General features: G+C 44.9%; 4 protein-coding genes across 5 annotated transcripts in view; 3 read left to right on the top strand and 1 right to left on the bottom strand.

The window, feature by feature from the left end:
* The first annotated feature begins 13,451 nt into the window (after nt 1–13,451).
* On the top strand, nt 13,452–41,339 carry LMAN1 (lectin, mannose binding 1). 2 transcript variants are annotated; one of them, XM_048503734.1, is made up of 13 exons: nt 13,452–13,687; nt 19,151–19,305; nt 19,390–19,497; nt 21,565–21,626; nt 22,970–23,069; nt 24,271–24,394; nt 25,405–25,463; nt 27,180–27,312; nt 27,912–28,102; nt 28,218–28,288; nt 34,868–35,021; nt 36,622–36,743; nt 38,676–41,339. In XM_048503734.1, the coding sequence occupies exons 1-13, from the start codon at nt 13,486–13,488 to the stop codon at nt 38,710–38,712; spliced, it is 1,518 nt and encodes a 505-aa protein (XP_048359691.1). In that variant the 5' UTR covers nt 13,452–13,485; the 3' UTR covers nt 38,713–41,339. The 2 variants fall into 2 exon arrangements, with proteins under 2 accessions (XP_048359691.1, XP_048359690.1); XM_048503733.1 differs by having other exon boundaries at nt 27,909–28,102.
* Nucleotides 41,340–52,053: 10,714 nt separating this feature from the next.
* Nucleotides 52,054–81,492, top strand: CPLX4 (complexin 4). Its single transcript, XM_048504479.1, has 3 exons — nt 52,054–52,636; nt 64,008–64,095; nt 80,180–81,492. Exons 1-3 carry the CDS (start codon nt 52,470–52,472, stop codon nt 80,405–80,407), a joined length of 483 nt encoding a protein of 160 aa, XP_048360436.1. The 5' UTR covers nt 52,054–52,469; the 3' UTR covers nt 80,408–81,492.
* A 15,367-nt stretch (nt 81,493–96,859) lies between these two features.
* RAX (retina and anterior neural fold homeobox) lies at nt 96,860–113,761 on the top strand. The gene is made up of 3 exons (XM_048504755.1): nt 96,860–97,588; nt 102,140–102,381; nt 112,810–113,761. Exons 1-3 carry the CDS (start codon nt 97,294–97,296, stop codon nt 113,263–113,265), a joined length of 993 nt encoding a protein of 330 aa, XP_048360712.1. The 5' UTR covers nt 96,860–97,293; the 3' UTR covers nt 113,266–113,761.
* Nucleotides 113,762–134,496: 20,735 nt separating this feature from the next.
* Nucleotides 134,497–134,752, bottom strand: part of LOC125436724 (gastrin releasing peptide) — an 18,449-nt gene continuing 18,193 nt past the window's right edge. The window contains exon 3 of the mRNA XM_048503964.1: nt 134,497–134,752. This exon is cut by the window's right edge and continues 186 nt beyond it. The gene's annotated coding sequence lies outside the window, so the exon portion shown is untranslated.

The following is a 134,752-nucleotide window of genomic DNA, read 5'->3' as shown; positions in this document are numbered from 1 at the left end:
AAACGACGACGACGACGACAATAATAATAATAATAATAATAATAATAATAATAATAATAATAATAATAATAATAATACGAGCACAAGCCAGAGAAGACCACAGAAAATGAAGAAGCAAAAATACTCTGGGACTTTAGAATACAAACAGACAGACACCTGGCACACAACACCCCAGACATAACAGTGATAGAGAAAAAACATGTTTGGATCATAGATGTTGCTGTGCCAGTTGACAGCAGGGTAGAGGACAAAGAGCTGGAAAAGATCACAAAATACAAGGACCTACAAATTGAAGTTGAACGATTGTGGCAGAAAAGAACAACAGTAATCCCACTAGTAGTCGGTGCTCTAGGAGGAATCCCAAGAAATCTTGAAAAACATCTGGAAAGCCTAAACTTGGACAGAACATCAGTCCATATGCTGCAGAAAGCAGCACTTCTAGGAACTGCACACATTCTACGCAAATACCTCTAATATCCTAGGACTGGGAAGGACTCGATATTCAGAGATGAATTCCAGACACTTGTGCTGTGTTGTTATGTGTATAATAATAATAATAATATAAGCTTCACGGCCTTGTGCTGCAATTCTCTGCAACTTGTATTCTCGATTCATCGAAGATTACCTCCCCCCCCCCAGATAAAAAAAGCTCAGAGAAATGATCTAATAATCAAGTGAGGGAGAATGGAGAGTGAGCTCAGAAAATGGTGCTGAAGGCAGGATGTTTGGAGATGGCAGAGAGGCACGGAAAACATCTTAAAGAAATCACACAGCAAGCGAAGCCATTTTGAAAAGATTTCAGCCTAAAGAATTGTTTTTAAAGGGGATTCAGTGAAAACATTTTGAGGCTGAAAATAAAATGTTTGGGGAACCTAAAGGAGGTAAAAACAATGGGGAACTCCATGGAGGACATGTTTTATTTCCTGCCTCTAGTGCTTTTTTAAAAAATATTTTTATTCCCCAAATAAAAAAAAATTAAAAAAGATTTTTGTTGAAACAATCTAAATTCAATTTTCATTGAAATCATCTAAATTGGATGAAATTATGGGAAAAGGAAATAAGAAACTAATTAGCAAAATCTATCAGCAGATTTTGAATTATGATACAGAGGAGGAATTAATTAAAAAAATGTTGGATTGGTCTAAAAATATAGGGAGAAATATTAAAAAGTAAATTTCCCATTTCTCATCAAATTCATGTTTTGCCCATCTGTTTACAAGATTGGTTATTTAATTCAGCCATAATAGCATATTCTCTGATCCTATCTCTAGTTCTTGAATTAGGTTGTTCACAGGAGCGAGTGCTTAACAGAACTGTGTGAACCAAAAGATGTCCTGAAAGAATCACCAGCGGCATACAAGTTGTTCCCCCACGCAGTCCAATTACAAGCAATTAATTGGAGGCCTGATCGCCAGAATTCTGTCTCTTTTTAAGTGTTTGGTAACATAATTAAATTACAGCCTCATCTGAATTACACTGCCTGTCTTCCCCTTCACTGGAATTTAATTGAATGTTTTCCAAAAGATACCCCTCCTTCATTTTGTGTTCATGAATGTTTCGGAATTGATTGAGGGCTCTGCTTTCCAATTTGGTAACGCTGATGAGGGTGAATATGAAACTCTGTCTGTGACAAACCAGACTGCAAGAGCATTTTGGCATTTGTACTCCCAGTGATGAAGAGTGCTTTGCGATGTAATCAGCCTCACACTTTTGCCAGGTGTGCTTGTGTGGGGAGGGGGTTGGGGCGAGGGGGTCATTAATGCTTCCTCCCCTCCACGTGTATAATTGAAAGTAACTTGCTCTAGTCCTCAGGGCCAAAATGGAGCAGGTCCATGAACTTTTTGATTTTTCCCCTTAAATATTAGCTATGGGGAGGGTCAAATCAGGATCGGGGCCATGTTACTGAAGGAAAGAGTGTGACTCTTTCATCCCGCACCATTTACTGGATACAAATACTCCTCCCCCCCCCCCACACACACACACCTTGAAGCTACACTTTGCCCCATGAGGGAAAACATACAAGTAACATATAGGTGCTATATCATACTGACTCTCTGTGCAGAGATTTGTTTTGAACTCAGGCCTCAGAAAGGACCAAATCCATTGAGCACCAGGTATCATTCACGGAAAGGCAAAGATGTATATGCCTGCATTTTTCGAATCTCTCCATCCTGCCATGAAAGCTTGTCGGATGACCTTAAATCGGTCATACTGTCAACCTAACCGACCTTACAGGATTATTACAAGGATAAAATGGAGGAGGACAACGTAAGCTGCTTTGGTGCCTCACTGGAGAAAAGAGCAGGGTATAAATGAAGTAAATTTAGGGATCTCTTCTACATCTATTGATAAAGTGGCTGTCCCACTGAGGCAACAAAGCAGACAAGCCTCCCTGCAGACAAGCTATGTGCACACAAAAGTTCTCTCTTGTTACAGCCAACTTACAGCAACCAGTAGGGTTTTCCAGGCAAGAGACATAGAAAGATGGTTTGTCATTGCCTGTATAGCAACTCTGGTATTCCTTAGTGGTTTCCTATGCAAGTATTAGCTGGGACTGACCCTGCTTAGCTTCTGAGATTTGATGAGACCAGGTTAGCCTGGCCCATTCAGGTCTGGGCGCAGATAGGCCTTTCTATATGCTTGGAAAATGTTCCAAGTATGTGGAAAAACTTTGTAAATTTGCCAAAAGAAACCCCTCAACCACTTTGACGGGGGCTGACTATGCTCCAAGAGGCACAGAACGCTGAGAACAGATGAGAATAAGTTAAAGTGGAAAAAAGGAGAAACGGGAAATCAGCCTGATAAAGCCCCTGAAAGAATCTTCCAAGAAAAAATGTAAAATTGGGGTGGGGGGTGTGTGTGTGTGTGTGTGTGTGTGTGTGTGTGTGTGATCAAACCCAGATCTCCAGCTTAGAATCCACTGCTCTTGACCACTGCGCCACGCTGACTCTCATTTAGAAATGGTACAGTAGAGGAAAGATTCTGTCTCACTATTCTACTACCTTGTTTCCCCGAATATAAGACATCCCCGGAAAATAAGACGTAGTAGAGGCTTTGCTGAAGTGCGAAATATAAGGCATCCCCCAAAAGTAAGACGTAGCAAAGTTTTTGTTTGGAAGCATGCCTGACGAACAGAATACAGAAATATAAGACATCCCCTGAAAATAAGACATAGCACATCTTTAGGAGCAAAAATTAATATAAGACACTGTCTTATATTCGGGGAAACACGGTAGTTGCATGAAGATTATTCTAAAACTGACTGCAAAAACCCACCATTGCCCTGATGTGTGCTGCTGCTTTACTGTACCCTTCATCCAAAGAACTAGTCTTCGGACCAAAATCTCCCACAGGATTAAGAAATCAGAACGCAACGGCTGGCGCAGACATGCTCTCTCCCCACCGCATCAAGGCTGTAGTAAAATCCAGGAATGACGAAGGAAGGGAGTTGCGTTCCAAAATATGAGCCTTTCCCAACGTCACTGTTTACAGTTTCCCTTGACCTAGCTCAGCACATCTTTCCCCTTTGGACTGCGACTATTTATTCGTCAGGCAGCGTTTCTTTTCTGTGGCAACCGGCTTTGTGCGCTTTTGTTTCCCATGATGCAAGCATTCAATGGCAGCGCGATTGTTATTTCAATTTCCATGCCTCTAACATGTTCTGTAGCCAGTCGCCATTCCCAGTTCATTAACTGACTGACCTCAGCATTAACACCCCCCTCTGCCGGGGTTGCCATGGAAACAAAGCTTCCTGTGCGTAATCCAAGATTATCTAGCTCTTTATCCTACATGTGACCCTTAATTACTTGCTAAATTAGAATGGTTTTCTAAAAATCACAAGAGGAGGTTAATATGTTCTTCCAGAGCTGGTCAAGCTGAGATGACACTTAATTCACTGAGAATTCAAAATACATGATCCCTGAAGGCGTCTCTTTCAGAGCGGGTCTGAACTTCCCCGATGAGAGGCCAGACCCTGTGAGAATGCACCTGTCAATCAACTGTTCCTCGGCCCACTTCTCCAGCCCTGACTTAATCTGTCCTGAACAAATTAACTAAGTAAATATTGGGTAAATTAATTATGACACTGGATCCATTGTCCATTTGTCTTCTGCAATTAATGTTGTAACCCAAATCAAGCAATTGGCTCTCGTATGGATAAAAAAAAAAAAAAAATCCCACGCCACGTTCTACCAAAGAACAACAAATGGAAAGTAAGGGTAGGGGAAATCCTGAAAAAAATGGAGAATGTAATGGAAAATTATATATTTGTCTGTTGGGAAAAATCCTTTCTTAATATCTTTTTCAGGATATCACATAAAGAATATGATGTTGAGTTTGCCCAGAATTCTTCTCCAACTGTCTAATGAAACCAAGTTTAGGATCTCAGGTACAGAGAAAACAAATAACCCCCAGTTTGTTAAGACAGCTTCAATTTATTTATTTATTTATTTCCCATCCTATCCCCGCAGGGCTCAGGGCGGGTCACAAGGTCAATAACAAATCATTAAAAACATTTAAAATAAAAGCGTACAAAAATTAAAACAGTGCTACAACAGAGGTGGGATCCAGCAGGTTCTCACAGGTTCCTGAGAGTAGGTTACTAATTATTTGTGTGTGCCGAGAGGGGGTTACTAAATGGTGATTTTGCCACGTGATTTTTGCCTTAGTTACGCCCCTCCTCTCAGCAGTAGCACGCAGAACTTGAAGCAGTCTAGCAGGAGGTGCACCGGCGTGCGTGGCAGCCTGCGCCTGCGTTCATTCGTTTCCCGCCCAAGGGCCGGCGCAGCGGCTGCGTCCTTGCCACAGCCCCACCCAGGAATGCCCTACCCCCAGAATGCCCTGGCCACGCCCCCATCGTGCCCCGCCCAGCCCCATTGGCGCTACGCCACAGTTTGAATCCCACCACCATGGGAACCTGTTACTAAAATTTTTGGATCCCACCCCTGCAGTTGTATGATGTTAAATTGTTAAAAAGAGATGGGATATCACAATCCATTGGAGTTCAATCTGTTTATTTATTTGTTCACTTCCTTTATACTCTGACTCTCTTCCCAGTGGGGACCCAAACTGGGCCATGTCACTTGCCTCACCTCACCTCCATTTTATCCTCACAATCCTATGAGGTGTGTTAGGTTAAGATGACAGAAAGTGACTGGCCCAAGGTCACCCAGCAAGTTTTCATGACAAGGTGGAGGGATTCGAATTTGGGTCTCCCAGACTCTTCTCCAACACACTAGCTATTACACAATGATGGCTTAACCCAAGAATTCTTGAACGGTAGCTTCAATGAGTCAAGATGGGAGGGATAGGGTTGCCAAACTCCAAGCAAGCAATCATTTGCACACAATAAGGCCAGCAATCATAGACTAGATAATTTATACCAAGTCTACAATATATATGTATAACTTTAGGAGCAGCAGTGGCGTAGGAGGTTAAGAGCTCATGTATCTAATCTGGAGGAACCGGGTTTGATTCCCAGCTCTGCCGCTTGAGCTGCGGAGGCTTATCTGGGGAATTATCTGTGCACTCCCACACACGCCAGCTGGGTGACCTTGGGCTAGTCACAGCTTCTCGGAGCTCTCTCAGCCCCACCTACCTCACAGGGTGTTTGTTGTGAGGGGGGAAGGGCAAGGAGATTGTAAGCCCCTTTGAGTCTCCTGCAGGGGAGAAAGGGGGGATATAAATCCAAACTCCTCTTCTTCTTCTTTAGTTGCTCACTCCCTTTCAATTGTATATACTATGGAACCTCCTGGTGGTGACTGGAGATCTCCTGGCAACAGAGATCAGTCTGCCTGAGGAAAATGGCTGCTATGGCATTATACCTGAATGAAGTCCACCCCTCCCTACCCCCCCCCCTTCCTCAGCCTCCACCCTAAAAACTGTGAGTATTTTTCAATCCAGAGCTGGCAACCTAGGGAGACAATAAGGCCCCTTCCGCACATGCAGAATAATGCATTTTCAATTCGTTTTCACAATTGTTTGCAAGTGGATTTTGCTATTCCGCACAGTAAAACCCAGCTGCAAAGTGCGTTGGAAGTGGATTGAAAGTACATTATTCTGCTTGTGCAGAAGGGGTCTAGGTAAGCCAACACATAAGTCAGATTCACGTCCCTCGCAAACAAATTCTGACTGGTTTTAGTGTTTGAATGGAGCCTGCGGCTGCATGCAGATCTCACGCTAAGTTGCCATGAAATTCCAATAATTGCATAAGAGGCCGGGCTTGTTTGTCATACCTGTGGTCTCTTTTCATCCCTCCTTTCCTCAGGGAGAGGGCAGAAATAAACTCTAATTGATCATGATGTCTTCGGGTTGCCAACTCCAGGTTCAGAAATACCTACAGATTTGAGGGGGACCTTGAGACAATGGGATTAGGGAGGGGAGGTGCCTTGGTAGGATATGATGTCATGCAGTCGACCTTCCAAAGCAGCCATTTTCTCCAGGAGAAGTTGAACAAATGCTTTCGATCAATCAATAAGGAATTCACGTAGTCTGAAGATCAGTTCTAATTCCACAAGATCTCCACATTCCACCTGCAGGTTGGCAACTCTATGATGCCTCCAGGAAAGTACTAGAGTGAATGGGAGTTATTTTGCCCTCATCATCACCAAGGTGGGATGCTGAACGAGGGTTGAATCCCAGTTTAGAACCTTTGGTTTGTGGGAGGCAATCAGTCTCCAGTTTGCCCAACCATTTGTATTCAGATGTCGGGGCGACTAGAGATTGTTTTCATTTCATGCTATGCATGAGAAAAGAAAAGAGAACGTGCGGGCAAATGATTTGGGGCCTATTGCAAAAAGTGGAATTGCAGTAAAACTGAACTGTTGGCCACTCTTTTTGTCCTGACTTGCAATGCAAAATACACCCGTTTTTCACCATGTGCTGAGAGAGAACTCTGGCCAGAAGTTATTTTAGCTGCGGGTTTGCGTTTGTCCCTCTTGCCTTCTATGTAGATGCTATACCAGTTCCTTCCTTCCTTTCTTCCAAAACATGCTAGCAGTTCCATCTCACTACCTCTAGGAGCCCTTCTTTTCCCTCAAACACATTTTCTCAATACTGAAAAAAGTTCTTTTCTTCAGTCGGGCAAATCTGCATTGACAAATTCCATTTCATGGTCACATCCCTAATTATTACATCAGGAGCTTTCCAAGTCTGTATAATCCATATTTTTAATGCTAACATTTTTTTTCATTTTACTTTTTAACCAGTTATCAAATCAGTCTCAAATTGTGAGCAGATGACAATCCTTGGCTCATTCTGCACATGCAAAATAATGCACTTTCAAACTGCTTTCAGTGCTCTTTGAAGCTGTGCGGAATAGCAAAATTCACTTGCAAACAGTTGTGAAAGTGGTTTGAAAACACATTATTTTGCGTGTGCAGAAGGGGCCCTACGCACTCCAATCGAAGTATGACTCCGATCCATTGTAATCCCATCCCTCCGGCAGTTGTTAAATATTATGGTTGGACCGCTATTAGGTGCTCTTATCCACAAAGTAAACTGGCTAATTACACAATTAAATGTTGAAGACTGCCTGCTTTTAATGGGGAGAGTTAATTTGCCTTTGAATTTTGAAGAGCCTATAAGTGAGTTAACAGCAGAAGTGACGGTATTTCCAACCAATAAAGTAGAGTTACCAACAACTTTTGAAAGAACAGAGATTCCAATCCATGAACAGCTGCAAAACAGCCAGAATCAACAGAAAGCAAAAGATGAACTGTACTTTTTTTTGGGGGGGGAGGGGGGGTATTCTTAAGGTCAAATTTTTAACTGTATACATTTTTGGAGGGCTTGTGTATTTGCTTTTGGGGGGCTTGGGAAGGCTTTTGTGTGTGAGAGACGGGTTTTTTTTTGTCCTGGCTGTGTGCTTGCCTCAGGCTTCTCAGAGGTGGGGATCAAGGGAGCAGCAGTGGCGTAGGAGGTTAAGAGCAGGTGCACTCTGATCTGGAGGAACCGGGTTTGATTCCCAGCTCTGCTGCCTGAGCTGTGGAGGCTTATCTGGGGAATTCAGATTAGCCTGTACACTCCCGCACACGCCAGCCGGGTGACCTTGGGCTAGTCACAGCTTTTCGGAGCTCTCTCAGCCCCACCTACCTCACAGGTTGTTTGTTGTGAGGGGGGAAGGGCAAGGCGATTGTAAGCCCCTTTGAGTCTCCCATAGGAGAGAAAGGGGGGATATAAATCCAAACTCCTCCTCCTCCTCCTCCTCCTCCTCTTCTTCTTCTGGTGAGTCACTCCTCTATTTAACTGCCGTTCAGCTGTCTTCAGCACTCTCATTGAGGTAGTTTTTGTATGTTTGTTAGTAAGCAGCTTGGGGGAGAGAATAGAAGGTGTGTTAGAGTCTGGACATGGAGTTGAGGCTCCAGACACTAAGTCTCATTCTCTGGAGTTCAGTGGACAAGTCCTTGGTTAAATAGGCAAGATTTTTTGAAGGAAACACTATTGAAGACTACTAAATAAGGAAAGTCCAAATCAAGTTTGAAATACCTCCTTCTGTACACTGTCTTGTTGGGGGGGAAAGGAAGAAGGGGACTCTCAGGAAATATTGCAGTAAAAGAGAGGAGGCTTCCAAGTGTGAGGGAGATGCATTTAAGGGCTAGTCTTGGACCTATCAAAAAAGATTTGCAGGACACCAGGCACGCTCAGATCTGCTCACTGCTGCCACTCAAAAACAACAGCGAATCAGAACGTGGGACACCGGGCATGCTCAGATCTGTCCTATGCTTATGTAGAACAAAATGGAGTATTACCTCCCGGTCCTGCCTTAGCTCCTGGGAAGAAGTAGGGAGCCATGTGGAGGAAGAAACCAGGATAAAATAGCCCCGGTATATACAATCCCAGTTCTATCCCGGTGTAATTGTGCCACGCGGAACTGGCCAAAATGAACTTCAACAGAGATATATATAATATAGTCCACTTAGATAGAAAAAATGAATGCACAGATATAGCATATTGACAAGCTGGAACGGGTCCAGAGGAGGGCAACCAAAATGGTAAAAGGTCTGGAATCCATGCCCTATGGGGAAAGACTTAGGGAGCTGGATATGTTCAGTTTGGCAAAGAGAAGGTTAAGGGGTGACATGATAGCCATGTTTAAATATTTGAAGGGATATCATGTTGAAGAGGGAGCAAGCTTGTTTTCTGCTGCTCCAGAGACTAGGCCAAAGAGTAATGGGTTCAAGGTGCAGGAAAAGAGATTCAATCTAAACATTAGGAGCAATAAACATCTTCCTTTCCAACTAAATCCAAGGAGCAGAATAAACTGAAATACAAATGTTTTTGCCTAACAAAGCGGAGATGGCAAACCTCTTAGAGAAGACTATTCCATAATAGTGGTGCTGTGACTGAAAAAGGCCCTGCCCAAGCGACCACCATAACTGTTCAGCTAGTGGGGGCACCCAGAGAAAGGCCTGTGGTGAATATCTTGGGGGATGAATCAGGCAGTTTTGGAAAACAGACATGGGGCAACCCAAAGGAATATGCTCCACAGGCACAGCAATAATGAGCAAAGACACAGTACATTGAGAATTTTAATGACCACCACACAATAGTTTCTTTAGGAATTTTAATGGCTGTCACCAGATTGGCAGGAAAGAGATCACTGTGGCGTAGACACCTTGTGAGGTAGATGGGGCTGAGAGAGTTCTGAGCAGCAGCAGTGGCGTAGTGGCTAAGAGCAGTGGCTAAGAGCAGGTGCACTCTGATCTGGAGGAACTGGGTTTGATTTCCAACTCTGCTGCTTGAGTTGTGGAGGCTTATCTGGGGAATTCAGATTAGCCCGTACACTCCCACACACGCCAGCTGGGTGACCTTGGGCTAGTCACAGCTTTTCGGAGCTCTCTCAGCCCCACCTACCTCACAGGGTGTTTGTTGTGAGGGGGGAAGGGCAAGGAGATTGTAAGCCCCTTTGAGTCTCCTGCAGGAGAGAAAGGGGGGATATAAATCCAAACTCTTCTTCTTCCTCCTCTTCCTCTTCTTCTTTTTCTTCACTGTTGTTCCTTGGGAACTGCAGTTCAGGATCACTTAAGTCAAGTGTCATCATCTTCAACCAAAGGTTCATCTTAAGAACATAAGAACGTAAGAACAAGCCAGCTGGATCAGACCAGAGTCCATCTAGTCCAGCTCTCTGCTACTCGCAGTGGCCCACCAGGTGCCTTTGAGAGCTCACATGCAGGATGTGAAAGCAATGGCCTTCTGCTGCTGCTGCTGCTCCCGAGCACCTGGTCTGCTAAGGCATTTGCAATCTCAGATGAAAGAGTTGGTAGCCATAAATCGACTTCTCCTCCATAAATCTGTCCAAGCCCCTTTTAAAGCTATCCAGGTTAGTGGCCCTCACCACCTCCTGTGGCAGCATATTCCAAACACCAATCACACGTTGCGTGAAGAAGTGTTTCCTTTTATTTCTTTTATCTTCATTTTGCTTCACCCTCTCTGGTTCCAATGTTTGCAAAGGCTGTTTCTACATTTCCTTGAGAATCATACAGGACAAACAAGCGGTGTTTTATAAACACCAAGACACTGTAGGAGACTGTTGTCCTCAAGCTTGTTGAATTACGTTTCTGGGTCTTCTTTTTTGTCGTCTGACAGAAGGCAACTCTTGATTAAAACCAGTGCAATCAGGATTAAACAACTCCTGAAAGAAAGTCTGGGATTTATTTGCTAGAATCTGAGCCAGCAGTTAGTTGACCTTCAGGTCTGGAATAGGGAGCTTTTGTTACTTGGGATAGTTCCCATTTTTAGACATGATCTAAATTTCACATCAGGTAATGAAAGTAAGAGAGCACCACAGCTGAGTTTCTGGCACAAATACTGGAAGGCTTGACATGCTTACAGTTATTTGCTTCCAGACCCAAAGATTTCTGTGTACAGATGGTAACCAGGGTTGATCAATTTTTTCTTGAATTATTACAAAGGAAAATGTTTGAGCCCACCCAGCCCCAAATAAAGCTTGATCTAGACACACAGCTAAAAGAAGTGGGAAGGAAGGAAGAAGAAGAGTTTGGATTTATACCCCGCTTTTTCTCAACCACAAGGAATCTTAAGGGGCTTACAAACTCCTTTCCCTTCCTCTCCCCACAACAGACACCTTGTGAGGTAGATGGGGCTGAGTGTTCTGAATGAACTGTGACCAGCTTAAGGTCACTCAGCAGATCTCATGTGGAAGAATGAGGAAACAAATCCAATGCACCAAATAAGAGTCCATCACTTATGTGGGGGAGTGGGGAACAGAGGCACAGCTTGAAAGAAGCAGGGGGGGGCACGACGCACCGATGCGCACCCTTGTGGGGCTGTGGCGGGGGTATGGCGGGGTCGTTCTGGGGCGGGGGTGGAGGAAGCACTGGTGCACCGGGCACTTTTCCCCTTTGCTACCCCTCTGGTGGGGAATCAAACCTGGTTCTTCAGATTAGAGTCCACCACTCTCAACCACTACACTACGCTGACAAAGTCCTGAGATGATTGGATAGACTGCATCACTTTAGACTCTAAGTAGGGATCACATTTCCAAATGCAATTTTCATTTTCAAGCATTGTAATTTTTAACAACATAAACATCTGAGGGTTGAAAATTAATATACTATGGAGAAAGGCTCAGCCTGCACTCTTCAGTGCTAGCATATGGAGACCAGGCCCAAGGGTACAAACCCTGTGCCATGCCCAGTGACCATAGGCTCAATTGAAGAACTCAAGATTAGCACATGATATTCTTCACTGAAGTACTATAGCAGGATAGTGGCAACTAAGAATCCATAGACAGATCTGAAAATACATGGCAATGTGGTCATTGATATACCCACAGGAGCCCCTCTTCCTCCCAAGCCAGGTGGAACTGGTTTAAGCAGTATAGCATGGTTGGTTGTTTACATAACGGCAAAGCCGAGTTCCCAGGGCAGAAGCAATATTATCTCTAAGCTCAGCGACTAGACTGCAGGCATTGTCCTCCCCAACAGGCCCAGGAACAAATAGAGGAGGGTTTAGCATGCCAAAAAGCAGACAGACTCAGACACACACACACACACACACTTCCATCCTCCCAGCAGGAGCAACAAATAGAGCAACAGCTAGAGGATGACGTAGGCAGCAACATGGCAGGATCGTCAGGGGCATGACACCCTGGGTCAAATGCAGCTATGCTCAAATACCCCAATCAGATGGATGCAAGAGAAATCCTGTTCCATCTGGTTCAGCATCCATCCACAGGATGGCCATCCTGGAGGACAAATCAACAGGGAACAGCATCCAGAGAAGAGGGGATAGTAAATCTTTCCCCAGTAGATATTGGCTATGGCAAGCTGCTATGAGCTCTAGGAAAAAGAAAGACACTTGCACTGTACTTGTTGCTTTCCCCTTCCTGGATTAATAACAGACCAAGGATGGGGAGGGGAGAGATTTTTTGCTTGGAAACAAAGCCCACGAAACTCCGGACTGGACTGTATTTCTGTGAGTCAAGTTGGGCAAGAGTGTCAAACAGGAGAAACTATCTCTATTTTACACTCTACACGCAGAGAGACACAAAGCATTGACACAGCCTTGTGGAAGTGAAGACTCATCCCCACCTATAAAGATCATCAGATAATTAGAGATAATAAGGGTTAAATCCGTAAGAAGAAAATGTTGAACTCAGATTTTTAGATTTCATTTAGATTTGAAACCTTAACTGGAATTCAAGGTGTTGCAAGACTGGACAATATTTATTTGTATTTATTTTGTTAAAATGTTATTAAATTTATGCCCCACCAAACATGAAAACCTTAACTGGACTTTAAGATGTTGTAAGATTGAACAGTATTTTTATTTCGTTAAATATTATTAAATCTATTATATTCTGCCCATCCCCAACCTAAGTCAGGCTCAGATATCAGCCAGCTTCACATATTATAAAAATTGCAAATCTGAATCTTAATTTTTTGTGGAATAAAGTAAGTACTTAAAAAAAAAACTATTATTACACTGGCAAATTGGCCAGTGATTACTAAATCAGATTCTGGGGCTAAATTGATTAAGCAGATAATCAAATATTGTGTTTTTAAGGGATTTTAATGTTTATATCTTTTATTTTACTGTGCACTGTTTGTTTATTGTACACTGTCCAGAGCCCTTCGGGGGTTGGGCAGTCTATAAAATGTAATACATAAATAAATATTATGACTACCCAAGGCTAAGCCACTAAGCGTTGAAATTATGGCTCCACCACCACTCCTCACCCCTACCATCAAAAGCGCTCCACAAATGTGAAGTAAACGACGTGACAACTGTCGGCCGCTTTTAAAGGCGCGGAGCAGCTGTGGGCGGGGCCTATCCCGTCCGTACTTCCCCATACAACATACTTTTTTAATCGCTGAACTGACGGGGTCGGGAACAAGTGGGCCACGCCCCCTCTCACAAGCCGCCACGCTCTTCGCCCTTTGCCCGGCCCCGCCCTTCCCTTCCTCTCGGCCAATCAGGGAGCGCCCTGTTGGCTGAGCCGGTTTGCATGCAGCAGAGTCCAAGATGGCGGCGGTCTCGGTGCTGAAGGGAAGCCTGTGGGTGCTTTTCTGCCTAGGCGGTCGCTTGCTTCACGCCACAGACGCCACCGGCCAAGCGGAAAAAGGGCCTCCCGCGCCTCACCGGCGGTTCGAGTATAAATACAGTTTCAAGGGGCCACATTTGGTGCAGGCAGACGGGTCGGTGCCTTTTTGGGTGCACACGGGCAGTAAGTACCAATAGGCAGAGCAGGGTGGAGAGGGAGCTGCGGGGGGTTGACTGGCTTGGAAAAGATGGAGGTCTGCGGCAGAGTGCATTACGCTGTGACGAGGCTACCTGCGAGCATGTGCAGAGTGCAACGCCTTTGCTATCGAGGCACTACTACGCTAAAGGGACTGAGCTTTGCAGGTGCGATGAGTGCTTGCAAAGGAGGCAGGACAGCGTGACAGAAGGAGGGTTTTGAGGAGTGGAGAAGCAAGAATATCTGACACATGACCAATTTCCTGAACTTTTCTAATAAGAGGCTGTTCTGAAAGGCCCCCATCAGGCAGGCAGATGTCCACGTAAATCTCTCCCCCACCCCCCTCCCCCCTGTACTTTGCCATTTGTGCCTCTAGGCTGCTGCTGGGTTAACGTGATAGAAATCTGAAGTCAGCTGTTCTGTGGAAGAGGGTTGGTGGCCATTCACATAAATGAACTGGGTTGGGGCATAGCCTCATGGGCAGAGACTCCTTCGTGTTGTCCCCTGGTGTGTGGGATGGTGACACAGAGCATGGAGCCCTGTCATCCAGACTGTTGCAACCCAGCTAATCACTTGGTAGTTCTGCCTTTGCATTGTTGGGGAAATGCCCTTATGAATAGAAGACCCTTTTGCCATTACTGTTTTCTGCTGCTGTCATTTTATACAGCGACGCCATTGCTTGACGTGTTCTATCCGAGTGGTTCAGCAGCTGCAAGGAGGAGTTTGAGAATAGCAGAATAATTTCAGAAATTGTTGAGTGTGCTCCAACAACCCCTTTTTCCTCAAAGAGATAGTACTTTAAAAGTCCTGTCACTTATTCATGGGGGAGCACATTTTACTTATCTGATCTTCAATTATACTGGAACATAACATAACTAGAACATAACATCCTCACTCATAGATTTAGGTAGCCTTTCTAAGTTTTGATGTACCTCAAGAGTGCAAAAATTTTATGTATACATTTTCAGTTCAACAGACCGCAGTAAGTCCATTATCTTGTTTGCATTTTGATGTTTATTAACACAAAACAAAGCACAGGTAACAATGTAACTGAACTAATAAAGCTATAAGGCTTTCTGTAGGAGTAGTTAGGCAGGATATGTATCCCCTCTAATGATTAGCTTAAACAGTGCATATATTTCCACAGTCCTATAGATCTTAAACACTAAGACTTTGTTTATGTTTATGTTGCCTGCTGATAGAGAGCTGTTTGTTGCTGTTCAGCAGTATTGTCTTGCTTTCCCAAGTAGGGGATTATTGTGCTGTTGCATTCATTACCAAAAAGTAAAACACACCATATGCTGCAAAGGTATCCCAATAACAGGTTCAAATGCCTTCTGACAAGCAAGCTGCTCTCCCTTGTTCTTGTTTGTTCAGGAACACCCTTTCACCACCATTCTCTGTAAACCATTCTGTCATACACATGGCAAGATATCTAAAGTCTCCTGGATTTTCTCACCACTTTTCGCTGATTATTTATGGCCACTGAGGATTTTAATGTGTGTGGGTCGTAGTGACCACGGTAAAAAAGGATCGTTGTAGTTCCATATCGACTGGCATAGAATGCAGTGGTAGTTTGCTGTCATAAGTCACAAGACAAGTGTTGGGCTGAGAAATTTCTGTAATAGAGATTTTATAACGCTCCTTTTTTAATAGATAATGTATCTTGTGGTTAAAGGACAGGTTTAGGAGTTGCATACAGCTGTGTTAACTTGAAGGTCTACGAGGAAAGACTTAGGGTGCTGGGGATATTTAGTTTGGTGAAGAGAACATTAAGAAGTGACAAGATCGCCATGTTTAGATATTTGAAGGGATGTCATGTTGCTGAGGGTCCTCCAGAGACTAGGACCAAGAATAATGGGTTCAAGATGAAGGAAAAGAGATTCCACCTAAACTTTAGGAAAAACTTCCTGACAGTAAGGGCTGTTCGACAGTTCTATGCACTACCTCGGAATGTGGTGGAGTCTTCTCCTTTGGAGGTTTTTAAAGAGAGGCCACCTGTCGGGAGTTCTTTGATTGTGTGTTCCTGCATTGCAGGGGGTTGGACTTGATGGCCCTTGGGGTCTCTGTCAACTCTATGATTCTATGAAGCCTAAAGTACAGCTTGAATGTACAGATATATTTTCTTCAGCATAGTACGTTACGCTTACTCTGGACTAAACTTTTCTGGGCCATTTAAGGTCTTCAATGTTATGGAACAGCTTGCATTCTTAGTCAGTTGACACTGTTGGAAGTGTAGTGGATTACCATCTTTATGATGATGTGTCAATACTCATGTAAATGAGAGGCTGGCTTAAAATGCTTTCCATCTAGCCTGGCAACACCCTCCACAAACTTGCTAGCTAGTCTCACTTCATTTTGGTTCTAAAGGTATCCTGCTGCTGTAGAGTCTGATTTTTTTAAGGTGTCCAAACAGCTGTTTGCAACTTTTATAGTGCTGTGCTAACTGTTCTGTCATTGATTCAACCTGTGTTTGAATCATGAAGCAAGTAATTTCTAATATTAATTTCTAATATTAAGGACTAGGCAGAAACTCAGCAGGTTGAAAACCAGTCTGGGGGAAATAGTAGGAAAAAATAGAAACAACAGAAATGTGCAGTTTTTAAAAGAAGAAACGTAGTGCTTCAATGAGTACCGACGTCTTAGTATAAAAGTGTATCACCAATTACTAGTGGAAAACATAATGAGGCTTTATAGTAAAAGAGAGTTACTGGTACTTAATGTGAACATTTATTGTAGTGAAAGAGCATGGTGTCCATGCAGTGACTTAGATTTGGCTGCATGACTGTTATGCTGTTTACCACGTAAAGGTTTTTTTTAGTATCTGCTGCTGCCAGTAATGACCTAGTTCAGAAAGTGCACATTCTCCTTTACTACAGGGGCATCTGGCATGCTTGATTTTGCTTGCATTAGATATGGGGTAGGTCCGTGTAATTGGAATAATCCCAAACTCATGGATGTGTCCTCTGGGTACAAAGAGTCATAAGACATGAAAGGGCGGTTCTATACATTCTTCCTTAAAGACAATAAGCCCTTTGGGAGGGTGCTGGACTATGATGTGCCAGTGTGGTGCAGTGATTAAGAGTGTCGGACTGGGATATGGGAGACCCACATTCAGATCCCCACTCAAGTTCACTGAGTGGCTTTGGGTCAGTCACATTCTCTCAACCAAGCTGAGTTGTTGTGAGGGTAAAATGGAGGAAAGGAGAATGATATAGGCCAGTGATTGCGAACCTTTTTGAGACCAAGTGCCCAAACTGAACCCAAAACCCACTTATTTATCGCAAAGTGCCAACATGGCAATTTAACCTGAATACTGAGGTTTTAGTATAGAAAAACCGGTTGGCTCCGAGGCGTGTGTTACTCTGGAGTAAGCTTGGTGGTAGTTGGTGGCTTTGCTTTGAAGCAACCATGCAATGCTTCGAACGGGTGAATCACAACCCTAGGAGGGTTTACTCAGAAGCAAGCCCCACTGCCAGCAACTGAGCTTACTCCCAGGTAAAGGATCACACTTTCGTTCTTCCCATGAAAAATCAATAGGGTTTAACAGCACTTAACAGGGTTATCTACACTGCTTCCCCAAAACTAGGTATTAGGTTTAATGCTAATAATCTCACTGAAATAATTACACTATTATCACCTGACGAACTCTGTGCACGCGTGCCCACAGAGAGGGCTCTGAGTGCCACCTCTGGCACCTGTGCCATAGGTTCGCCACCACTGATATTAAATTTAATTGGGCTTAATTCAGCCCTTAAACAAGCTCAAAAAAGCCATGCTCACTTTTTATCCCTCGGGTTTGTATTGAAATGACTGTATCCTCTAATTATTGCTATCACAAACCCTAATCTTAAGCTCTTGACAAAAGTGCTGTGGTATGTAAATAGAGGTAACTTTATATGTCATCGCCACAACAAAAAGTTAATCTCTAACCCTAAAGCTAACTTCCCCCAGTTTCTCATTATTTCATGAAACTTCTAAAAGTTCCACTTAATTGGAGCCAGCATAGAAAGCAACTGGTTAAAAAGTTCATTAAATGGAGTGGGGCAAACATTTGAAGAAGCATGACATGAACTTCATGTATGTGCATTTTTAGTCATGCAACCAGTTTTTTATGTGAAATGATAAGTAAGTTTTGTACTTCTGCTGAGGATCACAAAGAGTGGCTACATTGCTGAAAATAGAAGAAGAAGAGTTTGGATTTATATCCCACCTTTCTCTCCTGCCAGGAGACTCAAGGTGGCTTATGAACTCCTTTCCCTTCCTCTCTTCACAACAGTCACCTTGTGAGGTAGGTGGGCTGAGAGAGTTCCGAAGGACTGTGACTATCCCATGGTCACCCAGCAGGAACGTAGGAATGCAGAAACGCATCTGGTTCACCAGATAAGCCTCCGCCACTCAGGTGGAGGAGTGGGGACTCAAACCCAGTTCTCCATATTAGAATTAGAATATCTGACTGCTCGGCACCTGGACTTGGTGAAACCTGACTTAATTTGATGTTATAACAAAGACAGAGAAAATTATGAGAATGTAAGCAATCCTTTAAAAAAAACAAGGTAGAACTCCATCTTGTTTCTTTTTGCTTAATGCGTCAGATGGTGGCTGTCTATGGTTTGTAGCCAGAGTTAGTCCTATCAGTGGAATGATATGTTTCTGCTGCCTTTCTGCTGCCATAATATGGGTTTTATTCATTGTCACTTTTTAAAAGTGTGCCTTGGTATGCCTAATGAGCTCCAGATCAAATGTTAAAGCTGGAAATGTACCCTGTGTGCATGTAAGAAAGAATGCAATGCGCAGAAAAAGTATTGCCACGAGTCTCTTCAGAATCCTCCCATCCCTGAAATTTGTAACAGACGTGTCCGTAAAAATAGCAACCGTTGTTTAGAGAAGACGTAAACCTATACAATTATCTTTCTTTCCAAACATTTCTGCGAATGTCACCGCTTATTGTATTCAGCACTGCAAATGGGAGATCTGTGCCTTCCATACTGACAGTTTGTGGGGGGAATATCTAATTATGGTTGTGTCTCCTAGGTCTGACACTATTCTCTCCTGGAGATCTCATCAAGCAAACCATTGCAGGCTGCTGTAGTTTAAAGTGACAAATAGGGTAATGTCTTTGAAAGGGTGATGATAAATTCTCTCTACCCTGCTCCCATGCTTCGATACTATCTTTATCCCCCACTGCCGATCTATCAAATTTTGCCTGCTTCATTCTGCTTAGGTACTCACCGAGCGATCATTATCGCTCAACCTAGCCACCTGAACTCACATTCAGTCCACCACTCCATTCTTCTTAGAGTAAGAACAGGATTGAAAATGTAGAAAGCTGTTCCAAACGTTTTGGAAGGCTCGGTTCATCAAGTGCAGAGATGGCTGCGTCTGCAGCATGCGTGATTCCTAGGGAAATCATAACTTTTAAAATAATCAGTTGCCAATGTTCCTTTTCAGACGCTATACCCAGTGCAGATCAAATAAGGATAACTCCGTCGTTAAAGAGCCAAAAGGGATCGGTATGGACCAAAAGCAAATCTGTATTTGAATACTGGGAAATCGAGGTGACCTTCCGAGTGACAGGCCGGGGACGAATAGGAGCTGACGGACTGGTGCGTTGAGCTGTTACCTTTGCAAATCAGTCTGTTGTATGAAACTGAGTTCCTTAAATCTGGAATTTGAATCTTTCTGTACAGGCAGTCTGGTTTACAGAAGGGCAAGGTTTAGAGGGTCCTGTTTTTGGAGCGGCTGATAACTGGAACGGTATTGGCATCTTCTTTGACTCCTTTGACAATGATGCAAAGGTGAGTGGGAAGCCTTGTAGGGTGGTTCATACCAGCCAAAATATTTTTAATATCAATTATTATTTGTAAAATCGTACAATACTACCAAGAAGGTGAGCTAGCTACCCTATTGAAAGAAAAAGCTTGAATGCATAGTTGTCAACCTAATTCCCCCATAACTTCTCCATATCCCATACAGTGACATTTAGAATAGAAAGGTCAGAAAAGAAAGAGAAACTGAATGGCTCCCGACTTGCCTTCACTTTATACATAGTATTCTTAAAAACGAATCATGTCTATTCTTATACCAGCTCTTTTTATTTTTTCTTCTTTTTAAAACTAATCACACCATACATTTTCCATCGCCACTTATCTATTCAAATCTATACGCAAACCAATTCTTTATACCAGACAAAATGTTAGGAAGCGTGAACTGCTTTGTTTTGTCAAAGTTCTTATGAAGTGAGCATCTGATACGGGCACAGAAGATTAAATAAGCCTGTTTTACAGCTAGTTCCTGTGCATGTTTTCTCAGAAGGTTTAAAGGTTTTTGGCGGCATTCCTATGTAAATGTGTTTAATTGAATTTACTGATATGTAGATTGCACACTGATCTTAATTCAAGTGAATGTAGAAATAGGCTATCATGTTACCTTAGTATGTGAGTCACCATAGCTCAGTGGTAGAACATCTACTTGGCATGAGAAGGTGCCCAGGCCCTCAGTATCTCCTGTTAAAAGCATCAGGTGACAGGTGATGTGAATGACCTCTGCCCGAGACATTGAAGAGCAAGTGCCAGTCTGAGTTGACAATGCTGATTTTGATGGACCAGTAGTCTGGTTCAGGATAAGGCATCTTCATGTGCACTTGCAGCTAGGAACAGCTAGGAGCCAACTTGGTGTAGTGGTTAAGAGCAGGTGGATTCTAATCTGGAGAACTGGGTTTGATTCCCCACTCCTCCACCTCTGTGGCTGAGGCTTATCTGGTGAACCAGGTGTTTTTCCGCACTCCTACCCTGGGCGTGTAAGAAAGGACCACGAGAGCCGAGCACGACGCAACCATTCCTGCCCTCCCGCTCGTTATCTACCTAAGTTAACAAAGACTGGAGCAAAGTGGTTGGTTCAGATGGGAGGAGGCAGTCCTTAAAGCATGTCGGCCCCAGGCTGGCTGCACAAAAAATTAAGGGTCAGTACCAGCACCTTGAAATGAGTGCCCAAATGTTGACCCTTTAAAATCAATGTTTGTTTGTTTTAAAACCTCAGGAAGGACCGAAATATGTGGCCCTCTGCTTTCACAACACAAACTTATGAAAGCTGAGGCTCTTTAGCTTTGAAGAGAAACCAGTGGGCTGGTAGAAGCTGGCTATACAACCTGTGCTCAGGGACCCTCTTGATAGCATTACTGCCAGCAAGTGTGCCACAAAAGCACAAAACGGTTTTGCAAAAATTCCTTCCCTCTCTTCCACCCCACCCCCCTCCCCGGGAATCTGGTTTATAGATAGTGGTGTTGACTAAGTATTTGGCTTTCGTTTCTCTAGCTGTGTTTAAGCCCTTTAGTTTGTTCATGTCGTATTTTTGAACAATGCCTTCCATTGTAATCTGCTTACTGGCTAAGAATGAACCACTAAATGTGTCCGCTCGGTGCTGTGTATTATCTAATAAGTCATGGAAAGGTTGCATTAAATATTTTTGAGTTATTGAATTATGATTGCTGAAGAACTTCAGATCTCTACTTTAAAAAAAATAGTTTCTAATGCAGTTGGATTGGTGATATCATTTTGATAGGCATAGGAACAATAACTTGCATGTGAAACCTACCATATACTATTTATATATCAGACATAATATCTACTCATACTGGCAACAACTCGGCAGGATTTTAGACAGAGGTCTTCCACATAGCCTACTGTTCGGAGGATTTTAACTGAAGATGTCGGGAATTGAACCCGTGACCTACTTCATGCAAAACAGGTGCTGAACCACTGAGTCACAACCACAACTTATCTCAACTGCTCAGTCTTGTATGATTCTATGTTAACATTATCATTGAATCTGAGTTTGTTCTTGCTTGTATTTGCATTTTCCTGCAGAAAAACAATCCGGCAATAGTTATTGTTGGCAACAACGGCAAGCTGCATTATGACCATCAGAAGTAAGTCATGTATCGGTTGGATCTCTGTTGATTGTGGAAACTAGTTAGAAGAATTTGTTTGCTAGGAGGAAATAGTTTTAAGAATGATTCCTTTAGATAATTTTTCAAAACCTACCCAATCCCAGAGCCTTCCATTAATAAAGTAAGAGAGCCTTCAGTTAATAAAATAAGAGGATAAAGTAAGAGAGCAGAGAGTGGGAATGTTCAAAGAGATGTACTTGGGTCATCGGTGGTACTGGTTACAGAGCCGGCATGGTGTAGTGGTTAAAAGCAGCTGACTCTAATTTAGAGAACTGGGTTTGATTCCCCACTCCTCCATATGAGTGGCAGACTGTAATCTAGTGAGCCCGGGTTTGTTTGCCTGCTCCTCCCCATGCAGCCTGCTGGGTGACCTTGTGCTAGTCACAGTTCTCTCACAACTCCGTCAGCCCCTCCTACCTCACAAAGTGTTTGTTGTAGGGAAGGTGATTATAAGCTGCTTTGAGACTCCTTAAAAGGGAGAGAAAAGCAGCATATTAAAAAATCCAGCTCTTCTTCTCCTTTTGGGCCTTGCTGTTGTCTTGTATGCACCCCAGATCGTAAATCTAGCAGTGACACACTGGAATGTCAGGGTGTTGATATCAGATGAGGGCTGAGGTAATCTGTGCTGGTATTTGGAGGGGAGACCACCAAGCAAGTCCCGGACCACAATTCAGAGGCAGTGAGTGTCAAACTACCTCTGAAGATCTCTTGCCTTGAAAAACCGATGGGGTTGCCATAAGTTGGCTGCAGCATCACCAATCCGGGCTCAGGTCGCCACTTGGTCACGAAACTCACTGGGTGACCTCGGGCTGGCTGTTTGCTCTGGCTGGTTGCAAAGATAAAAATTAGTGGGGGAGAACAAAATGGTGGTGGACAGATGCCAAGGCAAGATTGGTGATTACAGATGAGCCATCTTTTGAGGAAAGTTTGTGCACCATCATTCTAGCTGCTGTCTTCCCACAGAAGAACCGCTGATAATGTTTGCAAGGTTTTGCTGAGCACACTTTTAAAACTGCTGGTTTGAGGTGGCACATGCACTGGTTCTCCCGTAGGCGGAGTTTGAAAAGCCGCTATGAGTCCTGGTCTAGAGGGTTTTTCCTGTAGTGTATTTCTGTCTTTTTAAAATACTATTTTATTGTTGATGAAATTTAGTTAAGTTTTCTCTAAAAATTTCAGTCTTAGAATAAATTGCCCTTTTTTTGTTTATGTGTTTGTTTAAAATCTGTTCAGCTGTTTTTTCCTGCTACGTTTTTAAAATTCTAAGCTAAACAACTTTTCCATTCTGGACTCTTCAAGCTGGTGTTTGTTCTGTCTCCTTCCAGCGATGGCTCCACACAAGCACTGGCATCGTGTCAGAGGGACTTTCGTAACAAGCCGTACCCTGTCCGAGCAAAGATCGTTTACTACCAAAAGACCTTGCATGTAAGCTCTCTGAATTCTCTGCCATTTCTGCTTGTGTGTATTTAACGTTAGAGTCTCTCTAACCATACAGGCTTTCTGATTACTTCCATTTTGACCATTGTGAAAGGAGTGATAAGGCTGAGTGAGATAAGACTTGTGCACATACCAAGCTGGGCTGGTCACTTTTGCCTATTTATGCCTTCAATTTGTGCATTCATTGGGGTGGTCTGTTAACATAGCATGTCCCACTCACATAAACAAGCACATACTTGGACCTCGACTGAAAGGACCAAGGGGTGTGTGATCGTGCGACACAGAAAGACTTCACAAAGCAGCATTAGGTTGGGTGAGTAGAAGAAGAAGAAGAGTTTGGATTTATACCCCACCTTTCTCTCCTGTAAGGGGACTCAAGGTGGCTTACAAGCTCCTTTCCCTTCCTCTCTCCACAACAGATGCCTTTTGAGGTAGATGGGGCTGAGAGAGTTCCAAAGAACTGTGACTAGCCCAAGATCACCCAGCAGGAGGAATGTAGGCGTGTGGAAACACACACCTGGTTCACCAGATAAGCCTCTGCCACTCAGGTGGAGGAGTGGGGACTCAAACCCGGTTCTCCAGATTAGAATCCACCTGCTCTTAACCACTGCCCCACGCTGGCTTCAGGTGCATTCCATTCCTTCAGTCAGTATGCGCAAATCACTGATTGTTTAGTGTTAAGATGGATACTTGGAACCTGTGGTGCAGCTGGCCCATGAGAAGTAACCCACTTAAATGTTGCCTCTGTTGTGTGTTAAATGACAACTTTATCACAATTTTCTAAATGTGCTTGACCTACCAGTTCCATGGGATTTTAATACGTGGCATTTCTTGAGGTTGGGAGTGGAGGGAGGTGTGGTCTAGCATCTCTGTTTCGAGGAGGCCAGGAAAGCGGAGATAGGAGATGCACTTCACTGGAAACCTTGGATGGCACCTCCCATTAGGGTAGACAAGCTAGGGCAGGGGTCTGCAACCTGTGGCTCTCCAGATGTTCATGGACTACAAATCCTATCAGCCCCTGCCAGAATGGCCAATTTGATTTTTGGCCATGCTGGCAGGGGCTGATGGGATTTGTAGTCCATGAACATCTGGAGAGCCACAGGTTACAGACCCCTGAGCTAGGGCGTGGCGGGCCAGTAGCCCTGATTCTCCACAAGGCTGCTTCTTATGTTCATGTCTCACTTTTCAGGTATTCATAAACAATGGTTTCACACCGGACAAAGAAGACTATGAATTCTGTGCCAAAGTTGAAAACATGGTGCTACCATCTGAGGGATACTTTGGGATTTCTGCAGCAACCGGTGGTCTTGCGGGTGAGTTCTCACTATTTCAGTTGTGTTTGTGTGTTTCACTGTGTTTGTGTGTTGGGGTTTTCCCAGTTTTTTTTCCCTCTTGAGTAAACAAAGCTTACATCTGCCAAATTTGGGGGAGAGTGGCAAACTCCATAGTTAGCATCTGTTATTGGCACAAAGTAGTTTCATTCTTAGATGGCTGCAGCAGGAAAGTGTTAAGTGGGCAGGAGGAACAGATGCAAATGTTGCCTTCAAGGGATTTCTTTCCAGTCGGCCAAAGAGCTGTCTTTTAAATGCAGTAATCCAGGGAAGCCGGGTTTTCCAGGTCACGTCACACAAGTAGGAGCCAGCGTGGTGTAGTAGTTAAGAGCAGGTGCACTCTAATCTGGACAACTGGGTGTGGTTCCCCACTCTGCCACTTGAGCTGTGGAGGCTTATCTGGCAAACCAGATTTAGCTTGTGCACTCCAACACATGCCAGCTGGGTGACCTTGGGCTAGTCACAGTTCTTCGGAGCTCTCTCAGCCCCACTCTCCTCACAGGGTGTTTGTTGTGGGGTGGGGGGAAGAGAAAGGAGATTGTAAGCCCCCTTGAGTCTCCTTACAGGAGAGAAAGGGGGGATATAAATCCAAACTCCTCTTCTTCTATTGCACGGACACAAATATTGCTTTTGTATTTGCTGAATTGTGCGATGGGGGAAATGCCAGTGTTAATCTGCAGTGTTTGGCGCTACATTTCTCACTGTCCCAAGGAATGAAATCTTCTGGATGGATGGATGAGAGCAAAGTCTAGCGCCGTGGTGGCGAACCTTTGGCACTCCAGATGTTATGGACTACAATTCCCATCAGCCCCTTCCAACATGGCCAATTGGCCACGCTGGAAGGGGCTGATGTGAATTGTAGTCCATAACATCTGGAGTGCCAAAGGTTCGCCACCACTGGCACTAGCTTCTGTGTTGACAATAATTCTGTTACGTCAGGATGCTTCACATGAGTAACTTGAAGTATTTGGGATTTTTTTTTCTCCCCCCAGACGACCATGATGTCTTGTCTTTCCTGACTTTCCAGTTGACTGAGCCTGGCAAAGTAGCGGTAGGCATTTTTTGGCAATGGAATATCTTGCTTGTGGGTGATCCAAGGGTGTGTCTTGGAAGCCAAGCTTTTCCCTACTCCCATTACCTGAGGAAGCTGCTCCTGTAGAGCAAAGTGTCTCCCAGAAAGGTGTTACGAAATGTAATTTACGGCTGAAAGAACCTTTTTTAAGGAAGGCCAGATCCTGGTGCAATCTTTTTATTTCCGTTTAATAAGCTTTATTGTTTTAAACTCTGGATGTTAGGAAGAGAGGATTGCCGAGCATCTTTAGTGTTAAGTTGCATATTCTAGTTAGAAGACAAGTTATTTATTTAAGATAGCTATACCTTGCCTTATTGCAATGTATACATTTTGCGTTATGTAATTATACCCAAGACAGCTTCTAGCAAGACTTTGAAAAAGCTTAAAATAAGCAATGTAACAAGCATTGGAGGGTGGACTCTGTAGCCTTATACCCTGCTAAGGTTGCTTCCCATCCCAAACTTCCCCCTCCCAAGGCTCCGCCCCCAAATGTCCAGGACTTTCCCAAGCTGGAGCTGGCAACCCTAAAGAGAGAATGAACAAGGAAAAGGGGAGGGTCTGTAGGGGGTTTCAGGAAAGAGAAAATAATGGGGGAAGGGAAACTAGATGCCTTCAGCAAGTTCTTTCAGGTTACTGCTTTCTTTTCTTTAATGAGGGCGGGCACACCCCATGTGGCCCCCGTCAAAAGACCTTAGTGCCTGGGCATGTTCTTATGGGAGGAGGTGGTCCTTTTTCAATGTCATGTTGATAAATTTCAGGCGGCAAAACCCAGCCCCTTTCATGAATGATGGGACAGCAGCCCATGATTATTTTTTTTTGAGAGCTGTCTCTGCTGATATTACTTGTCTACATGTCTACTTGTCCATCATATATTTAGGAATTTTTTGATCTGCAAATGGTACAAGTGGTGGGCATGCCTGTTCTGAAACCTTTTCTGTTTTAAAGCTTTGAAGTTGGCCTTGTTGCTCCCTCTCCCGCAAAAAGTCCTGGGAATTTCCCAAAACAGTTCCTTAAGCCAGAAGCTTCAGTTTATACACAGAGTTCTGCATAGTTGATAATGAAAATGCTTGCCTGTCTCTGTTATGACAGTTGCCTAAATGGTTTGGTGTAGAACATAATAGGTGGTGGTAGCTTACACAGTCAGCGTGGTTGAAGGGTGGTAGAAGTGGGTATTTCCATTCTTTTGGAGAATGGAGTTTTCGAGTGGTGACTAATTCGGACTTGTGCATTAAAATGTGAGCACCAGCCGGGCCCCGGAATAGCAGTGGACTAGGACTGCTTATTCCACAGCATTTTTGAAGAAAATAATCTGTCGAAAGACCCACTAGGACACATACAAATGAATTGCATATGAATTCCACCTGGACCCTTGCAAATGTGCCTCATCCCCTCCCACCTGAGTTAGGAGGGTAAAAGATACACAGCCACACAAATCACTCCTCGCTGTGCCACAGGGAGAAGCACATCTTACCCAAACATGCATCTGAAGATGCCAGGCATCAACGCAGGCAAGACGTTAGGAGCTAAAACCCAGACCCTGACCACACAACCTAGAAAACCCACAACAGCAAAATAATAATAATAATTCTGTGAACTTTTCTGTGCTGGGAGTGTCGTCCTTGCGCCAGAAACCCTGGGCAAAAAGTTTTGACGATGTCCTCCTAATTAATTTTCTCTTAAAACTTATTTTTATAGCCTCCCCCTGACACAGAGATTCCCGAGAAGGACAAAGAGAAATATCAAGAAGAGTTCGAGCATTTCCAGCAGGAGCTTGATAAAAAGAAAGAGGAGTTCCAGAAGGAGCATCCTGACGTAGAAGGACATATAGGTAGGTAGCAAAGTGACCAAACTGAAGAGGCATTCTGCCGTTGGTGGATCTGCCTCTTATTTGAAGCATGCAGAACTCAAGATGATCTGAATCGAACAAATGCGTCTTCGCTGATGGTTCTGGTGAGCCTTACTGTCATGGAAATGAGCACTGGGGGTCTTCTGGCTTGCACCCTTCCTTCCTTCACGGTTGGTTTGGACTGGAGACTTAACGGTTCCCTACATGCCTTATGATGTCACAGCCAGAGGAAACAACTAATTGCGGCTGGCTTTCTTGCCTGCAAATAAAGATTAAACTGCGGTTTGGAATCTGGTTTTCAGAGGACAAACCAAAGTTTGTTGCCTCTGAATCAGATTCCACAATCAAGTGTGGTTTGATGGGCACCAGTTCTTTGGTATCTGAAGCTCTCCAGAAGTGGGGGGGGGGGCGGGACGGGAATGTGTAAGCATGAAGACTCTCAAGGTTCACAGCGCACCCTGGTTAGTTTGAATATAGCTATTCTATCTATCCAAGGAACAGTCAGGGATCGATAAGGCTCCACAATTAGCACACCTAGAGTGGTTAGAACACTTTTACTCTTAATTCCATCTTTCCAGCAGATGATTTCTTTGAATCTGTGAGCGACCGTGAACTGAGGCAAATCTTTGAGGGCCAGAACCGAATCCACCTCGAGATAAAGCAGCTCAACAGGCAACTGGATATGATTCTGGATGAGCAGAGGAGATACGTCTCCACGGTGACAGAGGAGATTTCGAGAAGAGGAGCTGGTGTCCCGGGCCAGCAGGGGCAGGTAGCTGAAGGTTCTTCATTGGTGAACGTGTCACAGAATCCGCAGTTCTGTCTTTTGTTGACTTGGAATCGCCATTATCCTTTTGTGACTTCTCCCTCCTCCCTCTTCTCTCAAGGTCTCTCTTCAAGGAGTTGACACAATTGTGAAAAATCAGCAGGAGGTGATGAGGCAAGTCGGTGAAATAAGGTGAGCAAACGGAGGATGTCACAGGCCACTTCAGTTCTGGCAGAGGTGCCATTTTGTCCGATGCAGATGAGAACTCTTAGCAGGGCAGCTCCAAGAGTCTGGCTTGGGGTGTCTTTGTATTGAAAGGCCCTGTCAGTGTGAGTTGCATGTTTAGGTGGATTTAAAGGCGGGCATCCCTGGCCATTGGCCCTGATAGTTGACGTGACCTCCGAATCCACAGGCAGAATGCCTCTGATGGTCAAATGCTGGGATGCAATCAGCTGGTGAGGAGGGTGTTATCTAGAAGCTGTGGTTGTGAGCTTCCTTGTGGCACCAAACCATCTACCGTTGGGAACAAGATGCTGAGCAGGAGGGACCACTGGTGTGATCTTTCTTATCTAGTCATATGTTCTCCTCTGGATCAGGTCCAGAGGAGGGCAACCAAAATGGTAAAAGGTCTGGAATCCATTCCCTACGAGGAGGGACTTCAGGAGCTGGGGATGTTTCGTTTAGTGAAGAGGAGGTTAAGAGTTGACATGATAGCCATGTTTAGATATTTGAAGGGCTGTCCTGTTGGTGAGGAAGCAAGCTTGTTTTCTGCTGCTCCAGGGACTAGGACTAGGAGTAATGGGTTCAATGTGAAGTAAAAGAGATTCCACCTGTTACAAAATGTTTTACTGTATGATGCCAATAAAGGCTTTGTGTGTGTGTGAGATTCCACCTAAACATCAGGAAAAACTTCTTGACAGTAAGGGCTGTTTGACAGTGGAATGCACTACCTCAGAGTGTGGTGGAGTTTCCTTCTTTGGAGGTTTTTAAACAGAGGGTGGATGATCATATGCCAGGAGTGCCTTGATTATGTGTTCGTGCATTGCAGGGGGTTGGACTTGATAGCCCTTGTGCTCTCTTCCAACTCTATGATTCTTATGGACCATCCCAAATAAAAGGCTGAACTAGATGGACCACCAGTGTGATCCAGCAAGTTTACTGTTACTTTCTAGGATGATGTGTCTCAGCCGCTGTGGAATGTGTCTCAGCCGCTGTGGAATCATTTGAGTAGTCTACACACCTAAAATAAGTCATTGTTGAATTACAAATTGCTTCCCTGGAGTAAGGTGAACATTCCTTTCACGGTTTTGAGATCCTTAAATAACTTGCAAGAAATTTTGTTGGATGTGCTTCAACACTGGCATTTCAAGGATGGCTTCTTCAGGGTATATAAGTAGGTCAGCTTTTACAGAATAAAGATTAGAATTGTTGCCCTTGTTTTTTCAGGGCCATCTTTAACTTTAATATTCTTGTCCAATCTTTGTACTTGACAAGTAAATTAGATTTCCTTATTAACCCCAGAAGCCTGCCTTTTTAGTGACTGCTTATTACAACTGCATAACATTGTCTTAATATTTTCAGCAGGAGATTAAAGAATGTCTTGCAGTGGATAAAAAAAAATAACGTGATCATCCTTCTGCCGTCTTGGGGTCAGCCCTCGAGGAAAAAGACTTATTTTAAGTCTATGTAATTTTCATGTCCAGACTTGGCATTTTCTAAGCAGTTGATTAGAAAAGAGTTATGGTTTATGTAGACCGGGGTGTCCAACTCTGGTGCCCCAGATGTTCATGGACTACAATTCCCATCAGTCCCTGCCAACCTCTTTTTGTGGTTGATGCAGAGGCCTAGCGCCAAGGGGGGGTGGGGGTGCACGACACACTGGGCAGATATCCCTGCGGAGGCGTCCCGGGCACGTGGCAGGGGTGTTCTAGGGGCTTGGAGGGGCGCACTTCCCCCTCACTCCGTCCCTGGGTTGATGCGCTCTGTAATTAGAGCTCTTGATCCTAAAAACTTGTTTCACTTCACCTTCCCGTTTCTGTATTTCAAAGATTCTTGACTGATTCAAATAACTGATTTGCTTGCCAGTTAGATCTGTTAGGCTTTGCTTTCCTCTTTGCTGAGCCTAGTACACTTCTGGCTGTAAATATTTCTCATCTTATCCCTGGAGGAAGACTGCAAGAGAGCTGAGGTCAAGAAAGTTTTAGCCACTCATTGATTTTACATCTCAACAGAGTTTGAACGTTCTTTTCCAATATCCCAAGCGCCACACTTGCATCCCTAAACAGAGTTCCAAAATTGTTCCAAATGCGGTTCTTATGATTGTTGAAACAAATACAAAAAAACACCCCTTTCTCTGCTACCCAGCCAAGATCCTAGTAGGTCTTTTTTAGATGAATTTTAAATTAGTTAGTCCAACTTCTTTTTTGAGACACAAGGCAGATGACATAGTGTAAAGCAGCACACTCAAACACCATGTGATGTCCAGCAGCAGTGCAACAGAGCTAGGTTCACAAAGATTAGAAACAGCGTGAAAAACTGTCTGAAATAATATGTCATAAATAGGGGGGGCGGGGGGCAGATAGAGTTGCCAAAGTAGGAAGTAAGGCTGTAAGAGCATTAAATTAGAGCTGTTTGGGCCCCCGATTCAAGCTTGTTGCCTTATAAGGAGGGGAGGGGGAGTTTAATTTTTGCATCCCTCCATGATTTTGGTAACAGACAAGCACACCTACCTATTTGTGCCATTATAGTTCTTTAAAGACATCAGAGGGCTAATATCAGTATAGGGAGCCTGGGCATAACTGGCAAAGCTGTGTCAGTGTAGGTTAAATTCCCTCTTTCGGGAGGCAGAGCCAGCTACAAAATGGCTGCCGTGGTTTACCGTCAGTTACGTGGTGAAGATCCTTGTGCTGTGGTGGCAAATGCAGCTAGAAGCAATGATTTTAAAAATCTGCACAGCCAATCAGAAGTCTTGCGAAGCAGAAGCCGCAACTGATCCACCCACTTTTCAAAAACACTTGGAAGGCACCAGCAAAGATAGCAGCGGTCCCCATGATGCCCATGTTGGAGATTCTGGACTAGAGATGCCCAGATAAGGAAATATTTGAAACTTGATTTCATATAAGGAATACAGTGGAACCTCAGAAATCAGCGCCTTCAGAAATCGCCAATTTTGGTTTTCACCAGTCGCTGCTGGGCGTTAGAACATCTCGGATTTCGCCAACAGTCTCGGATTTCGCCAACGTAAATTGCGTAATTTACACAATTTGCTATGTTGTTCGCGTATGCGCAAACATTACGCATGCACAAACAGCGCAGTTTCGGAAATCGCCGATTTCGGATTTCACCAATAATCGCCAGATGGATATCGGCGAAATCCGAGGTTCCACTGTATATAATGAACTCCAACTAATTTGGTTATCTTGCTGGCTCTTTTGATTTATTACGTCTTTTATAGTTTGAGCTAGATATGATTTTAATTTCAGTTACAACTTTATGCTGAAACACACTTGGCATTTTCTTTTACGGTTTTTGACAGCTAGCATGTCTTGCTGTATGTGCAGAATTGTTTCCTGTGTTTCAATTGGTTTATTGGTGTTATATTTTGCGCACATAAATTGTTGATTTGCCTATTGCATCATATTGTTTTTGTCTTGCTTGTTTGCGCTCTCAACCTTCTTTGCTTCGCCCAGTCTTTTTTGGTTGGGAATTTTTTTCTCTCTCTGTTCATAGGGAGGAGAAGCTTAAGCCGAGAGTTGCAGTTTCAAGTAAATGAAAATCTGGTTCAAGAAACAAATGTTGATTATTCTGTTAACGTTGAGATGGGATTATCAATCATATGATGATATCTCGCAGGAGCCATTAATCCTCTTTGCAACTGGAAAGAAGCATCACAATAGGGAAAATGCATCTAAACATATTGATTAAGAACCACCCTGATCCGTTTAGATGTCTAATCACATTTCAGCATCTGCATTTTTTATGGGTTTAATTTGTTTGTTTTTTGTACAAAGTTGAAATGCCAAGATAATGCTACATATTGCATTGATGCCTGCAGGAAATGAAATTGTCCTGTAAAAGGTAATCGTGACCCTCATCCCTAAATCTTCTCTTATCCCTAAAGCTTCCTCTTTATTTCTTACACAAGGGCATCGAACAGTTCTGTTTGCCTTTTTTTAAAAAAAACAAACAGAATTTGACTTCCTTGGGAATTATGATATTATCCAAAGCTTTGGGAGACTTAGATTCAAAGCAGCATTAGAAACCAAGCCTCAATTTGGCCAAGAACTCCTTTCTTTATGCAAAGCTCATCTGTTCTACATTTTCATAGCAATATATTGCGCTTGATGGGCACAGTTTTTAAAGCCAGTAAAATAATTTGGAGAGCTTGGTACTTCAGAGTATTGGGGGGGAGGGGGGGAGCCAGTTCCCTTGGGAAAATGGAGATAAATTCTCCTGACTGATTATGATTTGGAAAATACTTAAAGTTGTGATTATCATTTTTAATATTTGCCACGTGAGTGGCCCTTTACAGTGACCAGAAGATAAAGATGTTCCAGGGTATGCTTAGAAAACACACGCTTCGGCAGCCTTGTTGAAGTTAAACAGCTCTGGCTAGCAATGTAAAAAAACCTGGAGAAGATGGGGGAGGGGCATTTTTTTTTCTTTCCAGGTGGAAAAACTAGGAAATGTGTGGGAGTACTGGAAAACAAATTAATTGTGGGCATCATGAAACTTTCTACAGATTTGCAGTACTGGGTAATATCTGTGTCTGCTGTCCCCCATGCTTGCAAGAATGCATTTGTTCAGACGTGAATAGTTGGAGCAAGAAAATGCTATAATATTTTTGATAACAAACTGAAAATTCAGTGGTGTAAAATGTAACTTGATAGTCCGTTGATTTGGTAAAAACCAGGGGTGGCCAACCTATGGCCATGCTGGAAGGGGCTGATGGGAATTGTAGTCCATGAACATGTGGAGTTCCATAGGTTGGCCATCCCTGGTATAGACTCTGTGACTCTGTGTTTCTGTCCAAACTGGATATTTCCTTTTGTTTACTACCAAAAAAAATTCTACTTTCCTCTTCTGTTTTTTGGTAGCTGAGGGATGGTGGTAGTAGGAGACGCTGTCAAGTCACAGCCGATATGGCAGCCATATGGGGTTTTCAAGGCAAGGCAACCATATGGGGTTTTCAAGGCAAGAGAGTTCAGAGGTGGTTCGTCATTGCCTGCAACCGTAGGCTTCCTTAGTAGTCTCCCACCTGACTTCTAATGGGGACAACTTTGCTTGGCTTCTGAGATCTGACAAGATCGGGCCAACCTGGGCCTTCCAGGTCATGGTCATCGGAGGGGTAGGAAGAACAAACACCCAAGACACATGTGCCTAGTTAAGATAGAATCCAGCAGTTCACAGCTCTGAAATATTGGATGTCTTTACAGTTTTGCTTGCAGAAAACTAAGGCACTTATACTTTTGAATTCTATAAATATAATAAGTGGTACAGTTCTATATGTTACCTTAAGTTGTAAATGATGCATATTACATTAAGGCTGTAAATTAGTTTAGGTTGGATAGTGAAGTTGGTATGGAAGAGGAGGGATTAATTCCCTCCCTCCCAGTGGCTTCAGAAATGTTTAGAAATTTTACATTCCTGAGTCTTGTCCAGGTCATTATTGATTCCCTGAGTTTCATGATGGCAGAAAGGTGGGGTATAAATATAATAAAGATGACAGGACGTCACAGGCAGCTTACAGCCTGAACTAGAGCACATGTTTGGTGCTCCTTAGGAGCTGGAGGTAGTTGATAGGCCGGGACACAGTCTACTTTCATGCCTTTCTCAGTGTTTCTTGATGGGGCAAGATGCAGGGATACAGTCAGACTCCACACCCAAACAGGCTTTTGTCCTTGATCAGTGCTGGTCAGCTTAAGAGACTTGTTCTTCTTTCTCTGCCCCATGGAAGTTTTGACTGGGGGATGGGGGTCATTTTGAGTGCCGTGAGGTCCGAACAGTCAGCAGCATTTGTGGTCCTGTTCCCACAAACAGCACAGCCAAGCGAAGAGTTTTGTTGACCCCTTTTCCCAGGTCTTTGGCAGCATTCTGGCTTTACGCTGGGCCTTGGCTCAGGGGTAAAACATCTGCTTTGCAATCAGAAGGTCCCAGGTTCAATCTCTGGCTTCTCCAACTAAAAGGACTGAGCAGCAGGTGATGGGCAGGATCTCAGCCTGAGACCCTGGAGAGTCGCTGTCAGTCTAAGTGGGCAGTGGTGACCTTGATGTTCCTGTGGTGTGTTTCAGTATAAGGCAGCCTCATGTGGACACTCCACAGCTGATCTGCATTTTCTACTTTGTAGGGATGAAGAGCTGTGAGTGAATAAAGGGAGGGCTCTGGTAGAACATCAGTTGTGTTAGAAGAGGGGCTCTGCTTCTTGCCTCTTTCTCAGACTCCATTGGCCCCTTTTTTTCTGTCAAGTCACATCCAACTTGTGATAACCCCTAGTGGGGCTTTCAAGGCAAGAGACATTCAGAGTTGGTTTGCCATTGCCTGCCTCCATGTCACGACCCTGGTGTTTTTTTACGGTCTCCCCTCTAAACACTTGCCTGCTTAGCTTCTGAGATCTGACAAGATTGGGCTGACCTTCAACTTAGCTAATAGAGGGGCCACTTGCCAAGGAATGGTTAATGTTTTAGTCTTGGAATCGTAGTGAGAAGCTCCTAATCGTGCCTTGGGGGGGCTAAGAATGGAAGCGATTGAGAGGGTCCTTTTGTCTCTTTCCAGAAACTCCATGGGAGAGGCGTTGAGGCTAGTCGGCAGTGTTCAGCATCCCAACTCTGCTGGTGCCATCTACGAAACAACCCAACACTTCAATGACATCAAAGAGCATCTCCACGTAGTGAAGAGGGACATCGAGCACCTAGTCCAGAGAAACATGGTACTGGGATCTTCTTTTGGTGGCTCACTCACTGCCACCAAAAGCCCAAGGAGATGTGATGGGGTCATCGGTCGCATCCACTGTGGTGGAAAGTGCTCACAAGTGGCTGCCGACTTATGCTAACCCCATAGGGGGTTCTGGTGCAGGTGGTTTGCCATTGTCAGCCTCTGCATAGCAACCCGGGACTACCTTGACGATCTCCCATCCAAGTACTAACCAGCTTCTGAGATCCGATGCGATTGGGCTAGCCCAGGGGTAGGGAACCTGCGGCTCTCCAGATGTTCAGGAACTGCAATTCCCATCAGCCACTGAGCCATCCAGGGAAGCTGAGAGCGGGCTTATCTCACAGGCTGTGTGTGGGCTTCTGGGCAATGATCATGAGCCCATTGGCTTGGAAAGAGGAAGAAGAAGCTGGGTTTCGTATCCCGCTTCTGTCTCTGTTTAAGGAGTTCCAAAGTGGCTTGCAAATCCCTTCGCGTGCCCTCCCCACAACAGACACCTGGCGAGGTAGGCGGGGCTAAGAGTTCTGAGAGAACTGTGACCGGCCCAAGGTCACCCAGCAGCTTTCATGTGAAAATGCTCCGAACTTTCTGAAGCATTACCTGGCTAAGCGTAATCGCTCTCCATAAAATAGTCATGGTGAATTTAGCTCTCTTTGTTTTCTGTATACGGGGTCTGTATGTAGATATCTAATGCACATTTTTCAATGTATTTTAATGGGTTCAGTTAATAGATAAACGGTCCCTTTTTTGTTTTTAATATTGTAATATGGTAATTTATAATGCCGACAAAGGCTTCTGTCTGAGTTTTCATGTGGAGGAATGGGGAAACAAGCCCAGTTCTCCAGATTAGAGACTACCACTTGAGAGCCAGCGTGATGTAGTGGTTAAGAGCAGGTGGATTCTAATCTGGAAAACCGGGTTTGATTCCCCACTCCTCCACCTAAGTGGCGGGGGCTTATTTGGTGAACCAGATGTGTTTCTGCATTCCTGCTGGGTGACCTTGGGCTAGTCACAGTTCTCTCAGAACTCTCTCAGCCCCACTTACCTCACCAGGTGTCTGTTGTGGGGAGAGGAAGAGAAAGGAGCTTGTAAGCCACCTTCTGTCTCCATACGGGAGAGAAAGGTGGGGTATAAATCCAAACTCCTCTTCTTCTTTGATAAGAGTTTTGCATCCAAGTCAGCATGCTCAGTACTGCAGCCCTTTCTGCCACCCTTAACCTTGCTGAAATCTTTGTTGTGTCAGGAGAATTAACAGAGGTGTTGTGGTTAAGAGTGGTGCACTCATATCTGGATTTGTTTCCCCCATTTCTACACGTGACGCATCACAGTTGAGAAAAGTAGGGCATAAATTCAAACCCTTTTACACTGCTTCTGTCTGACAAATGATTTCAACACACTGAAGAGCTCTCTGGGCCAGGTCTGGCTCAAGTCATCTCAATGTCTGATTCAGGAAATGCCAAAGGCAACCCTGGCCAGAAAGACCTGAGTTATTTAACACTGGAGCATGCGACGTCTTAGCTTCTAAAGCAGGTCTTTAGGAACCCATACTGAATATATTCATCCCCGGCACTTGCTGAGCGATCTCTCTTGCTTTCCAGCCGTCAAATGAAAAACCCAAATGTCCAGAGCTGCCTCCGTTTCCATCATGTTTATCAACAACGCATTTCTTTATATTCGTGGCAGTCCAAACGGTGCTGTTTGTCAGCTACATCATGTACAGGTAAGCCGCCGTTCGGACTGGGCTCAGAACAAACCATTTTGTCCTAATGTGCTTCAGCAGAACTGACTAGTTCAGCTTGTGAAGTGGCCCTTATGAAGGGGACACCTGGTGGGAGGGGGGGGGGGGGGACCTACCGGCCTCCTTGGCCTCTGAGCCAGTCAATAAAGTAGTGAACCAGTCAAGAAACAGAGGGATGATTTTTTTTTTGCCATGTCAGTGCGGGGTTATTCACAGGCCACAGCAGAGCACTTTTGTGCTTAGTTGCTCATGCATTTTCCTTCCTGAAACTTGCTCCCCCACCACAAACCTAAAGACCAGTCCTCTTTTTTTATCTCTCAGATCCCAAGAGAGCGGGGGGGGGGGGAGTTATGTGCAGGAGGCAGCCGTTGAAAGATTTAAGCACTGCTTTCAAAAAGGTATTTTGCAGCGGAGGCATTGCCCCCCCCATATTCAGCTGCCATGTAGTCTGTGATGCAGCCCTTAGAGGCTTATCAGCCTGGGCCTATCCGCTTAGGCTGTCCTTCCTGCGTGCGGCTGTTTAAAAAGTCGGTCTGTGGCTTTGTTCTTTTCCAAGGTTTGGGCCCACCAGCCCCTTCCAGCCTACGCAGGCAAGAGCCCAAAGACCAGCAGATCAGCACTTTCACAAGTGCTTGGAGTAGCTCCAAAACTTGGCATCGTATCCCATAAGTCCATGTGCCTGGTTTCAGGAGTTCATGCAATGATGATTATTTTTTAAACATTGAAAGTAGTGTAATTTGTGTATGGGGCTCAATATAAGTGAAATTAGGATCAAAGAATCGGAGACTTGGAAGGAGCCATACAGGCCATCTAGTCCAACCCCCTGCTCAATGCAGGATCAGCCTAGAGCACCTCAAATGAGTGTCTGTCCAGCCAGTGCTTAAAGACTGCCAGGGAGGGAACTCGCCGCCTCCCTGGGTAGTTGATTCCATTAATACACAACTGTTATTGTCCACCCTGTATCTTTCTATATCTTTAAACCCATTATTGCGAGTCCCGTCCTCTGCTGCCAACAGGAGCAGCTCCCTGCCCTCCTCTAAGGCCCCTTCCGCACATGCGGAATAATGCACTTTCAATCCACTTTCAGTCCACTTTGTAGCTGTGCAGAATAGCAAAATCCACTCGCAAACAATTGCGAAAGTGGATTGAAAGTGCATTGTATTGTCGAAGGCTTTCACGGCCAGAATCACTGGGGTGTTATGTGGTTTCCAGGCTGTATGGCCATGTTCTAGCAGCATTTTCTCCTGACGTCAGGAAAAAAATGCTACTAGAACACGGCCATACAGCCCGGAAACCACACAACACCCCATTGAAAGTGCATTATTTTGCATGTGCGGAAGGGGCCTAAATGACAGCCCTTCAAATACTTAAAAAGAGCAATCATGTCCCCCCTCAACCTCCTCTTCTCCTGACCAAACAGTTCCAAGTCTCTCAGACTTTTCTTGTATAGCTTGGTCAGTGCTACTTGGATGCAGGGGCGTAGCTCCAGGGGGCTCGGGGGCTGGGGACATGATGCACTGGGTGCATGCCCCTGTGGGGGTGTGGCGAGGGCGGGGAACGCACCGGTGCACCGGGCACATTTCCCCCTTGCTACGCCTCTGCTTGGATGTTTGGATTTAGTAGTTTCCAGATGAAGAATGATCTTTGTCCTGGATCTGAAAGGTGTGCCTCTGCCTTCAAACAAGAGACCACACACGCCAGCTGGGTGACCTTGGGCTAGTCACAGCTTCTCGGAGCTCTCTCAGCCCCACCTACCTCACAGGGTGTTTGTTGTGAGGGGGGAAGGGCAAGGAGATTGTAAGCCCCTTTGAGTCTCCTGCAGGAGAGAAAGGGGGGATATAAATCCAAACTCTTCTTCTTCTTCTTCTCCTTCCAGTCTTGAATTGATGGGCTTTTCTCTTTGTGTGGTTTCAGGAGTCAGCAAGAAGCGGCCGCTAAGAAGTTCTTTTGATGGCCAGTTGTCCTGGCCGAGCAGTTCGTGAGTTGCGAGTGAGGGAAACCCTAGCGTTTAAGAATGCTTCAATATTGTAAATTATTGAGTTGTGGATGAATACACTGAATTCTGGATTCAAAATATTGTGAAATTGACTGACTGGAACAAAACCAAGGCAAGTTTGGCCCTCCTTTGGTTTCTGGCCGAAGCTGGAATATGTCCTTTAACCTGCTGTCAAGACATTTCCCCAGTTAGAGAAGCAGGACAAAAAAAAGGTCCTTGGTTTACTTTTATCATTTTGGCCTGTGGGAAATCTTGTCATGAAACATTATACATCAGAATTTTCTTTCTGTGGAGGGGGGGAAGATTTTCAAACTGCACCTCCCTTCTGTTCTTATGGAAAGAGGGTTGTAAAAAAAAAAGTAATTTAATATGTCGCAAACCTGACCTAAAAACGACTGTGACCAGCAAAGGCATTTAATGAAGACATCTCCAGAACAAAACATGTTGTGGACCAACATCTTGGGATTTTTTCTTTTGTGGATGCAGGAGAACACATTCAGCGCGAGACATTGTCCCTCTTTTGAGCATGTTTTGGTATACTACTTTGTACGCTGAGTAGACTTTTGTAAAAGTGTTCTTTAATCTCTCTTCAGCGAAGAGATCTTAACATGCATGAGGTTAAAATTAATTTGGCTTGTTAGCATAGAATCTAGTGGTGGTACCGAGCCACTGAGTGTTGTTGCAAACCATACAGGTGTGGTAATGAGCCCTTCAGAATGGCAGGACAGTTCCCAAAACTTGACGTATGTTTGGCCAGGAACATGATGTGTGTTACCTTAACAGCATTCCTACAGACTGTACCATTATTAATCTTCCAGCTCTTTCTGAATGGTTTAGTGTGTAATCCACTGTTGTACAGTACATATATTTCTACTTGGAGTAATGCTATCCTGTAAGTATTTTGTTCAGGGGGGCGAGGGGAAGCAAATTCCCCAATTCAGCATGTGAATTTGATTTACCTCGGTTGGCATCGCAGACTTGTCTTTCTGTTGTTGTCTTCAAGTCCCATTTTTAAACACCTACAGAACTGCGACTGACTGGAGGCTGCTACTTAATTCTTAAACTGAAGAGTCAAATATTAGCAGAAGAGCAGGCTTTGGGGAGGATTTCAAAGATGCCTGCAGCCTGACCGCATTTTGGAATTACGTACCTTGTGACTGCTCTTGCCCCTGACCACTTGAAAGAACAGATCTATGCAACGCTTCTCAAATGAAATCATGCATCTCTCCTTCCGGATGGTATCCATTGCATTATGTCCTGGATTGTACACGATAACCTTTCTCAGTGATGCTGAGACTCTTGTTTACAGCTCTGCTAGAAGAAGCGGCTGCTCCAAACTAACCCTCTGTCTAAACAACCACACAAAACAAAATAATTAAAGTCACAAGTAAGAACAAATGAACAACATCCTTCAGAATAGCCAGAACAGCACAATCGTGTGGTGCCACAACTCCCTCCCGAGTTCACACCAGCAAGTATTCTTACAGGTGCCTTGGACTAAAACAGATATTAAAAGTTTAGTGTAGTTTTTTAAATAAGGTATTTTCTTCTTTAAGGGATTGTTTGCGTTTTCAGCGTTCACCGTTGGCTCCCAACTACCGGTGCCAAAGAGGAGCCCACGTCTGCGACATAAGGATAACTTTCCGTGCATATTTTTTTTTTCATGCCAAAAGGACGGCTTCTTTCGGGGCGGTGTTTATTTTTGGAACACGCTGGAGCAGTCGAGATCGCAAACATCAGTTTGGAAACATGGTCTGTGTTTGGTTTCTGCATCATGTGAACCTTTCCCAGCTGTGCTGCGTTAAATTGGAGAATTAAAATATTGAAGCAACTAGTGGTGCTGTACTTTGTAATCAGGAGGAATAAAACCAGGATTTTGAAGGCATCCTGCAGGCTGGAAAGATATGTTGGGCACAGTCTCTTCGAAGGCCTACGGAAATTTGGCTTTTCGGAAATTGGGAGTGGACAAAATACAAAACAGACCTAAATAGTTGTATTTCTTCTACTTTGCCAGGATTTGTCCCATACAGCCCCCCTTGAAGTCTTTGGAGGGGCTGCGGTCCAGGATGGTACCCTGGGTAAACCCAGGTGTTCTTCTGTGCATGTGGTCAGATAGTCTTTTCATACTGGCTGTTGTGGGTTTTCCAGGCCGTGTGACCGTGGTTTATACCTGGCATCTTCAGAGGCATGTCACAAGCTCTCCATGTCTTTTTATAGTCGGTCTCCCAAAAGCCCGTTTGCTAATTCGTTGATTCCTATTTCTGACTTCCTCAGCCTGTAGGATGCATTCACAAGTTGCAAACCTAGCGCAAGGCAACTTGCTTCAATTCCGCATCGATCACGGTTGCTCGTGTTAAGGCTAGTGGGGAAAGCTTGAAACAGACAAGCGCTGGATGACTCAACTGTATGGTTTGTGCAACCCCACTCAGCTTCTGTCGCCGTTTTGTAGAAACACAACTGAAAGAGAATTTAATTGTACCATCGACTCCTGTAATGCTTAAAAAAAAAAAGCTGTCCTGTTGTCTCAAAATTCAAACAGTTGACAAGTTCAGAATCTTATTTGAATAAATGCACATATTTTAGTACGCTGTGTTGAAATTTGTAAATCAGCAAAGGTACACGGCTGGGATGAGGAAGCAAGGTCTGGATTCTTTATCAGTTACTCAGGGTTATGTGTCAAGTCACAGGTAGAAATTAGAAGGACCTTAAGGCTTTCCTCCGTGCATTTCATCCTTTGTGATTCTGTTGTTCCACAAAGCTGCTTTACCCTGGTCCACAAGAACATAAGAAAAGTCATGTTGGACCAGACCAAGGGCACATCAGATCCAGCAGATCCCACAGTGGCCAAGCAGGTGCCTCTAGGATGCCCACGAGCAAGATGACTGCAGCACCATTTCCTGTCTCTGTTCCACACCACCTAATATAATAGGGATGCTCCCCTGGGACTATAGAGATACACATGCATCATGACTAGTAGCCACAGATAGCCCTATGCTCCATGAACATGTCCATTCCCTTCTTAAGCAGCAGGAGCAGCAGTGGCGTGGGAGGTTAAGAGCTCATGTATCTAATCTGGAGGAACCGGGTTTGATTCCCAGCTCTGCCGCCTGAGCTGTGGAGGCTTCTCTGGGGAATTCAGATTAGCCTGTACACTCCCACACACGCCAGCTGGGTGACCTTGGGCTAGTCACAGCTTCTCGGAGCTCTCTCAGCCCCACCTACCTCACAGGGTGTTTGTTGTGAGGGGGGAAGGGCAAGGAGATTGTAAGCCCCTTTGAGTCTCCTGCAGGAGAGAAAGGGGGGATATAAATCCAAACTCTTCTTCTTCTTCTTCAAGCCTTCCAGATTGGCAGCCATCGCCACATCCTGGTGCAGGGAGTTCCACAGCTTAACTGTGTGAAGAAATACTTCCTTTTGCATGTTTTGAATCTCTCACACTTCAGTTTCAGCAGGTGACCCCACGTTCTGGTATTATGAGAGAAGGTTTTCCTTGTCCTCCCTCTCAACACCACGCATAATTGTATAGACCCTCTAGCCCAGGGGTAGGGAACCTGCGGCTCTCCAGATGTTCAGGAACTACAATTCCCATCAGCCCCTACCAGCATGGCCAATTGGCCATGCTGACAGAGGCTGATGGGAATTGTAGTTCCTGAACATCTGGAGAGCCGCAGGTTCCCTACCCCTGCTCTAGCCTGTCTTCTTTGCCTTCTTTCTAAGCTAAGCAGCCATAAGCCTTTTAACCGCTTCTCACAGGGGCAGCTGGTCAGGCCCTCTGATCATTTTGGTTGAGCTTTTCTCCCCTTCTTGAGCTCAATTATATCTCTCTTTTTAGGTGTGGGGACCTGAACTATATACCAAGTGTGGTCTTATCGTAGGTTTAAGTAGCACAGTGACTAGGCCGCAGCACAGTTAGACCGGTGCTCCAGGTGACGTTTGGTGGGTGAGCTTAATGATTTCCAATGTGTGTATGTGTTTCTTTAAATGAGAAATAAGTTGTTGAAGAAAGGGGATGAGAGAGTGACACTTGAGAGAAGCAGTGAAGGGTTGTTGTTTTTTAAGGGAGAGAGTGGGTCAGTCAGTGGGGAGAAGACAGTGAGAAGGGGCTGAAGTATGATGTCAACAGCCTAGAAAACAGATTTCTGACTAGAATCCTTCCTAGTGTTATATAAAGTACCAAGCTGCCCCGAGAAATAGGTGGAGTACACATAGAAGACGTTGGGAGATCAGAAATGGAGGCAAATCCTAATATGGTCACAGAGATATAAGTAGGAAAGTGGATTTATATGAAGTGAAAGTCACCTCAGCCAGAAGTTACTTCCTCAAATTGTTTTGCTCTTTGTAGAGAGAAGATAAATTACTTATTGTAATTATTAAGCTAAACTACAAATAAACATTTAATGTGTAGAAATTAATCTGGAATTCTACACCAGTAACTTATGAGGGTTTCTTCCTCAAAACCGTATAGACCTTCAAAACCGCTGTAGAGCTCTGACTTCAGGAGAAAGTATAAAAGAGGGTTGGAATTAAATTCCTGGTGGCGGTGGTCTATACCTTGGAAAGAAAGGAAAAGCAAGTAAGCAATTATTTTCTACATATAGTTTGTTATTCACAAAGCGAGCAAGGCAGTGGTGGAGTCACTTACAGACTTTTAGGCCGGAGGAGGACAGAGATAGAGTCTCCTGCAAATCCTGCAAGTTCAGTATGTGCTCTGCCACTTGGCAGTTTCCCTCCACAGATTTTAACATCTAGGTGTGTCTCAGCCTGTTCTTCAAGAGGTGAGTGAAGCAAGGGAAGCCTGGAAAGAGTACCTTAGCAGTCAGTTGAACTCTCAGGGGCGTCTTCCACCCAGGCAAGCTAGCAGATCTTCCCACCAAAGAAGATCATCTCCAGATGTGATTCTATGCACAACATTCCATTTCCTACCAACAACTGATTCTAATTGTTCTCTTAATTCTCTAATGTGCAGGTTCACTGTTCTGATGCTACATGGGTTCATCTGCAAAAGGCACATTTTTTTTTTTTGGCTTGGCACAATCTGAAGCTAGTTTTCCGACCACCAGGCAGAGTATTTGCAAGGAAAATTACTTGTTCATATGCTCCAGTAATGGAGCAGCTGCAGTAATGGAGCAGAAATAAGTGTCTCCTCGTTCTAACAAGGCAGGGCCAAATCAGATGAGATCTTCGATGAGGATGAATGCATGCGAGACATGAGTGTAAAACCAAATTTCATGGAAAACTTGGCTGCAGCCTTCCCCAAAAGCAATCATCCTATCACAGTGGTGGCGAACCTATGGCACGGGTGCCAGAGGTGGCACTCAGAGCCCTTTCTGTGGGCACACACAAACAGACTCACCCCCCACACACACACACATCTAGGCTGGCGGGCCACTGAGCTCGATTATTAGCATTAAACCTAAGACCTAATTTTGGGGAAGCAGTGTAGGTAACCCTGCTAAGCACTGTTAAACCCCATTGATTTTCATGTGAAGAACTAAAGCGTGATCCTTTACCTGGGAGTAAGCTCAGTTGCTGGCAATGGGCCTTGCTTCTGAGCAAACCCTTCTAGGGTCATGCGATTCATCTGTTAAGGAAGAGTTCTGCGCAGTTGCTTCAAAAAGCAAAGCCAACCGACTACCACCAAACTTACTCCCGAGTACGCACTGCGCCCACCGAAAGATAACCGCGTTTTCCTGTAAAACTAAAACCTCAAGATTCCAGGTTTGAATTCGCCAAGTTGGCACTTTGCGATAAAGAAGTGGGTTTTGGGGTTTGCAATTTGGGCACTCGGTCTCGAAAAGGTTCGCCATCACTGTCCTATCACTTCCCAAACAGCTAGTAGAGGTGAAAAACAGCTTCCCATTCACATGCCAAGAAAGCAAGGTGTGGAGTGTTTATCTAAAACAAAAATCAGAAGATGGGGTAAATGGAATTTTTTTACCACTAACTAATTAAATCTGCCATCTGCCAGCGTGGTATAGTGGTTAAGAGCAGATGGACTCTAATCTGCTGAACCAGGTTTGATTCCTCATTCCCCCACATAATGGGGGGGATCACGGCGGTAGCCTCCACCGCGGGCCCGGCCCGTGGAGACGCTTCACCCGGCCCTGGCCCGGCCTGAGTGGAACACTCTTCCTTCCAGCTGTGGCTCAGGCCCCTCACCCAAGTGGATCTTAATTGTGAGTTCCGCAGGGCCTGTAAGACTGAGTTGTTCCGCCGGGCCCTTGGAGTGTCCAGTCGCTGAAGGGCGCACCCCCTCCCCCTCCGCATTTATTTTACCATCTCATTTTTGTTTCCATCTATGCTACCCTCCTGAGGAGGAGTCCAGCCGTTCCCTCCTTTTAGGGAGGCTCCTAATAAATTGGGTTTTGGGACGCCTGATATTTTTGCATTGACTGCTGTTTTTAATGGATTTTATTGGATTTTAGCAAACGTAATGATTGTTATGTGGTAACTATTGTGAACCTTATGATATATTGTATATATGTGGATATTGTTGTACATCGCCCAGAGCCCCTTGGGGATGGGGCGGTCTACAAATCCAAACAATAAAAATAAGCAGTGGAGTCTTATCTGGCCAACCAGATTTGTTTCTCCACTCCTACACATTCCTGCTGGGTGACCTTGGGACGGTCACAGTTCTTTGGAACTCTCAGCCCCACCTGCTTGACAAGGTGTCTGTTGTGGGGAGAGGAAGGGAAAGCCCCTTTGAATCTCCTTACTGGACAGAAAGGGGGGGGGGTTATAAATCCAAACTCTTCATGTGAGGAGGAAACATTTTGAAATTAAAAATGCACAGTAAGAAAAGGTGATGGGTGGGGCAAGATTTAGTTCCTCTTGCCCACGCGTTCTGATTTTTGCTTTGTAAATGAGAATTTTAATTGGACACTTTCTCCTACCTACTAGCACAGACCTGGGCAAGCGGTACTCTGACCCACATGGAGCCACATCCGACCCTACATAGGATGACCCTAACTTTTAACCCGTGTATGCAGAAAGGAGGTTAAGTAACATTTAAAATAAATAAGTAAAATTAATAAAGAGCTTCCTTGACGTACTAAAACTTTATGTTGCTATTCATTTTCCATTGGTCTAATTACATATTCTATAGAAGGAGAGGCCTACACCTCTGATTTTTTGGAAGGCAACCTCACTTTTTCATTGCATAACTTTTTGCATTGCATAATTTTTTTGGACGGCAACCTCACTTTTCATTGCATAACTTTAACATATACTAGTCTTGCCAGGGCTTGTCAAAACAATGCTATTTTACTGCTTTTTATATAAATGAAATACAATAAATATTATGCAGAATTGAGTTCAGTCTTTTGGGCCTGGCCCTCCACAATATTTTCTGTTTCTTATGCGGCCCCATGGAAAAAATAATTGCCCACCCCTGTACTAGCAGTTGAGCATCCAAGCTCTCTTCATGAGGGCACGAGAATTAGAAAGCTGAATGTGCATATTCATTTGTTGAGTAAAATGCCTTTGGCTCAAGATGGGCGAATGTGCTTTGCCTTGGAAATGAAAATTCTAAATAAATGTTAATGATCATCAGAGCAAAATTTAACCTATCCAAAGAAATTTTGTTGATTCCTAACACTCTCCTGTGTCTGCTAATGGAAGGGGACGGTTGGGAGTGTTGGGTTAACCCTGTGTGGTTTTACTTTTTTTTCTTGGAAAACTCTGCTATTATCTATTGGAAACTTTTATGAACCTCTTTTTCCTCCCTAAAATGGAACCCAAAGAGGATACATTTCAACTGAGACCCTGAAAACCAGTGTGTTATGTCACAATCACAATCACAATCACACAATCACAATAACCTTTATTGGCATTAGGTATTAGACAGTGGTTGTACACTATTATTAAATTATTAACAGTGTGTTATGTTTTAAGATCTTTTCTCACAGCCATATTCAAGCTCAGAGCAGCTGAACGCAGCCGGGAAAATCTACCTTCTATAAGTAAGTCATGAAATATGCAAGGAAATATATTAAATTTCTCAGGGAATTTTAAAAGAAAATAACAATATACCGGTAGGTTGAGACCTGGTTTGTTTTCTTTTCTATGAAGCAAAAAAAAAAAAAAAGTATAAGCGTGTTTAGTCCAAAATGCCATCCTGTTTTCTAAAGAAAAGTCGATCACTACTGATTAACAAGTGATCATCTTGGATTACTGAACATCCTGTGCTTCTTTTGGAGGAGGGAGTACTTTAATTAGAAAGGTAAGGTGGATTAAGGGATCAGCTAAGAATGACTCCTCCCGTATGTCCAAAGAAATGGTGGCTATGTTGAGAGACCCATGGGAATAATCTCGAAGGTTGTTAAATCTATACCCAATAATTGACTGTACGTTCTTTGTGGTAGCTCACAGAGTTGTCACGGTGCTATGTCTCTGCCCCAAGAAGATTTCAAGTTATGCAAATGCTTAGAAATCCCTGTTTATAATGCACTGACTCCTAATCAAATCATGCATGTGTACCCTTTTAAAACAGAGACTGAAAGCCAGGGGCGTACTGCCTAGGGCAGTGGTGGCGAACCTTTGGCACTCCAGATGTTATGGACTAGAATTCCCATCAGCCCCTGTCAGCATGGCCGATTGGCCATGCTGACGAAGAACTGATATGAATCCATAACATCTGGAATCTCAAGTCTTTCCCTAGAGGGAATATATGGGGTCAAATGTCCCTGGGCTGCAGCCATTTGGTCATGTGGGGGTTGGAAAATTGCCCCCATACCCCTCCTCCTTCCTCCAGGGTCCATACACTGACTTCAAGGCCTGGTACAAAAAAGGTTTGGTCGTGGTGGGAGAGGTCGGCCACCCATACCGGGGGGGGGGGGGGGCACACTCAGATTTTGCACCAGGCTACATTTTTCCTAGATACACCTCTGCTGAAAGCACCCTTCAGTCTGAGCCATTTCGAACCAAATCAACTCCTATCTGGCCATGGAAAACTTCCAACTGGATGTCATTTTTTGTGCAACTCCTGTTTATGCACCGTTCACTTCAAGCACATATACATCTTTTGCATCATAAAAATATTTGTGGCTTGGCTTTTTGTAATATTTCCTTCCACGTGAATTGATGATATCATCCATCTGTATCAGTATAGCAGAATCAGAATCTAGCAAGGGCCATCCTGGGAGCCTCCTTGTGTGTTGATTCATGTTGAAACCGGCCTCGTTGGTTGACTAAGAATTGACGCAGAATGGGAAGCTGCCATACTGTAGTCGAAGCCCTGCTCACAACCTGAGTTCAATTCTGACAGAAGTCGGTTTCAGGTGGCCGGCCCAATGTTGATTCAGCCTTCCATCCTTTGAGGTTGGTAAAAGGGAGTACCCAACTTGCTGGGAGTAAAATGCAGATGGCCGGGGAAGGCAATGGCAAACCACTTTATAAACATAGCCTAATAACATCATCCCATGGGTCAGTAACGACCTGGTATTTGCACCTTCACCTCCCAAATGTTGCCAATAAGGGAAAGCAACCCACAGGGCAGTTAGTGAAAACACCCCCTTCTGTTCACAAAAATTCTTTGGGGGCTTCAACTCTGGTTGGGATCCAGAGTCTGGGATGTAGATTGCAGGCTGCCAATCTATATATATAAAAAGCTAACAGTGACTTTGTTAGTCACACCCAAACGGCTGGACGATTCGCCCCCAAATTTTCACATGACGTTCTTCCCTGTTCTGGGCAGGTAATCGGACCTTCAAATCGCCGAAAGTCCATACCTGAGCCAGGTAAAACGTCTTTTTCCTGGTGCACCAGGCCATGAAGCTGGCTGTGTTTAACTCACCCTTAGAATGTTCGTGCAGCCTGTCTGTCTGTGGCCTGAGGGCTTGGTATGAGGGCTTAGGATGTTCGTGCAGATGGGCAGAGATGAGCATTGAAAACAGTAAATAGGCAATACTGTTAGGTAATACGGGTTGAAGTGAAACACATACACACTTTGGCGTCTGAGACGTCAGGTGGGGTTCACTCCCTCACACGCCGGTAACTTTCACTCTCTGACCCTCACCCACTACCACACAATACACATCCAGCTCATCCTCACACACCTCACTCTGCCCTCCCTCACATCCAACCACCACTTACCCACTTCCTCACCCATATTCGCCACAGCTCTCTTTTACTAAAAGCGAGCTGGGTTTGCCCACCTTTTTCTTCCCCGAAAATCCGGCGGCGGGTGGGGCCGAACCAACACTACTGGCTCCGCTTCTTTTGCACATGGCCCTTTAAGAGCCCAGGGAGTTGGCCTCAATCTGAATGCCTCGCCACCCTGCCTCTGCTGCCTGACTGGGATAGCCTCCTTGCCCCAGTTCTGCCTTACCCAAGCCAGGACTGTGCATGTCAACCAGCCTCATGGACAGCGGGATTCGCACTCTGGACAGTTCCATTGTGGAATGGAAAGGGTTAAATTATATTAAAAAACCAAGACACCACCATATAACAATGTGAATTGAAAAGGGAAAGAGGGATTCCATTTGACCACCCCAAAAGGCTATGCTGGGGATCATTGAACCTGCATGGACATCTGTGTAGGTTGTGCACTGTGATGAGAAGGACAATTGCCACAGCAACGTGTGGCTGGGCCCCACTAGTTAATCATATTTTATTTTGATGTTTGTTGGGATATTATCTGACTATCTTGTATTTGTAAGATTTTGTTTGTTTGATTGTTGTGGATTGATTATTCACAGCTGCGAGCCTCCCCGAGCCCTGTGACCCAGGGGAGGGGCAGGTATAACTCTAAACTAATTTAAAGTAGAGTCAAGTTTTTGAAGTGGACGTTGGCTGCACCCTCCTCGTTTTTTGCAGCTTCCTGCTCTGCTGTTGGTAACGGTTCGGCACAAAATTAGTATAGCCGAAAGAAATTAGTAAGACCTCTGCTTTCCTATGCAAGCAGAAGTTCTATTGCACTGCTGTGGGTTTGTGTATGTGCCTTTGTATTTTGTTGGATCCAACCCATTAAAAAGCAATATAATCAAGATCACAATTATGAAAACAATATCAGGATTAACCATCACCCCCTTTGGCACCCTGTGGGCCCTACAGGAATTCCACAGGGCCTACGAGACAGATTTACTCCTCCGGGCTTATCATTAAGACAGAAACTATCAATAACCAACAATCAATAACCAACAGAGGCATACTGCCTATAGGGAAATGGGATCACCCATGTCCCTGGACACAACCTTTTGGTCACATGGGAGGGTGCTGGTGCCCAGCTGGCTTCCCCCACCCCACCCCCCATACTGGGGCACCAAGCCGCCTCCTTCCCTCCCCAGACCCTCTGGGGTGGGAAGTGGGGGGCTTGGACGGGTGCCATGGCAGCAGGCCAGCTCCTGGGCCACTACTAGAACAAAGCCATACAACCCAGAAAACCCACAACATCCTTCAAAAGAGCAAACTGGTGAAAATTGCTCCCACTAACATCATGGCAATGTAATTCAGAATTCAAGTCGTCATTACTTAGCGGGAAAATTCCTATCTTCATGACACCAAAAGTATGTATGGAGGGAAGGCCTCCGGAAGGCTCTATTATGACACAGACCCACAAATTATCCCCCTCTTTCAAGATTCTTGCCAGTGAGGGCCAGGCTACCCAGTAGAAGTAAAGAGGGCTACTTTGGTCACTCCTATTGCATTTTGCTCTTGGGGAAACTGAATGGCCAACCTTTCACTTCTGTGGAAGAATTGAATGAGGAATGAAATGCAAGAGCTAGAGCTGTTCCTTGTTCTTCATGATTTCAGCTGCTAAGCAAGAACTCTTCATTTCCATAGAAATACCTGCACCCTGGATTTGGCCTCTTGGTCACTGTGGTCATTGTGAACAAACTGGTGTTTCAAGTAGAAATAAGAACATTGATTTGGGGTGACTTTGGCGAGTAACAAAACTTTTAAGAAGAAGAGGAGGAGGAGGAGTTTGGATTTATATCCCACCTTTTTCTCCTGTAAGGAGACTCAAGGTGGCTTACAAGCAAATTTCCCTTCCTCTCCCTGCAACAGGCACCTTGTGAGGTAGATGGGGCTGAGAGAGTTCCAAAGAACTGTGACTAGCCCAGCAGGAATGTAGGAGTGCGGAAACACTTCTGGTTTACCACATAAGCCTCTGTGACTCGGGTGGAGGAGTGGGGAATCAAACCTGGTTCTCCAGATTAGATTGCTGCCTGAGGGAAGTAGCTAATAACCCTCCTACCTTTTGAGAGAAATTGTAAATACAACAAACATTTGTGTGTGGTAAAAAAGCATTTTATGAACGAAATTGGTTCAAGGTAAACAAAAGCGTAAGGCGCAGCATGGGGGTCTGATCTTCTGATCTGTGTACTGGGCAGCACAAGCAGTGGTGGGATCCAAAAATTTTAGTAACAGGTTCCCTCGCCAGCCTCCCCTCAGCAAAGGGGGCAGAGGTGTACCTAAGCAAACCTGAGCCCTGGGAAAAACCTGAGTTGGATGCCCCCCCCCCATGGGCAGCCACCCCACCACGACCCCCCCAAATTTTTTTGCACCAGGTCATTTCTAAATCATCATCACATTATAGAAAATGCCCCAACTCACAAATCTGAACACAGCAATGGTGAAACACACAGGTTTTTTGATAGAGACTGGTGAGATAAAAGGTACGAAAGGCTGAGAATCCATGAATTGCAGTACCTGAAAGGGATTAACCCAGTTCAGGGAGTTACATTATTAGTCACAATTGCTATATGGAACCTTCACGTTCAAAGGCAGTTAATGCTTACTCCTCGAGAGAGGGAGGTGAGGGCGTGGAGATGGAAAAGCGGACCCAATTAGTAACCCCCTCTCGGCACACACAAATAATTAGTAACCCACTCTCGGGAACTGGTGAGAACCTGCTGGATCCCACCTCTGAGCACAAGTGCTGTCCCCCAGACACCTAAATTTTTCTCGGCACACCTGCCGATGAAAAATTATCACACACTGGAGCAGCTGTGAGATTCCAGATGGGTAGTCGCCACTTTCTGAAGACTCTTTGTTGCCAGGGGCGCAAGCCATCTAAGCCCACGTCTGGGCAAGTGACCCTTTGGCTTGCTCCACCCCAAACCTCCTGCTCTTCCCACCTGCTCTTAACCACTATACCATGCTGACTCTCAGAAGTCTGTCAGAGAAGACTGAAATGAAATCCAGCACCCAGTGGGATAAAATGTGGATAGATAAAAGCCTGGTTCTCATCTAATAAAAGAATCCCACGCCCCTCCCCACCCCCACCACAAATCCCTGTTGATCACATCCATCCAATATGATTTGCTGGATTCCATGAAGCTCATGTAATCAACTAGGTCCTACCATGTGCGTCTGAGTCTTTTGATCCACCAGAGAGCCATTCTTTATGCTTGAAGATCTCAAAACGAAGGAAATTTTTTAGCCTTATTGCAATGACAAATGTGATTTTTTTAAAAAGATGAAAATTGGCTTAAAGTATTTATATAAAAAAAATAGGTAGCTGCATCTAATGATTTTTTTCTGCGAGTAATCTGAACCATCTGCCTCTGGAAACTAAGGAGTTCACTGCCTTAATCCAGATTATGGCTGACAACCTGTTCATGGCATACAGTTTTCACTTGCGCTGTGCCCTTCAGGATCTGCCCAGGCTATAGAAATTCCATTTGCTGCCTAGATTGTTATTGTCTTCAGCGGTTTGCTTTTCTGATCTCAGCTTGCTTTTCTACATTTTTGAGGCACAGAAGAAAATGGCTTTCCTAGTGAAAAACATGTTGAGCAACCAGGTGAAAAACCTGGGACTCGGTGGAGGTGGCGAAGAAAAAAGCGAAGACTCAACCCCTGCCGATCCGGCCGCAGCGGCTGGGATGACTCGAGAGGAATATGAAGAATATCAAAAGCAGTTGATAGAGGAAAAGTGAGTATGCATTTCCTTGTTCTTCTCATGGAGCTACCGCATAATGCCAGACCGTCGGAAATATGCAGGATCTACCTCTGCCAACTGTTCTCTGGAAGATCCATGGGTTTTTCATGGCAGGACTTGGCTTGAAGATTTATAGGAAGAGGGTGTGACAAAAAAGGGGTTTGATTGTCAACTTGGATCTTGGACGTTCTGGTTCGAATTCCTGCTCTTGCTATGAAATGTTTGCTGGGTGATCGTAAGCCAGTCACACGCGGTCGGCCTAACCTGCCTTAATGTTATTGTGAGGATAAAGTGGAGAAGAGAATTATATAGGCCCCTTTGGGTCCCCACTGGGGAGAGAGCTGTAGTATAAATGAAAAAAATAAACATTATCCTATTTCTGTCTCCTTCAGTTAGATTCTTGGCGGGGAGAGGAAAACAGGGGAAAAAACAGTTGGAATATATTGTCGAAGGCTTTCATGGCCAGAAACACTGGGGTGTTGTGTGGTGTCCGGGCTGTATGGCCATGTTCTAGTAGCATTTTCTCCTGACGTTTCGCCTGCATCTGTGGCTGGCATCTTCAGAGGACACCACACAACACCCCAGTTGGAATATATTCCAGATTGTGGAACTACTGTTATAATATTAATTTTTTTTCTATTTCACCCTTACCTTCTCCTCAATCATAACTTGTACTGCAAACTTAAACAGAGCGATCCTCTTCACAGTTCATTGTCCCCAATGGACAGAGGAGTAACTCTACCTAGAATCTCACTGTTAATTGAACATGTTCTTCTGTGTGCATTGGCTGGGCAGCTTCTTTTAGTTTTACTTCAATGACATTGTTTTTGTTCTAAAAAATGCAAGCGGTTAAAATGTTCAAAAGGAATTAAGGAGGAAGTGGTGGTTAAACATAATGCATGCATGTATATGTGTTGATTTCAGTACATTTGTGTCACTTATATTATTAATCTACCTGCAGGATTTCTAAGCAAAATAAATGGTTTGAATTGTATAAGCATTAAACCGACCACAATTACAGCAAAAGCGACAACTGAAATTTCAAATCTCCGGTGCATCATTTCCCTAATGATCAATTACATAATGGTTGTCTAAATCCTCCACATCTAAGATGATTATGGGTGAAAGGTTAATTACATATGGAATTTAAGGTGGAACAGAGCTATGTTTAGAAACGGTTCCACAATGCAGCTCTCTAAACATATGGATCTTAAATGCAACAAATCCAGCAATTTGTACTACTTCGGAGTTTTTTCCCCCCCAAGTTTAGGAAACAAGTATCTAGAAAACAAATAAAAATTGAACTCCTCCACCTCAAAAATTCTGGGAACCAGCAGAAACCTTCCACTGAACAAGTCATGGTTTTTCAGCCAAGCTGCATTAAATGCTCAGTTGCCTATCTCAGCAGAAGACAGAATGGCATTCTGTTACAGATCAATATTAAAATGTATATGCGTGATAACATATGGGGAAGGGCACAGCAATTAGGTAAATGGGAGACTTTCATCAAGGGAATTTGATGTAACGTTCCTCCTCGCCGCCCCGCCCCCCCCCAACTCATTTTTACAGCTGAACAGTCTGAGATGCACAGAGGTTGGAAGACTTGTCAAAGGTGACATAGTGAATCACTGGCTTGGGCCAGATTAAACCCTGGGTGACCCCCATGTTTTCCTGTTAGCCTGAACTGTATTATAACCACCAGTTCTCTCTCTCCTGCTCATTGGCCATTTGCACACCTCTGTAATTGACAGGTTGGTGCCTTTGTCAACGAGAAAGACAGCCTTTGTGCAACACACAACCACATACTACTCATGTGAGCTGTTTGTAGAAGCAATAACACCACCTTGCATCTTCAAATGAAAATGCCTGTGTTGATTCTATGCTCGTGGGTCAATCTTTGTGCCTCAGGTCACTGTAGTGAACGAACTACCTGATCCTGAAGGAATTATGGCAAAGGGGAGAATGTGTGAGAGAGACCCCAAACGTTGGTTCCTATTCTTTAAACCTTCCCCTCCCCCCACAAAAAAAATAACCCTCCAGCTTCATTAGAGGCAAGTGGAAATGCTCTTATTCACCTTGGCAAGAAGCAGGGTCATTAGGTTGCATTATGGGATAGCATTCTGTGGGAGGATTACTGTCCTCAGAAAGGTGCTCCACAGCTAGACTTACAAATACTGCAGAATGAAGTACAGGAATCCCCATGTAATAAAATGAGGTATACCACTTCAGACTGCTGGTGGAGAATCGTATTTTTGAATCTTCCATTATGTTCAGAGAGATCAGCCTTCAAATGTACATGCCGATGGAAAATCCACACATCACGAAGACATGATCTTACCCAGCCCCCTTTTACCTTGGGCTTATTTTCTACACCGAGCGTTTTAAAAGACAGACAGAGAAAAGCATTCAAAATGCAGTCACTCCACTGAAGCTGAAGTGGATCAGTCCATTCAACTGTCAGAGGACTCTACCACTTTATGCTCTATGGGTAGATCCTCCTGTCTCCTCTTCCCTGACCGCGTGAAAGCAACAGCTGGAGGCAGGAATGTAGCAATTCTGGCATCTCTTCAATGCCAGGACCCATTACCTGCAGGATTAATGGGGGATTTTTGTGCACAATCCAGATTTGATTATTTATTTATTTATTTCTTAGGCTTTTATACTGCCCTATCCCCGAGGGGCTCCAGGCGGTGTACAACATATAGATATAATACAATATAGGATAGCTAAAACATTTAAAAGCAGCAATAAAACAATGAAAACTAACTCTAATAAATATGCAATAGATACCAATAAAAATATGCAATAGATACCAATAAAAATATGAGTGGCGTCCAGCGTTCTATGTTCAAAATCCTCTCCCCAAAAGGGAGGGATGGCGAGTCTCGTTGGATGACAGGCGGCCCGGATGTCAGGGGCCAAAGGAAGGGGGGGCACCATCAGCGGCCGGTTCCTCTAAAGGCCCGGCGGAAAAGCTCCGTCTTACAGGCCCTGTGGAACTCACCAAGGTCCTGCAGGGCCCGGACAGTTGGAGGGAGAGCGTTCCACCAGGCCGGGGCCAGAGCTGTAAAGGCCCTGGCCCGCGTTGAGGCCAGCCGCATCACCGAGGGGCCAGGAACCACTAGTAGATTATGGGCTCAGTTGCCAAAGAAGAGGGATTGAAGAAAATGGAAAGTAGAAGGATTCCCTCTTGCCTGAAGGTCTCTCAAGAGTTCTTTCATCTTGATCCACAGGTTATGGCATAAGAATATCCTCTGCCATTTACAGATCTCTTTGCCCAATCATCTGCCAGGCAGTTGGGCGGTGCAATGGCTATATCCACACATTACAAAACACACAGGTTGCGTCTGGTCAGACTCGAGTTGCAGGTTCTATTCAGTTCCTGTGTGTGGAGTGTCTGGTTGGACAGGTTGGCAGGTTTGACATGCTGGCCAAATTTGAAGCAAGAGCCAGCATGGCGTGGTGATTAAGAGTGGCGGACTCTAATCTGGAGAACAGGATTTGATTCCCCACTCACTCCATGTGAACTCTAACCAGATGAACCAGGCTTGTTCCCCCACTCCTACACATGAAGCCTGCCATGTCACTTTGGGCTAGTCACAGTTCTTTGGAACTCTCCCAGCCCCACCCACTTCACAAGGCATCTGTTGTGGGGAGAAGAAGGGGAGGAGTTTGTATGCCATTTTGAGACTCCTTGCGGTTTGAGAAAAGCGGGGTGTAAATCTAGACTCTTCTTCTTACCCAGGGGTCTTCAAACTATGGCCCTCCAGATGTTCATAGACTACGATTCCCATGAGCCCTACCACTTGGCCATGCTGGCAGAGGCTGATGGGAATTGTAGTCTGTGAACATCTGGAGGGCCATAGTTTGAAGACCCCTGTTCTTACCCATGGAGAAGAGCTTCAGTGTGTCCCCCTGCCTGGTTTTCTTGACCTGTAATAGGACACATATAGGAAGGAACTATATACTGAATCAAACCATTGGTCCTTTGAGGTCCGTATTGTCTTCTTGGACTGGCAGCAGTTCACCAGGGTCTCAGGAAGAGATCTTTTACACCACTATCTGAACCTTTTAACTAGATATTGCCCAGTTAGGATCCTCTGGTCATCGGAGGAAAACCTATTAGTGATCCCTGGCCTGAAGGACATCCAGCTGGCCTTCATGAGGGCCAGGACCTACTCTGTCCTGGCCCCAACCTGGTGGAATGAGCTCCTAGGTGACATCAGGGTCTTGTGAGATTTGGATCACTTCCACAAGGCCTGTAAGACGGAGCTGCTCTGCTGGGCTTTTTCAGGAGGCCAGCTGAGTTAACAGCTGTCATCATTAGCTTCCCGTGGGGGAAATGGGGTTGAAGTCACCATTTTTTATCTGTTATGTTTGGTTTTATTGCATTTTAGAGTTGTTATTTATTGCTGTTTTAACTTTTGTGTCTTTTATCGTGCCGTGCGCCATCCTGAGCCCTGGATAGGTGGGGTAGGAATATAAAAATAAACAAATAAATAAATATACTAGGGGGTTGAACCTGAGGCCCTTTTCAGGAGAAGCAGGTGCTTTTGTGCTTAGTCACAGAATGCTACAATGCTACAATCAGAGGTGGGATCCAGCAGGTTCTCACCAGTTCCCAAGAGTGGGTTACTAATTATTTGTGTGTGCCGAGAGGGGGTTACTAATTGGGTCTTCTTTTCTGTTAGAAATTCCATTAGGTCCAAAAACCATAAAGTCCTGTTGTTTCCTATGTGGCTGGTTAGCGAAGGTAGAAAACGGGATAATTCTCCCTGTTGGGCTGTTTTCAAAACATGTTTTAGAAATATGGTAAAGTTCCTTGTTTAAGGAAAGTATCCTTCTTTTGATTTCTAGAAACAAAATTAAGTATTGGAAAGTATTAAGTATTTGACAGGCAGTCAATTAGAGGAGAAGTAGTTGTTTCTGTTGGCAGTAGATGATAGGGCTTGCTATAATGAGTTTAAATTATGGACAGAAAGATACCAGCTGGAAATTAGGAACTTTTTTTTTTACAGTAACAGAGAAATTATGAATGCCCCGCCCCCGGAATGCTCGGCCACGCCCCTGTTGTGCCCCGCCCAGCCCCATTGGCGCTACGCCACTGTTTGAATCCCACCACCATGGGAACCTGTTACTAAAATTTTTGGATCCCACCACTGGCTACAATGCAGGATGATTTTCCTGCAGGTCAAATAGCACCCTGCCTCAGACAGTTTAAGGTGGGGGAAATGGCATAAAGGAGGATGCTGGACCCCCTGCATGTGGCGTAATCCTGATCAAAACTAGGCAACCTACGTGCAGGAATTGAGGAAACCTTGCACGTAGCAGCTGACTGTTGCACGGGGTGGGGACACTAATCAAATCTGTGCAGTGCAATGTGTTAGAAACACTCTGTAATAGGGTTATCTAACTGCAAAATTTTATGTGTTTTATTCCATTTGTATCCTGCCCTCCCCGGCAGCTTTCAACAAGACAACTATAATCAATTACAAGAGATCAGAACTGATTACATTCAACATTCCTATTATTAAAATCGATCCCCATTTAAAGCTCACCACTATAATGCTATGGTGCCCTTAATGTTGTGGCTGGATAAAAACTTCAAGGGGATGAGAGGAGGAGACTCAGTGAATGAAGGAGAGTGCTATGGTTCTCAACCAGGGAAGACACATATCTGACCATTTATTTGTATCTGTAGTAAAAAAATTTCCCATGGTGTGTGATTTGACATCCTTCACAACGTACATTTGCCAACAAGGTACAGTGGCTACAGCACTGAACTTGTGACAAAACACAAACAAAAAAGGAGAACAAACTTAACCCTACAAAACTACAATTAAAGTACCCAAAAGGCCAAGATATTGTCTAAGGGGCCACTAAATATAAAATTGCCAAGTGTCAAAAACACATATGTATTTATTACAAATTAAAATAGTCTCCACTTGTAAAAGGCTATAATAGAATCAGAGAATCAGAGAGTTGGAAGAGACTCCAAGGGCCATCAAGTCCAACCCCCTGCAATAGCCTACCTTATGTACACAATACCACAATTACAATATACAGAAGGGTCTTATGGGACACTTATTGACCCTTAAAAACAGATGTGTTTAGGCCAACTGGGCTTCCTCAGTGGTCAAAAGAAAGACAGTAACATATTCTCTCTAATGAGATCATTTTTTTTAATCTTGAGATCCAAAGTGTTAGAGTTTATATTCATACAGTTCTTGGGTAGCAGTACCATCTTTTTTTTGATTGGTTGGTTGTTTCTTCTTTTTCTTTGCCTTTTATGTTTCTTTTTGTGTCTGTCAAGTACATTGAGAAAATAAAAGATTATTTTTAAAAGTAATACACTACAAATTGAAATTATTACTCTTTTTGTAATGACTGAAGTCAATTGTTGAAAGATTTATTTAAACAGGCACTAAGGTCTTCCACACAAAGTCATGTCCTCTTCAAGAGTATAATGCAGAGTACCAATCATGCCCAATTCTGCTAGGGCAAAATCTTATGCCTCAGTTGTAGGAGATTATTTTAGTCTACAGCCAATGAATAAGATCCTAATGGAAAATCATTATATGTTTTAGCCTGGGGGCCATGGCTAAGCATTAACAACATCTGCTTCTCATGCAAAAGTCTGTTCTTAAGGGTCAAAAAAGTGCCCCATGGGACCCTTCTGTGTATTGTAATTGTGGTACAGTGCGTAAGGTAGGCTATTATGGGCCTTTTTACAAGTGTGGATTATTTTAATTTGCAATAGAAGAATCATAGAATCATACACTTGGAAGAGACCACAAGAGCCATCAAGTTCAACCCCTTGCCATGCGGGAACGCGCAATCAAAGCACTCCCGACATATGTTCTCATCCAGCCTCTGCTTAAAAACCTTCAAAGAAGGAGACTCCACTACTCTCTGAGGCAGTGAATGCCACTGTTGAACAGCCCGGCAGTCAGAAAGTTCTTCCTAATGTTTAGGTGGAATCTCTTTTCCTGCACCTTGAACCCATTACTCCGTGTCCTAGCCTCTGAGGCAGCAGAAAACAAGCTTGCTCCCTCTTCAACATGGAATCCCTTCAAATATTTAAATATAGCTAACATGTCACCTCTTAACCTTCTTTTCACCAAACTAAACATCCCCAGATCCCTAAGTCTCTCTTTGTAGGGCAGGGATTCCAGACCTTTACCATTTTGGTTGCCCTCCTCTGGACACGTTCCAGCTTGTCAATATCCTTCATAAATTGCAGTGCCCAGAACTGAATACAGTACTCAAGGGGTGGTCTGACCAATGCAGAGGAGAGTGGTACCATTACTTCCCTCAATCTTGACACAATACTTTTATTGATGCATTCCAGAATTGCATTGGCTTTCTTGGCTGCCATATCACACTGCTGACCCATGTTCAGTTTGTGGTCTACTAAGGCACCCAGGTCCCTTTCGCATGTGGTGTTGTCAAGCCAGGTGTCACCCATCCTACACCTGTGTAAATAACACGGGCCGCATCCCAAAGATGTGGCTGGCGTCTATAGTTGTCCCAATCTACAAAAAGGGTGATTTTACTAATCCTTCAAACTATCGCCCTATAAGCCTATTATCTGTAATTGGCAAACTATATGCAAAACTACTCCTTAGGAGAGTGGAAGATTGGGTCAAGCAAGCAGAAGTAATAGGACCGGAGCAAATTGGATTCACTAAAAATAAATCAACACTGGATCATGTAACAGTTTTAGCACACTTAGCTAACAAAAGTATAACTCATAATAACCGTAAACTGTTTGCAGCCTTCCTGGATTTAAAAGGGGCATTTGACTCCATATCTAGAGCCCTACTGTGGAGAAAATTGACGGCGTTACACATGGACCCCAGACTACTGTTTCTTATAAAACAGCTACACACTTGCACTAGCTGCAGAATAAGAGCCGCAACAAAAGGACCGCTCACAGAAAATATCATCACAACCAGAGGGGTCAAACAAGGCTGTACATTGGCCCCCACTTTGTTCAATATATTCCTTAGTGATCTAGTGCCAACCCTCCAGAAGGCCAATGGGCATGTTCCCAAATCCAAGCACTAAACACGTGCTCCGCGTTACTGTATGCTGACGACACTGTTCTTCTTTCCCACACTAAAGTTGGTCTCACTCGTCTCTTAAATTGCTGTGCTGAATATTGTAAGAGGAAATCCTAACTGGTAATTAACTATGAAAAAAAACCAAAATATTGGTCTTCGCTAGAAGACCCCCTAGTCATACATGGACCATCAATAACAGACCCATAGAACAAGTTAACCAGTTCAAATATTTGGGCATAACTCTTACCAGCAACCTTAATTGGGCAGTACATAGGAAATTAGCACTCGCTGCAGCTAACAACAGTGCCCTAGCAATTCAGCGTTTCTTTTTCACTGTGGGCCACCAGTATATACCATCCGCATTGAAGGTGTTCAATGCTAAATGCGGCTCTCAGCTCCTCTATGGAGCACCTATTTGGATCGGAGCTATAAACAAAAATATAAACACAGCCCAGTCACGCTTCTTCCAAAAAATTATTGGATTACTAAAATGTTCTTTATATGCATCCATATGTTTAGAACTCGGGCAAATATCATATGCCACTTCATGGCCTGGCTGAGAACTGTCAGGTACTGGCTACGTATCCACTATTTGCAGGATCACTCCAGTTTGTTACACCTCATGCTTTCCGACTATGCAAATTCTAGGTGGTTGAAACTAGTTGAGGGAAAAATCAACACTCTTGGCTTTTCATTAGAGTCGTTAGTCCCTCTTTCCCTATCAGAAGCATATAGCTGCTTGAAAACTAAGCTATTAGAACAAGAGTATCGGGATATGATAACAGCTGCGAGGAAAACGTGTTCCCTGACCCTGCTTATTCCAATTGAACAAGGACACATGGCCAATTATTTACAGTGGATCACCAACCCTAAATTAAGAAGAGCTTTAACACTGGCCAGATTCAATCTAATGCCCTCTATGCTGCTCTATGGCAGATATCAACAAATTGATAAACAGAGGAGGCTATGTCCATGCAATATGGGTCAGGTGGAGACACTCGATCATACCCTCTTTCATTGTGTAAGGTTTGCAAAAATCAGAATGTCACAATCTGCACTTATCCCATTTCTGTATAACAATCTAACTGATGCTCTTAAGATACCTATGCTTTTGAACAACATGGATCCCACAGTGTGTGAGAATGTAGCAAAATTTCTGCTAACAATAATAGACGTAAGTCTAGATGAATACCAACCAATGTCTATGTATTATGACCATATATAGCCAGCAGTAATTTTTCTAGCTTCTGTCAGTATCCGATGACGTTTAAGTGAGTTAACGTAGCTGAAGGAATGTCCTATAGTTACAGAAGGACCATGTATATATTTTAGTATTTAGTATTTTAGTACCAGTGTCTATAATTGTGAGCAATAATGGGCAAATTTTGTATGCTGATTTTGTATGTTTATTTTATGCCAATAAAGGCTTGTGTTGTGTTGTGTATGTGGTGTTGTCAAGCCAGGTGTCACCCATCCTACACCTGTGCATTTCATTCTTTCTGCCTAAGTGCAGAATCTTACATTTATCTCTGTTGAAATTCATTTTGTTAGTTTTGGCCCAGCTCTCTAATCTGTCAGGTCATTTTGAATCCTGTCCCTGTCCTCCAGGGTATCAGCTACCCGTCCTAATTTGGTATCATCTGCACATTTGATTAATATGTGTTTTTGATATTTAGCAGTTTTATATTTAGTGGCCCTTTAAACAGTTATTTGACCTTTTAGGTACTGACCTTATATACTGGCGTAGGAGGTTAAGAGCATGTGTATCTAATCTGGAGGAACTGGGTTTGATTCCCAGCTCTGCCGCCTGAGCTGTGGAGGCTTATTTGGGGAATTCAGATTAGCCTGTACACTCCCACACACGCCAGCTGGGTGACCTTGGGCTAGTCACAGTTCTTTGGAGCTCTCTCAGCCCCACCTACCTCACAGGGTGTTTGTTGTGAGGGGGGAAGGGCAAGGAGATTGTAAGCCCCTTTGAGTCTCCTGCAGGAGAGAAAGGGGGGATATAAATCCAAACTCTTCTTCTTCTTCCGCACATGCAGAATAATGCACTTTCAATCCACTTACAGAACTGTTTGAAAATGGATTTTGCTATTCTGCACAGTAAATTCCAGCTGCAAAGTGCATTGAAAGTGGATTGAAAGTGCATTACTCTGCATGTGCGGAAGGGGCCTCTGTCTACTTTTTCGGCACACTTTTTGTGCTGAACAAAGCCCCCTCGACTTATACGCGAGTGAACAGCTGAGCTTGCAGACCTGCAAAAAAGACTTGCTTTGGGGCAGCAGCTGCCATCACCTCGCAAGCATCTTGTTGAGCATCTTCCCTATGAAACTCTGAAGAGATGCTGTCTGTGAGAGTTCTATATTCCACTTCAGAACTTTTAAAGTTATTGTTGATACCATACTGTTTTTCTTTGAAATAAATATTCAAAAACATTTTTCATTGGTATCTATTTTTATTTTTGAAATTTACCAGTAGCTGCTGCATTTCCCACCCTAGTCTTATGCTCGAGTCAATAAGTTTTCCCAGTTTTTTGTGGTAAAATTAGGTTCCTCGACTTACATTTGGGTCGACTTACAGGCGAGTATATACGGTAACTCTTGGATCTAAAACACCCAGGTTCAAATCCTGACTCTTCCATAGAACCAGAGGTGGAATACAGCAGATTCTCACAGGTTCCCGAGATTAGGTTACTAATTATTTGTGTGTGCTGAGAGGGGGTTACTAATTGGTGATTTTGCCATGTGATTTTTGCCTTAGTTACGCCCCTCCTCTCAGGAGTAGCGTGCAGAACTTGAAGCAGTCTAGCAGGAGGTGCACCGGCGTGCGTGGCAGCCTGCGCCTGCGTGCATTCATTTCCCGCCCAAGGACCGGCGCAGTGGCTGCATCCTTGCCACAGCCCCACCCAGGGATGCCCTGCCCCCGGAATGCCCAGCCATGCCCCTGTCATGCCCCGCCCAGCCCCATTGGCGCTACGCCACAGTTTGAATCCCACCACCATAGGAACCTCTTACTAAAATTTTTGGATCCCACCACTGCATAGAACACTCTGCTGGATAAGCTTTGGCCAGTCACTCTCAGCTTAAACTACCTCCCAGTGTTATTGTTGTGAGAACACAATAGAAGACAAGGAGAAATGGTGTTGTAAGATCCTTTGGGACCTCTATTGGGGGAGAGGGGCTGAGTATATGAATGTATTAAAATAAATACCCCACTCTGCATCCCAGGCTACCAAGCACGATAAAGGAACACTCTGAAGGGAAGATATTTAATTAAGAAACATTCACTTCTGTTTCCAGAATGGAGAGAGATGCTGCGTTTGCACAGAAAAAGGCGGGGAGAGCCGTCATGAGGGTTCACTTGAGAGACAAGTACCGACTACCCAAGGTAAAGTTAAACATTATAACAATTGTGCGTGTGCTTCGCAATTTATGATTTGTCCTTTCTCTTAAATGTGTCTTGCTGCACATTTAAACACAACATTTTACTTCAGTGTAAGTTTTCACCCAGTTCTTCCGCTGCTAAGTTGTTCTGTATATAAAACTGGACTTCCAACCAAAGAAGAGAAGGAAAAGTGGGTGTTGGGAGGGAGGGGAAATGCACAATATTTTTAAAATGCTGAATATAAAATTCAATGGTGAGATATTTAATTGAAAGATGGGGTATAAAGCCAAACTCTTCTTTGCCCAACAAGGGTAAAATCAGTGGGGTGGTGGTGGCAACAAAACAGCTCAATCGGCCCCTTCCCCACAAGCAGAATAATGCACTTTCAATCCACTTTCACAATTCCGCACATGCAGAATAATGCACTTTGACAATTTTCACAAGTGGATTTTGCTATCCTGCAAAGTGCATTGAAAGTGGATTGAAAGTGCATTATTCTGCATGTGCAGAAGCTGCAAAGGAGGTGGGGTGAAATCACTCTTTCTTGCTCATCTCCCCTTTTCCTGAGCGGATGTTGCCCAAACTACTAAGATGTGCTGTTTGCCCTCGCACAGATTTGCAAGCATTCAAACTTGCAGGGAACACCAAGGTTGGAGATCACTATTATCCAGCAGAGATTCAACAAGGAGTTCTGCCTAAGACTGCCACCCACCCACTCCCCGCCACTGCTGCCCATCACCAAACACCTCTGACTCTTTCCTTTCACCAAGTTCAGTTTTCGTAGATGCCACACGTTTTTTAGACTTCTGGATTGACAGCTGGGGATAGACAACATCCCTCTGACACCTGACTTTGGTGCTGGTCTTTCCAAGTGCTGATCCTTGCTTTGGGTTTAATCTTAAAATTTACGAGGGCTAGAAACATTGAATGGGGCTGACGCTCAGGGATAGAGCATCTGTGTTGCATCCAATAAGTCCAAGGTCCAGTTCCTGGCATCTCTTGTTAAAATAAGAACATAAGAACATTAGAAAGAGCCTGCTGTATCAGACCAGAGTCCATCTAGTCCAGCTCTCTGCTACTCGCAGTGGCCCTCCAGGTACCTTTGGGAGCTCAGGTAGCTGGTGATCAGGTAGCTGGTGCTGGGAAAGCCCTTTCTCTGCTAGAGGTCTGGCAGAATCACTGTCCATCAGAGCAGACAATACAGATCTTAATACAACAGTGTCCTGAGGCTGTATAAGGAGGCTTCATGTGTATGTGATTTTTTCAATAAGGCACCAGAGTTGACATTCTGCATCGATACAAACCTGTTGTGGGCTTATTCTGTGCTCATGCAAACAGGGATATCTGCACAGCTCTAGAGAGCCAGCATGGTGCAGTGGTTAAGAGCAGGTGCTCTCTAATCCGGAGGAACCGGATTTGATTCCCCACTCGGCCACAAACTGTGGAGTCTTATCCGGTGAACTAGATTAGCTTGTGCACTCCAACACATGCCAGTTGGGTGACCTTGGGCTAGTCACAGCTCTATGGGGCTTTCTCAGCCCCACCCCCCTCACAGGGTGTTTGTTGGGGGGGGGGAGGGAAAGGAGATTGTAAGCCCCTTTGAGTCTCCTTCCAGGAGAGAAAGGGGGGGATATAAATCCAACTCTTCTTCTCCGTCTTTGTCTTCATCTTCGTCGTCGTCGTCTTCTTCTTCTTCTTCTTCTTCTTCTTCTTCTTCTTCTTCTTCTTCTTCTTCTTCTTCTTCTTCTTCTTCAATTTGCAGATAATAACATATGTATTTGTACCCCTTGTTTCCTGCCCTCATGACTAATCAGATCAAGTCAAAATGCAACTGGTTCCAGTAAACAACAAATCAAGCTTTATAATCAGTAAATGTATTCTTGTAAGACAAAGCTTAGTAGTTAGCTACTGAAATCCACCACCACCCCAAAACAGTTTTCTTTTCTATTTTCTTTTAAGCTGCATTAGGTATTTATCGGAAGTGATCGCCCTGTGACACGTTCGGAAGTTTCTCTGCAGCCTGATAGATTCCGTATAAATTAAGCTGCAGTAATGAAATTATCAATCCACAGGGAGGTCAACACATTGGAAAAGGTCCTCAAGTAACCAATTACACAATCCCCAGGGAACTTCATTCATAATTGCTTTGGGTCACCATCACTGAGTCTGGGGAACAGCAGGGGGGAAAGAGTTAACCTGAGGTCCATGGGCAAGCACCTTATTAAGATTCAACTTACAGAAATGTTAAGGGGGAAATTTTCCCAGGAGCTGTCCAGTCTTATAATGTCTGCTTTGCCAAAAAAAAAAATCACCCCTCTGATTTAGGAACTGTTTTTTTTTTCCCTTCGAGCATGGGGAGGGATTATGTTAAACTTTTGTCGCCATATTTCAGCTGCAACCATAGATTTAAAGAGAATATATATTGAAAGAGAATAATGGAGAAATTAAACACCCAACACAGGACAAGAAGAGCTCTTGTCTTGAAGAGCAGCTCACCAGAACTTACTGGAACCGGTTCTAACACAGAAGTTCCAGTTGTTCAGTTAACAGACCCGAAAGTCTACTGCAGGAGACTAATATGCCAGCTCTATGGTAAATTCAGTTTCTGAGTACTCCTTAGGATCATAAATGTAATACGGGTTGCCTGCAAACAACACAATTAATCACGGTTATTTAAATTGCACTTTGTCCAATGGTTTAGACGTCACGCGACAATTAATAGTTAGTAAAAGGAGAGCAAGCAGGTAGAGCAGCAGTGGCGTAGTGGTTAAGAGCAGGTGTGTTCTAATCTGGAGGAACCGGGTTTGATTCCCCGCTCTGCCGCCTGAGCTGTGGAGGCTTATCTGGGGAATTCAGGTTAGCCTGTGCGCTCCCACACATGCCAGGTGGGTGACTTTGGGCAAGTCACAGCTTTTCGGAGCTCTCTCAGCCCCACCCACCTCACAGGGTGTTTGTTGTGGGGAGGGAAGGGCAAGGAGATTGTAAGCTCCTTTGAGTCTCCTACAGGAGAGAAAGGGGGGATATAAATCCAAACTGTTCTTCTTTTTCTAGATCAGAGGTCTGCAACCTGTAGCTCTCCAGATGTTCATGGACTACAATGAACAGTCATGGCAGGGGCTGATGGGAATTGTAGACCATGACCATCTTGAGAGCCACAGGTTGCAGACCCCTGTTCTAGATGGATACAGGTTGGAAGGGAAGAAAGTTATGCTGGCAGGATAGAGGCCACAAGAACACATGGAGCTGCCTTTTACTTGGTCCATTATTATCTACTCAGACAGGCAAAAGCTTTCCAGGATCTCCTTTTAACTGGCAATCCTAGGGATTGAACCTGGGACCTTCTGCATGGCATGCAGACACATTAAAACAGAGCCCTGGTGCCAATGAGCGAGGAGGATGGGAATCCATGCTGGTTTACCAGACTTCAGCCTGCTACTGTTACCGTCACAGAAGAGGGGAATATTTTGTGGGGAGCATCATGGTGGCATCCCTGACCGGGATAGCCCAGATCTCTGGACAGTCTAATCTCATCAGATCTCAGAAGCTAAGTATTTGGACAAGTGTTTGGATGGGAGACCTCCAATGAATATAAGGGTGGTGACATGAGGACAGGCAATGGCAAACCACCTCTGAATGTCTCTTACCTTGAAAACGCCACCAGGGATCACCGTAAGTCAGAAGTGACGTCGTGGTGGTGGCGGTGGCGACGGCGGTGGTGGTGGTGAAAGCCCAGAGAACCAAACAAGGAGTACAGAAAATGCAATTAAAACAAGGACTGAAAGCTGGCACAGCGAAGCATTGTATGACCAATTTCTAGAGGGGAATCAAGGACAAAGTGGACAATGAAAAGACCTGGCTGTGGTTAACAACTGAAACTCAGAAAAAGGAAACTAAATCACTGATTTTAGCTGCTCGAGAGGAGGCCATTAGGACAAATACCATCAAGGCCAGAATCGAAAAATCCTCAGATGATGCAAAGTGCAGATTGTGCAAGGAAGCCAATGAAACTGTAGATCATGTCTTCAGCTGCTGCAAAAGATCGCCCAGACTAAATACAAAGGCACAATTCAGTAGCCAAGATGATCCACTGGAATGTATGTAAGAAATACAACAAAAACTGGGGGAAACATTGTCCAGAGAAAGTCATGGAAAATGAGAAGGTTAAGATCTTGTGGGACTTTCTAATTGAAATGGACAAAGTTTTGGCACATAGTACACCGGACATCACAGTGATCGAGGACAGGAAAGGGACCATCATCGACATAGCAGTACCTGATGCCAGCAGGGTCATTGAAAAAGAACATGAGAAGGTCACTAAATGCCACATTTTGAAAATCAAGATTCAGAGACTATGGCACAAACCAGCTGAGGTCATCCCAGTGGTAATCGGCATCCTGGGTGCCATTGCGGAAACACTAAGGTGGCACTTGAACAATCTTCAAATGAACAAAATCAACATCTGTCAGATTCAGAAGACATCCCTGCTGGGATCCGCACAAAGACTACTACACGGATTTTCTGCAACTTCCTAGGCCTGTGGGTGAGGCTTGAATTGGAATGAAAGGCCAACAACCAGCTAGAGACCTGGCAGCTGTGATATTAAACAAAATTAGATGATGGTGGTGGCGGTGGTGGTGGTGGTGGCAGCGTGTCAAGCATCATCAGTTAGGAAGACCTCAGCAAGGCTGTTCACGAGAGGATGTTTTGGAGGACATGGATTCATAAAATCGCCATGAGTCAGCAGCAACTTGGCGGCACTTCACACACACACACACACACACACACACACACACACACACACACACACACACACACACACACACACACACACACACACAAAGGATCAACTGAGCAACTGACTCCAGCTCCTTGGTAGAAGGATTTGAGACAAAGGGGAGAAAGAAACATCTGGGACGGTCTACACAGAGTGCTGTCTGGTTAAAATAGGTACCAGAAGATGTCCTTAAGATTGTACCCGTTAAGAGGCCCCATGTTGCTGGTGCAAAGCTTAAAGCTCCAGCGTATTTGGGGCAGACTGATATGACAAAACATGTCCTTAATGAACCGTAATCCTATTAATAGGATTGTCAGGGCAGATTTGTCATTGAAAAGTTGTTTTCATCCATGAGTCCTGTAGTGGCTCGTTCACAGGTCAAACTGTTCCCCTGGAACTCAGTGCTACGTCAGAGACCAGGATGGTCACATGTGGTTTCAGAGATTGCGCACCCTCATAGCTGGACACGTCCACATGACTGATTGGTAGAGGAGTGCAGGGGCATCCAACCTGTCTCCAGCCTCTGAAGTGAACATGGATGTACGGCTTCATCTTCTGTGGGCCCTTGATTCAGAAAAATGTACCAGTTTCTCAAGGTCTATGCTTTACTGCTAATTTAGTGTGCAAACAGCGAGCTGAGAAGGTTGGGTGTTCCTTTATCCAGGCTTTGAGGGTCCAGTCACACATTATGAAGTCCTTGTATTTTGGAGACGGGACAACTAGGGTTGCCAGGTCATTCCTAGCCACTGGTGGGGGATGGGGTTGTAGGGTTGCCACATCCAGATTAGAAAGATCTTGGAGATTTAGGGATGGAGTCTAGGGAGGACAGGAACCTCAGTGGGGTGGGGTGCGGTGCCATAGAATCCAACCTCCAAAGCACCTGATCTCTGTTGTCTGGAGATGAGCTGTAATTGTGGGGGATCCCCGGGTCCCACCTGGAGGCTGGCATCCCAAGGAGCAACCCAAGGACTTCATATCACACATGCAATGGGAGTTCTGTGCCTCCCAGACACATGCTGGGTCTTTTCTGTTTGCAACCACAGCATGCAGGGAAAAATCCCCCCCCCCCATTTTTATGCCCTCAAACTGGCCCATGGAACTACGTTTGGCTCCACTGTGACACTTATGTGCAGGCAGGTAAGTAACGTGATTTTGACAGTGCAGTCTACAGCAGCTCCATTGGCCAGTCTGAGGTTGCAAAAACAGCAGAGGTGCAACCATCTGGTGGAATGCTCTGTCCAATGAGATCCGAGCCCTGCAAGGACCTGTTATAGGTCGTTTCCCCACTTACAAAATGGAGGTCATAAGCTGCGGTTTCCTTTGCTGTGGGACCTTTTGAGCGCGGGTTCCTGGTCCCCACCGCAGCCTCCGCCCCCTTGGTCCAATGAATGTGGCAGCCGTGTAGCAGCTACGCAGGACTCCCCACGATCCGCTGAGGGGCTGTCCTGATTGGCTGCTGCGTTGTGCTGGGGCGGGATTTTTTTTTTTATTGTAAAAAGGACGAATCAATGTCTCCATGTCCAGACGTGGATTTTAAGCATTTAAAATTTAAAAAAAATAAAAACCCAGGCTGCGCGCGTCCTAATTGGACGGATGGCTCTTATCACCAGCAGTGGCGGGAAAATCAAATCTGGAGTCACCCCCCAGGCTTCCCCACTCCCCCATGCTCGGCGCGGGGTTTTCAAAAAGGTGCTCGACTATCCAGGAGCAGAAATGAGGAGGAAGGAGAGTGGCAGAATCGTGGCTGCCGCTGAGGTAGTGGGGAATGCGGCAGGGCCCCGCATTATTTGACGCAAGTAGCACGCAGCAACTGGTGAGTGTGGAAATGACCATAGCTTAGCATGGCCTGTAAGACAGAGCTGTTCCACCAGGAATATGGTTGAGGCAGCTAAGATAGTTCCATCTGCCTCCATTCTGCCCCGCCCCCCACGCCTATTTCCATTTTGCTGTTATTCCATCCTATGGGTTACTGAACTCGAAAAGGATATTGCTGCCAACATCCAGGTTTTGTTCTACATTATTTACGTTTTAAATTGAGAGTTTATTTATGGTTTTATTGTTGGAAGCTGCTCCAAGGCCACAAGGGGTGGAGGGAGGAGCAACATATAAAATTATTTATAATAATTACAATAATGATGCTGCTGATAATAGTTGTGATGGCAAACAGAAAATAGCTGGGGTGTACTGGGGAGGTTTAAAAATCCTCTTGCTTGTGTGATATAAAGTCCTTGTGTGGTTTCCCAACTGACTTTATAAGGTATTGATGGAGACTGAACTCCACATTTACAAGGGTTGGCTTGGTTGACGGTTCCTAGGAAATGAGTTTGATAACCCATAGGATGGAATAACATTGCAATGGAACTCCTTCACAAACGTGCCTATTTAAGGGCAAATTGTCCCAACTAGTAGTCAGGTTCTATTTGCTTTAAAGGCATATTTTAAAAGACTACTCATGTTTTGTTTTATTTACAAATCTCAAATTTTATTTTGTGAGGGTCAGTTGGTTTAATTCTGCATTGTGCTGGCAGGGGATGATGGGAACTGTAGTCCATAGCATCTGGAGGGCCGCAAGTTTGACACCTATGCAAGGGACTATGCAAGGGACTATGTGAGTGAGGTGTAGAGCAGATGGTCTAGATCAGAGCCTTGAGAAAGGCTGCGTAGTTGCCTTGTTTTCTTTTTGGCGGTTTTAGGCAGCTGAAAGGAAGTCTAAAACTTTGGAACTCCCTGTCACGGGAGATTCATCTATTGTCATCTGCAAGAGAGTCATTTTGTTCTGTTCAGCATTCTCTCACAATTGTTAATAGCCCTTTGTGTGTTTGATGTGCTTATTTTTTTTTTAGGTTGACGTTCTGTTTTATTGAATTGCTCTATAAATTATGTATGTGAGAGAGAATTTTAAAGTCTTTTTAACGTTTTAGCGCCCATCGCCTTGGGGCCCCTGATTTGGGCGGAAAGGCATCATAGACAGGTTTTAAATAAATAAAACAAACACGTTTCCAACTGGGGAAATGGCATAGGTCCAGGTCAAGGAATTAACTTTCCCCTCTTCATGCCATGACCCAAATCCAGACAGCCACACAAAACGGCTGCTTTTTACAGCCAGTTATGGAACTCCACCATTATATATCTTCAGTTCTTTGGTTGGACCTTCTTGTTCATTGGAGGGGCAGGTGGTTGTGGTTGGAGCTGTCCATGAACAGGAAGGTACACTGAATTGTATGTACACGCACACAGTTCTCCTACACATATACACCTCCTTTTAGGAGGGAGGGTGATTATCAAGTGAGGAAAAGTCGTGCTGTTGTTGACCTCACCTGGGGCAAAACCCAGCCTGGTGCAACTCAAGGCTACAGGGTTTCAGAGCATTAAAGTCCTCTTTGCAATCTCTTCTTACATGTCTGCAAGCTGGGTTCTGTCATTCAGTGGTGAGAAGGATTCACTCTGCATGTGATCAGAGGCAATCTTTTGTTATTAATTTGCATATTTCATAATTTTACGTTGTAAACACCTCAGTGTTCTATTCCTGTAGATACAAACATATAGGTTTATCGCATCGGTACAAGGAAATGTGCCTTCAAAGTTGGCAAAGGTATGTCCTTTTGAAGACACGATTTCAAAAATTCTTGGGAAAAAAAAGAGTAGAAGAGTCGGTTTTTATGCCCGATCTTTACCATTCTTCAAAGGAGTCTCAGTGGCTTACAACTGCTTTCCCCGCCCACCACCAGGCACCTTGTGAGGTAGGTGGGGCTGAGAGAGGTCTGTGACTAGCCCAAAGTCACCCAACAGACGTCATGTGGAGGAGTGGAGAATCAAACTCGGTTCTCCAGATGATAGTCAACTGTTGTTAACTACGACATCGCTTTGTCAGCCTAGGCACCAGAACTGGTGGTTTCAATTCTTCACTACTGTATCCATTTTCCTGTTTTAAATGCTGAAGGATATAAACAGTAATATTTTCCCCACAGTGGCTGGGCAGAGAATCAGATCAGTGGGCATTGTTTTATCAGTGTAATTTATACCTCATTTCCCCCCAATTCGGAACCCAAACAAAATGTATTTATTTCTCAGTTGGACCACTTTCCAGATGCCAACATACCCAAACTCACTGAACTTCAGCAAGGTTCCAATATCTTATGCCTTCTTTCCATGGGTTGCATCCCTGTATCTTTTTTAAAGGGATCTGAAAAAACTAGGCTCTGGCCCTGCTATTTATCCTTCACATGGATACAACAGGAAATGGCTTTTCAGAGAGCCAGCGTGGCGTAGTGGTTAAGAGCAAGTGGATTTTAATCTGGAGAATCGAGTTTGAGTCCCCACTCCTCCACCTGAGTGGCAGAGGCTTATCTGGTGAACCAGATGTGTTTCCGCATTCCTATATTCCTGCTGGGTGACCTTGGGCTAGTCACAGTTCTCTCTGAACTCTCTCAGCCCCACCTGCCTCACAGGTTGTGGGGAGAGGAAGGGAAAGGAGTTTGTAAGCACCTTTGAGTCTCCTTACAGGAGAGAAAAATGGGGTATTAATCCAAACTCCTCCTCCTCCTTCATCATCATTGAATCTCTGTAACATCATCCACCCACACATTTCATATCATTGAAAAGTTGCATGGTGCTTTGGCACAGTACCGATGCTGCCACCTAGTGGCCAGGTGATTAACAGTGTGTGTAGTATTGATAGATACACTCTCCTCCTTTTCCTGTGATTAAACTTCCTCAAAAGTATCTTTGTGCGCTGCTTTGAGCTTCCTTACAGTTGAGGAAAGCAGGGTATAAATCTGAACTCCTCCTTCTCTCTTGCACAGGACTTTGTTTTTATGCATCATGTACATTGTAATGCTTGGTGAGCACTTTGATTTAATTCATTTTTATCCCACCCTGCCTCTATTATCTTTTCAACGGTGCCTGAAAAATGACATGCTGTGCATTTTTATTATGTTACACTTCATCCCACCCTTCCTCAAAAGAGGACGAGGCAGCAGAAATGGTTGTGCAAGCCTGTCCTCTCAATAACATCTGTTAGCTAGGTTACTCAGCATAGGCTGAGACGTAGTGATTGAGCTGGGAAAATAATAATAAGAGTTTGGATTTATATCCCCCCCTTTTCTCTCCTGTAAGGAGACTCAAAGGGGCTGACAATCTCCTTTTCCTTCCCCCCCCCCCAACAACAAACACCCTGTGAGGAGGGTGGGGCCGAGAGAGCTCCGAAGAACTGTTACTAGTCCAAGGTCACCCAACTGGCATGTGTTGGAGTACACAATCTGGTTCACCAGATAAGCCTCCACAGCTCAAGTGGCAGAGCAGGGAATCAAACCCGATTCTCTAGACCAAAGTGCACCTGCTCTTAACCACTACACCACACCGTAACAGATTAGTCTTGGATCTGCAGAGTCGTCCAAGATTCCTTAAGGGCTTTAGGTTTAAATGAGACCTATAAAATAATACGGGAAGGGGCCATGGTTTGGTGGGATAACATCTGCTTTGTAAGCAGAAAATTCCTGGTCCAATACACAGCATCTCTAGCCAAAAGGATTGGGTTGTAGATAATGTGAAAGAGAGACAGCAGCTGCCAGTCAGAGCAGGTGATACTGATAGGGACAGATTCAATACAGAGGAGTCTCATGAGCTCAATAGAGCCTAGGAGCTAGCTCCCGCAAGTGTTACTAGCCCCTAGCTACCAAAAGTTACTAGCCCCTAGCTACCAAAAGTGCAAGAACTTTTTCTGTAAGAGTACACCCCCCCCTGCCCGATGGATCCAAGGCAGTTATTATTGCCATAACAGATTAGACTTGGATCTGCAGAGTTGTCCAAGATTGCTGGAAAGTTTTCGTTTTAAGTGAGACCAATAAACTGTTTGAGTTAATCATTATTAGTACAGGAGTGAAGTCAAAAAACCAGCACCCAGGGCTCTGACTTCCAGCACATGGTGGCTTGAAGGACCTCAGTAATCATTCCTTTGACACTCCTAAGATTCAGCCCTCCAGCAAGAGTTGGAAACTCGCACGGAACGGCTGCAATATAATGTTGGCTTTTACCCAATGGAACTCTCCAGGTTGAGATGCAAGGCATATGTTTACTCAGAAATAGCTTCCACTGATTTCAAACAGGGGGGGTGGAATGGTATAACATAGCCCAATCTTGGCAGATCTCAGGAGCTAAGCAGCATCCGAACCAACTCTACCCCCCAATCCTGCCAAGGAAGACTTGGCAGAAAGACAACGACAAACCACCCTTGCTTAATGACTTCCAAAAATTTTAGTAACAGGTTCCCATGGTGGTGGGATTCAAACTGTGGCGTAGCACCAATGGGGCTGGGCGGGGCACGATGGGGGCGTGGCTGGGCATTCTGGGGCGGGGCATTCCTGGGCGGGCCTGTAGCAAGGGCGCAGCCGCTGTGCCGGTCCTTGGGTGGGAAACAAATGCACGCAGGCGCAGGCTGCCACACGTACGCCGGTTCACCTCCTGCTAGACTGCTTCAAGTTCTGCGCACTACTGCTGAGAGGGGGGGCGAACTAAGGCAAAAATCACGTGGCAAAATCACCAATTAGTAACCCCCTCTCGGCACACACAAATAATTAGTAATCTACTCTCGGGAACCTGTGAGAACCTGCTGGATCCCACCTCTGGGTTTGGGGCTTCCAGCTTCCAGATAGTCCAACATGCAGTAATATTCTTGGGGAAAACTTAGTAGGGCAATGTATTGTCGAAGGCTTTCTTGGCCGGATTCAACTGGTTGTTGTGGGTTTTCCAGGCTGTGTGGCTGTGGTCTGGTAGATCTTGTTCCTAACGTAGATCTTGTTCTCACTAGACACAGTGTGTAACAGATTACTCTCTGCGATACACCTCTGAAGATGCCAGCCACAGATGCAGGCGAAACGTTAGGAGCAAGATCTACCAGACCATGGCCACACAGCCCGGAAAACCCACCACAACCAATTAGTAGGGGGAATTTTCATGTTTTGCATCTGGATTTTGTCGATTAGGACAAACCTGAATCTTTATGTTTCCCTGAATCCTCCACGCTACCAAGGTCAACTCTGGAGGCGCTCCCATGATTAACTATGCCTTATGAGAATGTAGCCTCATTGTGTAGCATGAAAATTAGCTTCTATTGAGCAGGTGACAAAACAATTCATGTCAAATAAAAGAGAAGGCTGCCTCGGCCTGCGTGCTTTAAAGAGCACCGTTTCAGACTCGGCACAAGAAACGGTACCAGTTCTGCGCGATTTTATTGTTCGTTATTTTACTGCTCCGACTGTAGTCTGGCAAATATGATGTAGTGGAAAAACGAATGGGCAGTAAATGCTGACTTGCAATGAAAAGTGGTCAGAAAAAATGACTCATGGGGGTCCTAATTGGGAGAGCAGGAGAGCTGGCAACTTGGAAAAGTTTAAGGGTGGCCAAATTCTTAAATAGCCCCTGATGCTTTGCCGCTATTTTTCCCCCTGCAGCTTCTTTGCAATCCCCTCCTCCCTCCAAAGCAAAGGCATTTCGTTGGCAACGAAGCTAGAGGTAGTATGCATTTCTGGGGTGCAACATAACTCTCTCTTTAACAACACTAATGAAGGGGCTGGTTAGAGCATCCGCTTTAGCTTCAGCCGTGGCATCTGCACATTCACAGGTCTTGCACAGCAGGTATTCTTTAGCCAAGACTTGAACTTCTGCCAGGCAGAATAGTCAGCACAAAATGCGATGGACCGATCGCCTAGCTCAGTATAAGGCACCTTCCTGTGTTAAATGGTTCATTGATCCTTGGTACTTTCCACACAAATGTTTTGGGGCAGGAAATAAGATGCTTCCTCCTCGAAGTTCCGCATTGTTTTCACCCTCCAAATGTTTTATTTGCAGTCGCAAAACGTTGTAAATGAATCCCTTTTAAAACCATTCTCTGGCTGAAACGTTTTGAAAACAACTTCACTTGCGATGCCATCTAGCTGCTACGTTTTCCATGCTTCCCTGCTTTCCCTGAACTTCCTCCTCAGCGCCATTTATCAGCTCACCTGTTTATTTGCTCATTTCTGTTTGTTTTTTTTAAATTTGTGGGAGTAATCTTCAAGTCATCAATTATAGGAGGAAAAGAGAATTGCGGCGTGGAGCTTTGAAGCACTGAAGCGTTGATTCAACACAGCAATCAAAACAAAAGGGGGAAATCCCATAATGGCAGCCAGGGATCGTTTCATGGGAGCGAGTAAGGACATACATCAGAGGCAAATTGATTGGTGGTCCCTGGCCCCACAATGATGTGGCTGGCCTCTACCCGGGCCAGGGCTTTCTCGGCCTTGGCCCCTGCCTGGTGGAACGATCTTCCTCCAGCTGTTAAGGCCCTGCAGGACCTTGGTGAGTTCCGCAGGGCCTGCAAAACTGAGCTGTTCCACCGGGCCTTTGGGGAGGCTAGCCTCAGATTGTCCACCCCCTCCTGATGCCCCATGTACCATCTGGGTTCCATCTGCAGCAATCTGCCGATCCCCTTCCATGGGGGCAGGAGGTAGAGTTCGGGATTCGGACGCCATCTGAATTACGATGTTTATCTGAATTATGATGTTGCTACTGTTTTAATGGATTTTAATATACTTTGATTTATATTGTTGTATTATGTTTAATTATTACTTGTTGTTGGTTTTATTGTACACCGCCCTGAGCCCTTCGGGGGCAGGGCGGTCTATTAAATTTAATAAATAATAATAATAAAGGGGGGGGGGGACTGAAAACGTTTCCAAAATGTTTTCGGTGATTTGTGCGGAAAGCGCCATTATGAAGCCTGGAAGCTTCATTTAACGGAAGGAACCATATCAGAGTTATTTACTGAATTCAGATGCTGTCTTGATGTCAAATCGAACTCCCAACACAGAACACTGAATAAAACACATAATACAATTCAAAAAAAGGCAAATAGATGGTACTTTGTTCCTGCAGCGCTGTCCAAAATATAGAAGAATTGTTCACCGATGTGTTGGAAATATGGAATTAAGGAAGAAACTTTATTTCCACTTACTGTGGCAATGTAAGAAAATACAAAAATATTGGAAATCTATCCATGAAACAGTTCAAAAAATCGGGGGGGGGGGGGTTGGGATGACTCCAGAGGCATACTTGCTAGGTATATGTAAGAAGGAAACGTCAAAGCATAATAATGTTCTGTTTCTTTATTTGGTTACAACTGCCAGGATTGTACTGCAAAAAGCTGAAAGTAAAAATGATACCGACATCGGAAGATTGGATAGAAAAAGTTTGGAATGTACTAGAACTAGATAAACTGACTTTTTTATGAAAATAAAGCTAGCTGGAAAAAAATTAAAGAGACCTGGTCTCTCTGTTTATAAACTACATGTCAGAACAACTGAAGTCTAAATCTTTGGTGGTAGAGATGTCAGGGTACAACTCGATGGAATCGGAGTGTTTAGAAATATAATTATAATGTCACAAAAGCAATAAGACCCATTGAACTAGTAGAGAATGAGAATTGATGGCAACTGTACAAAAAGCACTTAAAACCACCCCATAGATCAATTCCAGACCTCTAATCCTGAGTGAAGAGAATGAAGTTAATGATTCGTTTCTTCTTCATAATACTAGTTTTTTCATTTTATATTACTGTTGTTGTCCTTTTTCTTTCCTCTTTTTTTGTCTGTCTTTTTATACTATTTTATAGAAATTTGTGTACTTACTGTTATTATTGTTTTGCTTTGGTATGGTGAAATGAAATAAAGATTTATATGTAAAAATTAAAGAAAGCAAGACATGTACTATTAGAAGAAGAAGAAGAAGAAGAAGAAGAAGAAGAAGAAGAAGAAGAGTTTAGATTTATATCCCCCCTTTCTCTCCTGTAGGAGACTCAAAGGGGCTTACAATCTCCTCACCCTTCCCCCCTCACAATAAACACCCTGTGAGGTGGGTGGGGCTGAGAGAGCTAAGAGAGCTCCGAGAAGCTGTGACTAGCCCAAGGTCACCCAGCTGGCGTGTGTGGGAGTGCACAGGCTAATCTGAATTCCCCAAATAAGCCTCCACAGCTCAAGCGGCAGAGCTGGGAATCAAACCCGGTTCCTCCAGATAAGAGTGCATCTGCTGTTAGCCACTACGCCACTGGATAGCACCATCCTAAGAACACTTTGCTAGGATATATATATATATAAACCTTTAATGGCATAATTAAAACAGCAGCAATATACCAGAAAAATGGCGACCTCAGTGTAATGATACAATCTCCAGTACAGTTATAACCGTTTGCTGATGACAGAGCACAAAAAGTTAGCCAGCGCTTTCCAATACACTTGCAGAACCACAATCCAACATCGTTACCACAATTGATAGATTAATATTATCAATGGGGGGTTTTAACCATGGGTTTAGATATTTATTCCTGGCTAAACTGTGTAACGGGCAGTGTAATATCACGTGTTGGATTGATTCTTCGTAAGCTGAACTGCAGGGACAAAATCTTTCATTAAAAGGCACTTTCTGTATTCTGCCCTGAGTGGTAGCTGAAGGGAGAATATTGCACCTGGCAAGGGTCAGGGCTCGTCGCAATTTGGGTTCTAAGATCAAATGGAAATACTTGGCCATGGTATAGGGCAGGGGTAGGGAACCTGCGGCTCTCCAGATGTTCAGGAACTACAATTCCCATCAGCCCCTACCAGCATGGCCAATTGGCCATGCTGGTAGGGGCTGATGGGAATTGTAGTTCCTGAACATCTGGAGAGCCGCAGGTTCCCTACCCCTGGTATAGGGTTTTAATGGTATACCCAAGTGCAAGGGAGAGCAGCGTTTATTAGCCTGCTGCATCAGGTGACTATACTCGAGATCATACAATCTCTTTTTGATAGTCAGCTTTAGCTCATTGGCATTCATTAAAACCAATGCATCCAAGGCTAGGAGTCAGCTCAACTGAAGAGGAATCTTGATGACGACATGAACAGGGCCGAGGGCACCAGAAGACGACAAGTCCTGCTGCCTTGCTGTCTTCCTGGTCACGTAGGAGGCTGATTTTGCGCCCCCCCACGTGACCAGATCAGTGGTGCCCTGGGACAGAGGGTACCCCCTGTCCCTAGGCAAATACGCCACTGATCTCAGCAGACCTGTTTAGAAGGGTGGCACTGTCCATAGCACCATTCGCAGTGAGCTAACCATTCCCTTGACACAATTTTAATAATGTTACATCTGCAATGACTCCGCAGCTCTGTGCTGATTTGTGCACAATGATAGCAAATGGGAATTTCATGGCATAAATTTCATTTTTGCCAGTTGCAGAATTTGTATCAAGCAGAGGTACAATTTTAATGCGTTGTTCTTCTCTTTTCCTTCTCTGTCCCCACAACTCAGAGTGAACTGGATGAAACTCAGATCCAGCTGGGCGGCGACGATGTCGACTTGCCAGAAGATCTTCAGAAAATGGTGCAAGAAGATCAAGTAGAAGAAGAAGACAAGGATTCTATTCTGGGGCAGCTCCAGAATATCCAGAACATGGACTTAGATACCATCAAAGAAAAGGCCCAAACAACTTTCACAGAAATGAAGCAGGCAGCCGAAGAGAAATGTTCTGTGATGTAGCAGAGACTTTTCTAAAACCAGTGTACAAGCGGTCCCCTAGGTGCGGGTGGCTACTCACTTGCTACCCCTCTATGAGGATATTGTTCCTCATTTTTTTAAAACAAAATGTCTCTATTGAAAAATGTTGGGGGAGGGAGTAGGGTTCTAAAAATGCAGCCCATGATCCAAGATGGAGTTGAAAAAGGCAGTTGTGACCATTGGTCCTTTTCAAATGCTTTTGAGTTTTGAACTATAAGACGAGATTTACTTCCTCATCCTCAGTGGAAGCTGGTTTGGCAGTTTAACCTGGTTCGGCTTCCTGGGTTTTGAAAATAAATGTCACAGTTCCCTTCGGGGATAGTAGAGCAGAGGTTTCCTTAGATGAGTGATGCTAAAGCTATTTGACTCCATTGCTTTATACGGACTTCACTAAGCAGTAATAAAGAAGGGGTCTCCGTTATTTTCCAGTCAGTTATTTTCCAGTGAGTTGTAATAGAATAAAGGGACCAGTGTTGTGATGTAAAAGATTAACACCCAATCTTTCCTTCCCCATAGTTTAGGTAGAGTTTTTGAGAGGAAAAGATGGAATGAAAAGAAAACATGCCCGATACTTTCAGACTACTGAGTGTTTGGCTTCACACACACATTGCTTCACACACACACAAAAGCTCAGGACTGTAATTGTAGTTACAAACATTTGTACCCCCACCTTTCTGCCCTGTCAGAACAACTGAGGTGGGTAACAATTCAAACAAAGCAGCATAAAAGCACACCATAAAAACAATTAAAACCCAAATTAAAAATGTAAAAGCACAGAAGAACAGTCATTGAAACATGGGGTAGGGAGGAAAGATAATTGAGAGAACATCAGACAAGATGACAGAAAGAGACAGATGAATATCCCCAGGGAGAGAATTTCATAGCTGTGGTGATGTTAGAGAAGGTGCCTATTCACCTCAGCACCTCAGCACTCAAAACAGGGTCTCAGACGATAATGTTAGTGGGTTGGGAAGGTTCATATGGGAGCAGGTGGTCCTTCAGGTACGCTGGCTCTAAGCCATATTGGACTTTAGAGGTCAAAAACAGCACCCTGACTTGGAACCAGATCTATGACCTCCACAGGGTTTCTCTTCTCTCTTTCAAACCCCTTGTTCTTAGACTGAGGTCTTGAACAATAAAATCATAAAATTTAAACAAGACCCACATGTAAAAACACCTATCTTCGACTGTTCTCTGCAACCTCTAAAAAATGAGCAACAGAATAAGTACGAGGGCCAGAGTCCTCCAAAAGGAACTGAACCATTTGCTCTGAAATTGCTTAAGAAAGCATGGACCATTTTTAAAAAATCACATAATCCATTTAAACCTCACTTGTGGCACCTGAGGGTTTCGATGCCTCCAAGGTCCATCCTCCATGCCTTTACACCAGTAATTTCACACAAAGAAATTTCTCCAGGGAGGATTTTATTTCCTTTCCAGGAAAACCAGCAGCTACTAATTTGTGCGTGTCATGCTACTCTTGAAAAGTTAGTAGCTAAAACAGTTCTTTTTAAATACATATATTTTTAAAAACCATCTCTTTCTTTCCCTCTAAAATGCTAATAAAAAAGAAAGGAAGCCCAGTTCTGAACAGTGAAATGCAGAGCAGACTGAAGTGTTAATCTTTGGCTCATTTTGCACAAGTCATTGAAAACATTTTGAAAATGTTTGCAAAGGGTTTTCACTCCACCTACCACCACCCCCACCCCCTGTTGGTTCGCACATACGCCCTTGAAATGATCCCGTGCCATCATTTTGCGGTTGTTTCTTTTCTTACAAAAGAAGATCCGATGTGGATCTGATACTACAGAGCTTCAAAGCCTCAAGCTGTGATTCTCTAGGAGTCATGTCTTTGAAACCTCAGAGAAACGGCCTGCCCCAGCGCGAGATGATTGATGCAAACTTAAAAAATAGCGCCAATGAGGAAGTCCTGGAGGTGTGGGAAACACCTTAAAGAGATCGCCTGGCAAGTGAAAACGTTTTCAAGACATTTTCAGAAAAAGAATCAATAGGGAACAGGATGCAAACAAAACATTTTGAGGCTGGAAATAAAACGGTTTGGGCTAAAAACACTGCCCAACTCCATGGAGAAAACATTTTATTTCCTGCCTCCAAACATTTTATTTGGGTTGTATGGAATGGACCTTTCTCTCACTCACCTGTGTGACCAGAGGCAAATTGAAGCTCTGTATCAGTTGGGAACTCAGTAACCTAAACTACAGAATGAAGACTGGGAGGGATGGCTAAAATCACAATCCAGAATCAGGAGTGAAGCATTGTCACTAATTGCCACTATGATAATTGGTACTTCTGACTTTATTTATTTATTTATTTATTTGTTTCACTTTTATACCGCCCTCCCCCAAGGGGCTCAGGGCGGTTCACATCATATTTGAAACATATTTCCCCTATTTAAAATAAAATTGGATACACTATACCATTGGTGTCAAACTCACGGCCCTCCAGATGTTATGGACTACAGTTCCCATCATCCCCTGTCTGCATGATGCCGGCAGGGGGTGATGGGAACTGTAGTCCATAACATCTGGAGGGCTTCAAGTTTGACACCTGGAGCACCTTCCTTATGAGGACAGGCTGCAGCATTTGGGACTCTTTAGTTTGGAGAGGAGACGTCTGAGGGGGGATATGATTGAAGTCTATAAAATTATGCATGGGGTAGAAAATGTTGACAGAGAGACATTTTTCTCTCTTTCTCACAATACTAGAACCAGGGGGCATTCATTGAAAATGCTGGGGGGAAGAATTAGGACTAATAAAAGGAAACACTTCTTCACGCAATGTGTGATTGGTGTTTGGAATATGCTGCCACAGGAGGTGGTGATGGCCACTGACCTGGATAGCTTTAAAAAGGGCTTGGACAGATTTATGGAGGAGAAGTCAATCTATGGCTACCAATCTTGATCCTCCTTGATCTCAGATTGCAAATGCCTTAGCAGACCAGGTGCTCAGGAGCAGCAGCAGCAGGCCATTGCTTTCACATCCTGCATGTGAGCTCCCAAAGGCACCTGGTGGGCCACTGCGAGTAGTAGAATGCTGGACTAGATGGACTCTGGTCTGATCCAGCAGGCTAGTTCTTATGTTCTTATGTCACCTGCGCATTATACCAATAACTAGGAGGAGGGAAGAGAAGATGTCAAGTAAGAAAAGCCTTTATCTGAACTTTAGGTCTGCGGCTCCGTTTTTCATAGTGCAACGCCCGTCACAGGAGGACTCGTTTTGAGCTCCAAGCCAGTCCATCTACTTGTTTTGAATGCAGCTGATATTCAAATGTATCAGGGAAGGAGAAAACTATAGCTGTTTCTATTAAACTGGTTTTTCTTAGCATCTGCTTTGGGGAATGTTTTGTTTGCTAAAAATGAAAACAGATTTTTTCAGCCATGCTTCTCGAACGCAGGGCTCTGCCGTGTGGTTGCCAAGGGGGCCACGGTGTTTGCCATCCCCTTTCCTGATGAACACCAAGAGTTTCAAAAAAGTAGTTGGGGTTAAGTAGGGCTGTTGCAAAGCAGGGCTTCTAATGGGCCACTGGAGACCTGACAGGCGGGCAAATGTAATAAAAAACTGTTTCAGTGGCAGCCGCCGTTTATACGTGCCCTTCTTGCTCATGGCTGTTTTCCCCATGTTCTTTTGTTTACATAGGAATTCTCCCCCTGCGAAGTATCCCTAGCCGAGCTGTCATTTTTCCAGCCTCCACTTCCTCGTCGTTTCCATGTTACCTCCAACTGGGGAAGTTGCCTGCTTCTTTTTCCCCCTGCTGTCTTTGGTCTAGTTTGCTAGATCATTTCTCGTCAATTTCACTTGGTTCCCTCCCTCCAATTTCTTGTCAATTTCACTTGGTCCCTCACTCCAGCAACAGACCTTCAGTGTGGAAATTTTTTTAAAAGCACTTCTGATCCTTCTGAAGTGGGGGGAAGTGCGGGGGGGGGGGAGGAATTGCTGTGGTGTGGAAGGGAGAAGGTAAGGAGGAGTGCGGAAACCCAAAGGAAGCTAAATATATCCTGATGTCCTTCACTTTTCCTGCAAAGGGAGAGGAAAAGTCACACTTTCCGAGCTTTCAGAACTCATGGGAATGTTATGATCTGAAGGCGGGGTGACTGTTGAAGAGGGGAAAATCTGTGCATAAACTAGAACCAAGCCTTAACCCAAGCAAAGGAGATCATTAAGTGTGTAAATGACTAATGTTGGTTTTATTCTCAGACACTCCACTTTTCCAGTGTATATTTATAAATTACCCCTCTTCTCCCTTGCATTTGGGCTTCCTGCATATGTATTTTTGCACAGTACCAACTCCTGTGGATTGCTCCACTTCCCACAGCAGCAATTTTGTGGTTGCACCCACCACCACCTGCCAAAATTTCAAAGGTGCCCATAGGGTCAAAAAGGTTGGGGACCCCTGCCCTAATAAGTCAAGCAGCTTAGAACGGGTCTATTTAGAATCCAAGCCTCATTCATAAGAACATAGGAACAAGCCAGCTGGATCAGACCAGAGTCCATCTAGTCCAGCACTCACAGTGGCCCACTAGATGCCGTTGGGAGCTCACATGCAGGATGTGAAAGCAATGGCCTCCTGCTGCTGCTGCTCCCAAGCACCTGGTCTGCTAAGGCATTTGCAATCTCAAATCAAGGGTTAGAATGCATGTTGGCTCCTTCTTAGAAAGATATGTATGTGCATACTTTTACTATAACATATGAACCAGGCTACAGTGTCCCCATATAGTGGTGGACTTCAAACTACATAGAAGAAGAGAAGAAGAGTTTGGATTTGTATCCCCCCTTTCTCTCCTGCATGAGACTCAAAAGGGGCTTACAATCTCCTTGCCCTTCCCCACTCACAACAAACACCCTGTGAGGTAGGTGGGGCTGAGAGAGCTCCGAGAAGCTGTGACTAGCCCAAAGTCACCCAGCTGGCCTGTGTGGGAGTGCACAGGCTAATCTGAATTCCCCAGATAAGCCTCCACAGCTCAGGCGGCAGAGCTGGGAATCAAACCCGGTTCCTCCAGATTAGATACACGAGCTCTTAACCTCCTACGCCACTGCTGCTCCACATAGGTACAAAGTATATGTCCCAGTTTGTTCACAATCCAAGTAGGATTGCCAACTACAGAGTGGGAAATCTGACCAGCCAATCAAATCTCCAACAGCCAATCAGAAGCCTTGCTGGGCAAACACCCCACTTGGCCTTACCTGCCTTCTAAAAGGACAAGGCAGGCATAAGAAAATGTATCCATGGATGCCATGGCACTCACAGACACGGCATTGGGGCCCCCTGCAGTAGAGGCGTTTTCAGAATCAACACTGCCTAGAGAAATGACTGAGTTGGCCCCAGAGTTTCAGACAAGTGAGGAAGTATAGAGAGGAAGAATATTCCAGGACCTGAGGTGATCACCGAAGAACTCATCCCAGGTAGACGTACAAATATCCATCAGAGACCACCCTGGCAAAGTTGTCTTCTCACACAATCTCAGTTTTCTCCTTCCTGGCAACTCAAAGCAGCTTCCGACTCTGCTCCTTGTATGGCCTTTCCCCACTTACCTTAAGCCCCGCGCTACTCTCCTCAAGTAGCGCGGGGTCCCCCGGCACTCCCCACGACAGGGGCGGCGACAGCACAGCCGCCCCGCCGCTGCCGCGCCCCCTCAGCACGCGGCATCCCTGGCACTCTTCTAAACGGCGCCTTTTAATGACCACGGAGTCGTGGGGACGCCCGGGCGCGCGCCAGGGATGCCGCGCACTGAGAGCAGCGCACGGCATAGGGGGGATAGGGGTGAGTGGGGAAACGCTCGTAGACGGCCAACTCTTTCTACAGAGATATCTGAAAGTGACACCAGTGGGCACCAGCCTGCCTTGTTTGTACTACTGCACCCAGCCAAGTAGATTTATTATCTTAAGCAGCACCTTGCTATAATTATCCATTTTATTAACGAAGCAGGAGCTGCTAATCTCTTAAGCACTCAGAAGAGTTTCCAAGTATCAACTAATCCTTAAAAGTCCTTTACAAATCTACTTGTTCCCTTCAGGACGGCTCCAGGCAATGTTTTTCCCATGCAAATCAGTTCATCGCAGACCTCAGTAAAGCAATAAACACAAAATAGACCAGCCCAGATGTCTTACAGGTTGAAATGTGTAATTCTATGCAAGTTGCTTTGGGTTGGCTGCTGTGAGTTTTCTAGGCTGTGTTGCCGTGGTCTGGTAGTTTTTGCTCCTGATGTTTCGCCCACATCTATGGCTGGCACGTCAGAGGCATGTCACAGTAAGATGCCTGCCATAGATGTGGGTGAAACATCAGGAGCAAAAACTACCAAATCAGCCACTCAACCCAGAAAACCCACAACAAGCAGTTGATTCCAGCCATGAAAGCCAGCATAGTGTAGTGGTTAAGCGTAGTGGATGCTAGTCTGGAGAACTGGGTTTGATTCCCCATACCGCCGCATGAAGAAGAGTTTTGATTTTATAGCCCCCTTTCTCTCCTGTAAGGAGATTCAAAGGGGCTTATAAACTCATTTTCCTTCTTCTCCCCACAACAGAAACTTTGTGAGGTTGGTGGGGCTGAGAGAGTTCTGTGAGAACTGTGAATAGCCCAAGGTCACCCAGCTGGAATGTGGGAGTGGGGGAACAAACCTGGTTCGCCAAATAAGAGTCCACCGCTCAGGTGAAAGAACAGGGAATCAAATGCAGTTCTCCAGATTAGAGTCCACCTGCTCTTAACCACTATACCATGCTGGCAACATGAGTGGCACACACTTATCTGGTTAATTGGATTTGTTTCCCTGCAGCAGTGGAGTAGTGGCTAAGAGCAGGTGCACTCTGATCTGGAGGAACTGGGTTCAATTCCCAGCTCTGCCACTTGAGCTGTGGAGGCTTATCTGGGGAATTCAGATTCGCCTGTGCACTCCCACACACGCCAGCTGGGTGACCTTGGGCTAGTCACAGCTTTTCGGAGCTCTCTCAGCCCCACCCACCTCACAGGGTGTTTGTTGTGAGGGGGGAAGGGCAAGGAGATTGTCAGCCCCTTTGAGTCTCCTATAGGAGAGAAAGGGGGGGATATAAATCCAAACTCTTCTTCTTCTTCCTTCCAATGAAGCCTGCCGGGTGACCTTGGGCTAGTCACAGTTATTTGCAGCTCCCTCAGCTCCACCTGCCTCACAAGGTGTCTGTTGTGGGGAGAGGAAGGGAAAAGACTTTGCAAACCACCTTCTTTCCTTCCTGGAGAGAAAGGCGGGGTATAAATCCAAACTTTTCTTCTTCTCTTTGACAAAACATTGCTTTGGGTTCCTGAGGAGAAAAGGAGTGTAGAAATGCTCCAGTAAATACATACAACATGAACACATGAAGCTGTCTTCTGCGAAGTCAGACCCATAGTCTATCCAACTCAGTGTTGTCTACTCTGACTGGCAGTTGGACTCAAAGGTCTTAGGCCTAGGTCTTTCACATCACCTGGTTTGGAGATGCCAGAGATTGACGCTACAACCTTCTGAATTCCAAGAAAATGCTCTGCACCACTGAACAATGGCCCTTCCAATGTAACTGTTTCCTGTGCACATCCCCATACTCTTTGGGAATCACGACCCAGTAGTGGTTAGTTCAGCAGCGACAAGCAAATTTCACACTATAGCATTCTCTGTGTACATATCCTTTGCACGTTCTTAACAAGCAACTGCTTCCAAACACAAGGGAAGTCTATACCTGATCTGAAACATAAGAACATAAGAACATAAGAACAAGCCAGCTGGATCAGACCAGAGTCCATCTAGTCCAGCTTTCTGCTACTCGCAGTGGCCCACCAGGTGCCTTTGGGAGCTCACATGCAGGATGTGAACGCAATGGCCTTCTGCGGCTGTTGCTCCCAAGCACCTGGACTGTTAAGGCATTTGCAATCTCAGATCAAGAGGATCAAGATTGGTAGCCATAAATCGACTTCTCCTCCATAAATCTGTCCAAGCCCCTTTTAAAGCTATCCAGGTTAGTGGCCATCACCACCTCCTGTGGCAGCATATTCCAAACACCAATCACACGTTGCGTGAAGAAGTGTTTCCTTTTATTAGTCCTAATTCTTCCCCCCAGCATTTTCAATGAATGCCCCCTGGTTCTAGTATTGTGAGAAAGAGAGAAAAATTTCTCTCTGTCAACATTTTCTACCCCATGCATAATTTTATAGACTTCAATCATATCCCCCCTCAGACGTCTCCTCTCCAAGCTAAAGAGTCCCAAACGCTGCAGCCTCTCCTCATAAGGAAGGTTCTCCAGTCCCTCAATCATCCTCGTTGCCCTTCTCTGCACTTTTTCTATCTCTTCAATATCCTTTTTGAGATGTGGCGACCAGAACTGAACACAGTACTCCAAGTGCGGTCGCACCACGGCTTTATATAAGGGCATGACAATCTTTGCAGTTTTATTCTCAATTCCTTTCCTAATGATCCCCAACATAGAGTTTGCCTTTTTCACAGCTGCCATGCATTGAGTTGACATTCCCATGGAACTATCAACTAAGACGCCCAAATCCCTTTCCTGGTCTGTGACTGATAGCACTGACCCCTGTAGCGTGTATGTGAAGTTTGGATTTTTTGCCAAAATAAATAATAATATTTTCTCTCAATAATTTTTTGTCTGTGACCATTAAACATGAAAGAGTTGGCATTATCAGAGTCTAAATTCACTTATTATAAGAGTCCTCCTAAAATCTGAAACTCTGCAGAAGTTTTTCTTGGGGCAAGGAAGAACGCTCATTCTGACCTGGGAAAATGACTCACAACCTGATCCTACGCAGAATGACATCTTTCTAAGCCGGTTGAAGGGAAGAGACTTAAAAGCCTGTAAATCTGCTTAGGGTGTTGATTTTTATATTTCTTTACGCACATGGAGACTCCAGCGCAGACCGACCTTTGCGTTACTTTCTGGAACAAAAATACCTTACCTAAAAGCACAGCACCCAACAAGTCTAAGGCTCTTGACCTTTGAATTAAAATGTGACAGGAACATCTTGAAAATCTTATTGAAAGCATCTGGTGGTTTAAAGGAGCTAATTAAATTCGTCAGCAGATATAGGATCAGCATTTTCCTGGTTTAAAGGGTCAAAGGAGAAAGTACAATCGCAATCACCAAACAAGTGATTAGTAGGATCCCATCAAATTTAACAGTTGATGGGAGTTAACAGGTCTGAAATATAATTATAGAGACTACTATGCTGGGGAGTCATTTTTCAAAGTTGCATTATATGCATATTGACAAGGTCAGACATAGTCATGTTGGTCCACTGGGTTTTTTTTTTAAAAAGCCCAAGGGATTATATTGGATCTGTATAGCTATTAAGCTTAATTAAAAGAAGATCAGTTGGTTTTTATACCCCACTTTTCTCTGTCTTCAAGGAGTCTCAAAACAGCTTACAATCACCTTCCCTTCCCCTCCCCACAACAGAGAAAACTGTGACTAGCCAAAAGTCACCCAGCAGGCTTCATGTATAGGAACAGGGAAACAAGTCCAGCTCACCAGATAAGAGTCTGCAACAACAAATTTTAAAAACAAAATGGTTTACTTTCTTAACATATAACATCAAACATCAACATTTAACGTCACACTTCAAGGTCCTGTTCAAGTTTCATTTCAAGTCCTTCTTGTTACAGTCTTCTGATATTGCCAAGTCCAATTCTTCCTGCAAGTGGGTTGGCTCCTGAAGACTCCAAGGGCTTGGAGAACAGGATTCAACATGATGGTTTCCAGGAGAACTCTCACCCACTACAAACACAAAAAACCCTTAACAAGGTGTTAAGGGCTTATACAAATCAAGGTCCGAGTCTGGTAGCCTTGTCTCCTCCAAACTACATGAGCTCTGCAGCCTCCTGCTGCTTTGAGTCTCCACCCCTTTCTGGATCAACCCATTCTAAGCATGGGGGTTACACCTAGAGACTCCACTCTAATGGTGGCTGCCTGGAGAATCCACTAAAATGGTGGAGGATAGAAGGGGAGGAAACAGAACACTTCCTGCTTGCCATAGTTCGCACAGGCAAACAAGAAGCATCTGAAACCCAGGGTAAAGGGGGGAAAGTCACTAATTTAGTGACTTTCATGTAACCTAGGTTCAAATGTATCAAATGTATTTATTATTTATTATTCTAACAGGTTAGAAGCGGGGGGGGGGGGGGGGTCTGTGGGAACTTCTCCCCCATAATGCTTTTTTCACATTCCTTGAACCTGTTATATTTGGCCTTGGCAGAATCGCCCAATACAATGAAGTTATATGACAATAAGACAACCAAATCAGAGGCATAGAAACACAAGCGTTAAGGCGCAACTTCGAAATACTCCAAATGTCAAATGCTGGCACAAAAGAAAGCCTTAAACACAAGCAAATTTCACAGCGCCAAAAATGAAGCATTGTACGCTCTGCAAGCCACTGTAAATAGCAGGCCAGGTAAAGATTTAGAAGATGTAGATGTGGTCTGACCAGACGGTGCTAAGTTCTGAAAAAGAGTTTTTGGATCATTATGTTTTGATCTAAACCTATAGAGAGTTCCCATCTGAAGGCTGACCAACTCTATTGTGAGACAGAGTGCAGGACTAGGTGGGCCTCTGGTCTGATCCAACAGCTTCTTCCTATGTTGTAACAGTGAAACTGCACAAGAGCTTGGAGGGCAGGAAACCAGAGGAATAGCTCGCTGGGGTCTCTGATGTGAGAATTGTTGCTGTTGTAGAAACCGCGGGGATTTTCATTCTTCTTACAGCTAATAGGATCCTTGGAGCTCAAAGCCGTCATCTCATCAAGCTAAACGTCTTGGGCGCCCACTTTTAAGCATTGTGAATTCAATTAGGCTAATTAGAAAGCAAGGAGAGAAGGATTGCATTAATATAGCTTTACGGCATGAAACTCAAAAACCCTGCCTTCTTGGGAGAAACAGGAGGTGAGGGGAAGGCGTGTGAATCATACACTCAGTCAATCTCTTGGTTCAGCTAAAAATGGCAAAGAGGAACATGCTTGCTGCTTTTTGACTGCCTCAGTTCCCCTGCCTTTGGAAAATACAGCAGGGAATTCTCTCCACCTCGTAGGCCAGGAAAACTCTCCACTATTACATTTCTGCATTGTAGAGATCTCTAGGAATGACCACTGATCCTCAGACTTCAGAAATCGGATCCCCTGAAGTAAATGGATGTTTCAGAGGCTGGACTTTATGGCGTCACAACGTCACACGTTATGCTTAGGAATTGTGAGAAACTCTAGGGCAGGGGTAGGGAACCTGCGGCTCTCCAGATGTTCAGGAACTACAATTCCCATCAGCCTCTGTCAGCATGGCCAATTGGCCATTCCCTACCCCTGCTCTAGGGCCTATACGCTGCTTAACTTCAGCACAACAACAACACCAATCCTTGTGCTACAATGGCAGCTGCGGCCGAACCACTTTTAAGCAACTTGCACGGCCAGTCAGATGCTCGGTGGCCAATCAGAAGCCTTGGTAGGCAAAACCCCTACCTGTCCCCACTCACTTTCTAAAAACACTTCGCAGGAACCCAGAAAGGTGTTGCCGGGGAGACCCATCTTGGAATGGGTATCTTTTCACTGATTAATGTGGGTGTCATTCATGAGCATGTGGGCAGAGGCATAGCTGGGCCAGAGTGCGCCCGGTGTGCACTCTGTGTTTTCCGCCCCCTTCCTGCAGCGCCCTGCCCCCCCTCACCCCCCACCCCCACACTTACCTTACTTCAGCCTGGAAAAGCAGTCTGTTTCATTCAGGCTGAAAACAGCCTGGTAGGAACTACACTTCCCATGAGACCTTGAGGCTCACAAGGCCTCCTGGGAAATGTAGTTCCCGCCAGGCCATTTTCAGCCTGAAGGGAACAGGCTACTTCTCCAGCCTGCACTGTTTTAATAAGGAAAGTGTGGGGGCAGGGGGGACTCCGCGGTGGGGACGGGGAGTGGGGTGCTGCTGGGGGGGGTGATTTTCCGCCCCCACCAGGCATGCGCCCAGTGCAACGCTGGCCCCCTGGCACCCCCGCCCCTGTGTGTGGGTTAATTTATCCCATTAATGCCTTTGTATTTATTTAGAAAATGCTGCCTATCCAAAAATCCACCTGAGGAGACTTGCAAAATAAAACACAATGATGCAATGTTAAAAAATCAATTTTTTATTTTATTCCATTTATACCCCGCTCTCCCCTGGCCAATACCGGATTCAAAACATTCAAAAGAACAAGCTATTAAAAATCAAATCAGCGTTAGACCACTTAGGTTTCAGCCACAAAGAAGAAGAAGAAGAAGAAGAAGAAGAAGAAGAAGAAGAAGAAGAAGAAGAAGAAGAAGAAGAAGAAGAAGAAGAAGAAGAAGAAGACAATCTCCTTGCCCTTCCCCCCTCACAACAAACACCCTGTGAGGTGGGTGGGGCTGAGAGAGCTCCGAGAAGCTGTGACTAGCCCAAGGTCACCCAGCTGGCGTGTGTGGGAGTGTACAGGCTAATCTGAATTCCCCAGATAAGCCTCCACAGCTCAGGCAGCAGAGCTGGGAATCAAACCCAGTTCCTCCAGATTAGATACACAAGCTCTTAATCTCCCAGGCCACACATACTATATATAGACGCTATTATTTTTTTAAAACCCACTTTAAAAAAAGTAATTCTTATTCTAAATTGGGGATTGAGAGAGAGAAGAAAGAGAAGGAGAATGACCAGACATCATGGTTGACCGTTTATTCTCATGATACTTTCATGCTGAAAAACACCTCCATTCATTCCAGGGGAAGGGTGTAAAATCAACATAGAAAGGAAAAGACAGGTCCCTGAAATGGATCAGCAAGTAAGTAAGAAACCCACTTGGGGTTGCAGGTTCTAAGCTTGGGCACGTAAATATTTAGGTGACATTTGTGGAAAGCCTACAAAAACCTGAAGCCACATGACCAGGGGTAGGGAACCTGCGGCTCTCCAGATGTTCAGGAACTACAATTCCCATCAGCCCCTACCAGCATGGCCAATTGGCCATGCTGACAGAGGCTGATGGGAATTGTAGTTCCTGAACATCTGGAGAGCCGCAGGTTCCCTACCCCTGCACATGACCAACCAAGAGGATGTTGTTCTTCACCTTCCCTGACAAGAGGTTTTTTGTTAAAGGACACCGCTGCTGGCTGCTTTGAGTACTTTCCAGTCAATAACCTTCACATACCCTTTAGAACAGAGGGCTCACCACTGCCACCACTCTACCTATTTTTTGGCCTCTTCCGTCTCCCCCTTCCTCCAGTGGCAGCTGGGTGCTTTCTATGTTCCTCTTCAGTAATAACAACTGAGTTGAAGCAGGGTAACTTTGCATGGTGGTGTTGGTGTGTGCATGACAACTGGCCAAGCGAAGCAGCAGTGAAAAACAAATAGCCCCATAACCAGTGGTGGGATCCAAAAAATTTAACAACAGGTTCCGATGGTGGTGGGATTCAAACAGTGGCGCCGCCGCACACACGCATCTCCAGTCTCTATTGGGCAAGGAGGTTGCTTTAGTAACACCTTCTCGGCACTCAGAAAAAATTAGTAACCACTTCTAGAGAAGTGGTGAGAACTGGTTGGATCCCATCCCACCTCTGCCCATAACAGTGAGGGAGCCAAGAGTATAGGGGGAGTCAAGGCAAGCTCTGTCCTCACAGGTAAGGGGAGGGGAAGAGGGGAAGACCTCGCACCTCTCCGGAACCCAGTGGCCTTCAAGGACTTAGCAAAGTCTTTTCCAGGCATCCACTGTGGGTTTGTGTTGGAGCAGAAAACCAGAGCACTGCAATCCCTGCTGGCCATCCTTGGCCCCTTCTGCACAACTGGGGGGGGCTCGATGAAAATGGTGATTTTTTTCAAAGAATAACTGATTTTCTCGTTGTCGAATCCTTATCGTTCCAATCAAGGAAGTGGAATATGGGTGTGAAATTGGTTTTATGACCCATAGGGGTAAAATTGGTGTTGCCAGTGGGGTTCAATCCTTTTTAAACGCCGAGAGCCAGTGTGGGGTAGTCATGAAGAGAGGTGGACTCTAATCTGTAGAACTGGGTGTGATTCGCCACTCTTCCACATGAGCCGTGGATTCTTATCTGGTGAACTGAATTTGTTTCCCTGCTCCTACACATGAAGCCTGCTGGGTGATCTTTGGCTAGTCACAGTTCTCTCTGAACTCTCTCAGCCACACCTACCTCACAAGGCGCCTGTTGCGGGGAAAGGAAGGGAAGGAGTTTGTAAACCCCTTTGAGTCTCCTTAAAGGTAGAGAAAAGCGGGGTATAAAACCAAACTCTTCTCCCTTGTGTCTTGCAACTGAGTTTCACGGAGTTGTCTTCGCTCTGGATTCTCTTGCCTGCGTATTTAGGATCCTCTTGCCTGCATATTTAGGGCGACCCGTGGAGGGGGAGAGGGAACAAATCCAAGATCTCCAGAAACACACCATACTTTAGGACACTCCATTCACCCAGAGACCCGTCCAGCCCCGTTGGGTTTGGCGACCTTCTTTAATGCATCGACCCAGCAGTTAACGAGTCACGTAACAATAACACACCTTCTAGCAGGGGTCTGCAACCTGCGGCTCTCCTGGTGTTCATGGACTACAAATCCCATCAGCCAATTGGCCATGCTGACAGGGGCTGATGGGAATTGTAGTCCATGAACATCTGGAGAGCTGCAGGTTGCAGACCCCTGTTAGGGCTTCTGTGAATTTAGAGCATAAGTCTGTTTAGGATTGCAGTGTCAAAAAAGGCACACATGCAATCCCATGCAATTCTCCGATTGATGAAACCACTGATGAAACCACGGTGCCTTAAAGGCTAAAGAAATTTGGTCCCACATAAACCTTCTTGAGGCACAGCTGTTGAAACTCTAAGCTTAAGATGCTTCGGGATTCCTGTTTAATTTGGCTTTAACAGACTAACCAGCTTCCTAAGATCGCACAGCACAGCATCTCTAAGTGGGCTGATGGGCTCAGAAGTAATTTCACCTCTGTAGCTGCAGCCAGGTCAACCTCTGACTTCCCTTCCGCGCATGGAATGGAATGGAATTTTTAATTTATACATTCCCCTCCCCCGAAGGGCTCAGGGTGGTATACAACCATGTAAAATGAAACAGAATAACATGCAGAATAACACACTTTTAATCCACTTTCACAATTGTTTGCAAGTGCATTTTGCTCTTCCGCACAGTAAAGTCCGGCTGCAAAGTGCATCAAAAGTGCATTATTCTGCATGTGCGGAAGGGGCCTGAATTCCAGGGCTAGCCTGGCAGCATGGCTGAATGTCTGGGCTTTCGTGCCTTGCCTAGTGGCCCTCCGACCCAACTTGTTCACTGCTGTGTGAAACAAGATGCAGGACTAGATGGGCCATTGGTCTGATCGGGGTAAAGCTGCATTTCAACCACTTTCCTCCAGCCTGAAAACCAATGTATTGGAAAGACCAACTGCTTATTTCTCTAGAGAGCTTTTCAAACTCTCCCAAATCTGTCTGCCTGGCTGAGAATTATGCCTTTTCTACCATTCGTTTCCCCTGAAATTCGGGTCTTTGTTTATTTTCTTTATTTTTCTAATGTGTAGTCCGCCTTTCTCACTGGGACTCCGGGCGGATTACACATAGCGGGTCACTAAATCTATAGGACTGGGACATACAATCAACAGTGAAATATTTTAATACTCCAGAACTGAAGAAAAGTATAAGCGTTAACAGGATACAATTAAATGATGCAAAGTTATACACCAGGATCCAATTTATAACAAACTTCACAGAGTAGTCACAGAGTGGCTAATAATTTGTCCTAGCAACTTTGGGAATCTTAAATGGGTTCGCTCTTCGCAAGACTCCCAGCAAAGACCTAGATGTCCCTTCCGCACTTGCAGAATAATGCACTTTCAATCCACTTTCACAATTGTTTGCAAGTGGATTTTGTTATTCTGCACAGCTGCAAAGTGCATTGAAAGTGGATTGGAAGTGCATTATTCTGCATGTGCGGAAGCAGCCATTTAGGCACCCCGGATCCCCCCCCCCCTCAAAAAAAATGATTATCCTTTTAAAAATCGGTTCTTGATCCAATTTGATTGTGTGGAGGAAGACATTTCGCTTGAGGGCTGCGCGGTGTCTCCACCCCATTTCTTCTGGCATCCGAGTGTCGCTCCGCGGGCCACTTTCAGACGGCACTGAAACGAAACGGGTTTGGTGTTTTCACTTCGGTTTTTTCTCTTCCATTAGACGGGAGCCGATCGATCCCCACCGCCCTACGAATAAAGAGGGCACTGTGTGAGGGTGTTTTTATTGGGGGGGATGGGATAGTATCTCTTGGCAAATACACTATCCCACACAAACACACACACGGGGGTGGGGGAGGAATACTCCTTTCCACTCTGGACGCTGGTCAATTTCAGCGTGTCGATTTCCAACCCGGGGGGCGGTCCTTGTCGGGGTGGAGCCTGCCGCCCAAGGGGGCCCTGCGAACTCAGGTGCCGTCCGGCCCCCACGTCGCACAAAGCCCCCAGAGCCACCGGGAGCCACCAGCTAGGAGGGTCGTCCCAAGGAGGGTCGCCTTCGCCCCTCTGCACCCCCTCCCCTCCCCGCGTCCAGGCACAGCCGCCGCCCCGTCGAGGGAGGCCGGCCGGCCGGCAGCGTGGCCGAAGCGAGGTCAGCGCTGGACGGCTGATCTGCTGCCCGTCAAGGACAATCCGGCCGCCTGTCACCGGGAAGGAGACGGCCCGGGGCTTAGCTCAAGCTTCCTTCGCCTGCTGCCCTCTGACACGCGAGGAGGGCTGGGGCCGCCGCCCGCTCCGTCTGCCACTCCTGCCCTGCCAGCCGTCGGAAGCGCTGGGGCTGCCCGCCGCGGCCGGCGCCAGGGATCCTGGGGGGCGCCCCGCACCGAAGCCTTGGAGCCCCGGCCCGACGTCCCCCATGCACCTGCAGCAGAGCTCCCCCCTGAACATGACCGACGGCAGCTTCGCGCTCGGCGGACACCTGGTCAGGAGCCCCGGGGGGAACCCGTCCAGGCTGCACAGCATCGAGGCCATCCTGGGATTTACCAAAGAGGACCCGCTGCTGGGCGCCTTCCAAGCGCAGGACGCCCCCAGGGCGGCGGGCGAGGCGGAGAAGAGGAGCCCCCGAGACTGTTTCTCCAAAATGCCCGTGGAGGAGCCCCGGGGGCCGGGGGGGCCCGAACTGGAAGATCCCGCCGGGGAGCACTTCGAAGGTGAGCGCAGCAAAAGGGGGAGCAGGCAGGCTGGGATCAGCTCAGGGGACCCCCTTTGAGAGAGACCCTTCCACGACCCCTAGAAACCCCAAGGTGTAAAGGGCTTTGGCATCAGAGCAGTGGGGCAGAGGTCGCCTTGGCCCCAAACACACGGATTTTCGGAGCTGAGGGATAGCATGCTTAACAGCACACACACAGACACACGTTCCCCATAGCAAAGTGTGTGAATGTCGTCTTCTGAACAAACACAGACACACGCGCCCCTCAACCAGGGAGTACCACCCCAGGAAAACCGATTCCTGTCGGCAGAGGTGCTGGTCTACGGCAGAACAGCTATATTGGAGTCTGGCAGTACTTTAGAAACCTACAAGATGTCCTGGGTATAAGCTTCCCACAGTTCAAAAGCTCTCTTAAAGACTCAGGAGATTTCTAAGATACAAGCTTTGGCGAGGTGAAGGCCCCTTCCGCACATGCAGAATAATGCACTTTTGATCCACTTCAGTGCACTTTGCAGATTTTATTGTGTGCCAAATCCACTTGCAAACAATTGTGAAAGTGGATTGAAAGTGCATTATTCTGCTTGTGCGGAAGGGCTGAAGTTCTCCATCTCAGATATTGAACAGGCCTGGCTTCTGATGAAGGGAGCTTCGACTATGGGGAGCTTCTACCCGGCAAATCTTGTGGCTCTTTCAAGTGCTACTGGACTCCAATCTTGCTCAGCCTCAGGAAAAGATAAGGTGGGGGGGGGGATCAGCCACCAGGGTCCTTGGGAGGCGGCAGGAAAACCAAATTACAGAGGCCCACTTTTCAGTGTATCACTTGGACGCAAGTCCTCCGAAGGCCATAATTCTGCCTAGGATTGCCCAGCGCAATTACAGAACTCCTTCCAAACACCTGCTCTTGAAACCAAAATAAGGATAAAGAGTCATAGAGCTGGAAGGGTCCATAAAGGCCATCTAGTCCAATCCGCTCGTCGATGCAAGTAAAGCATCTCTGATAAGCCACTGGAGTCTGCCAGTGAAGGGCAGCTCACCACCTCCCTAGGCAACTGATTCCCCCGCTGAAATACTCTTGCTGTAAAAAAAGTGTTTTTCTAATATTCAGCTGGGACCTTTCTGATCATAATTTATACCCACTATTACGTCTCCTATCTTCTGCTAACAACAGGAGCAGCCCCCTGCCCTAAAGGACTGTAGCGTCAGCAAAAACAACAGGGCCCTCTGACTGACGGAAAAACAAACAGCCCCGCTGTGTTTCTTTTGCCGCACTACCGCATGGCAAGCGGAGGTGTGGAATGCCCCGTGGCTCTAATGCTGCCTGTGCTTCCTTGGGAGGTAGCCCCGTTTGATTTTCAAGCCACCATGCACAGAGAATCTAGCTAGTACTTGGATGCAGGCACCGTTCGCCTAAGCGGGTTTTGCTTCCAAGTGGCGCAGGGAAATCCTAGGCCGAATTACGGCCTTCAAAGGACTTGCTCCCAAGGGATACACTGAAAAGCAACCAGATGAGAGTAGCAAGAGGTTGGTTGACTGTGATGGCGGCACGTCTCCCATGTATTCCTTAACCCGGCCCCATTTAGTGTTTGCCATGTATATTTGTGTGTGGCACATGCCATCCATTCACGGCTGACTTATGGAGACTCCATAAGGTTTTCAAGGCAAGAGCCGTTTGGAGGTGGTTACTCATTGCCTGAGTCTGTGTGGGCTGAGAGGGTTCTGCGACTGACCCATGGTCACCCAGCTGGGTTCCTCTGGAGGAGCAGGGAATCAAACCCAGTTCTCCAAAATAGAGTCCCATCACTGTTAACCACTGCAGCGTGCTGGTGTTTGGTGTCCATTCCAACAAAAAGGAAAGAAGTAGAAGGATTTGGATGTATATCCCACTTTTCTCAACCATAAGGAGTCTCGAAGTGGCTTTAAAAAACCCTTCCTTTCCCCACAATAGACACCTTGTGAGGTAGGTGGAACTGAGAGAGTTCTGAGAGAACTGACTTTGTGCGCAGGCGTGGGGGAAGAAATTCAGTTCACCAGAAAAGAGCCCACTGCTCATATGGAGGAGGGGGGAATCAAACCTGATTTTCCAGATTAGAGCTCTTAACCACTCAAACAGCGTCTCCCTTCTCCCTCTATGGGCTAACTCTCCTGCTCTTTCCCAGAATAGGTTAGCAGTGTTCTTCCAAGCTCTATCCCGACATCAAAACATAAACAGCAGAAGAAAACCTTTAACCACGATATTAATGTTTTTTATTTTCCCAATACAAAAAAAGGAACACACAAAATACATATACCACTCACTATACACCCCCACATCCACAGTTACGTTAATACGAAAACCGTCAACCACTACAGAACATGCATCCACCTAACAGTAGTTCCCGCGGTTGAATTTCCAGGTTGTAGCCAGTGAACTCATAGTCTCTGAACCTTTTGATATGAAAATGAGTACGCCAGCCCGTAACATATTGGTTGTTGTGGGTTTTCCAGGCTGTGTGGCTGTGGTCTGGTAGATCTTGTTCCTAACATCTCGCTACATCTGTGGCTGGCATCTTCAGAGGTGTATCACAGAGAGAAGTCTGTCACACACTGTGTCTAGTGAGAAGGGAATGTTTAGTGACATAGTGTCTGGACAGTGTGTAATAGACTTCCCTCTGTGATACACCTCTGAAGATGCCAGCCACAGATGCAGGCAAAACGTTAGGAACAAGATCTACTAGACCATGGCCACACAGCCTGGAAAACCCATCACAACCAGTTGAATCCAGCCGTTAAAGCCTTCGACAATGCTCTGTAAAATATTGATTTAGAATACTTTGATTTTAGACATGGAGGCTTATGAGGAAGTGTGGCTAGCTGCCAATGTAAGAGGACCCTACCTGGGGCCAAAATGCTTTCCCCCACTTCCAGCTTATCATCTCCAATCTGCCTTTCTGAATTTCCACACTTTTCTGTCTGGTCACTGTTAGAAACAGGAGGGCTGGCTTAGAACTACGACCCCTTCCACACATGCAGAATAATGCACTTTCAATCCACTTTCAATGCACATCGAAGCTGGATTTCACCGTGCGGAACAGCAAAATCCACTTGCAAACAATTGTGGATGTGGATTGAACGTGCGTTATTCTGCATATGTGGAAGGGGCCTTGATCGGCCTGATCCAGTGATACCGTTCTTTCATGCACAGTTTGTTACTAGTGGTTCTGCAAGCCTTTCCAATGTAGGGGTGACTACTGGCAAAATCAGAATCTGTACTAGTGAAGAGAGATGACCAAATTCGTAGGCGAGGGAAAGAGCAGCTGCTTATGTAGAGTGGTTGTGTGAGCTGGCCTCAATTCAATGTCAAAAGTGCAGGCATCTGAGACTGAAATCTTATGCATGTTTACCTGGGTTCTACTGAATTCAGCAGAACGCGCTTCTGAGTAAATATGCACAGGATTGGATCATTTGAGATTGTAGCAGGGAGGTGAGTTGAACTGAGAAGAATGGGGTCTACAGCGACTTGACTGTGCTTAGGGAGGGGCTATGTTTGGTGCCAGAACATCTTCTTTTGCATTCAGAAGGTCCCATGTTCAATCCACAGTTCCTCTAGTTAAAGGAACCAAGAGGCAGGTGGTGTGAAAGTCTCTCTTGCTGAGATCCTGGGCAGCCACTGAGTGAACAATGACCCCATCCGCACATGCAGAATAATGCACTTTCAATCCACTTTCAATGCACTTTGAAGTTGGATTTTACTGGGCAGAATAGCAAAAATCCACTTTCAAACAATTGTGAAAGTGGATTGAATTTGCATTATTCTGCATGTGTGGAAAGGGCCAATATTGAGCCAGAAGACAAGAGTCCATGTAGGTCTTCCTGTCTGAATACAGCCATTATGGCAGCCACTGGTTTATTTCCCCTTTGCTTATAAAACCTCGAAAGCAATGTGCAATCCAAAAAGAAAGAGTATTAGTGCCCAAAATGAATGAAATCTTCTTGCAAGCAGCTCAAATTGTTTTAAAAAACACAATCATTATTTATTACTTTTTTTCTTAACCAGGGAGATCAGGGTTCCCCCCCCTCTGTTGTTTTGTTACAACAACCCTGTGGGGTAGATTCAGCTGAGACAGAGTGCGTAGGCGCAGGTCTCCCAGTCAGTTTAATGGCAAGAAAATATTTGAACCTCGATCTTTATCTGGTACTCTGATCCCTGAAAGCAGTAGAGAAGGGGCAGCATTTTCGTTCAAAGAAATGGGCAATTAAGGCCCTTTCCGCACCTGCAGTATAATGCACTTTCAATTCACCTTCACAATTGTATGCGAGTGGATTTTTGCTTTTCCACGCAGTAAAATCCAGCTGCAAAGTGCATTGAAAGTGGGTTGAAAGTGCATTATTCTGCATGTGCGGAAGGGGCCTTTGACAACAGTCCAAACTGGATTATTTTGGTAGCAAATTTGGTAAAAAAACAGCGAGAAGGCGAACATGCTTGGATGAACGTGCAGTGCAGAAATCCGCTCCAATCCCAGTCATCTGGCATAACTGACTGGCAGGCTGGGCTTTGCCTTTTCTCGACTCTTAGATCCCTATTGTCCAAAACGCTCCGAGGAATGCCTGAGTCCGGAACTGCCCGCCTGTAACAACAGTGACGGGAAACTCTCCGACGAAGACCAGCCCAAGAAAAAACACCGGCGGAACCGCACCACCTTCACCACCTACCAGCTGCACGAACTGGAGCGCGCCTTCGAGAAATCCCACTATCCAGATGTGTATAGCCGAGAGGAACTGGCTATGAAAGTCAACCTTCCTGAAGTGAGAGTCCAGGTAAAAAGAGGGTTTTTTCTTCTTCTCCCAATCAGGCAGCGCCAGCCAAATCTTGGGTGCTTAATCCTCTCTCCCTCCTGGTTTCCTTCCTCAGGAGGCCTCAGACCAAAGCAGCCTGGGCTTGCTAATCCAGTTTAAAGAGCTCTCCCTCTTTTCTATTTTCTCCCCGCCAGGAGTTAATTTCAGACTAGCACATAGTCTAAATGGTGTGTAAAGAGATTTCCCTTAATCTGGCTTTTTAACATTTCAAGCGGTAATCTTTCTCTCATTATTAGCGTTTGGTTTCAGACCCTTTGGCTAACGCCCCTCCTGCATATGCTGCCCCCACCCACCCCGTGCAAGGAACATATGTGCAAGCGCCATTTGCAGAACGCTGGTGCGTTTAATTGAAGGTCCCTGCTGATTCAAAGATCTGGGGTGGAAAAGTGGGAACGTGAAGCAAACGAGAGACAGAGCCAAAAATGTCAGATATGTCTTGGTCCTCTAATTTTCACATAGGTTACAACTGGGGGGATGGTAATATAAAGGCACCCCCTCTTAGGCCCCTTCCGCACGTGCAGAATAATACACTTCCAATCCACTTTCAATGCACTTAGCAGCTGGATTTTACTGTGCAGAAATAGCAAAAAACACTTGCAAATAATTGTGAAAAGTGGATTGCAAGTGCATTGTTCTGCCTGTGTGTAAGAGGCCTCAGTGTGACAGCACATCTCTAAGCAAGTACTAACCGTTCCAAGAAGTTTGTGTGAACGTCTTGCAATGCCCTTCTCCGTCTCCCTGCTTCACTTTCTTCATTATAGAGCATCCTTCTTTCTTTTAAATTAAATCTGATTGTGCAAATCGACACGTGGCAAGATGAATCTAGTCACTTCCTCATAGGTACAGTTTGGGATGTCACGTGGGGGGTGGGGAGGTGGTAAAAGGGCAGATCCACAGCAGAATTCCAAATTTGGTTCTTGAATACGCGTGTTATATCCCATCAAGCCGCTTCTGACTTATGGTGACCCTATGAATTAATGACCTCCGAAACGGCCTATCTTTAACAACCTCACTCAGGTCTTGCAAATGTAGCCCATGGTTTCTTTCATTGAGTCGTTCCGTCTCATGTTGGGTCTTCCTCTTTTCTTCCTTGGGCTAGTCACAGTTCTTCTGAGCTCTGTCAGCCCCACCTACCTCACAGGGTGTTTGTTGTGAGGGGGGAAGGGCAAGGAGATTGTAAGCCCCTTTGAGTCTCCTACAGGAGAGAAAAAGGGGATATAAATCCAAACTCTTCTTCTACTGCCTTCAACTTTTCCTACTATCTCTTGAGAATATTCAAGATTAAATTGCACACACACACCCAAAAGCATTTTAATTCTTGGTTTTGTATTTCTTTTATTTTTCATAACTATAGGAATGTTAAAAGTCACTCTCTTTATTTAAAGTTGGTGGATTTGTGCCATTAGTATACATACCAAGGAGATTTTGGGGTTTTTTGTTGGGGGGGGGGGTTGCCACCAAGTCATGGCTGACTTATGGCATCCCCATAGGGTTTTCAAAGCAAGAGGCAGTCAGAGGTGGTTTGTCATTGCCTGCCTCTAGTGTTCATTGGAGGTCTCCCATCCAAATATTTGCCAGGGTCAAGAACCACAGTGTGTAACTGTCTCAAGATAATTCAGAAAGTTCCCCTGACAGAGTGGGGATTCAAACCTGACTTTCCCAGATCCTAATCAACACTGTAACCACTACACCATGCTGTCTCTCTACCAAGCAGATTGAGTCTGTTTAATTGTTTAGAACAAGCCATATAGTATGTGAGAAAACATCAGACCTGCCAGTGATACAGACACTCCTGAAAAGGGAAACGCTGGGTTGGGAGTGGTGGTAGGAAGACATAACGCACCACCATTCTTAAATGTCTGTCTGGTTCATTTTTATCCCAGCCTTCCCCCAAGGAATTCAGAAAAGCTCTACCTCACAACAGCCTTGTGAATTAGGCCAGTCTGGGAGGGTGTGAATGACCAAGGATCGTCTAGCAGGCATCCATAATAGAGCATGGATTTGATCCTCGCTGTCCCAGATTCTGGTTCTGACACTGCAACCATTACATCACACTTCCTTTCCAATGACACATACACAGCCTCCTCTCTCATAGGCAGGTTTCTTCAGGAACATGTTTGTTAATTAGAACACACCAATTCTCTGCAGTTTTACACTGGAGACATGGGTAGTTATCGACAACACAGATTCTCTTAGAAGTCATTCCTGATGCCCTGATCAGATGATATACACCATCTCTTCCCATGGACAGCATGGTCAAAGGTCTGGAATCCATGCCCTACGAAGAGAGACTTAGGGAGCTGGGGATGTTTAGTCTGGAGAAGCGAAGGTTAAAGGGGGGCATGATAGCTGTGCTTAAATATTTGAAGGGATGTCGTGTCAAAGAGGGAGCAAGCTTGTTTTCTGCTGCCTCAGAGACTAGGAGACGGAGTAATGGCTTCAAGGTGCAGGAAAAGAGATTCCACCTCAACATTAGGAAGGACCTTTTGACTGTCAGGGCTATTCGATGGTGTTATTCACTGCCGCGGAGAGTGGCGGAGTCTCCTTCTTTGGAGGTTTTTGAACAGAGGCTGGATGATCATATGTCAGGAGTGCTTTGATTGTGTGTTCCTGCATGGCAGGAGGTTGGACTTGATGGCCCTTGGGGTCCCTTCCAACTCTATGATTCTATGATTCTAACCCTCAGCAACCTCAACAAACAACAAGCCCCAGAATTCTTTGATGGGAGCCATGACAGTTAAAGTCGTTAGGTATGCGTGATTCAGAGATAGTCCCTTAATGTTTGCCATGGCGTCCTCATGCATGTCATGGTGGAATGGTGGCTAGGCTTGCCAACCTCCAGGTGCAGACTGGAGATCTCCAGGAATTAGAACTGATCTCCAGACAACAGAGATCAGTTCTCCAAGAGAAAATAGCCACTCTGGAAGGTAAACTCTATGGCATTATACCCCATTGAAGTTCCTCCTCTTCCCAAACCCCACCCTCCTCAAACTCCACCCTCCCCAAACTCCAGGTGTTTCTCAATCAGGAATGGGTGACCCCAATCCCAACTTTGTTCAAAAGGTATGGCCGAAGAACATTTTCAAAACAGCCGGCACACACTTACGAAAAATGGAAATGAATTTCTAGCAATTATTTTGTGAGACGGCTTAAAAATGTTTAACTTTGTGGGCTGTGCTGAACATGGGTTATTAATGCTTCTTTTTTCTCTCTACCCAGTTCTTCTAGTTCCCACCGCAAAGAAGAAAGTTTTTCCCCTTTTCTTTTTCCATAACTGTAAGAGGAAGGGTGGGGTTTTTTTTTTAAAAAAAAGGCTTAATTAACGCTGAATTATCTTTAATCCCTGAGTCATGAAAAAAGTTTGAAAAGCCTGAAATATTTATTAGTCATCTGTAAAAAATCTGGGAGGGCTTCCAAAACTGGGGCGGATTTTAAAAAGCTGCCTCCAAACGGTTGGAAAAACAGTCCTAATTTTATCCCATCAAATGGGTAATGAGAACAGATTTAGGTTTATGGGCTAAGGGGAATTATTTGATCGGGGGCGGGAGGGGGGGAGCATGGGAGAAAAACCGCCTGGAAAGGGGTTGTCTTTAAAAAGATCAAGTTTGAACTCAATTAGGGAGCTCAAGGGTCAGCGCACATTTAAAACTTTTAGGCACTGCCACCCCCACCCCCCGCAATTGAAGGAATCCTGACTTGTGTTGCCAACTCCAGATTGGGAAATTCCTGGAGATTTGACAGTAGAGCGTGGGGAGAAACCCCAATGGCTATAATAACATACAGCCTGCCCTCCAAAGCCACTATTTTCTCCTGGAGAACTGATATCTACAGTCTGGAAATGAGCCATAATTCCAAGAGCACTCCAAACCACCTCTGCATGAGAGTTTCCCTGGCGGGGGCGGGTAGGTTTTCAAAGGTAAATAGAAACGAAAATTCTTCTCCTAAGAGCACACTTGAATTTAAATGATTTCCTTGACCTTAAGTTATTATTTAGGGTTCAAAACAAATTACTACTCTTGGATTATTTGTATTGGAGTTAGACGGAGGTTGTCGAATTATATCAGTAAACAGATATTGGGGTTGTATCCACAAATACCCTACAAAGAAGATTTCTCCCACTCACAGAAAATAATCTTCCTTTCATAGGAGAACTTTTTAATGAACGGAGGAGTGGTTTTGGATTCATCTCTATAGTCTGGATCCTTCCTACCCATTGCATTTCATGCATCTGAAATTTCAGTGTAAAATCTACGCTCGCTAGAACATAAGCCAGTTGGGTGTATTTGTTAAAGAGTCTCAATCAGAGCCAAGGTTCAAACCCTACTCAACTGTGAAACTCATTTGGGTGGTTTGGGGGCCTATGTTTTTTCTCTCAACATGGGGAAGAAAGAATCCTTGGAAGAAAGGACAGGAAAAACACACACTAGATTGAAATTGACTGTTACCCACACAAATAACATTCCCAAGATGCTTGTTTCAGACACTTGGGAAAACACCCTTACCTTTTGCCTCTTGAAAGAGCTCAGAGCGGATTGTTTGGATGCCCAAGTGATTTCCCCATCCATGTAGTAACTAGGTTGAGACCTTCTTCAGTACTCAAGAGTGGTACAGTTCAATGTTCAAGGCACATTTTCTGCATCAATTTGTCTTCTGAGGAATGGTTGAACAGATTCTGGCTACCAATCTTTATGGCTACCAATCTTGATCCTCTTAGATCTGAGATTGCCAATGCCTTAACAGACCAGGTGATCGGGAGCAACAGCCGCAGAAGGCCATTGCTTTCACATCCTGCATGTGAGCTCCCAAAGGCACCTGGTGGGCCACTGCGAGTAGCAGAGTGCTAGACTAGATGGACTTTGGTCTGATCCAGCTGGCTTGTTCTTATGTTCCTAACGTTCTGTCAGACAATAGGGGCGGGGGGAGTCTATCAGATCTTGCCATTTTCCAGGGCCGGTTCGAGGTATTATGCCCCCTATCACTTCCTGCTTGGCCTGTACCAATGGCACTTTGGTCTAGGGTTACCAACCTCCAGGTGAAGCCAGGAGATCTCCCAGAATTAAAACTGATCTCTGGACTACAGAGATCAATTCTCCTGAAAAAAATGGCTCCCTTGGAGGATGGACTGTATAGTATTATGCCCAGCTAAGGGACCTCCTTTTGCAACTCTCCCTTCCCCAGACCCCACCCCCCAAATCTCCAGGAATTTCACAACCCAGAGTTGACAACTCTAGAGATATCAGACACCCACAGATTTAGTTGATCCCCTGTGGTGTATTACTACTCTCTTCTTTGTCCTCAGCATTCACTTGGGTAGTGTGGCCTTGGTTGAGGTAGGGTGGGGCATCAAATTTAATAAATTAAATAAATAGAAATAGCCCAACCACTGGTGAACTGAAAATACATATGTTCTGCTCACTCCTACGGTCACACATTTGTACCTCAGAAACAAGGGCCGAGATCTTGTTTAAGGAAGCTCATCTACCATAACTAATCTTTTCATCACCTACCAGAAGCCTCTGAGAAGATGCAGGCCCAGTATGCATGGAGTGCTTTCCTCGGGGCTCTTCACTCTGCAGTGTAGTCATAATGAGGCCTTGTCGTGTTTCTCTGTTTACACGCAAGGAGGTGCCCCACTACCTGCCATGCGGCTCGCCTGCCTCCCACTCCTGGGTCGTTCCTGGACATCACAAGATTGTGGCTTTGTTTTTACATTCCCTGGAAATGCCCATGAGAATTGGGGAGGGGAAAACTGGAAGGAGCAGAAACCCCGAAGAGGGGAAACATCAGGGTTTCCCCGCTCTCACTAATTGCAGGGTTTTGGGGATCTGTGGCACCATAAAACAGGGTGTGTGTGCAAAGAAACCTCTTCCCCGAAGGAAATGTTCCATTGTTGCGTGGCAGAGCCTCAGTATATAATCAGCCCCCTCAGAATTCCTAGGAGCAAAGTCTGAAACCCAGTGGAAGAGTTTTGGCCTGAAATAGTCAGGTTCAAATATCCACTTAATACGATATTCACTTCAAGTCACTTGGCACAGCCTACCTTGTGAGTGTGTTGGTAGACTAGCCCCTTCCGCACATGCAGAAAATAATGCACTTTCAACCCACTTTTACAATTGTTTGCAAGTGGATTCTGCTATTCTGCACAGTAAAATCCAGCTGCAAAGTGCATTGAAAGGGCATTATTCTGCATGTAATGAAAGTGCATTATTCTGCATGTGCGGAAGGGACCTAAAATAGGATGGCACCACCGTAGGCTGCCTTTCGCTCACTTTGGTCAAGTGGGACAGAGGTAAAGAGCAGTCTCCTTTGCCATCTTGTTACAAGGATAAATCAAGCTCATGCAAATAAAATTTCTAAACAGTGTGCAGCATGATACTACACATTTACTCAGAAACAATCCCTATTAATTCACACACAACCACAGCTCTGCTTTATTTTAAAACTCCATAGACGCCAGTGGAATTTTACTATGAATGGGCTGGATTTTTGTAGGCTGTAATGTTACGTTTATAAATGTATGATCGGGATTGTAAAAAAATCAGGCATCTTGTAACCATTTAACAGGTGCTTAGACCCTTCCCTGCCCCCAAGCAAAGCAGGTGCACTTCCAAGAATAGCAGAGTTTCAAAGAACAAAAGGGACTTATTCTCTCTTTCTCATGTATCGTATCCTGGCTATTTTGTGTGTACTTGCTATATTTAAAAAACAGTACATCATTTATAACAATTATTTGTAACGGTGCAACAAATGCTAAACTGGTGAACAATCCAGATGTATCAAGATGCTAAAATAAGTCTGTATGGCTGGAGAAAAAGTGGGAATGTCTCTTAGGACCCTGGGGAGTGCTTATTCTGTGTTTTTCCATACATTAAGCAGCACTGGGATAGGTTATTTTAAGTGAGGGGAACCACAGCTTCAGAGCGAGTGATCCAGAGAAGCACCCTGGACTATCTCAGTGGATGCAGTGTGCCGTAGTGGCTATGAGCAGTGGCTAAGAGCAGGCGCACTCTGATCTGGAGGAACCGGGTTTGATTCCCAGCTCTGCCGCCTGAGCTGTGGAGGCTTATCTGGGGAATTCAGATTAGCCTGTGCACTCCCACACACGCCAGCTGGGTGACCTTGGGCTAGTCACAGCTTTTCAGAGCTCTCTCAGCCCCACCTACCTCACAGGGTGTTTGTTGTGAGGGGGGAAGGGCAAGGAGATTGTAAGCCCCTTTGAGTCTCCTACAGGAGAGAAAGGGGGGATATAAATCCAAACTCTTCTTCTCTTCCTCTTCTTCTTTCTTTCTTTCATTTTGTGTTGTGCTTAACTAGCAGTCATCCATGTCTCGATGATTATTGTCTTCGCTGTTTTAAGTTGCTTGTGTATGTCCCTGCGGGGAGGAGGGGACAGTGTATTGCCTTAAAGGCCTTTCAGGTTGCAAGATTATTTTATGTATAATTAGCAGAATATTCAACATTACGTTATGAAAAGCTTGGTCTCAGACTGCATTGTGATCAGTTCCGTTTTCTTGAGGCACCAAGGAGAAGTTTCTAGAGAAGTGACCGAGTGCCAAATATCCCCATCCTGATAACGCTGAGTGGCTTTCTGTACGAAGAGTGAAGTTACACTTACGCTACTTTTCCTAGAGATGGAAAAACCCTCCCATGAGCCAGAAAGGTTCCTCCAGGGAAACAGCTTACCCTGCCGAGAACATCTTCAGCTTAGATTGGTGTCGAAATTAATTGAGAGCAGAACCCTGCGGTGTATGACGTGCACGGAGCCACAGTACATGATTTCATTCCTTACTTCTTATGTAGACCTAAGCCTGTGCACTCAGGTGTGCATCCTGTTGAATTGAATAGGGACTGACTTCCTAATTAAAATGTGCTTAGGATTGCATTCCTGGACTCAGGCTGTTCATTCGTCTGGCTCGGTATTGATTACTCTGCTTGGCACTGACCGTCTTGCTCTCAGGAAGGGATGGCCCATTCCAGTCCCTGTTGTGTTCCCCAAATACCGTGTTTCCCCAAAAATAAGGCAGGGTCTTATATTAACCTTTGCTCCAAAAGATGTGTTAGGGTTTATTTTCAAGGGATATCTCCCCCCCCCCCATTTTGCACCCCCCACGTGACCAGATCAGCTGCATCGGGGAATCTGTAACTAGGGCTTATTTTTGGAGTAGGGCTTATATTTCAAGCAACCTCCAAAAATCCCCAAAAATCATGCTAGGGCTTGTTTTCGGGGTAGGTCTTATTTTCGGGAAAACAGAGTAAGCATCCCTCCATAACAGCCCTCCGCATCTCTGCACCATAGTGCCTTATCATCCACATATTGGGGTGCTGTGTGGTTTCCGGGCTGTATGGCCGTGTTCTAGCAGCATTCTCTCCTGACATTTCGCCTGCATCTGTGGCTGGCATCTTCAGAGGATCTGAAGATGCCAGCCACAGATGCAGGCAAAATGTCAGGAGAGAATGCTGCTAAAACACGGCCATACAGCCCGGAAACCACACAGCCCCCCAGTGATTCCGGCCGTGAAAGCCTTCGACACATCCACATATCGCCCATCCGTTGGAAGCATGAGGGACTCCAGGGTTCCCCCTACTCCAAGGAAATTGGAGGAGTCATCTTCTGCATCCACTTACCAAGTCTGCACACACATGATGTTTTTAGGGCAACGCCTGTCAGCTTCCCATTGGAGGTGAGAGATCTTCTGTCTCCAGCTCTGGTTGCCTGCTGCTATTCAGCTGAAGGGCAGGAAGAAATACCCAGGCAAAATAGAGAACTGCAACAGCCATCCCTGGCATGATGGTATTGCTTTTGACACAACCAGGAAGTGATGTCATCACACCAGGTGATGATCTAACGCAGTGGTTCTCAACCCGGGGGTCAGGACCCCTTTGGGGGTCGAACGACCCTTTCAAAGGGATCACCTAAGACTCTCTGCATCAGTGTTCTCCATCTGTAAAATGGATAAATGTTAGGGTTGGGGGTCACCACAACATGAGGAACCGTATTAAAGGGTCGCGGCATTAGGAAGGTCGAGAACCACTGATCTAACATATGTCCGAAACTGATCCACCTGCAGAGTATGGCTTAACCAAACTCTATGGCTAAACCGTAGAGTTTTGTTAAACCAAAGAGTTTGGGATGAATGCTAGAATATCACCTTTTGGTGCAATGCTGGTTCAAACCAGAAGTGATGTCATTGCACTAGAGATGCTGATCACCCCCGGCAGACAACAGAAGTCTCCTTCTTCCCCATATCCTTCTGGTTGCATGTCATCCCCACCCACCGGTCAGATGGTTGGCGGTGACTAGCCCTCTAACAGCCAATCAGCTGGGAGGCAGCCTTGATTTGGGTGAGAAAATGAAGGGATAAGTCCCAGTCCTCAGATCAAAAGGAGCAGAGTTCGGTGGAGAGGTTAAGAAAACTACTTCCCCTCTCTGCCTGAGGCCTATAGAAGAGTATGCAAGCAAGGATCTAACAGACATAGGTGTGACATCTACACCTTCATATCAAGTATTGTGCTGGTGAATAATGTCAATGCAAGAAGCCACACTCTGTATGTTTTACTAATTTCTATGAACCTACAGGGTCTGATGCAATTCTACAGGGCCTGTGAGACAGAATTGTTCAACCTGGCCTATAGCTGAGGCAGCTTTTCCACCTGAGGTCTCCCTCTTTCCTGCTATCCCTCCTTTACTGGTCTGGGTCTACCAACTGGGATATCATTTCTGAATTTTACCTTATTTTGGGATCTATGCTTTAGATCTTTAGGAGCAGCAGTGGCGTAGTGGTTAAGAAGAGCAGGTGCATTCTAATCTGGAGGAACCGGGTTTGATTCCCCACTCTGCCACTTGATCTGTGGAGGCTTATCTGGGGAATTCAGATTAGCCTGTGCACTCCCAACACACGCCAGCTGGGTGACCTTGGGCTAGTCACAGTTCTTCTGACCTCTCTCAGCCCCATCTACCTCACGGGGTGTTTGTTGTGAGGGGGGTAGGGCAAGGAGATTGTAGGCCACCTTGAGTCTCCTTACAGGAGAGAAAGGGGGGATATAAATCCAAACTCCTCCTACTCCTCCTACTCCTCCTACTCCTCCTCTTCTTCTTCTTCTTCTTCTTCTTCTTCTTCTTCTTCTTCTTCTTCTTCTTCTTCTTCTTCTTCTTCTTCTTCTTCTTCTTCTTCTTCTTCTTCTTCTTCTTCTTCTTCTTCTTCTTCTTCTTCTTCTTCTTCTTCTTCTTCTTCTTCTTCTTCTTCTTTGTATTTAATGTATTCGATGTGTGTTTCATGGTTTTATATGTTGAAACCCTCCCTCAGTCCTCAAGGGGAAGGGTGGCCTGTACATTTAATAAAAACGTTTGATAAATGAAAAATAATAACTCGTAACGATATTTGTTTGCAGGTGTGGTTTCAGAACCGGAGAGCCAAGTGGAGGAGACAGGAGAAGCTGGAGGTAACTTCCATGAAGCTGCAAGATTCGCCCATCCTCTCTTTCAATCGCTCTCCCCAGCCCTCCGCTATTGGGACCATTGGCAGCAATTTGCCCCTGGAGTCATGGCTGAGCCCTCCCATGACCAACAGCAACCCCCTCCAGACTTTGCCGGGTTTTGTAGCTTCCCCGCAAAGCCTCCCCACCAGCTACACCCCTCCTCCTTTCCTGAACTCGCCTCCCATGGGTCACACCCTGCAGCCCCTCGGGGCCATGGGGCCTCCCCCACCCTACCAATGCGGGGCCAACTTTGTGGACAAATTCCCACTGGAAGAGGTGGTGGACCCGCGGAACACCAGCATAGCTGCGTTGCGGATGAAAGCAAAGGAGCATATCCAGTCCATGGGGAAACCGTGGCAGACGATTTGAAGGGACGTGTCCTTCGCCCACGCATCTTACCAAGATCTGGCTGCATCCTCTTTGGAAGGAGAACTCATTCTGTGAAGATCTAGTAGATCTTCCATTGGACGGACAGATGATCGACGCTGAATGATCACCTACGTAGAAGGGAGCTGAACACTAAGTAGAAGTTACCCTGTCCTCTCTTTCCCACCCCATGCATTACACGCCATGTTCTTTGTGTTCTTTTCCATCTTATGCACAAGACCTAGGGTTTTGGTTCTAGTTCTCTTCGTTTGCTTTGAATTTGTGTGTGTGTGTTTTTAAAAAATGATCTAATCATTTTATAATCCTGACTCATCAGCAGGATATTTAGTTGTGTAAGAAGCTACAATATAGATGGGGGTGGGGGGGACGACCCTTTGTAACCTTCCTAGGAGTATTTTGGTAACATTAAAGCACAAATATTTTCAGAAGGTACTTTAGACCTGTTAATTGAACCTACTGAATATAGTTTGTAAAAGTCTTCTGAGTTTTTCAGTCTTTTATTCTCACAAATGACGACACTGTTAAGTACCTGAAGATCTCAAGCAAGAGATATGTATCTCCTTATGTTAAAAAGAGAGACAGTGTAGTGTAGTGGTTAAGAACAGCGGACTCTAAACTGGAGAACTGGGTTCAATTCTCCTCTTCTTCACAAGAAGCCTGCTGGGTGACCTTGAGCCCCTCGCAGTTCTCTCAGAACTCTCTCAGCCCATGTGGAGGCACGCAATGGCAAACTACCTCTGAACCTCTCTTGCCTTGAAAACTCTACAGGGGGCGCCATGAGTCAGCTGGTAACTTGACAGCCCTGCCCACCACCACCAGTTTGAATGTATCTGACCCACCTGTTTGAGACACATCACATTAAAATGCAAAACACAATTTGAAAAATAGACCAAATTGCTTCATTACAGTAGTGTCATATTTCTTCAAAGGCTCACTACAAGACCACATCACCGAGAGCTCTTTTCAAAGAGCAAGAGCCTCAGGCAAAAGGGCTCTTGTACGCCTAAGAAGTCCCCACCTGGCAGGCAGATGGAACAATTAGGAAAAGCTGATCTGAATTGGATCTCAGTTCGTGTGTATGGCTCGTGATTCACCGGGGGGCCGTTTGGAGTCAGGAAGGCTCTTGACCGCTATCCGTGAGAGAAAATGAAGTTGGTAAAGTCCTAAGGTGGCATAATAGGCCAAATCAGAGTCATGTTCTCAATTACTCTGGTCAGGCCTGATTTGGATATAGGTGTGCACTTAGGAACTCGGATTAGATTTCTAATTAGCTTGTCTATTTAACTCCTTTAGAAGTACCCCTTGACAGCATCTAAGGTTCATTTCAGGTACAGTACACAAGCAAACACTATTAGAGAATCTCTGCTTCCATTTCAAAAATGTTTATTACAGCACTACTATTGCATTCCAAACATTGACAAACATAAAAAAGTTATGCCATCTATCATAGTTACATAAATAATTAAATGAGAGCAATTCCAGAGGTGGGATCCAGCAGGTTCTCACAGATTCCCGAGAGTAGGTTACTAATTATTTGTGTGTGCCGAGAGGGGGTTACTAATTGGTGATTTTGCCACGTGATTTTTGCCTTAGTTACGCCCCTCCTCTCAGCAGTAGCGCACAGAACTTGAAGCAGTCTAGCAGGAGGTGCACCGGCGTGCGTGGCAGCCTGCGCCTGCGTGCATTCGTTTCCTGCCCAAGGACCGGCACAGCGGCTGCGTCCTTGCCACAGCCCCGCCCAGGAATGCCCCGCCCCCAGAATGCCCGGTCACGCCCCCGTCATGCCCCACCCCGCCCCATTGGCGTTACGCCACAGTTTGAATCCCACCACCATGGGAACCTGTTACTAAAAATTTTGGATCCCACCACTGAGCAATTCCATGCGTTCATAACACTATCTTACTTCAAAAATTAGCAGGTAATAATCATGGAACCCCTTCTGAGAAGTTCTCAGTCAGTTCAAGTTGCAATATTTATATGGGGGGGTTACATCATGTCATAACAATGGGTAACTCTCTCACTTGCTCAGGGTGCAAATTTTTCGCTAATTATCTTGTAATTTCAAACACTACTCAGTGTTGTGTCGAAGGCTTTCACAGCCGGATTCAACTGGTTCTGTGACTTCCCTCTGTGATACACCTCTGAAGATGCCAGCCACAGATGCAGGCAAAACGTTAGGAACAAGATCCACAAGACCACGGCCACACAGCCCAGAAAACCCACCAGAACCAACCACTCAATGTTATCTATACTTGAAATGTCTTCTTAAAATATGTTTTTTAAAAAAGTTAGTTCAATCTTCCTACTTTTTTTCTTAAGAAAGTTTATTTAAAATAGAGATTACAACTTTCTCATGTATTTTAATATTTCAACCATTACGCCTGTCTTTGAGCCGTATCTTCACTTCTGTGGAAATGGAAATGTGTTGCTATTCTCAGACACATGTGCATTTAGGCCTGAACAAACAATAGAGAAAGTTCAGATAGTTTCTAATTCACACAAGGCCATATAATTTTATTTGTCTGTTTCCTGCTCTTCTCCAAGGCTCTTCTAGTTTGGATCTCTAAACTTGCTTTTTGGCAAATTTTGCCCAGGTCAAGTCCAGCAACTCTTCCCTTATATTTCTGACCATATCCATCACAATTCAAGAAGGGGAATCTCATTTTTAACACTCCTCTGTACAAAATATTCCTTGCAAGAAGACACCTAACACAGCTGGAACAGGCCTTTTCCCTGGTTGTGCTCATTTCCAACATGTGAAGGGTGTGTATTTTACATGAAAAGCATTCAAAATTGTGCCCCCCCCAAAAAAGTTCTTTCTTTGCCTCTTTATTCTACTGTGTGTGTAAACTTGAACCAGATGCCACCAGTTCCCACTGCAGCATTAGAGAGAGAGTCAACATCAGAGGTGGGATCTTGTGCAGGATGGATTTTTGTAGAGGATGGAGGCATTTTATCCAGAAGAAGCCTTGTCAGCGTGGTGTAGTGATTAAGAGCAGGTGGACTCTAATCTGGAGAACTGGGTTTGATTCCCCACTCCTCCACCTGAGTGCTGACTCTTAGCTGATGAACTGGATTAGTTTCCTCGCTCCTACATTCCTGCTGGGTGTCCTTGGGCTAGCCACAGTTCTTCGGAACTCTCTCAGCCCCACCTACCTCGCAAGGCGTCTGTTGTGGGGAAAGGAGTTTGTAGGCCACCTTGAGTCTCCTTGCAGGAGAAAAAGGTGGGGTATAAATCCAAACTCTTCTTCTTCTTGTAGATGAGTTCTTCTGCTTCCACTTCCATTACTGTCAAATTGCTTCTTGTCGCCAGGAGTCAGGAAGTTTCTCCACCTTCTGAAGCAAACTAGATTGGATCTGGGAATGGAGAAGGTGACTATATAAAGTTGCCCTGGACAGAGTCAGACCACCTTACTCAGTTATATTTACTTCAGTTCTGTAAGCCCTCAGACAGCAAAAATACTGCTCCATCATCTGCTGCCTGAGATTCTTTGGTCTTAAGATACCGTAGGTTGAGCACAGGATATTCTGCATACACACGTGTGTCTTTGGCAGTGAACTACATCCCTAGTTACTGTAGGGACTGTAGGTACTTGTAAATGAAATATTACTAAACACTTTACATACAAACGCTTGCTGGAGTGTTTCTTCTCTGCTTGCTTATGCCTGTCCTTCTCTAGATCTAAATAAAAGGTTTGCAAGTGCTTTGGTCTTCAGAGTAGCCTTTCAGTAGTGACATCTGCCAGGGAAGACCAATGAACTTTGAAGGATTCTGCAGGGCACTTTGAGCCACACAGTCATTTTGTACCAGAGCCCTAGCTGGACTTTGTAGTGGAGAAACTGTCCAACTATGAGAGTACATCCTAGAACGCTTCTTGTGAGCGGGTGTGGCTGAGTAGGGGTGGCAACTTCCTGGCAGGATCTGGAGAACTTCCAAATTACAGCTGATCTCCAGATGCCAGGGATCAGTTCCCCTAAAGAAAATGGGTGCTTTGGAGGATGGCTTCTATGGTGGCCTCTCCCTTCCCCAAACCGTGACCTCCCACAAATCTCCAGGGAATTTTTCAACCTGGAGTTGGCAACATTATGCATGTCCAAGGTCCTCGTGGCTCTGCATTGCAATGGAGCATACAACTTGTCTTTTAGGTCGATTCTGCACTTGCGTTATCAACCTAAGTTCGAGCTGCATTCGACCTAAGTGCTCCGCACAACCACTGAGATCGACGTGGTTTTGTACCAGCTTCGCCCCGTGTAACGGTCAAATTTCCGACTCCAGTTGGGAACTACTACTTTTTCAGGGAACCACGCTCGAACTCAGCTCGATTCCAGTAAAGTGCAGAAGGAGTGCCAGGAGTCCCCCATTCAGCCAATCACAGCTGAGTGTTTCGGGCATGCATACAGCTGGCCAATCAAAAAACACCACCTTCGTCCCTCCATTCCTGTGGCAGTTTTTTTATAACGTCTGTGGGGATAGACAGAACATGGCTGTAGAACAGTAGCCAATCGGAACGGAGCGGCGAAGAGGCACAGGATGATTCCGCCCTCCGAGCTGGGATCAAGCTGGTTGCAGTGGGGAACAACAATGGCTTCAACCTAGGTCAGTACCCTTCTCAGGGAACTGGGTCAAACCTATTTTACTCATGTGCGGAATCGCCCTTAGAGAGGCTTTTCTATCACCCCTATCCTGCTCACTGAGGAACCCCAGAGAGGTCACTGAAGAACCCCAAGACACAGTTAGAAGAGCACTAATTTGAATCGGAAGTCATTGAAGAGTGAGGTGGACCTCCAGGAGACAGTATTGACCTCTGCAGTCTGGAGATAGGCTGCGATTCCGGGAGAACTCCACACCACACCCTAATGTCAACAAGCCTATAGGTCAGATTCTTACGGTTGCCATCCTACAAACAAGCCCTGGAAAAGGATCACCGTGGCTAGGTCAGTCTTAAATACCAGTTGCTTTGCCTAGCAAAGATGGAAAAATGCCACCCGAGTAATATGTGTTACTTGGGCCTCCATTGTCAAGGAGGCAACCAGGAGCACGGCCAAACTTTTGACAGTCAATTCAGCTCTCTCTCACTTTGGCTCCTTCCGCACATGCAGAATAATGCACTTTCACTTCACTTTAAATGCACTTTGCAGCTGGATTTTACTGTGTGGAATGGAACACACTTGCAATCAATTGTGAAAGTGGATTGAAAGTGCAGTGTTCTGCATGTGCGGAAGGGGCCATTGTTAGAGGTGAGGAAAATGGTTAGGTGAAATGAGGTCTTTTCAGCCATTACACCTAAGTTGCAGAACTCTCTCCTGAGAGAAATTGTTTCATTCCCTTAGTCTATGTCTTCTATCATCTCATGAATGCCTTTTTGCTCTAACATTTTTAAGGCATTTCTGAACACATTCTCAAGCTTCTTTTTAAAAAATTATACAATTAAAATTATCCTAGTTTTACTCTGAAAGTCCTATTGCTCTTTCTGATATTTCTGCTTGATTACTGTGCTAGTATTTTGGCATGTTTATTGGGGGGGTTATATTTTGTGAGCCATCCTGAATAACAGAATAGCAGGATTCATACGTATCAAAATAAATAAATTATTCCTAGTTTGTAACACACACACACACACACACTCAGCATGCTACTGAATCAATCTGATTTTGTAAATTCCATGACAACCAACCACATTTGTTTGACCAGGAACAGAGGGAAAAAAATGTTACTTTTCTACCAGGGTTGAAACACCATATGTAACTTTATTAATGTCATATGTGGAAAAACGCTGTTAAAAACTTTCTTGTTCTCTGATAGGCCTTTCTATTTTATGCCAGCTAGTAGCAGCGGTAGTAGCTACAATATCCCTCCTCTTCTCTCATGTTTTACCAGATTCCTTTAAACAAAATCTGCCTTTTCGGTAGGGGATTGCATAGAACTATACAGAAATCTGTCGGATCTCAGCTTCACCGACTTCTGAGGAAGACAATCCGCCCAAGCTACACATCTGCTTTGAGCTGGGCGCTATTGTCCAAGCTGTAGAAATTAAAAACACAGTGTTTTTATTTTCCATTATCTCTGTTACCACATCTAATAGGGCTGAGAACCTTTTAAATAAAACACTCCTTCCCCTTCCTCCCCTCCTTGGGCACAGGGTGCTTTACACACTCTGGAAATTGTGGCAATTAACGTTTCTCATTAGGGGAAGGAGCAGGCCTCACAAACCCCTTCATTGTTTCCCAGGGAGACGGTTCAATAAAGACTAGGAGACCTCTTCTTTCAACATTTTCCACTCATTGTTGGCAGACAAAAGGAGGCCTCTAATTATATTTTCACAATCTGTGTGTATCTGTAAAGGGCCTGTCAGAAGCAAGCATGTCATCTTTGTTCGGCTTCGTTTCGGGGAGCTTTTTAACCTTAGACAGCAATTTCTTCACATCCCTCGCTGACGGCCTTCCCTACAATGCTTCCCCGGTTCCCCAACTTGAGAGCATCTTTCTCAGATAATAATAGGAATCACTGTATTTTGCAAACAGCCTCTCTCCTCCTCTTTGCTTCTTCTTCCAACCCTTTGGGCCTTTCTCTTTTCTCTCGTTGTAATCAAGTCGACAATCCCAGAGCGGTTGAAAGACAATTCAGTGCTGGCAAACAAACCGAAGGGCATTGGGGAATTTGGTAAAACAAGGCTGAACACAGGACTTGGTGCTATGGAACACTGCGGGTCCTAGCATGATGTTAAATCTTTCACGTGGCTTCTTCTGAGCACATTTCTCCAATGAGTGCTGCAGGAACCTGGTTGGGATGTGAATTCAGAGAGATCAAACTCTTGCTAGATACACAAAGGGAAAGTCAAAAACAGCCTTTGTTGGCTGTTTGCTCTTGTCTTTTCATTCTCTGATCGATCAACAGACTGATTCTCTTTGCCCAAACGAATGGGTATATCAGCAATGGGCATGATCCAGACAAAACAAATTAAGTTAAAGCCCCAATGAAATCAACAAGACTTGGAAGGATTTTGACCTGATAGCAGCACCAGTGGGTGTCACGGTTGGAGTATCCGACTAAGATCTGGGAGACCTGTGTTTAAATCTCCGCACTGTCATGGAAATGTGCTTATTTCATTTATTTACCTATATCCCACCTTTCTTCCCAATGTGGCTTGCATCATTCTGCTATCCTATCTTTTATCCTCCTAATAACCCTGTGAAGTAGGCTAAGCTGAAAGTGCATGACTGGCCCAATATAACTCAACAAGCTTGCATGGCAAGGTGGAGATTCGAATCTGGGTTTCCTTACTCCTAGTTCAATGCTTTAACCATTACTTATGACCCTAGACCAGGGGTCCCCAAACTACGGCCCGGGGGCCAAATGTGGCCCCCTGAAGGCATTTATCCGGCCCGCCAGGCATGGCGGCGATGGCTCCATTCATGTGCAGTGGGGGCTCGAGGGAGAGGAGGAACCGGCCCCAATGGCCATCGATTGCAGTTACATGATGGCACCCCCAAATCTCCATGAATTTTCTGACCCAGAGTTGGAAACCTTTTACATGTAGGTCTTCTGCTCCGCCTCTTCTCTCTCGGACCACTCCATGTGTTGCTCTCAGGCTTTCTGGGTTCTGCCCTCACTCCCATTGGCATCAGCCAGGCTGGCTAATCGCTCGCTGGCTGCTAGGGATATACAGAACCCAGGAAGATACCTGATCCTGGGTTAGATGGAATGCTTCATTGGGAAAAGTTCTGCTTTTTTTTACAGGGGAAGGTATTCTTGACCAGCCTCCCAACAACAATATTTGGAGCCCACCCTGTACTTGACATACTTTGGTCACTGTTCTAAAAATAGACCATGACAGAAAGGCTGAAAGGTGAAATCAAACATTTTACAATCATTTGTGCATAGGAATTTGTTCATAGTTTTTTTTAGTCCGGCTCTCCAACAGTCTGAGGGACAGTGAACTGGCCCCCTGTTTAAAAAGTTTGGGGACCCCTGCCCTAGACACACACCCTTTTCAGCCTAGTCTACCTCACATGGTTGTTGAAAGGCAGAGGTTCCACCCGGGGCGCACGTGCGTGCCCTGCACCCCCGCCACCACGGCGCCTGCCCCCACCACGCCCCGGACACCCCCTCCACAGCCTGGCCACGCCTCTGCCGCGGCTCCACCGGGGCGTCGCACCCCACCCCGCCCCGTTGGCGCTAAGCCATTGTTGAGAGGATAAAGTGGAGAATGTTACAAACTGCTTTGGTCACCTGTGGGGAGAAATGTTGGGTAGGAATGGTTAAATAAACGCATGTTGGCAGAGATGCACAAAAGCAGCTGGGCTGATAATCGGGCGGGGTGATACCCCCTGCGTGTCAAGGGACCCAATCCTGAGCATTCTAACATCCATCAGTTTCACAGAACATAGACACAGTAGAAGAAAGGAGAGTGGTATTGCAAATCAAAACAAGAAAACTTTATACTTGTTAACTCCTGGCCCACCTTTGGCGATGCAACTACCGGTATATTGGATATGTGGCTCAAAATACAATAATAAACAAAGGAAACAGCAATTTTGGCCTAGCTCTATAACAGACTGAAATTTTTAAAATTCTTACATTCAATATACATACAGTTGCTAACACCAGGTTAGGAATTTTCTGGAGGTTTGAGAGCAGAGCCTAGAGAAAAGAGGAAGACCTCAGAGAGGGCAGAGCGTCACAAGATCCCAACTGACTTTTGGAGATCTGTTGTAATTTCAGGAGATCGAGCATACATGCAGCAGAATTAAGTTGGTATTCAATGACAGAGTCTCATTTCAAAGTAAAAGAAGAAGAGTTTGAATTTATATCCCGCCTTTCTCTCCTGACTCAAAGGGGTTTACAATCTCCTTTCCCTTCCCCCCCCCCAAAACAAACACCCTGTGGGGTGGGTGGGGCTGAGAGAGCTCCAAAGAACTGTGACTAGCCCAAGGTCACCCAGCTGGCGTGTGTTGGAGTGTACAAGCTAATCTGGTTCACCAGAGACGCTTTCGCAGCTCAAGTGGCAGAGTGGGGAATCAAACCCAGTTTCCCAGATTAGAGTGCCCCAGCTCTTAACCACAACACCACGCTGGCTCTGCAGATGAGAGGCTAACATTTTAAGCACTTCCTTATGTTAAAAATCATGCAAGTAGAACAGGAAACAAGATAAACCAGGACTTTTATGTGCTGGCTTTAAAGTTGCAGTTGTTTTTAAAACATGAGAAAACACTAAATATGGCTAATTTCACATATGCAGCATGAAGCGGTGTTGTCTACTTTGTGATTTCAGGACTCTACAGCCTTCCTATAGTACAAACTAGGTCTTCCCATATTTCAGGTGACCTCTTGGGCTGGTTTCTAAAGGAAGACCATTCCACAGTTCAGAGAGGAGGCCTTCGAGAACACTCCTCCAATTGGTCTCCTTTTGATTCTGAGGTTACTTCATAAATAATGAATTTATTTTAATACGTGTTTCTTTCTGGTGAGAATTTTTTTTAAAAAAATATCATTCCATAAAGAGTGAGGATGAATATAAAATGTTCTTTTCTTTACTGCAGGAGATTTTAAAACGTAACATTCATGTCATTTTTTCTCACACTGATCTGTTGCGTTTTGAAGATCCTATTTGTAGGGGGATTTTTCTTTTCTTTTTTTTTATAAACATCTTCTCTTCCTTAATTGGGCGCTGAGTCTTAATAATCCTGCCTCAGCTTGTTAAATGTACAATGGCAGTCAGAGTTAATGACCCATTAGTGATTAATTCCTTAACCAGCATCTAATTGCTTACTGTAAAAGCTTTTCTTAAAACTGGATTAAATCATCTGGATCCTTAACCACTTCTTTACTTTAATTTCACCAAAGTCTCTTAATTGAAAAGGGGCTTCCCCTCTTCTCCAATTACTTATTTCCTTTTGCATTTAAACTTGTTAAGCAGGCAGGATAGGATCTTTAAACAAGAACGGCTAACATGAGTACAAAATGTACAGTTTAAAGTGGGGGGGGGGATCAGCAAAGAACAGAAAGTAGTAGGACAAAAGCTTCCTAAATCCCTGGATCCTTTTCTCTTTCTTTCTTTCTTTCTTTCTTTCTTTCTTTCTTTCTTTCTTTCTTTCTAATTTAAGCAGCCATCTAGTAAATGCCTTTTAATATTGTTCATTTACCAAAAATATTTTGAATGTAGACTGTTGTTCATGTTGGGTGATCAATTGATTCATTCAATCCACCTCCAACAAGAAACAGACAACCATGTGAATTAGGTCAAATGCTTAAAGTCATTGTTATTTGATTAAAGGTGGGGAGGAGCTTCCATATAGATTTGTCTCAGCTAATTTCCCTCCCCTGCAAAATTCATAACAACAACAAGAAGAAGGAAGAGGAAGAGGAAGAGGAAAATGTGATTAAAATGACCAAAAGCTGGCACAACAGAGTTCTATATGGCCAGTTTCTGGAGAAGATCAAGGACAAGGTGGATAATGAAAAGACCTGGCTGTGGTTAACAACTGGAACTCTGAAAAAGGAAACTGAATCCCAGATTTTAGCCGCCCAAGAGCAAGCCATTAGAACAAATTCGATCAAGGCCGGAATCGAAAAATCCTCGGATGATGCAAAATGCAGATTGTGCAAAGAAGCTGATGAAACTGTAGATCACGTCCTCAGCTGCTACAAAAAGATTGTCCCGGCTGAGTACAAACAGAGACACAACTCAGTGGCCAAGATGATCCACTGGAATTTATGCAAGAATTACAAGAACAGCTAAGAACTGGTGGGAACATTGTCGAGAGAAAGTAATGGAAAATGAGAAGGTCAAGATCCTGTGGGACTTTCGAATCCAAAAGGACAAAGTGTTGAAACACAATACACCAGACATCACCGTGATCGAGGACAAGAAAGTGAGCATCATTGACATAGCAGTCCCCGGTGACAGCAGGATCATTGAAAAAGAACATGAGAAGGTCAGTAAATACCTGAGCCCTTCGGGGATAGGGTGGTATACTAAATTTAATAATAATAATAATAATAATAATAATAATAATAATAATAATAATAATAATAATAATAATAATAATAATAATTTCAAAATGAAGCTTCAGTGTCTATGTGGCATGCTGAAGTTTGTCCCAGTGGGAATCGGCACGCTGGGCGCCATCCCGAAAACACTAGGGCAGCACTTGAAACATCTTCAAATTGACAAAATTAACATCTGTCAGATTCAGAACGCAGCTCTACTGGGATCTGTAACAATATTTTGTCGATACATTACAACTTCCTAGGCCTCTGGGTGAGGCTCGAATTAATGATGGCCGACAATCAGCTAAAGAACTGGCAGCTGTGAAATCAACAAATAACAACAACAACAACAACAACAACAACAACAACAACAACAACAACAACAACAACAACAACAACAACAACAACATGGCCAGACTGATTTAGTTGATGCTGGGTTTCAAGCAGATAAGCATACGTCTCTGATAAACACACTGATGCAAAAAATCACAATGGATATGATCCAGCAAATCATGGAATCAAAGATTTGGAAGGGACCACACAGGTTGTCTAGTCCAACTCCCTGCTCAATGCAGGATCAGCCTAGAGCAGGGGTGGCCAACCTAGGGTGCTCCAGATGTTCATGGACTACAATTACCATCAGCCCATGCCAGCATGGCCAATTGTAGTCCATGAACATCTGGAACGCCATAGGTTGGCCACCCCTGGCCTAGAGCAACCCTGAAGTTAAGGACTTTTCTATTTCAGTATTTTGAAGAGGAGAAATGTAGGCATGCGTATATAAAGTTCTCCTTCTTTGGAGGTTTTTAAATAGAGGCTGGATGAACATATGTCAGGTGGTGTGCTTTGATTGTGTGTTCCTGCTTGGCAGGAGGTTGGACTTGATGGCCCTTGTGGTCTCTTCCAACTCTATGATTTTATGATTGCTGTCAAGTCACAGCCAACTTAGGGCAACCTCACCCAAGGGCTTTCAGGGCAAGTGAGAAGCAGAGGTGATTTGTCATTGTCTTCCTCTGCAGAGTCTTCCTTGGTGGCCACTCTTCCAAGTACTGACTCTCCTTAGCTTCAAGATCTGGCTATGGCCCCTTCTGCAAATGCAGAATAATGCACTTTCAATGCACGTTGCAGCTGGATTTTACTGTGCGGAATAGCAAAATCCACTTGCAAACAGTTGTGAAAATGGATTGAAAGTGCATTATTTTGCATGTGTGGGAGGGGCCTTTACCACAACACTTTCCCTCCCTGGAAGCATGTGCCTACAACTAAATCAATAGCCGTGCTGTGTATTTCTTGAGATCCAGCTTGGGAGCCACAAAGTCCAACTTCAAGCGTGTTTGTTCAGCCGAAAATCCCACAAAGCCTTTAAGCCAAAGTTCTCTGTGGCTGCAAGAACACTTTCCTGGAATTAAATAAGCCAATTAAATAAAACAAGCCTTACTTCTGAGTAGCACTGCTTCTTATTTGGGGTTATAAATGGCATTCGCAAATTAGATTTCTGGTTATAAGACAAACCATTCAGAAACACTTAGGGTTGTCAACCTCCAGGCAGGGCCTGGAGATCTCCAGCAATTAAACTTGGCCTCCAGGTGACAGAGATCAGTTGTCCTAGAGAACATGGCTGCTCTAGAGGGTGGACTCTATGGCATTACACCCGGCTGAGGTCAGAGGTGGACCAAGGGGGAACGGCACCTGGGCTGCGTACACGCCCTGCTCCTCTGCTGCAGCACTGTCTGCCCCCGCCCCGCAATGCCCCCGCCATGCCCTGCTACGCCCCCACCATGCCCCCTCCACTGCTCCACTCGGAGCATCAGCCCCATCTGGCCCCGTTGGCGCTACACCACTGGCTGAGGTCCATCCCCTTTCCAAACCCCTCAGTCTCCGCCCCTAAAATCTCCAAAAATGTCCAGCCTGGAGTTGGCAGCCTTGCTGAGTGTAAAGAGGGGATTGGAATGTGACAGTCTTTGCTAGCACCTGTTTTGCTGTGGCAGTTTGTGCCATCTCTTGCTTGGTGCTCTTCCTAGACTGGTCCGGCCTTGCCTGCCTGTGAGAGTTTCAGAGGAGGCTGGACCAAAGTTCTCTTGATCATTGTCTGTACTTTTGCTATTCAGTTCTCTCAAGAACTATGACCAATCTAGCCATATTAATAAAGACCTTTCTGCTTTCATGAAGATTCTATTGTATGGACTCAGTTTGTTACACTGAGCGTCTAGTGATCGGATGAACTTGGTTGTCTCCTATCAAACAATCCCTAGAAAGGCACTTTGGAAAAGGTACTCTAGTCAAGCCATACTAAATTCAGAGACCTTAGTTATTTGGCAAGTGCAGGTCTAGGGCCCCTTCCACACATGCAGAATAATGCACTTTCAATCCCCTTTCAATGCACTTTGCTGCTGGATTTTACTGTGCGGAATAGCAAAATCCTCTTGCAAACAGTTGTGAAAGTGGATTGAAAGTGCACTATTCTGCATGTGCGGAAGGGGCCTGGAATTCAAACATCCTTATGGGCAGCCACGAAGGAGCTAGAAAGGATTCTTAAGTTTAAAGATGCATAACTAGTGAGTTAATTCATGTTAAGTATAGGTGTGAAAGTTGGACTATGATAAAAAGGTGAAAGGGAGAAAGTAGACTGGTTTGAAATGTCGTGTTGGAGGAAAGTTTTACTGGGGACTGCCAAAAAAACAAATAAGTCGGTTCTAGATCAAATCAACCCTGAACAGTCCCTAGAACAGTGGTTCTCAACCTTCCTAATGCCGTGACCCTTTAATACAGTTCCTCATGTTGTGGTGACCCCCAACCAGTGGTGGGATCCAAAAATTTTAATAACAGGTTCCGATGGTGGTGGGATTCAAACAGTGGCGGCGCCGCACACACACAACTCCAGTCCCTATTGGGCAGGGAGGTTGCTTTAGTAACCCCTTCTCGGCACTCAGAAAAAATTAGTAACCACTTTTAGAGAAGTGATGAGAACTGGTTGGATCCCACCTCTGCCCCCAACCAGAAAATTATTTGTGTCTCTGTTCCTAAGGCCATTGCGTTCACATCCTGCTCGTGAGCTCCCAAAGGCACCTGGTGGGCCACTGCGAGTAGCAGAATGCTGGACTAGATGGACTCTGGTCTGATCCAGCAGGCTAGTTCTTATGTTCTTATCCTTCAAAAATCATACACCTCTTATCACTGGAAAGGCATCTCCGAACAATCTACGCGTGTTTCCTTTTCCTCCTGTGTGGAAAGATATACTGACAGCAGCACAGATGCAAGACAAAGATGATGAACTTAAGAATGGTCAGTAAGAGTCAAGACTCAGAGAAGAAAAGTAGCTTTAAGGTATTACCGTAAGCCGAACTGTCAAGGTCAGGAAAACACAGCCTAGTTTCGATCAAAGGACTTAATTCAGTTTCTTTCCCAGCAGGCCGAGGCAGAGGAAGACTCGGCAGCGTGATTAAATAAAAAAACATATTTGTCCTCTAGATATTCTTCAAGGCTTTGGTTTCCAGTACGGTACAGTTATTCCTTCTACACTGCAGAGGTTAGAACCTCAGCACCTCCCACAATATGGAAATCTGCATAAATTGTTTTAAGCCCTCCCTTCATACCAGAGAAGAAGTCTGATTTTTTTTTTTGCTCTTATTATAATCTTTGAAAAGAAATACATTTATGGTATTGAAAGATAAAATATGTTGATATTATACAATACTATACATGTATTTTAGGCATGTTTTGAGTGTCTAAACTTTTTCTGTCGTTGGCTGTCCTTTGTATGTCATGTGCGGCTTCCACAAAACTCTCCCCCAAATTCCCATTTAATTTCTTACCCATGATATATCAAAGCCACAATTGGGAAAGTCGCAGTGTGCAAGGGATAATTGTATAAATGGCAGAGCTAAATCAACATTCCAGTGAACTTCAATAGCATCAAGAGAAAGCACAGGAAACCACAGAGATGTATGTAAGAAGACGTTCAAGTTCTTCCAGGGTGGGTCACAATAAATATAATGAATGTTGGTTGCTCAGATATTTTACATTTTAATTAATGTACCAGCAATGTATTTTTGTTTCTGCTTTGTAGGTTATATAACAAAAGTATAATTTTAAAAAATCATACAAACACACTATTGATACCATGAAACACAGGCTAACCACTTGTTCTGGTTCTGGTTTTGATTGTTTTCTTGTGTTCCTCCGTCCCGTGTTGGTTGTCCTGGGAACTTTACATTACAATTAAATAATAATAGCTGATGGGTATAAATTAAGAACATAAGAACATAAGAACAAGCCAGTTGGATCAGACCAGAGTCCATCTAGTCCAGCTCTCTGCTACTCGCAGTGGCCCCCCAGGTGCCATTGGGAGCTCACATGCAGGATGTGAAAGCAATGGCCTTCTGCGGCTGTTGCTCCCGAGCACCTGGACTGTTAAGGCATTTGCAATCTCAGATCAAAGAGGATCAAGATTGGTAGCCATAGACAGACTTCTCCTCCATAAATCTGTCCAAACCCCTTTTAAAGCTATCCAGGTCAGCGGCCATCACCACCTCCTGTGGCAGCATATTCCAAACACCAATCACACGTTGCGTGAAGAAGTGTTTCCTCTTATTAGTCCTAATTCTTCCCCCCCAGCATTTTCAATGTATGCCCCCTGGTTCTAGTATTGTGAGAAAGAGAGAAAAATTTCTCTCTGTCAACATTTTCTACCCCATGCATAATTTTGTAGACGTCAATCATATCCCCCCTCAGACGTCTCCTCTCCAAACTAAAGAGTCCCAAACGCTGCAGCCTCTCCTCATAAGGAAGGTGGGATGGGTTTAGGTATTTTAACCGACTGGGGTTTTTTTTTCACATAAGGATGTGTCAGGAAGGCAACCACGATCATGTTAATTCATGCCATAGTAGTCCCTATTAAATGTATGAGTGAAAACTGAACAATGAAAAAAGGCAAATTCCTTTGAAATGTGGTGTTAGGGATACTGCAGATTGCCAAAAAACAAATGAGTAGGCTCTAGAGCAGGGGTAGGGAACCTGCGGCTCTCCAGATGTTCAGGAACTACAATTCCCATCAGCCCCTACCAGCATGGCCAAATCTAGAGCAAATCAAACCTGAACTCTCCCTAGTGGCGCAGGAGGTTAAGAGCTCGTGTATCTAATCTGGAGGAACCGGGTTTGATTCCCAGCTCTGCCGCCTGAGCTGTGGAGGCTTTTCTGGGGAATTCAGATTAGCCTGTACACTCCCACACACGCCAGCTGGGTGACCTTGGGCTAGTCACAGCTTCTCGGAGCTCTCTCAGCCCCACCTACCTCACAGGGTGTTTGTTGTGAGGGGGGAAGGGCAAGGAGATTGTAAGCCCCTTTGAGTCTCCTGCAGGAGAGAAAGAGGGGATATAAATCCAAACTCTTCCTCTTCTTCTTCTCTAAAAGCTAAAATGGCAAAACTGAAGCTGTTGTACTTTGGTCACAAGAGTCACTGGAAAAGACAATAATGCTAGGAAAAGTAGAAGGTACCATGAAAAGAGGAAGGCCCAAAATAAGATGGATAAAGGGAAGCACAACTCTTAGTTTGCAAGACCTGAGCAAGGCTGTTAATTATAGGACATGTCAGAAGACAACAATTCATAGGATAACCATACATTGGAAGCTGTTGACAGCATGTAACATACATATACACAAAAACCTGTAAATATTTCCTTCTTCAGTTAATGGCTATAGGGAGATTTTTTCCAAGCAATCAATGAAGGTATTTCTTCATTAAACAATCAAATGTAGGAAGTTTTCAACCAATGCTTGGGCCTTTATGTAAGAGGTGGAAATTTTTAATTTCCAAGACTGTTACATTAAATTCACTAATTGTGAAGGAACTGTTATTACTTTTTCTTCAAAGAACCTGATAGAGAGGTAAAACATTCACTTTGCAGCTGTGATGTTTTCCACTTATTATTATGAGGCTTCTTTGTAGGAACATGGTTTTAATCATTCTGAACATTTGTTATTTTATTTTATTCATTTGTATTATTTGTAGTCTGCCTTCCCCATTCAGACTGAAAGTGGATTGCACAGAGTCAATACAATCAACAGATTGGAAATTCAATAAGTAATTCAATAGGATTAAGGTTGTCGAACCAACCAGAAGTCTAAAAACAGAACGGAAGAAGAGTGTAAGTATTAATATGACATATTAAATTACGAAAAACTCCATAGTAAGAGCCTAGCTCCAGTAAGCTATACACAATCACATTTTTTGTTCAAAGCACTTCACATACTTTACCTCAGATCATTCTTACTGCTATTATTACCAGTATTTTCATGCTATTATTTCTGCTATGATGTCGGCCATGTCCATAAAATAGCTGGAGTTTCAGATTTTCTCTTTTGAGACATTCCTAGAAACAGATTTGCCTGATTTTATTCTATCCAGGTTACATTAGCCGAGGGCGCCATCTGGTGAAATACATTAGTATTTCAGGACAAATGTAAGGGTGAGGTACAAATATTTTCGTAAAGGGACAGAGATCTTATTAAAAGGGGAAAGGAGAAATAGAAAACATATATCCCATTCAAAGACTGACTTCACCCTCCCAAAGTGGTTGTCACCTAAATGTCTGACTGGAGAGAAGGGGTAATTTATGAGGCCTTTTAGCATTTAGGAACAAATGATATGGTGTTTCTCTCACATAGCCAGACATAGGGATGGGCATTCAAATATTTTTGTATATATCTGAAAAATATATATTTATATATATTTCAGGCATTTGAAGTTTGGGTTTCCCCAAATAGCAGGAATAGGGTCTCAAAAAATTCCAGGAATATTTAGGAATATTTGGGGCTGGTATGTTAAGTCTGCCAGGTTTGTTTTGCTTCCATTTTACAGGTTCCACAAGCAATGGGTGAGAGGGAGGCAGCTGTCCAACACAAATAGGATCAGCCATTAGGGGGAGCCCTAGAGCAGTTTTCCACATCATTGCGATTCTCTCACGGCATTTCATAGCTCTCTGGGCATAGCTAAAGAGGATAAAAAGTAGGCATGCAGCATGAATCCACTTCAGAGAAGTGACGTGTGTGTGTGTGTGTGTGTGTGTGTGTGTGTGTGTGTGTGTGTGTGTGTGTGTGTGTGTGTGTGTGTGTGTGTGTGTGTGTGTGTGTGTGTGTGTGTGTGTGTGTGTGTGTGAGTGACTTGTTTCGCTATGTCTGGCTGGCTGCCTTGGTGATGGTTAGTCAGGCCGATTAGGTTTGGATTCTCTGGTTTGGCATTGGTTCTGTGGGGCTTGTCTCATTGGCCCTGAATTCGTGGTTGCTTTCATGAGCTTCGCTATTGGCTTATTTGCCCTGAAGAAAGGCCTGGGTTTTTTTTCCTCCAGAGGAAATAACAAAGACAAGTAGGATGGCTGGGGATCCATTGTGCGAGAGTCCATAAAATCAAACCCTGTGATCCAATTTAGTTGAAACTTGGACAGGCAGAATTAGGCTCCCGGCAATTTTGGTGGCATTTTCTGTTGGATTGTAGCAAAGTCTAATGTGCAAAGGAATTGAGAAGACCTAGCAGGGACAGGCAATTAATCAGCTAGATAGGGCTGTAAAGTTAGTGACCCCTCTGTCCTTCTGTGTCACCTCTTGTCTATCCTCAGACTTACACTCTTGGGTCTAATATCCTGCTTCTTCTCAGAAGTTAGAAAAGAGAGTCTTCCAAGCTAGCAAGACAGCAGCATGCTATCTCTCCCTCTTTCCTATCCCAAACGTACTTCCTAATAAGCATTTACATTTTGCCCTTTTAATCAGAATGTTAGCTGTTTCTTTGTGTGGTAAACTTCAGCGTTCTCTTGGGGGGGGGGAGCCATTTCAGCTCATTGGAGTGGACCTGAAAAATGTCAAAATAATCCCCCCCTCCCAAAAAAAACACACAAAATACCCAAATCCAAATTCCAAAAATGTTTTGGCGACCCAAATAATCTGTAGTACTTAGATGGATACCCTTCCCAAAATCTGAACCCCCAAAACACTTTTTTCCCCAAGTGCACATCCCTAGCCAGGTGTTCTGAGCAAACTGAGAGTTGAGAATTTACCTAACCACAGTAAAGGTCAGCCTGATCGCTGAGGTGCCTAACTGAGGTGACTATGACTTCTTGTCACCGCTTTTTGGCCCCTTTCAAAGTGGCAGAATCTTTCTCCTACATTGTCTCAGCCAACGCAGATTCTCTGGTGTCACAAACACTGGCTATTCGGTAAGCACCTTTGCTGACTGGGTTCTTCTTTAAAGGAGGCCAGAGATGTCTGTGAAAAGCGGATCTGCAGATCCAAAGCTTAAAACTAGACCCAGAAGCAGTTGCTATCACAGGGAGTGTCATTCCCCTGATGGTCCTGCCATATTGCTGCTTTCCTCAACTACTAGGGGTCTGGGAGTCCTTGTATTGCTGCTGTTCCTGCCAGGAGTTTGGCAACTGATCTTGACGTGTGTGTGTGTGTGCGTGCGTGCGTGCGTGCCTGCTCTTTTGCATTCAACTTCCTTATCTCACTCCAGGCCTCTTTGTGGGAAAACTGCTTGTTCCCATTCTATTGGCTTGGTGTAAAGATAACATAGATCTCAGCCCTGAGAACCAGCTCTGCCATTATGTAAACATCCCATCATATTATACTGTCTGCTTAAATTGGTTCCATCTGGCACTGGAAACGCAGGCAGGGGCTCTTACGTGTGTAGCAATGGGCAGCTTGTGATGTAATTCCAGATCTGTCTATGGTTTCCTACCTGCCAATTGTAAGGTTGTGGTTTGATGTGTGTTTCTGTTCAGCCAGCCTGGCCTTGGAACATTCCATGGTCTGGGCTGTATGCCCAGGGTGGCTGCTGAATGTAACCTTGCTGTCTGCGCTTATCATATATGTTTGAAGCTTGTCTTTTTCTATCGTGGGAATTGTATTGGGGAGTTCGGGGAGGAGCCGTTTTGCCCGTAAAAGAGGCGACCTGATCTGGGGAAGGTCAGAATCTGCATTCCGTGTATTGTGACTCCTGAAGTTTATGAAATAAAGAACTATTCAAAGTTACTTGATTTCGGGTCCTTCGAGGTTCCTTACACCAATATCCTGCCACAGTTTTGCAATAAAGAATATCACGTTCCAATTCTGAGTTCTTCAATTGAGACTATATAGTCACGGGAGGAGAAGATGTGCTAGTCGGAAAAGCTCTACAACTTACCAGGAAAATTCCCAGAAGTCCTGCACAGGGCTACCTGGCTAAGATTGTGGCAATTCATGAAGGGGTGATAATAAGTGAGCCCACACGCTTCTTTGTCACCCCCAGGACCCTTCCGCATGGACCAATAAACATGGGGCAACAACAGAAACAAAAACCTGTTTTGCGAGGGAATTGCACACAGTTCCTGCCCCTAACGCGAGTCTGCCCTGTTTCCCCCCGCGATTCTTTAGTTTTACTGTGGGTTGCAGGAGCAGCAGCGGCATAGGAGGTTAAGAGCTCGTGTATCTAATCTGGAGGAACCGGGTTTGATTCCCAGCTCTGCCGCCTGAGCTGTGGAGGCTTCTCTGGGGAATTCAGATTAGCCTGTGCACTCCCACACACGCCAGCTGGGTGACCTTGGGCTGGGCACAGCTTTCCAGAGCTTTCTCAGGCCCACCTACCTCACAGGGTGTTTGTTGTGAGGAGGGAAGGGCAAGGAGCTTGTAAGCCCCTTTGAGTCTCCTGCAGGAGAGAAAGGGGGGATATAAATCCAAACTCTTCTTCTTCTTCTTCTTCTTCTTCTACTCGCAAGTGAACAGCTGCCCCAAGAAGCGCTTTCCTTGACCGTGCTCCCCATTTTTTAAAGGCCCTGATCCCCGAAGTCAGTGGAGGGAGAAGGAGAAGCGGGGGGAAGCCCAGCCAGGACTGAGGCGCTTTTTTGTCCGCACAGGCACACACTTCCCTGTAGGAGGGGAGGCTTCCCCATTGTGCAGCAAGGGAGATAAGGAACAGGGCGGGACAGCGCTTCCGTGCAAAGGGACGCCAGCAACCCGCACTGTTTCTGTGGGCTCCGGTCGCTGCCTGCATGGAGACATGCAAACGGGAAAACAGGAGTGCGGGTTATTGTAACCCAACTGCAATCCAGTCTACCTGTGCTGCGCGGAAGGGGCCCCAGTTATCCAATGGTGATTTAGGTGATGTGTTTTAACACCACAGTTGTTCATGGACGCAACGTGCCCTTTACCCCCGTTTGCAAACTGCACAGAACCACAGAGACATAATAACCAACACCGGGTTTCTCTCTCTTTTTAAAACATTTATTGTGAAGGTTGAAAATGTTAAATTATTGCAACATAAAACGATGAAGTGACTAGAAAGAGAAATGGCGAAGGACCATCCCAGGACTGGAAGACTCTTCATCGACAGTTATTTACACAAAGAAGTTCAAAGGAGGAAAAAGGATGCCCAGAGGTGTGTTGCCGGGGGGCGGGGGGGGGGTTGAGCCATTAAAGAATGGAAGTCACTGTTGGGAATACAAGTGAATGGGTCAT

This window comes from Sphaerodactylus townsendi, linkage group LG07 (assembly GCF_021028975.2).
Source record: "Sphaerodactylus townsendi isolate TG3544 linkage group LG07, MPM_Stown_v2.3, whole genome shotgun sequence".
In the NCBI taxonomy this organism is placed as follows: domain Eukaryota; kingdom Metazoa; phylum Chordata; class Lepidosauria; order Squamata; family Sphaerodactylidae; genus Sphaerodactylus; species Sphaerodactylus townsendi.
Note: the sequence above shows the minus strand (reverse complement) of the source record. Positions and strands in the feature narration are given on the sequence as shown.

What these genes read in the sequence shown, in the direction of transcription:
- RAX (XM_048504755.1), top strand. Translation starts at nt 97,294, where the DNA reads ATGCACCTGCAGCAGAGCTCCCCCCTGAACATGACCGACGGCAGCTTC. An exon ending in CGCCGGGGAGCACTTCGAAG is followed by an intron (nt 97,589 to 102,139) that starts GTGAGCGCAGCA and finishes CTCGACTCTTAG; the next exon opens with ATCCCTATTGTCCAAAACGC. An exon ending in TTCCTGAAGTGAGAGTCCAG is followed by an intron (nt 102,382 to 112,809) that starts GTAAAAAGAGGG and finishes ATTTGTTTGCAG; the next exon opens with GTGTGGTTTCAGAACCGGAG.
- CPLX4 (XM_048504479.1), top strand. Translation starts at nt 52,470, where the DNA reads ATGGCTTTCCTAGTGAAAAACATGTTGAGCAACCAGGTGAAAAACCTG. An exon ending in AAGCAGTTGATAGAGGAAAA is followed by an intron (nt 52,637 to 64,007) that starts GTGAGTATGCAT and finishes TTCTGTTTCCAG; the next exon opens with AATGGAGAGAGATGCTGCGT. An exon ending in ACAAGTACCGACTACCCAAG is followed by an intron (nt 64,096 to 80,179) that starts GTAAAGTTAAAC and finishes CCCACAACTCAG; the next exon opens with AGTGAACTGGATGAAACTCA.
- LMAN1 (XM_048503733.1), top strand. Translation starts at nt 13,486, where the DNA reads ATGGCGGCGGTCTCGGTGCTGAAGGGAAGCCTGTGGGTGCTTTTCTGC. An exon ending in TTTTTGGGTGCACACGGGCA is followed by an intron (nt 13,688 to 19,150) that starts GTAAGTACCAAT and finishes GTTCCTTTTCAG; the next exon opens with ACGCTATACCCAGTGCAGAT. An exon ending in CTGAGCCTGGCAAAGTAGCG is followed by an intron (nt 25,464 to 27,179) that starts GTAGGCATTTTT and finishes TTATTTTTATAG; the next exon opens with CCTCCCCCTGACACAGAGAT.